We start from the raw sequence: 141,217 nt of genomic DNA on the forward strand, positions 1-141,217 counted from the left end.
CTTATGAATGTTCTTTCCTACAAATTGGAGTCCTACTCAAAAAAAGCAACCATATATATATATATATATATGTTCCAAGAATGTTGACACTTGTTGGCAAATTCTGCTCTTTTGAGGACACATACCAAACGACTTATTTGAATTTGGTCATCAATGCGCATCTCAAATGGTTTCTACTGCAAGCATTGATTCTTTTGTGGGGGGAGGAATTAAACTTTTCTAGTGTTTGTGGAATGTGACGAGGATCAGAATAAAAGCACAACAATTTGTTTATTTTTGGCATTACACACACTGCAACCACCCCCACTTGAATTATTGCATTTCTCGTCATTAGAGATTGATGGTAGTTTCTATTAACATAATCAATACATATTAATATACTCAATCAATTTACGAGGTTTGACGATTGGTTCTATAACACTACCATCAGAAAATAATAAAGAAAATAATATTAACCTTCAGAGTAAACGGAGTACTGGGGGCATTGAAGAAAGTAGAAAAATATATATTCGGACTCTAAAAATATATTGACAGTTTAAGAGCAAGTTATCTGCAGTTTTTACTAATTGATGACAAAGATGTAGAGATTCAATTTGCTCTTTCATCTTTTCATTTCTAGTGGATGTTTTGCCTTTTGATTTAAATATAGTTTATTAGCTCCTCATTTCATTTAAGTCTTTGTTTTTGTCTTAATTTTGTTTGTGCATAACATTTCATTTTATTAATAAATTATGATTTATCTATTTTTTTAATTTTTAATTTTTATTTTTAAAAGGGCTTGTCACACTCGTACTTCATTACCATCCTAGTGAACTTTTTATTAAAAAGAATCAGACTCCACTTAATCTAGTAGTTTTAATAGAAACGGCACTTTGAATTCAATTCCCATACAAACTCCTAATCAAAGTCGATGACAAACCTCTATAAATAGACCCTTGAGGCTTCTGGCTTCAACCATCAATCCATTACTAGATTGTGTAGTGCTTTTCTTGAGGTAATTAATTCTCTATCATCAATTGTTTAATTTTCTTCTTAGATTTTAGCTTTTGATGTGTTTTGTTTTTATAAAACAAGTTTCTTCAATGTTTGTAAAGCTCTGGTAATTTAACTCAGCTTTGATCACTAGAAGATAATAATTTTGTTTGTTCATGAGTCTTATCATAGCAAGACTTTGATCTTAATAATGTTTTCACTTTAGCCTGGCAATTATTAGTAATAGCACATGCAATTGTGCTAATAATTAGCATACTGTAATAATTGATGTCCTTCTCAATTGTTCTCTAACTAATCCATTGATGATCAGAGAGGAAAAGAGCATTACACTGACTGATACTTTCAACAATTTTCTTTAGATTTCTTGCAGGCTCACTGAAAATGGACTCTGTTGCAAGTGAATCAAAGTACGGATGTTTGCTGTTTGGTGACTCTCTCTCTCTCTCTCTCTCTGTGTGTGTGTGTGTACTCGTTTTAAATGTCAATTTTTCTGTCTTTCTAGTTTGATTACAAACAACATGTCATGTTTTCAGATATGGATGATACCTTGTATCCATTAAGCGTGGGGCTCAACTTAGAATGCAGAAAAAACATACAAGGTGATCGATAATCTCACTCGATGTTATTGTCTATATTCCAAGTGTACCTGGTTTAGAACTTCATGATATTAAGTGAATTCCTAATAACAGATTACATGCTGCATCATCTACACATTGAAGAAAACCAGGTTCCAAAGATGTGTCTGGACTTGTACAAAGAATACGGAACAACGATGGCTGGCCTTAAGGTACCACATATATATGTGAACTATGAAATTGTTTTCTATTCTATATACTTGTAATTTTGTTCTGACTTAGGTGTTGTTGTTATTAATTGTCAGGTGTTGGGTTATGAATTTGATAATGATGAATTCCATGCTTATGTTCATGGAAAATTGCCATATGAAAATCTGAAACCTGATTTAGTATTGAGGAATCTACTGCTTTCAATGCCGCAGCGAAAAATAGTAAGAGTGATGGAACCTTGCTTTGCATATATAGAACAATATTGTTTGTTACAATTAAATTAACATCTGAGATGATGACTTTCTGCAGATATTTACAAATGCTGACAGGGAACATGCTGCAAAAGTTCTTAATAAGCTGGGATTAGAAGACTGTTTTGAAGGTGTCATCTGCTTTGAGACACTTAATCCATCAGTTGTGCCTGGAAATACTGATGAACAAATTGATTCAACTGATTCAAATGCTCAAGAATATTCCAATGGCAAATCACCCATTATTTGTAAACCCTCTCTGGAAGCCATGCAAGCTGCCATTAAGATTGCAAACATTGATCCAAAGAAAACGGTAATGCGATTAATGATGGATTCCTCAGTTAAACATAAACCACAACCAATTTGAGCTTAATTTGATCGTTTTTGCCTTCAGATCTTCTTCGATGACAGTGCTCGGAACATAGCTTCAGGAAAGGAAGCAGGCCTCAATACAGTATATGTAAGCCACTACAAACTTATTTGTTTCTACAAGAAACAAATTAAAGAAAAAAGCATGAATTTTTTAGTGAAAGAAACAATCAGAAATCAAGACAATAACTTCAATCTTCATCTGCTAACATGTTGATATGTATGCATGGAATTGATACTGCAGGTTGGGAGCTCAACACTTGTGCCAGGGGCAGATATTGCACTGAGTAGCATTCACAACATCAAGGAAGCATTGCCGGAGATTTGGGAAGGTCAAGATCAATCAGATGCTCTGCTTACATCCACTAGAATGGAAACAGTAGTCCATGCTTGAACTCCAACCAATGATCTTCATAAAAAATGAAGATGAAAAACTAAATGATAAATTAATGAAACTATAGCCAATGTATTATAACCAATTAATAAGCTTTTGTTACCCAATTACATGTATCCTCAATGATCAAATGCTTGTTTGGCAGTGATTTCGATCAAAATCTAAAGTTTCAGGTATATGTGTTGTGATATCTTGTTTCAAGCTTGTGGTTGCGCATGGGTGTGTGTTCTGTTTTGTTCTTTTTCTGTTGCATCAGAAATTAAAACTTAAACTAAAGAGATTCAAGAAAGCATAGGAACTATATATATATATATATATATTACTCTATTATTCAACCAAATCCCACACAGCTGATAAACACTTGATTGATACACCGAGTTTTACTTAAACACAAACTTTGCGTAGCTTTTTTTACTTCTTTTATCATCTTTTAAAGATATGTGGTTTATTTATTTTTTTAAATAATAATAATAATATTATTATTATTAAAAATAATAACAAAACTGAAATGCAAATATACACACGATGAACACCAACAATACATCTACTTGTCATTATAGGCGGTGCAAACAACTAATTATATAAAAATATATGTTTATTAATTTTTTTTTATTGTTAATAAATACAAAAAAAAATTATTAGTTAAAAATTGAAAGCTAAACTTAGAAACTGGGCAAAGATTAACTGTGGCTCCTCTAATCTTCACAAGAACAACCTAATCGCTGAGTTTTCCTCACTGGACTACACTAGTGAACATAGAACTCTTTTTGAAGTTGAATCTAGGGATGGCAACGGGTAGGGTATGGGTAGGGTATGCCAAAACCCTTACCCTTACCCGTAACCCCTACCCCATACCCTACACTTCTACCCTGCCCTTCGGGGTAAAAAAATCATACCCTTACCCTTACCCTGCAGGGATCTGGGATATCCATGCAGTACCCTGCTACACCGTTGTTACCCATTGTTCAAATTATCGAATTAAATTTAAATAATAATAAAAATAAATTAATTATACATTATATTACAATCTTTAAGCACATGTCCATAAATTCAAAATTACAAGTTGATATATATTTGTTTATCTTAAATTATATAATCACATAAAAATGACATTTATTTAGGACTCAATGGTAACTCTACCTTTTGTTATGTTCATGTTTAACTATCTTGGTTTTTGTTTTAAATTTTTTCATATATCTACTATTTATATTTTTATATAGCTTCAAATTTTTATAAATATCTAGTAAGGTTTTTGAATATAAAAAAACATTAAAAAGTAATTCTCATAAGTTATATCCAATTGATTTTTTATTAGTATCTTATTTTTCAGGATGTTTTTATAATTTATAGAATAAATTATTATAACATTATTTTTTTATATTTGTTTATTTTTAAATTTAATTATGATTCTTAATATATATCTAAAATTCAATTTTAATAATATTATCAAATATAAATATAGAAATTAAATAAAATTTAAAATAATATATTAAGAGAAAATTTGAAGTATTATTTTCAAATTAATCACCATGAAAATAGATATTGAGTAAATTGTGAGTAAATGTTTAGTTTAATAAAAAAATTATATATATATATATATATATGAGAGGGTAAGGGAATGCAGGTACGGGTTTTCACCCGCATCCCTCTCAACAGGTAAGGGTAAGGGTAGAGTGCGGGTAGGGGTAGGGGGCATACCCTCACCCGACCTGCACGCTCAAAAACTAACTGGGTATACCCTTGCACCCTTACCGTGCCCGGTCGAAAGAGGGTAATACCCTCTTTGACCGGGTACGGGTACGGGTATACCCGTCGGGTAGGGTACAAATTGCCATCTCTAGTTGAATCCACCCGTTTCTCCCAAATTCGTCTGGAACTACACACAATTCAAAAACAAGAGGAAATTTACTGGAAGCAGAGATCTAGAATAACTTGGCTTAAGGAAGGAGACTCAAATACCAAATTTTTCCATAATATTGCCAACGGAAGACGAAACAAGAATTTTATACCTCGAATTCGTAATAATGGCCACTGGGTGGAAGGAGATTTTGAAATTGGAAAGATTTTCACCAAGCATTTTCAACTTCTTCTGGGAACACCTTCCAAACATAGATTCCTTCTTGACTGGCAAAACCTATTCAATTATAAAACGCATGTTGATCTTTCTTCCCTTGAGCGACCGTTCTCCTTGGAAGAGATCAGAAATGCTGTTTTTGATTTGAATGCCGACAAAGCTCCTGGCCCAGATGGTTTTCCAATCTTTTTCTTTCAAAAGCACTGGACCACACTTCATGATTCTGTTGTCAATCTTTGCCAAGACTTCTTTGATGGCACTATTAACCTTGAAAGGATTAACTGGGTTCATATTGCACTAATTGCTAAAAATAAGGCTCCGTCTGATGTTTCTGATTTTAGACCGATTAGCCTAATCAATTCCACTTGCAAAATCATTTCCAAAATTCTTGCTACTAGGCTAAGTTTGGTGATCAATGAGTTAGTTGATGATTCTCAATCCGGCTTCATTAAGGGGAGATGTATTGCTGATAACATCATAGCAGCCCAAGAATTAATTTTCCATCTCCAAAAAAAGAAATCTCTTGGTTATGCCTTCAAAGTTGATTTCGCTAAGGCCTTCGACTCCTTAAACTGGGATTTCCTCCTTGATATTCTTGCTGCTAGAGGATTCGGTAACCGGTGGTTATCTTGGATTCATACCATCCTTAAAACTGCTAAGGCCCAGATCCTTATCAACGGCACCACTCAAGGTTACATTCGCTGCAAAAAAGGCCTCAGACAAGGAGACCCTCTTTCGCCTCTCCTCTTTGCCTTGGCGGCTGATGTTCTTAGTGCTATGTTTCACCACGCTCTCAGATCCAATGTCCTTATTGGGGTTAAGCTTAACCATGATGAAAAAATCTGTCATCTTCAATACGCGGATGACCTCATCATCTTTTCTGCTGGCGGTCATGAGGACCTTCACATCATCAAACTTATCCTCTACCTCTTTGAAGGAGCCTCTGGTTTATCTATTAACTTCTCAAAAAGCTGCCTATACTCAACAAACTTTGGTTTCCAGCCAAATGTTTCCTCTGCAGCAATTCTCAACTGCAACAGAGACTGCCTCCCTATAACCTACTTAGGAGTTCCTCTCTCTGGTAGACGACCCAGGCGTCAGGATTGGAATAAACTCATTCAGACCATCCATGTGAGACTTGCCTCGTGGAAAACCACTTACTTATCCCTGGGGGGTCGACTTACACTTATCAACTCGGTACTATCCACAATACCTGTTTACTGGATGACAGTCTTCAAACTCCCTATTTGGGTTATTAAAGAAATTGACAAGACTCGTAGGGACTTCCTTTGGAAAGGTTCTGACTTGAATTCTAAAGGAGCTAGACTGGTTGCTTGGAATCGAATTTGTAGGCCTCGTTCCATGGGCGGTTGGGGAATCCTCAACATTCATGAATTCAATATTGCCCTTCTTGGAAAATGGTGGTGGAAACTCACTACTAATTCTAACTTGTGCTGGGCCAAAATCATCAGATCCAATTACACCTTTAACCTACCTGGAACTTTGTTTCATACTCCTCCAAGGAACAAATCCTTTTTTTGGGCCGGTGTCATTACCTCCCTTCCATCTTTTAGATCATGTATTACCAAAACTATTAAAGATGGCAATGATACACTTCTTTGGTTTGACAGATGGTTAGGGAATCATGCTCTTAAGGATCTTTGGCCAACCCTTTTCAACGATTGTTCTCAACAGTGGATTTCCTTAAGACTCTTCTCATGCCTTCGCAATTTTGCTGAGAATCTTTTTCATACTGCTTCACGAGTTGATTTAACCAATTTCTTAAGCTTAATTCCAGATTGCAATCAAGATCAGCAAGACTCCTCTACCTGGACACTTGAAAAGAATGGCATTTTCTCTGTTAAATCCTTCTACAAATTTCTAATTGACGGAGGATTACGCTGTCCGCTATACCCTAAATTTTGGAAAATTCATTGTCCAAGCAAAATTACACTTTTTTGCTGGCTTGTTTGGGACAACAAAATTCATACTCTCAATAACCTCTTTAGAAAGGGGTGCAATCCTAATGCCACTGACACTTGTTTTCTCTGTCATAATGATTCAGAAACAATGGAACATTTATTCTTGGACTGTATTTATTCAAACCGTATTTGGTCCTTCTTCTCTAACGCCCTTGAGCTACCAGATTTACCTTCTGCTGTCTCAATCATCTGGACCAACTGGATACCTTCATTACACTCAAACATTAGACTGTTGTGGGATTTACTTTCTAGAGCCATTATCTGGAATATTTGGCTTGAAAGAAATAAGCGCATTTTCCAATGCACTGCTTTACCTTTTACTCATAATTTATTCAAAATTTCTAATATGCTGGTTACTTGGATTTCTACAGTTCCTCTTCCCAATCAGCAAAATCTCAACGAAGCTTCTCTGAAGATTAAGCGCTCCCTCGACTTCCTGAGCGCTCGGACTGAAGACTACATCGGCAACACTGGCCCTCAACTGAATCAGGAGTAATCTACTCCACTCCGCAGCTCGGATTGTCCTGTGACTCCATTCGGATTTCTTCGCTTTCCCAGCTGCCTTACCTTGTTTACTTTTTTCTTTCTTGTATTTACTTTTCCTGAGGTCTACACTTCTTGTGAGAACTCTTAGCTCTGTTTGTTTTCCTGGTGTGCTCTTCTTATTTTCGATAAACAGTGGTTTATCCACTTTTAAAAAAAAAAAATTTGATCATCTAGCACCATAGCTTGTACCTATTGTGTCCAAATTTAAATTCAAAACATTAAAATATTTCACACCTATTTTTTCGGTGGCTAATACAGCGGGTCATGAAGCTTTTGGCTTATTATATTTATATACTATTCATCATCTTTTATTATTTAAATAGCTATTCTCTGAAAAACTGAGCAACAACCAATATATTAGTACTTGACTAATCAGAAACTGCCACCTGAAACGCAAAGCCGGGCCCACGTTCTGGTTTTATGCATGAAACCCCCCAATCAGATCAAGAATTACCATACGTACAGAAATATTCAAAAAGGAAAATTATATATATATGGCCCCCTCTTCTTTATTGAAAATCAGGGCTTCAATATATTGCTATCTGTCCCCTGAGTCCTCTATCTCAGCTAGTGAAGAGTTCTAATAGTAATATCTTCTGGCGTTGTTCGTCTTCCAACTGTGATATCTCCTGCTTTTTTTCAGCTTGAATTCAATCTGTGTCTTGGAAGTATATCACCCTTGATGATGACCTCCTAGTTTGATTGGATTCAGTTTGTACTTTTTTTTCTAGCTTTCAGTTTTGTACTTGTTCCGACTTTCCGTTGTTTAAATAAAATGTGATTTATCCAATTTATATATATATATATATATATATTGCTATCTGATTACTTCACTGAGTTAAGGAGAAAGTTAATTTAAGCAGCCATGTGAAGGACATCGTGGTGTGTATAACTGTATATACATATATATATATATATATATATATGTATGTATGGCATGCAGGCAGTATTAAATTTTATGGTGAGACAGACATGCACTTGTGCAGTTTAATAGCAGTGAGGTGATTGTGTGTACAAGGATCATATATGAGAACAAGAAGCTTAATTTCTGTTGGCCAGGTGCTAAACAAGCTTAATTACAATGGTGACACTACTAAACATCAATTAAGTGCACTAATTAATAAGAAGATTATGCTGCGCGGTATATACAGACGGCCACCGTATTGAAATGTAGAAAGAAATGCTGAAAAAGAAATTAATTAATTAAGCTGAGGAGCAGGGGTGCAGTGCAGATCGAGTTCTCATTTCATACAATAATGCAGTTAAGGGTGAATGGAATATTCAAGGTGCATGAGCTCTTTAATTTAATTTGTTTCCTCCACTCCACTGCTAATGGACATCTTCTTGTATTTTTTTTTTATTTTTTTTATTTTCTTTAAAAAAGTAGATAAACCATGTTTATTAATTTTTTTAAATTTTTCTTTGTGAGTATATATATATATCTCTACAATTAACTCTTCTTTAATTATATATCTTAATTTATGTGATTTATCTAATTTTTTTAAAATATTTAGTTTTAATCTCTTTTATGCATGTGGTCTCTTGATATTTCATTTTTAGTGAATTAAATGCATTGCTCTGTTCTAGTGATAGACTTTATATATTTTTAAGATAATGTCTGTTTGTTGGATCTCTCGTTAATTATATATCATAAGTTTGTTAATTTGTTTTCATTAATTTGATTACTTTTATGTTTGATTAGCTACTCTAATTTAAAGACTTAAAGACTATACAAATAATTAAATATTAGATTATACACGCGTCCATGTGAATTGTGCATGAATTACGTTAGGTATGTAGAAGCTAGGCCACTACCCTTAAATTCTGCATTGGTCCACATGCATGCATGCTAGCTCTTCATGTCCACTTAATTTTATATTGACTATTGGCATATATCAGTTAATTGCTTGTTGATTGACACCAAATTAAAATAAACTCCATCTCTTATCTCGTCTTTCCCAATTACCAAACTTTTTGAAAAATTATTATTACTGCAATTTAAAAAGACTTTAGCATCCTACTTCCATGCTAATCCATGTTCAACTAACAGTTGGAATGTATGATTTAAGATTGACTTCATTTGTTTATGTACTCACCAGCCGTTTGTCTGAAAGGTACCATTTCGTACCACCATTTCAAGAAAAAAAGGGTTGAGTTTGTGAATATATATATATACCAACTTGGCATCATGCATGCATAAACAAAGAAGTACTGCATGCAACAAGTAATACATATATATATATACTTTGTCCTCTCTTACTAAATGAAATTGTCATCTTTGACTTCAAAAACAAGGGAGGCGCCATATATATGTAGTTACAAGTCAACTCGCGCCTTCCAACTAGCTAGAAGCCTAGAACTACAACTCTAAAACTTACTATATATATATATATATATATATACTCAACTTGAACCATTATAAATAAAGAAGTTGATGAGAAGAGTTTATGCAACACCTCCAAAACAACCTTCTCAATTTCCAAGCTTTGGTTTGAGAGAAAGAAAAATGGAGAAGTCCTCCGCATCTGGATCATATGCCTTGCTAGTGTTCCTGATGATCATGACATTATCCATCTCTGAATTCAGAGCTTCAGTGGCTGCAAACAACTGGCTTCCAGCCACTGCAACATTCTATGGTGGCAGTGACGCATCTGGCACAATGGGTATGTGTGTGTGTGTATATATACATATATATGTACTTATAAATCTTTATATATATATATATATATATGCAGTACTGCATGTAATCTATATATATATAAATTGAAATGAAGTGCAATATTGTTGTCCTGATAATTAATTAATTTACAGGAGGTGCTTGTGGATATGGGAACCTATACAGCGATGGGTACGGCATCAAGAACACAGCATTAAGCACAGCGCTGTTCAATGACGGGAAGTCATGTGGGACGTGCTTCCAGATCGTGTGTGACTCCGGGAAGTCACCGAGATGGTGTAAGAAAGGCACGTACATCACCGTCACTGCCACCAACTTTTGCCCACCAAACTATAATTTGCCCAGCGACAATGGTGGCTGGTGCAACCCACCCAGGCGCCATTTTGACATGTCTCAGCCTGCATGGGAGACTCTCGCCATTTACCGTGCTGGCATTGTCCCAGTTTTATACAGAAGGTATCTATCTATACTTTTAAATCAATTTGCGTAATAATACAATGATGTATTATATATGTATATATATATATATACCTATATAATTAACTAGCTACATATATATATGCATACATGCATGAATATTAATTAATTGCAGGGTGAAGTGCCAAAGGAGTGGAGGAGTGAGGTTTGCCATCAATGGAAAGGACTATTTTGAGTTGGTCCTGGTGAGTAATGTGGGAGGGAGTGGAGTGGTGGCTATGATGTGGATCAAGGGATCAAGAAAGTAGTGGGTGGGAGAGCATGAGTAGGAACTGGGGTATGAATTGGCAGAGTAACTCTTATCTCAATGGACAGGCTTTGTCTTTCAGGGTGCAGACTGATGATGGTCGTGTTAAGACTTTTAATAATGTGGCTCCTTCTACCTGGAAGTTTGGGAGCACTTATGCCACTTCCATCCAATTTTAGCTAATTAATTAGCTAGGTATATATATATATATATATATATCGATAGGGTTTTCTCTTCTCTCCGCGCGCAAATGTGCTGATTTAATTAATTTGAGAGTTTGAAAAAGAATATTAATTAATTGTTGTATTGCTTGGGCTGTGGCTGATATATATGATTTATGAAGAAGGCAGCCCACCAAGTACCCATATATATAGTTATATATAAATTTATAATAACAGAGTTTTTAATTTATATTATGATGAGGAGTACTTCTGTTGAGTTATAATTAGAAGCAAAAGCAAAAGAGCTGTCATGCATTAATGTATTTTCATGGGGTACGTGTTCTGATAAGATCTTCAGCATCATGCAGGAAGCATCACAAATGTCTCTCTCTGGTTATAAGAACAGCTCTTATATATATATATATATATATACACACACTGATCGAATCTAATGAAGTTGTTCACTAATTAATCACTTTTGTGATCATCTAATTATAAATCAAAACAATTAGCATACATATATGAAGATGAACTTAATTAGCTGGTAATTATGGATTAAATTATTTTTCTCATAATATCATGCATGTGGCAACTAAAACCAAAAGAGGGTTAATTAATTATGAGCAGATGGGATTAGTTAATCACATGGCATGCCTGCTATACCAAATTAAGGCTTTTATGGAATCCAGGTCCCAAGCAGCTGCTTGAAAATATGATGGAGACCTCCCACCGTCCTCCAATATGCAAAAAGTTAATCTTGCTCAGTGTTTGATAGTTGGGACCCTAGGTTGTCTGTCTCTTATGAGGGGCCCTGCCTATAAGATTGATTCCCTTGAATTAATGGTCTGCCTTTCTTCCTAGTCTAATTTCATCACATCCAATCCCAACCCAAAAGCTACAGCTCACAAAAGATTAGATCTCAAGCACCAACCAACCAACCAACCAATTACCTGCAGCCTAGCTCCCTCTGTTCTGTACTGATGAAAACTAGCAAACCATCCATCCATCCATCTATACATGCATCCATCATATGCATGCATGTGTGTCATCCGTACGATCTCTTTTACTAACTTCAACAAACAAGCATGCATACTTCTATGTATACATGGCGCGCTGTTTTCTTACATTTCATCATCATCATCAACATCATCAACATCATCATCATCATCATCAATCAACATCATCTTTAGTTTTCATATTTATTAATCCGTGGTTCTTATATATATATAGAGTTTTTTTTTTCTTTTTAAAAGGTAAGCGAACAATCAATTGGGCTGGCAATTAGCAACAAGAAAATCAGACCACAGGATACTCCAATTAATGGATTTGAACTCAAGTTTTAGATTTCTTTTTTAATAAAAAAAAAAGAAAAGAAAAAAAAAGTATATAGTAATAAATGAGTAAATATTTATTATTATAAAGGTGATCGAGGAAGAAATTCCCTTTCTGACACGGTTGTAAATCCAACTCCTGAATGAAAGCATGAGGGCATTTTGGTCAATTGGATAATATAGGTAGCATTCCATTGTCGGTAAAACCGACAGTTAAAAACAGTTGGGCAGGGAAGTGAGGGAGGAATTGGGATCCCATTACCTGGCGGGAAGGAACCTCCAACCCAAATAATACCCTTCTTCTTCTTCTCAGTTAGTGTCATGGATTTCCTCTTCCTTGGATTAAGGTTTCCTTGCTAGGGTTTTGTCCTTTTTCTTTTTTCTCTTTCCGGGAAGGATAAGGATGGGTGAGAATGGGGACGTGGTGTATGGATCTGGGTTTGATTTTGACCAGCCTGATGTGTCGCCGGCGATTGGGACTGGGAAGAAGAAGTTCCCTAAAAGATCGAGCCTTGATGAAGAGGATTTCATCAATTTGTTGCATGGCTCCGATCCTGTCAAGATTGAGCTCAATCGCCTCCAAAATGAACTAAAAGGTATTTACTTTTTTTTTTGTCTCCTCTTCCAAATTGTTGGCCCTTGTCATCATCATCATCATCATCTCCTTATTCCGACGACTATAGTGCTGCTATTCAGTTTGATGATATGTGTTGTTGTTTTATCAATTTGTTCTGGATTTAATTCACTTTATTTTTTTGTTGTTGTTGTTGTTGTTATATTTGGGGATTTGGAGATATTGGGATGTGATGGTACTGTTACTAGAGTGTGTGGCCCATGCGACTTTTGTTTTCACCCCTCACATAAAAATCATCAATTTAAGCATTTTCAGCAGAAATGAGTCTTCATCCTTTCTCCAAAGAAGACGTTGGTTACAGTTGTTACTTTTTCTGATTTAGTTCTTTAATTGGTCTCTGCATGCTCTGATTATTGCTGGTGCTGCATTGGAGAATTCACTCTTTTTTTTTCTTTTGAGAATTGTGGACAAGCTATGGTAGAGTTTGAACCCTTGATCTTTTGAGTAGATAGGGGAATGAAATGTCAACTAATCTATTGCAGGATGATATAGTCACTCCTCCATTTTATGATTTTGCTTCACAATGAGGAATGCATTTCGTTTAGTAACAATGGGTAAATACTAAAACCCCATTCTATTCTTTGCCAGGAAGCTTCTTTGTATCCTCATTGCTTACCCACATTTTTTTTTTTAACTAATGAAAAGGATAAAATGAAAAAAAGGTTAATGTTTGTTTTGCTCTCTTTAATATTCTGTTTCCCTACCCATTCTACAAGCAAAAGTTGCAGTTAATTTTGGAGCGACCATGCAACATGAATGCCGACAGCATGTGAAGAATGAACTAATGTAGTATTGGAGAAACATTACCGTTATGAAGTTGATCAGTCTTGGTTGTGTTTTAAAGATACGACAGTTGAGCTTATGGCCCAACTTTTTTGTTGAAAGCTAGTCAAATTTTGTGCGGTTAGAATGTGAAAGATGTTTCATTTATTTTATGGATATTGCCAATGAATGAATGATCTCTTCAAAGATAGGCCACAAAATTAACTAACATCTTCGCACTTGATAATTTTCTGTTAAAGAAAAGGATCGTGAATTATCAGAAGCTCATAGTGAAATCAAAGCTTTAAAGCTAACTGAGAGAGCAAAAGATAAGGCCCTTGATGAGGTAAAGTGAAGTTCGAGTTTTGTCTGCCGAAGTATTTGTTTGCAAATTTGTTAACATCCACTGGCTAATAGGTTTCTGAGGAGCTTGAGAAGATGGTGGAGAAGTTTCAGGCATCAGAGGATGCTCTTGAGAACAAGGTGAAGTGTAATGCTTAGGCCCTAGATTTGTTGCATAAAACTTTATGAGCGAAAGTGCCGATTCCAATGATTAAGGCTGCTAATCTAAGGTTTGATTATTCCTACTTCAGAACCTAGAAATAAAGAAAATCATTGATGAAAAGAAAGAGGCTTTGGCAGCACAATTTGCCGCTGAGGCTACTCTCAGAAGAGTACATGCTGCTCAGAAAGATGAGGAGCTACCAAGTTTGGAAGCCATACTTTACCCACTTGAAGCAGAGATTAAACTCCTCAAGCTAGAGGTATTGAGGCAGGGAGAGAGAGAAAGAGGGAAAACTTATCTCTTTCAATTTAGAATCCTACACTTTTTCATATTTTTTTCATGTATGCCTCTACAGCACACAAAGCTTCAGGATGACAATAGAGCCTTGGAGAGGTTGACAAAGACCAAGGAAGCAGCTTTGCTGGAGGCAGAAAGAGAAGTCCAATTTGCGAAGATTAAGGCTGCACTTGTTGATGACCTCCAAAATAAGAATCAGGAACTCATGAAACAGAATGATATTTGTCAGGTAGCTGGACTCTGTCTTTGTTTGTTTTGTTTTGTTTTTTTTTTTTTCATTTTTTTTTTTTTTATTTTTACTACTGAGTAGTATCTAGAAAGGATTTTTTATTGATTGTAAGAAAGATACATGAACAAATAAAGGACATAATGGAAATGGAACAGGATGAGTCAGGACCTGGGATTGCATCTCTTTGTTTGTACTTGCAGTATCTATAAATAATAATTTTTTTCTTTATTTTCTCAAATGCTGATGTCGTTCTATAAACTTGCAGGAAGAGTACAAAATATTAGATAGGATGCATCGCCTTAAGGTATCTGAGGTTGAGAAGCTGACCCAAACTGTGCATGAGTTAGAGGAGGCTCTTCTTTCAGGAGCTGCTGCTGCAAATGCAGTGCGTGATTATCAGCGCCAAGTTAGTGAGTTAAAGGTATAGTTCAAATATTCTGTCTATGTTATTAACCTATATTTACATGTAACAAGAGTTTGACAATTTGCCTTCTTGCTCTGTTGGGATTTAAAACCTACTGAAGGACTCTCTGTGGTTGAATACTGAATCACTTTGTTAACTCTGATTCTGGCTTCATTGTTCATAGGGAGAGAAAAGAACTCTTGAGAGGACATTGTCTCGGGCAAAGGTTACAGAAAATCGAGTTGCAGTTGTGATTGCAAACGAGTGGAAAGATGCCAATGACAAAGTTATGCCAGTAAAACAGTGGCTTGAAGAACGGCGGTTACTGATGGTATTTCTCTGGTAGTGCAGTCCGGATTTCACTGATGTTCACTTAGCTTGACTAGTCTGCTATCCTTTCTGTGCTTTAGGGTGAAATGCAGCAACTTCGTGAAAAACTCTCTATAGTAGAGCGCGCTGCCAAAACGGAGGCTCAGCTAAAAGTACAGTGGTGCAATTATCCATGACATTTTGTTCTTGTTATCTCTCTTTAGTGTCGCATTATGGACTTGGGTGTCAACATGAAATATTTTTGTGTGTATCTGTAGGAGAGGTTTCAGCTACGGTTGAAGGTTCTTGAAGACTGTTTGAAGACCTCTTCCCGCTCAGGAATGCGGAGCATTGCTAATGGATTGTCTCGGAGCCGTTCTGTAAATGGTGCTGAGTATTCTTCAAGTCCTGCAAATGTGCTGGTCACACGGAAACCATTAGACCCTGTTCAAAGATCATCAATGTTGCCTAGTCCATCCAGTGTGATGTTGAAACATGCCAAAGGAGCATCTAGATCTTTTGATGGAGGCAGAACATCATCAGATGAAAATCAATGCAGAGCAAAGTCATTTGGAGATGATTGCAGCGGTGATCCTTTGAAAGATGATAAGGTGGGGTTATCAATAAATGATGGCTCAATTGAATCAGTTGAAGAGACTCTCATTGACGGCAAGCCACGGGATCATGTAGAAACTGCTAGCGATGAGTCAGTATCGGGGGTATTTTACGATATACTTCAGAAGGAGGTTATTGCTTTGAGAAAAGCATGCCATGAGAGGGAGCAAAACTTAAAAGACAAGGATAGCTCTATAGAGGTGGGTATTTTAAGTTTCTTTCTTATTTTGCATAAGGCCCATTTTCTTCTCTTTAATAAGAACTGATTACTCGTCCAGATGCTATCAAGGAAAATTGATACTCTGACCAGATCAATGGAGGTAGAGACCAAGAAACTACGACGGGAAAAAGCTGCTGTCGAGAAGGAGGTAGCAACAATGCGGGTCGAGAAAGAGCATGAACAGAAAGCTAGACGTCTGAAGGGAATGGTCAACATACTTCACAATTGAGAGGTATCTACTCTTATCACTGCCATGAAATTCCCTGCTTTGAGTCTCGGCAATTTCTTTACAGTTTTATGATTATTTTTCTTTTTTTGAGAATTTATTATTTATTATGGCCTTTATTTTCTATTTTGCAGTAAACTGAACATGGGCTTAATGAGGACTCCCCCATATAAACCCTTTGTTCCTGCAAACTTTCTGACATTAACCTTGAGACTGTTCCAAGAATTCATCAAAAGAGTTTTCTGCAAGTGTTTTTGGTGTGTAGTTTGATGCAACATGAAGGGAATGAGATGCTGCTCTGTGACATTGAGATGTCATCTGTGCGCTGTACATGTATGTCTCATGCATGATATCTGATTGCACATAGAAGTTGGTTTGCTGAACTTGGAAGAGGTTTTAAGAAGATCTTTAAATAAATATGTAATATATCAAGAGAAAGTGCATCAATGCATTTGATGAGTGAGTGATTTTACATTCAACTACTAACCACGTTTCTATGGCAATACAAGTTTAAAAGGATCATAGTCTTTTCTTTTTCTGCTGATGATGATTTATAATATTTTGTATTTGGTTTTTACTCTGTTATGCAAGGCTCCTGAAGGTTTATACGTGTACATTCAAATGCAGCAATACTACCATATATGGGATTCTGCTTTGTTATTATCGCAATCAGGACTTCTTCTTAGGTGCATCTTTTTAAGAGTTGAATCACCGTTTGGATCATAAAATAATGAACAGGAAGGAACGGTGAACTTCTCCTTTGCAAATGACATCAATGGATTGGTGCCATTTCATCAAGTTTGATGAGTACTAAGAATTACACAAAATTGATAAGTTGGGCTTTTATCACTAAAATCAGCGGTGCACTTGTACAGTTGTACACACACTAAAAAGGGCAATTGGGCATAAGAAAAAGTAGTCCAAGCCACGTGAGAAGGAAACAGGACTGGATTTTTTGTTTTTTTAAGTACTAGATTTGAAAACCACATGCTTATCCTGTGTTTTTCCTTTCCTCTTGTGCCCCTCTGCCTTGCTCTTCCATTGGAATAGACTGCAGTTTATCCATAATATTTGTATATATAGACAGACACACATAGCGTTGATTGTGACATTGTGTACCGTTTGTTTGGTCAATTGTAACCCTTGTTTAATTAATCTTAAACAAGCAGGTTGAGATGCCTACAAATAAACAAATCCAACATCCATGGATTTGTTTCAGCTACAAGATAATTAATTATTGATTAAAGCGATTGACAGTGAACTGCTCAAAACAAACGCTCAATGTCTTCTATCATAAATTAAGATGGTGGCACATCCCTCGCCACATCCTTTGTTATTGACATGATTTGCACATGGGAGTTAAATTCGTTTATCAATTTTTAGGTCACGTGGGCACGTAACGTGGCAACTTGCATGGGATCACAGCTCTCTCTCTCTCTCTCTCTCTATAACTTACTGCAAGTCTTTCCATGAAAAAAAAAGAGAGGATATTTGCGGGTCTTTGTTGCAGCCATGCACACTCATCTCTTGCACCGCAAAGGAGCCAACAAGACAATAAAACACTCGGTTTCTTGTGTTTAAGCCCCATGCTTATATGACGTAGTGCATGACCTTTGATTTGGTCCAAGAGGAGCGGCCATTGGTCTTCTTGGGAGGCGCGGCTACTGCTCTGCCTAGTAGCTCAGTGGGTTTCCAGTTTCCTTATGGAGTTTTCTCAGAGTTTCTTGGTTTTAGAGCAGGGTTTTGAAAACAGGAATGATTATAATTCTCATAGTTGTCGGAATAGTGGATCACTCTCTGTGTGTGCATGCGTGTGCAACGTGTCTATCTATATAAATATATATACATATATAGTCGGTTTGTAACATGAGTGTACATGCGATACAAACCTGAAACCTTGATTGATTTCCCAGCTGAGTTGAGTTAAGAGTTCACTCGAGGGTTGTTCATTCATGGCTTCCTCCAGACCTGCTATTTCAAGTAGCTCAAGCAGAAGTAGAAGGAATAACGCAATCAGGATCATAACCCAGACGGCAATAGACGCTAAGAACGCCGCAGAGTTCGAAGAGCAGGGTAGCTCCTTCGATTACACCCAAACCGTACTCCCATCTCACGAAGTCAACTCCAATCCCGAACCCCAGAGGACGTCAGACAAAGTCACGGCCTATTTGCAGCACATAAAGAAAGCCAAACTGATTCAGCCATTTGGTTGTTTGATTGCCATCCATGAGGAATCCTTCAAGATCATGGCTTACTCCGAGAACGCCCCGGAGATGCTGACCATGGTCAGCCATGCCGTTCCCACGTCAAGCGAACGCTCTACTACAACTAGTCTCGGTATCAGCATCGGGACTGACATGAGGACCATCTTCACCTCTGCCAGCGCTGCCGCCCTGCAAAAGGCATTGGGCTACAATGAAGTCTCTCTTCTCAATCCCATCTTAGTCCACTGCAAGACCTCCGGCAAGCCTTTCTACGCCATCGTCCACAGGGTCACTGGTTGCTTAATTTTTGATTTCGAGCCAGTGAAGCCGAGTGACATACCAACCAGTACCACTGCCTCTGGAGCTCTCCAGTCTTATAAGCTGGCTGCTAAGGCCATTGCCAGGCTTCAGTCACTGCCTGGTGGTAGCATGGATACATTATGCGAGACTCTCGTGGAGGAAGTGTTCCAATTCACTGGTTACGATCGGGTTATGGTCTACAAGTTCCACGAGGACGACCACGGTGAAGTTTACCAAGAGATCACCAAGCCCGGTATGGTGCCTTATCTAGGCTTGCATTATCCGGCCACCGACATCCCTCAGGCCGCCCGCTTTCTCTTCATAAAGAACAAGGTCCGAATGATATGCGATTGCCGAGCCAAGCATGTGAACATACACCAGGATGAGACGTTGCCCTTCGATATCACATTTTGCGGTTCCACGCTCCGAGCAGCCCACAATTGTCATTTGCAGTATATGTCCAACATGAACTCCATCGCTTCACTTACCATGGCGGTGGTTGTGAATGAAGGGGAGGAAGAAGATGACCACTTGGAACCTGGACAATCATCGCAGCAGCAGCAGCAGCAGCAGCAGCAAAAGAGGAAGCATCTCTGGGGGCTGGTGGTCTGCCATAACGAGAGCCCCAGGTTCCTCCCATTTCCTATGAGGTATGCGTGCCAGTTTTTGATGCAGGTGTTCTCCGTCCATGTCACCAAAGAGCTGGAGTTGGAGAACCAGATACGTGAGAAGAACATCTTGAGAACCCAAACACTCTTGTGTGACATGCTGCTCAGAGATACTGCTCCTGTGGGCATCATCACACAGAGCCCCAACATCATGGACCTTGTAAAGTGCGACGGTGCGGCCCTGCTATACGACGACAGGATTTGGCGATTGGGTTTGACTCCAACAAAGGAACAAATACGAAGCATTGCTCACTGGCTCGCAGAGCATCATATGGCACCCACGGCCCTGAGCACTGATAGCCTGCAGGATGCTGGGTACCCGGATGCTCAGGCTCTGGGTGATTTGGTCTGTGGAATGGCCGCAGCTTGGGTAACTTCCAAGGATATACTCTTCTGGTTCAGGTCCCACGCAGCGGCTGAAATCCGGTGGGCTGGCGCAAAGCATGAAACGGATGACAAGGATGATGGGACCAAGATGCATCCCAGATCATCATTCAAAGCGTTTCTCCAGGTCACCAAGATGAAAAGCTTGCCCTGGAAGGACTTTTGAGATGGACGCCATTCACTCCCTGCAACTCATCCTCCGAGGGACTTTCAATAACCCTCGGACTAGTGTCACCACCCAAAGGCCATCACCATCCTCGCCAGATGATGAGAATAAGCCCGAAAGGGAATTGGAACTACAAACTGTGGCCAATGAAATGGTGCGTCTCATAGAGACTGCCAATGCTCCCATCTTGGCCGCGGATGTCAATGGGCTCATAAGCGGGTGGAACACCAAAATCGCTCAACTAACCGGTCTCTCTGCAGAGGACGCCCTTGGCAAGCATTTGCTTGAGCTTGTGGAAGAGTCTTCAATGGAAGTAGTCAGGAAGATGCTTTTCTCCACAATGCAGGGTAAGAAGCAGCAAGCAGCCCATCACAGTTCATCTCTCCTTAAAATACCATTTCAGATATATCTATGTGTACGTATATAGTTCACTTATTCCGTTTCTAATTCACATGCTGATGCAGGACAAGAAGAACAAAAGGTAGAATTTCTGATGAAAACCCACGGAGCACGGAGAGAGGCTGGCCCTGTTGTGTTGGTTGTGAATGCCTGTGCGAGCCATGACATGAATGGACGTATTGCAGGGGCGTGCTTTGTTGCCCAGGACATGACAGATCATAAGCTGGTGATGGACAAGTTCATTCGGATCCAAGGGGATTATAAAGCCATCATTCACAATCCCAGCCCATTAATCCCTCCTATATTCAGTATAGATGAGTTCGGCTGGTGTTCAGAGTGGAACACTGCCATAGCTAAATTATCTGGATGGTCCAGGGAACAAGTGATAAACAAGATGCTGCTGGGTGAGGTCTTTGGGGTTCACAACAATGCATGTTGTCGTCTGAAGAACCAGGAAGCATATGTAAAACTTTGCATCATAATCAATAACGCCATGACAGGACAGGGAACCGAAAAAACTGACTTTGATTTTTTCAACCGTAATGGTGAACATGTTCAGTGCCTGCTGTCAGTGAGCAAGAAGGTAGACTCAGAGGGAACGGTCACGGGATTGTTTTTCTTCTTGCAAACTGCTAGTCAAGAGCTGCAAAAGGAGATACAGGGGCAGCAGCACTCGGAGAAGTCAGCAATAACGAGATTGAAGGCTCTGGCCTATGTAAGGAATGCGATAAGAACTCCTCTTTCAGGTGTTGTCTATGCCCAGAAAACACTAGAGGCCACTGATTTAAATGAGGAGCAACGGATGATACTGAAGGCTGGTGCCAACTGTCACCTGCAGCTAAACAGAGTGCTCAGCGACTTAAATCTTGAAAACATAATGGACTGGTATTATTTACTATCTTTATCCAAAACTACTTCAATTCCATTAGTTAGTCCTCCTGTGGGTTGGTTGGCGCTGCCACCTCTGCTCTTACTATAATGTTGTTGTCAAAATTGTCCCCAGCTGTCCGGAACTAGAGGTGGCTGAGTTTGTTCTGCGAGATGTGGTGGTTGCTGCTGTGAGTCAAGTGATGATTACTAGCCGTGGTAGAGGGATTAGAATAATCGATAGCCTGCCAGATGTATTCCTGACTGAAAGCCTTTATGGGGATAATTTGAGGCTTCAACAAGTAATTGCCAATTTACTGGTAGTGTCTGTGAAGTACTCGCCAAGTGGAGGTCTGGTTGAAATCACTGCCAATATCAATAAAGATCGCTTGGGAGAACACATCCATCTGGTTCGTCTGGAACTCAGGTATTACCACGTTCTATTTTCCACTCTTCTATTACATTAGTTGTCATTCATGAGAGCCTGCAAAGCACTTGGCTGAATTTGCCTTGAAACAGTATAACACACACAGGCGGCGGAGTGCCAGAAGAATTACTTTCCCACATGTTTGGCAACTATGATGAGCTGCCCGTGTCTGAGGAGGGCATTAGCCTGGTTGTATGTATGAAACTAGTCAAGCTCATGAACGGAGATATCCACTATATCAGAAAAGAAGGCAAATCGACTTTTGTTATCTCCTTGGAGTTAGCTTCAGCAACCAACAAGACTAAAGATTTGGCTCTGAGGATTTCAGAGTGAGAACCATACATGTAGTTAGAATACGTTGAAAATTCAGCTCTGTGTTCTGTGATGTGATTGTGCCAAAATTAGGATCCTTTAACCTCCTGGCGGCAGCTGCTTTATTGGTTTGTTGTCTTCTCTATTTGCTTACTTGAACAATGTAGTTGATGTATTTCTTTCAGGTTTTGTATGTGTTTGTGTGCATGCGTGAAAAGAAGATGAAACATCAAATGATTCAAATCACAAAGTCACACTGACATGTTTCTTTACTACTACTTAATGAGAACAAGCATGAGAAGAGTAAAAGCTAGCAGAGATGATATATTGTCTGCTAGATGGCAGTGACAAGAGAGCAAGTATAGCAGCAAAAGTAGAAAAGGGAAGTCTCACAGTAAGCTTAGTCCTCATGGACACTCTGAAGAATATGAAGCTGGGCGTTCTGCAGACGGGCCCGGGTGGCTTCATTGGACGCATCAATCATGCGAAGCTGCTTGATCTCTTCCTGCCACTTCTCAATCTGCTCCCTGTGAATCCTGCATCATAAATGGCACAATGGGCTCATGAATGCATACATTCAGAGGATGTGATTACTTGACAATCAGAAACATCACAGCTCACGCAATCAATCTATCCTCGAAATCAGTGGTGAGGTCCCTGAAGAGTGCCTTGCCAGCTTCCAACAGCTCAGAAACCTTGATGATATATATATATACGTTTGGAAATTAGTGAGATCAATCAAGCAACAGAAATTCATTCAAATGGGATTCTAATTTATACCCGGTTCGTGAAGCCTTCAATTTTGTCCAGGATGCGCTGGATGTTGGCCTCCATCTCTGGCGATCCTGTTCCAATACCTGCTTCCTCCCCGCTCACTTCCACCCCTCCATCCCCTTCACTACCCTCCTGCTTTTTTATTTACTCTTCTTCTTCTTATATTGTTCGCTCAAATTACATTATAAATAATTAAATATATAAACAGAAAAACGAGGTTGGGCTGCTGTGGAAGTGTATACCGTGGTTTTCATGCGCTTGCGCATGACCTCGATCCCATCCATGGCTGGAAGTGCCCTGAGCGAGCTGCCATACAAAGAGGAACGGAGATCGAACATAGAAATCCAGATGCAAGACATAATAATAATAATAATAATAATAATAATAACAACAAAGGGAATTGAAGAAAGAGTAGGATCCATCCATGATCAAGAAGATCAGCAGACGGATTCATTCGATTTCCGATCTTGCGCACCGATCTATTCGCTGATTCTCATATAAAATTTTTTTAAAAAGAAATGTAAATCGTGCACAAAATTAGAAAGAAACGATCGGATCGCATTATAGGTTGTTCACCTTGAAAATCCGAAGAAGCTTCTCCCTCCCTCCCTCCCTCCCTAGGCTAAGCTAGGGTTTTCGATGATCCCTTTCGGCCCCGATATCCGGAAACCCAAAAACTGCAAGGCGATCGAGTCGAGTGAAAAGAGTAAAAACCAAGAAAACAAAAACCTGAGAGGAACGTGAGATCGAATCCACCTCCAGAGCAGCAAGAAGATCAATCAGAGGAGGAGGTTCACCCTCACTCTCATCTCTCAAAGACCAGAGAAACCAAAGAGACGCGTCTAGTCGAGCAGGCGTTCAAGGACTCGAGTGCGTATCCCTATTATAATAAATACTATAAAATATAGAGAACGCGCGGGAAGCATTGATTTTCGTATCCGAGTTCCGCCCAAACACACACAGCATTACCAACAATATCCAATAGAAGACGTCCACGTGTACTAGACCTTTCATTTCCAATCACACAAACACACACATACTTCATACACGCAGATTTGTGCGGATGCAATTAGCAAAACAAATTTCACAAAACATCATCATACAATTACTCCTTTGATATATATATATATATATACATATTGCAAGTTTGCAACAACAAAGAAAGCAGCATGCAAGAACATACAGTAACATTGTTCCTTCCTTGCATTCCACTGGCTGGGTCGCCTTCTTCAGCTTTCCTGTGTCACACTACGCTTGCATAATCTTGATCTCATCTTTCTTTCCCTTTGTGCAACACATTTGACTGGACATGATTGGATTGATCCCATCTTTCTTTCCTTTTGTGCGACATTGGATTGGATGCAATCAAAATACAGATCAATTGAGCTCTTCTGATCATATCAAGGTGTGCCCTTCCCATTGTTTTAACTTAAAAAAACAAATGCAATGAAAAAGCATATAGTCACCATTAAGCATGAAGCATACAGGAGTTTTATTTTCTCTATTTTCACTTGGAGAATGTCAATATGGTTTAAGCACATTGAGGTGCAGCCTGTTTCAGGTCCAAGCAGTCAATCAGTTGAATGTTTACATATATAATTGATGTAAAAATATAACTGCAGCATTATTAATATCTAAGACAGCTGGGAAGGTTAAAGCAGAGCAATAATATGACAGTTCAAATTCTAAAGGCAATATATATCTCGAGTATAAAAGCATCTGTGAGTACTTTTTTTACTTAATGGGAACATTCATTATCATGCTTGTTAATCTATGTTTTGAGACAAATTATACAATTTATAGTGGAGTAGATGTTATAGCATTTTAATGCCACAAGCAAAATATTTTCAAGTTCTGATATCAAATATCATAAACTAAGATGCCTTGCTTTTCTTTCATTTATTTATGTATTAACTTTGAGAAACGAACTTCTTTTGGGTTGTTCATCAGTTAGTCATCAATCGCCCAGAAGGTATCCCAATTATTATGTTTACGTTGTACTTCAACTGAATATATAATATCACCATGAATATAACACAGTTGAATAATTACTCTGCCTCTCCATGGAGGAAGGAAGCATGTCTTAAATGCTAGTTATATGGGAAAAAAAGGCTATCCTCACAATATGACATGGAGGTATGTACTATCTATGGCCCTAGTTACACCTACCGCATTGATTGTAAGAATTCTAATGAAGGAAAAGGGACATAGTAAATGGCAAAGGCAACGAAGGGAGAAAACAAAGAAAAGCAACCTCTTTAATGCAGCAGTAAGAGAGTAAAATGGACAAATTTGTTGTGTTCAATGTGATATTCAAGTACCTAATCAGTGAATACCGTCTCAGATGCTTGTGAGTTTGATAAAAGTAAGCTGCATCTGTAATTTCTGTCATTAGAGCTAGTGACTGTATAGAGTCATAGACCATGCCTGTCATACAAAAAGAATATACTTGGCTTCAGAAATATCAGCATTAGTATATATATATTACCAGGTTCATGATCATGTTCTTCGACATTTCATTGGATCCAGTGGAGCCAACAAATCAAGATTACACTTTACATAAACATCAAGAATGGTGCTACTTAACAGAATAAGTAGTAGCATAGGTGTCAGAATTACCTCACACAAGAATGCACATTCTTGTAAATTGTTAATCACCAGCTGATTTGAGGTTTAGCCAGTAATATGAGAATTTGAGAGAGCGTAGTAATTTGTTCCATGAAGATAAATCACTGTCAGCAATCCACATCATCAATCCATCCTTAATTCTGCTGACATTCAGATGATATATAACACAGTGAATTCGTTATGCTGATATGATGGAAAGTTTATCTGCACTGCAGTTCTGAGCTGGATGTCTTTAGAGTACAGCCATGCCAAGCATTGCTTGTACATGTTGAAAGTTGCATCTTCCTTCTATGAACGTGCAAGAATTGGGCACCAAAGCAAATGACAAGAAAAGAAACTATCAAACAGAAGGGAAAAAAAAAGAGAAGGGGAATGCCTGGGTTAGCACTAGCAATCCATGGGATACAGCTAGAATCAAGAACTTTAGCATTGAAAGAACGAGAAGGAATTGATAAATGAGAAAGAATTAAGAATTCCCCACAAATTAATTTTTGTTTTTACTTTTTTCTATAAACCAAAAAAAAAAAAAATGAACACTTGATGTACAGAGTAGCTAATGATTTGGATCAACAATGTCTACAGAGAATGTATAGAGAAGCTACGGATCGCACCCGGTTCGCTTCTGAGCTATGGAAACAAACTCTCGAGAACCTAAAGATAGATTCTTTCTGATTCGCAAACAAACCAATAAGAAAACTCAAAAGAAAGAGAAAATCAAAAGGGTGAGGAGACTTCCCGATGGACATTGCATTCCGGCGAGTAGAAATCATTCTTCTCGAGCAGCGATCTCAAAAAGTCATGGTAAGAAGGGGGCTTGGAGCCTTCATTGGAAGCACTGCGATTGGGAGAGGGACGGTAGGCGGACGGCATGAAACAGAGATGACAGCGCGTGGTGGCGAAATCCTCATCATCATCATCATCATCATCATAAGGAGGACGAGAAGGAGGAAGAGGAGGCTGCTGCTGCTGCTGCTGTTGTTGTTGATTGTGGTTGTGGTCCCTTCTGGCTTGAAGCTTCTTGATTGGGCGGAGAAGGAGAGTCCTTGCTTTGAGGCAACCTCCAGTTCTTTGGCGCCGTACGCGCACACGCTTGGGCTTATCTTCAATGCCCTCATGCTCATCATCATCATCATCATCTCCTCCTCCGACCTTCTCAGACATCAATCAATCAATCAAAAAGAGAAAAACAGCAGCGAGATAGAGAGAGAATGAGAGGAGGAGGAGAACAAAGACAGGAATCAGTTGTCATTGATTATTTCTTTCTTTCTTGGTTTACTACTCATAAATACATAAATAAAAACAAAGGAATCTATCTTACCTGGTAAATTCTTATATTTTTATTAATTTATTAATTATTGAAAACTGGAAAATGGGAATAAATTTATTAATAAGTGCTTGTTGGGTTGGCATTACCGCCTGATTGATTGGATCAAGCCAATTTCTGATTCAAGTTAAGTTAGGTAATAGTTTACACTTTACATATGATATGGCATATGGTATAGGGCTACCACTTCCCAGTCCCTGGTTGGCTAATTACTAATTAGCAAATGTCTTGACGCCAAGAACAGAGCAGAGGATCTGATCTATTATTATTCATTGCACCGGCTTTTGCATCAACAATAACAGTAATAAGTAAAAAGCAAAAAGCAGATAGACAAGACAGCATCATGGCAGTAGTATCTGTAAAGGAAGCGAGTCCAACTCATATACCTCACGCCTTAATCAAACCCACCACTTGCTTAGCAGTTAGCACTTAATTAGCACCATATAAAAATGTACACACACACACACACACAAAGATCAAAGATCAAAGATCAAAGATTAAAGATCAAAGCAGATGAGATGGAGAAGAGAAGAGATGAAATGAGAAAGAAGAAAGGTTCCAAACTGTTGAAGGCGATGAGTTGCAGTAGCAAGAGAGGAGGAGTACGTAGTAGTGATTCCAATAAGAGCATTGAAGAGATACTCAAGAGTGGGCTGGGCACCATTATGGAAGAAGACCTGCAGGATCAGCAGGCGCCTATGAATAATGTCAATGTTAAGAAGAGACACAGAATAATCAGCCGCAAATTCCTCAGTTTCAGAGACATGTACATGCACTTCATGGCTGGTTTCTCTTCCTCTAGAACACAAAACTTCATCGCTGCTGGGGTTGCCATCTAGTTTCTTCCTACTTACCTGCAATCTCATCAACGACCATCCATATATACATGAGCTTAAAGCTTAAAAGCTTGCATGTTTTGATATAAGCTGAAGACAGGGACCGTCCAAGGAGGAAGGAAGGCTCACAGAGGATAACTTTTTTTTTTTTTCCTTTTCTTTTCTTTTCTTTTTAAAGTAATAGTACACAAGGGCAATCCAAACTCCTTTATTAAGTAAGTTAGTGATATTGATGTCATGTTGTTGAATTTACTTGATTTGTTTAGGTGCTTAACCTGCTTCATTTGACTAACCAAATTAACTCACAGAGGGGACAGGTGCAGTTGCGAGTGATGTAGTAAATTAGGACCAACCAGCACCCACAAGGGCCACAACCAATGCTGTGAGTGTATTGTGTGAAATTGGTAAACCATGGCGAGAGAAACTACAGACAAAGGCATCAAGTATCTAACCTGATCTGCAGGCTGATTGTCCCCAAAAGAAAGAGTAGAGGAGTAGGACAACCTGCCCTTGCTTGCAGCCTTGCAAAATGAGAATGGTAGAGATGTTGATCTATCTATCTCCCATCCTTCCCTACTCCCAATGTTTCAACCTTTGACCAAAGACTTTTTGTACCCATCCCAGCTGGAATGGAATGGGGCACCGTGTAAACTCAAATTTCCATTAATGAATCTAAGTTAGCTACAAGCCTACAACTCATGGAGCATCCCAAATTCCAATCCCAACTCCCAAGAGAAAAGAAAACATTGAAGAAAAAGGGAAAAGAAAATCCAATTCATAAAAAAAGAAAAAAGAAGAAGAATAAACAAAAGCATTTCATATCAGCTATATTCTATTGCATAAGAAAGTAACAAAGAAAGAAAGAAAAATAATAATAACTACATATTCAACACTAGTTTTATCCCCAAAAACTACATATTTAGCAGATAATAATTAGAAAAAAAGTTATGATGTTGTGTGGATTGAGGACCAAGGCCAGCAGTCGGTGTTGCAGGCGAGTGGACGTGGGTTGACAAGGAGACGTTGGAACTGTCTGCGGCGAGACGGGCAGAGGCAGCGGAGTTTAAGCCTGAGACGACACCAAACAAGGAATGGCAACCTACGGGCGGTGCGGAGGCGAACCAAGATAAGGCACCTGACACGGACCAGAGATCGTCTGATGCGGTCCATGGTAGTTCGCTTCCTGGAGAAGTGGTAGCTCCGCAGGAACAGCTGTCTCTTTTCCATGTACCCTTCCTCACTTCTCAACATCGGAGCTCTCCCCATCATCATCACCTCCATTCAAGTTAAACCTTAATCCCCCTCTGCTAACTGCTACCAAAACAACCTCTGCACCTCTTCTTGATTTATAATATATATATATATATAAACTTTGCACTACTTCTTGATAAGATTTCAAGAGAAGAGGAGGGAAGGGTTTTGAATTCCTTGGCCTGGTCCCTTCTTGCTTCTCTCTCTCTCTCTTTCTCTCTACAAACTACAAACTACAAAGGAGGAAGAACTTATAGCAGCTAACCTTTATTTATGAAAGCCGTCTCACTCTCTTTTTCCAATGTGTTTCTTTCTCTTTTACTTTTCGCTTCTTTTTGTTTATTTATATGCAGGGGGAAAAGTGTCGAGATGGTTAGATGGGAATTTGATGGCCGGTCCCATGGCTTTTCTGTGTCCTTTCTGCTACGTTAATTTCACCCCTCCCTACTCTTAATCCCTTCCTCTCCTCTTTTTAGATTTTTATCTTATAATTCTCTTTTGTCTACAATTCGCTCTTGCCTGCCCGTAATCTTTGACCACTCCTCCTCCTTCACATACATGCTCAATAACTACTTCAATAATTTCCATACCACTGCTTCCACATTTATTTTAACTCTAATTACTAGTTATCCGTACCGGATGGAAAACTAAAGTACTAGATAAGAGAGGAAAAAAAAATACTCTTCTATTACAAAATACATGTCATTTTTTTAAAAAAAAATATTTTAAAATAATTATCATTTTTCAAGACAAATTTTTTTCAATTTATACTCCAAAAATATATATAGTTTTAAGAGATAAATAGTTTAATAATTTTATTATTTTTTATGTTAAAATTTAGATAATTTAATATTTTTTTAAATTTTTGTACAACATCTTTTAAATGACATGTATTTAAAAACAGAAAGAAAATAATAAATAAAACGCATCACCACCGTGGTCAATATTGTAGAACAATATGAAATTGATTGTGAACTTATGAGACTGAATCAAAATGATTGGATGCAATGGATAGAAATTTAATGAAACGCGATTAAAAAAAATGAATGAATGAATGTGTTTCCGGGAATGCAAAGCCACTCATCGGTGGCTATGCATTTGCAATCTCAGACTGAGCTATTGAAACAGTCAATCAGTTTCAGTGGTTGAGATTAGTTCTCGTCTGGTGACCTTAAAAACAATGAATTAACATATATTTGACCCAGTCTGCATGGTGGCTGATCACACGTGAAAGATGATTTCCAACAGTTTGTCACAGCAAGCACTGCCTAAGGCTTAACATCTAAAGGGTAGCAGTCACGTGATAAGGAATGCATGAGAAATATTATTATAATGTTGACTGGAAAAAAAACGAGAGAAATAGATAATAAGCACTGGCTCAAACTCAAAGTCGCTTTCCTTATACACTGCCAAGCGCCAGCAGCAGAGTACCCGTGCTTGAAACATAAGCAAAGCCACTAGCACTAATCTATATACTCTTTTTAATCCCTTGAAACTTGAAAGCATGGCATGGAATCCTTATCAACAAAGCATAAATTTACAACAGCTGATCCTTCTTCACAAGCCATTGACATTGTCTCGTGTATTACACTATTACATCCCCCCTAGGCATGAAATACTTGTGCTCTGTGGTACCTTGAAAATCACAAGGATACTTACCTTAGCAGCCATGCAAACAATGGACCGCCATTATAAGATCAGGGAGATGCATGACTGGTTCAGATTCATTTCTATAAATAACAATGTCAAATCAATGGCAACATTTCTACTCCTTCAATCACATTCTTGTAATTTCAAGAATTACAGATTCTGCTTGCAGTCTGGCAGGGGACAAGAACAACAGTAATATTTCGCACCAGAGTCTATGGAAATCATAACCACGACGCCTACTTTATAATTATATACTGGAAATAAGTTAGTATCATTCATTTCATGACAGGACTGTGACAAAACTGAATGAGTTTACCCTACAATTTCAATCCAGAATGAATAGCAACTACACCTCCAACAAGATTATCATATTCAACCTTCTGAAATCCTGCATCAAAAATCATTCGAGCAAATGTCTCCTGCACCATGAAAACAAATTCAGAAAAGAGACCAAATTAAAAGATTTGAACAATTGTATCAATTAGCTCAATGCATCAAGTGGCACGTAGCATACACGAGATATCCCTGGCTAATATGTACAAAATGTAAGCACAAGCAAGTGTAAAATATTTATGCCACAGAGATGTTAATTCCTGCATCAATGTATCAACAATAACAATTAGTCATCAGAAACCATTATTGATGATAATTACCATACAGATCACACGCCATTGCATGACATTATATGACATGTATGCCTTTTATGTTCCATAATACAAAAGTGAGAATAAAGAAGATTCTCAGAACATTGTGTGAAGGTTCACTGAATCACAGCATAAATGCACCTTGGCTACCCACGCAAACCACTTGGTAATCGCATAAACAGCAAGAACAAATTCTCAAGTACAAATTCCTTAAATTCTTCTCTTTTTTGCTTTCCAGAACTTGAAATCCCTTTTAGAGTTTACTCCAATTGATTGTTACCCAGTGTTTCTGCCAGTCAAATATCAAGACAAGATGTAGAATTTTCAATCCCATAACAACAACAATCAATCACCGCATTTTATTTGTGTATAACATCAGTGCCAGTAGCTAGTGGAAGCATTTATTCTTTCACACTTTGTCCCCAACTGTATTGCTCCCCTGAAGTCGAAGCAATTGGGCCTTCTTCTGTTCCTCCTTTGATAAGCCCATACTTCCCCTCCAAAGACGATCTACAATTCTGCCCTTGCCAATATGCTGCTCAAGTATGGTAGGCACGTCATCAGGAGAAACATATCCATACCAATCGCCAGTGACTTTATCATCCTTCTTACTAAAAATAATGACATTACCTGCAAACTTATGACCACCTATGTGAGAGCAGGGGTGAACAGACACTTGATCATGAAGGTCACCTGATTTTATTTCTTCTCTAAATTTTCTAACCAGGACTGGTCCACAGAGACCACACCTTCGATCTCGACTTCCATGAGCGCACACAAATACATATGACCCTGACAATGTCTCAACTTCCCCAAAGGACCACCCACTTTCTTTCACAAGCACTTCATCAACAAAATTATCAACATCACCTTGTGTCAGCCCCTTATATTTGATCATGTCCGGAAAGATCATGACATCTCCATCCATTGAGTCCATATCATCTTCTCCTTGATATATGGTCAGACAAGTGCGCCTCTTCAGATCTTCTTTCCGTGCCTTCAGGGCTACCGAGAGAAGTCCTGGCAGTTGGCTACATTCAGTGGTTTCAATATGAGATGGCCACAAATCAGGGCACTTGTGACACAGAAAGACATGTCTCCCATACATCTGGACCGTCCCCACCAATGGCTCCTGCCCAAACTCTGACCTTTGAAACATAAAATCAGCATCATTGTTGATCTCACTCTTCTTACTTGCACTTCCTGAATGTTCTGCAATATTCCAGAGAAGATCCTTTCTCTTGTGGCTCCAACCAGCATCATCAGTCTGCACATCTTGTTCAGCACTGAAAATGTCACCACTGATTACCAGCAGGGTTGCCAAAAAAGGCTACTGGGTGGTCAATAATATCAAAACTCAAACTGCCATGCATGCATACATGGAGCTATAAATATATAATCAGGCAGAATCAAGGAGAATGATAGACATTGAGGTAATTAATACAATAGAACAGCATTCAACTCAAAAAGATTGATATTAATTTAACATCTATTTTGATAAATCATCCTGTGTGCCTCATGCCTACTCATACTATGCATGACTAATCATATCAATCACCCAATGTGCCTCATATCCAAATTTTTTCCTCTATACAACAAAAAAGTATATGCTTCAAACCATGTGGAAGAAACCAAGTGGGGAAACACATAAGAGTGGTTCAGTTTTACCTGGTTAGGGAACCGGCGAATACTCTCAACTAGGTATTGATAAGAAGCTCTGTCACCAGCCACTAACTCTCCCATAGCTGGAATGATTGAAAATGAGTAGTAGTCGTAACTGAATGGGAAGAAAAATGAATCCGAAAACATTAGATAAAGAAGCAAGCCATCAAATACAACAATAGGGATCAATCCAGACTACAAGAAAGTCCCCTATATATATCTAGCAGGTTGCTCAACATATCAGAAACTACAATTATGGTTTATGATTTCAGTAATGAGTTGGTGACCATCAATTACAAGAACACACATGATATAAATATCAAAAACAACAACAATGGATCAATCCGGACCATAACATAGTTCCCTTTGTATATCTATTAACTAGTTACCAATGCCAGAAACTATAATTATGATTTCAGTAATGACTTTGTGAGCATCAATTACAAGAACAAAGATGATATTAATGTCCAGAGTCTGATTTTACTAATGTTAAATTCTGTAGAAAAAAAGAGGAAGATGAGAACAACCACACATGCAAGAGGATCAAATAATATAATATCCTTAACGATTCATGAGAATTGCAAACCAAACAGCATTCTTAAAGACTCAATTTACTAAAATAGAAGCTGAATAATTTACAGTGTTGGATCTTAATCAGAAAAACGATTTACCAACAGCAAATATCAACTTAGAGGAATCTACTTCGTAATTAGAAGAATTATCATCTCATCATAGCTTGCACTATGCTACCAACTAGATTCTGATCACACAAACATAAATTATTTTAATAAAAACTTTCAAACCTTGAAAGCATGGAAAAGTGGACAGAACAATATATAGGAATTTTAGAATAGTTCGAGAAAAAGCTCACATTTGTTTGAAGACAGGAAGTTCCACATGGCTCAGCTCTAGGCAAAGAAACCTTCCTCCTCGTTTCAGCACCCTAAAAATTTAAAAGAAGGCCAGTAAAATTTAGCATGTAATCATACCCATACGCTTGACCAAGCAGAATAATTTTGCATAGTGAGCCAATAAAGGACGAAAGTTTTTATTATCATACTTCCATTCATTGTGAAAACTCCAAAATAACCTAGTAACAACTAACAATTAAAGGACTCACTTTGTCCTTCAGAAAACAACAACTCTTGTTTTTTTCACCATATTCACCATTTTGATGAATAAATATTCATTATCAGGGAAAAATTGTGTGCATCCACAAGCCCCTTATCCAAATGAGGGGTTTTAATCAACAAACGCAAATCAAGTAAAAATTCGAAAAAAATCAAGAACTTCACCTGTAAGCTTCTGAGAGTGCTTTCTCAATGTGTGTTACATTTCTTATCCTGAATGCAATAGTATAGCCATCCATTGACCCATCAGCAAAACTTAAAGCTTCAGCATCTCCCTCTACCCAATGAAGAGAACGATCTTCACCAAACCCTGAAAAGACTAAGAATTGAATCACCGTAGGAGGAGAGAGATGGAAAGCAACAATCATAGCAAAGTTTGATTTCATAGATGGCAAGTGGAATTGCTCTATATATACCTCTCTCAATGGCACGCTTTTTGCCAACATTCAACATGTTTGGGTTGATGTCACATACGAATATTTTTGTCACTTCTTCTGTATCAGCTAATCTTTCCTGTAAGGCTTTATTACTAACGCTATTCATACGCTCAAGAACACGAAAGGCAACATCTCCTGCATAGCCCAGCAAGGTTTAAAACATCATAATTGCACATGAAGAACAGTGGTAATGAATTAAAAAAGGAACGCATAACTTAAGAGATGGATAGAAACTATGATGTACACAGCCATTACTAAAAGTGGTAGAAACTACGGAGCAAGTATTTGCTTTAATGGATTCAATATGTATTGACGACACTATGTTGGTCAAAATAGACCAAAAGAACAAGCAAGCCAATGTTCAATGCAACCTTCAAAATTTAGTAGTTAATTGGGGAGGGATTCATCAAACCAATCTTCTTATTATGTGATTGTGAAATAGCATTTGCATGTTTGGCAAGAAGAACATGAATGGAAAACGGACTGATTGGTTAAAAGAGGAAGGAGTGATTGGGGTGCAGAAACATACCTTTGCCTCCGGCCACATCAAGATGCTTCATTCCAGCAAAAGGATGCAACAATGAAACCAATCTGAAGAGACATACATATAAGGATGAATAATAATAACATAGAATAGTGTGAAATTGAAAGATGAAATGGGGAAAAAAAGGGAATAACAAGAACCTGCCTGTCCTTCCACAGCCTGTGCAAGCTGGTGCTGATCAGGTCATTCATGAGATCGTAAGTTGAAGCGACAGTGCTGAAAACATTAACGACCAATTTGCTTTTCTCATCTTGCTTGAATCCTGCAAAAACGACAACGACAACAAGTCTCAATCACTGGAATGGCAGAGCAAAGGAATAAAGGAATGGAGTGTGGAGACTGGAGAGGAGGTGTCTTGTACCGAAGCTGGTTGCATGAGAATGGAGGAATCGAGGAAGAATAGAAGGTTGATATCTTGGGAGGATTTTGGAAGAGCCGCTTCGCAGCAACGCCATCATCATCATCATCATATTCGTGGTGGTGCTCGTGGTGTCGTAGCGGTGCCGGTCCCCCGCCGCTTACAGTGACAGGACCCTACTTTTCTTTTTCGCGTCTTGATGTTGTGGGGCAAATGGGTCGGATCCGATCTGGAGATTGAGAGATTAGATGGCATTAATTTAGATGATCAAGTGCTCGTGAAGAAGCGTCAAGTCTGGTAGTGGTCGGGTGGATCATGAGATCGTACACTTGAATGGGAGCTAGAGCTAGTTAGTTCGTCACTTGAAGAAGCGGTGCGGTGCAATCATCAACACTGGTCACCGAATGACAAACCGCACACCGCATCACCACCACCAAAGTTCACGCAACCATCATCCATCTCATCATGCTGCTAGTACTAGACTACTAGTTAAACTTTCATGCATGGAATCCATATGTTAAGTTTATATATTTTTTTTATACTAACAATAAGAATGAAAATCATTGTTCTCTATCAATATATAAAATGGATGGTGAATATTAAGAAAAAAAAATATAAATATTCTTAAACATAAAAATTAAGGTGGTTTGCTTTTTCCGAATACTCTGCATTAGCATATAAGTATAGCGTCGGAAGGAATTGGATCGAGCAGGGCTATGAATAAATCAATCTGTTTGGGCTCATCCAGGTGGGCCCAGCCCAGAACCATAAATTCAAGACGGCAACGAACTGGCTGCATCATGGACTTGAATAAATCGGGTCTACCGTTTATGATTGACTTGAATTGTTCCAGAAACACAAATAATTAAATTTAAAATTAAAAACCGACACGTTTTGGTTTGCTTGGAGAAAAAGAAGAAAAAATTTAAATTTAAAATTTAAAAATAAAAATAACAATTCAATTTCAAGTTATCGCTAGTTGGTATGGTTGGAAAAATAAAAATAAAAATAAAATAAATAATTATAGCTTTGCCTCCTTTCCAAGCTTTGTTTGGGGTTTCAAAAGAAGCGCTTAAACCTCGTCCACCCCAATCTCACCCAGATGCCGACAATCGCCGCCATAGCCCTTGATAGCTGCCTCCATCGTAAAAACGGCATCGTCGACGACGACGACGACCACCACCACCACCACCACCGCAATTCTAAGAGCCCCCACCCGCACCCGTCCTTCTTCCCTGCTCTCTACGCCACTCCTGTTTCCGTCCAAATCGCCGACTCCTCCCCAACCCCGGACTTCCCTAACCCCTATCTCCTCAATCACAAGCGCCGCGATTGCGTCCTCCCCGCTGCTCACCATGGCCGAGTGCAACCTGATCATGATCCCGACGAGGCGGATGAAACATCCATCAGAACCGAAGGATACCAAGCCGCCGCCGCGGAGATGAGTACCCCGGATTGCAAGGGGTCCGGGATGGAGAGCGATCAGGATGACGACGTAATCGATGATTTCTTTGACCTTAGAGATTCGATGAGCGTCATCAGCAGCTCTGAGGCCGAGGACGGGGGGGACAACGTCCGACACCCTCGATGCTCTACTCGGTCGGTATATACAGAACACAGCGACTTCTACGATGCTGAAGGTCAGTTATGTTGAATTTAACATGGAAAGAAAGCATCCGTATTTCTTTCATATTTTCTAATTTTTCTGAGTTGTCGTATTTGAATACTGGAATAGCAATCATTGGTTATTGTGGATGGTGAATTGATGTTCGTAACTACATGTTTTTGTTTGTGTGTTGTTGTTGTTGTTGTTGTTGTCATTCTGTAAAAATATCTTCTGGTCTTAGGAGCTAACAATTGATGAGGTTTTGTCATATTTCTGGAGTAATAATGCTTCAAAGTCATCTTCCGGTTTTTTATCTTGTGAATTAAATGCCTTTTAGTTCGAATCTGTTTTTTAGCATTCATCAATTGATGTTGTTTTGCCATGATTAAATTTGAAGTGTTTGCTTCACTTATATTTTCCTCTGCCCGTATAATTCATAATCTTATAGAAAGTCTGTCTGTCTGTCAAAGCAATGGATTTAGTGGAGAATTAGAACCACTAGATTTATTACTAATAAAAGGATTTATGTATTTCTCTGAGAAAATTTCTGTCACAGTTTTGTATTGCAGGTTGTTTCTTAGAAAACAATGAGAAGTTGAGATTATATGCACTTACATATTTTTGTTGATTTTATTTTCAATTGTGGTGTTGTTGAAGTGCATCATTGTGTATATTCTTCTTTCAGTACCCTTTTAATTAAATGTTTCTGCTCATGTATGCTTTTGCAGAATTCCTCTCTGATTGTTCAATATCCCGACCATCTCTTGCCAGTTCCAATTTTGAAGTCGCACTGCAATCTCTAAGGCTTAGTCTTTTTGAGGAGACTGAGAAACGAAAGGGAGCAGAGGAGGCTCTTCTCCATATGCATAAACAGTGGCAGAAATTGTTGACATATTTTTCTCAGTTGGGACTTTCACTTCCTGACATACAAGTTTCTGGAAATCTGTGTTCTGAGATTGACCCAGAACCAATTTGCCAAGAGATTGTAGTTACTAGGCTTGTATCTGAGGCTGTTCAAAGGGGTGTTATCCGGGCAGAAATTGAAGCAATTGCTGAGGCAGTTATTGAAGAGAAGAATTATGAAATTTCTCGATTGCGAGATAGATTGCAATACTATGAGGCTGTTAACCATGAAATGTCCCAAAGGAATCAGGAAGTTATAGGTAAGGTCAATTAGTTTTCTTCTTATTTTTCCCCTGTTGATATACTGTGACCTTTAATTGATAATTTTAATAAATAATCTATTCTTTGTTTGAACCAAATAAATGTAATGCATACTCTGATTCTCTAATTTGAGACATACCGCAGCAAGTAGACACTGGTAGCACGACTTTAATTTGAACTTAAGGGAGCTAGTACTCAACAGTTAAGATGTGTATGAAATCTTTTCATAGTCAAATAATAAGCCTTTTACTGATTCCCTCCTTTTTCTGATATATAGTATATTTAATTGTGCCTCTCCTTTTCCTACTTTAGATGTATAGTTTAATGTCTTTTTTTTCCCTCACAGTATCTATTTGTTGGTAAGTTCCCTCTGTGTGTGTATGCGTGCTTTTGCCTGTATTACTATCTCTGGTTTGTTCACTTCTTGACCGGACTCATTTGTTATGCTAGTTACTCTTGCATGACACAATCCCCAGTGCTTTTATTTATTTGTTCAGGTCAGTTTTTCAATGTGCTTGCATGTGAAGCTTGGTGCTGTGATTGATGTATATTCATGTATATGATTAAGCTATAATCATCTCATTATCAATAACATCCTTAAACATAGGTAATGGAAATTTTTAGTTATGGATCTAATCAGGCTGCCTATTTTCTGATGCCCTTATGTGCAATGCTATCCTTATTTGAGTCTTCTTTCTAGTGCCATTTGTGATTCCTGTCGTTGAAATTGATTTTGCTGGATTCAAGCCATCTTTAATTTTATAAAGTTATGTTATATCCTATTTTCTGCGAGGGAAATATTTGACACTTTTCTTGTTGATTTTGCAGAGTTTGCTCGCCAACGTCGCCAAAGGAGGAATACAAGACAGAAATGGGTATGGGCTTGCATTGGGTTTTCCATCACTGTTGGAGTTTCCTTATTTGGATGCTCTTATATACCAAATTTTGGTAAGGACCAATTGCATGATTCCAGCTCTGATGCTTCTTCGGGTATAATGGAAACTCAGAAAATCTAGCCTTGTGTCTTAAGGAGTACTGGTACACATTTAATTAGAAACATATTCGTTCTTTATCTTCAAGCCATATCTCGTGTCAGAGGATTTTCTTTTTAAGGCCAATTAATTGTTTAGAATCTTTTCCGGATAGAATAGAATGTTCCAGGAAGTAGGTGAGTAGTTGATGGCTGTTCGAGTATCTGACTGTTTAGAATCTTACAGATTAGTGGATGAGCAATAGATTAAGTGGCCAGGGCCGTAGAATTGTTATTCATATGTCTGTAACTGCTGACAATGGTAATTGACCGCATAATGCAGCTATTGATCTCCATCTCTATCTGATCCCTCTTAATTATAATGTGTTGGTGAATCCTTTTGACTGTTTTTCGTATCAAAGCAACATCTGCAACTTATTCCTGAATTAATACTGTCAGAGTCTGTATCTCTATGTGGACCTCAATAACTCAAAGTTTAGAGCTGATGAGACATTAATTTCGCGCACGTCTCTTGACAAACCTAGTGGTTTGTCCTCTTTGTCAATAATAATAATACATAACCAAAAAAAAATAATGAATACATGTTTATGAAAGAATACATTGTAAATCTTCTCCAATGTAATTTTTATTAGAGTTATAAAATTGTATTTCCCATGTCTTTTGATAAATGTATACTCATTTACAAAATCTATGACTTTCACTTGAAATTAAGCCCAACAAAATAATAATAATAATAATAATAATAATAATAATAATAATAATAATAATAATAATAATTTGTGAGGCAAAGGTGCTGCTGGTTTCCCCCACACGGAAGTGCCAATAATATATGGATGTTTTGGTGTTGCGTGGCAAATGGCTTATATTAGGCAAGCAAGCAAATAGGTTGACATGCCAAATGGTTTATATAGTTATATTATTAGCCGTTTGGCCTTTGAAATCTAGAGATCCGTATCTCTCCCGCGTCCGCTTTTCCCGCCCCTTTCTCTCTCTCTCTCTCTCTCTTCGCCACCTCCATTGCCCTTGCCCTCTCTTTCCCCTCAACCAACAAACAACCCTTCTCCTTTTGTCTCTTCTCTTCTCTTGATCCCATCTCTTATTTTCAGTTTTCCATTATACTTGACCTCATCTCTCTCTGTTTTTTTATTTTTTTTTTAACTCTCCCAATATATAGGAGCATTAGGAAAGAAGAAAAACAATAAGAACAGTGTGAGTGTTGGTGGGGAGGGGTGTTGATGCTTAGAGCTATTTAAATTCAGATGAGGAGGAAGAAGGGTCAGTTCAATGAGCATGATATGCTAGCTGCATATGCCTAATTGATCTATTGATGCTGCATATGGATTCTTCAGAAAAACGTGCAAGGAGAAGGAGGTGACGAGTCACCGCCACCGCCATCATCATCATCATCTTCTTTTTTTCTTATCTGGACGTCAGTGCTGCTGAGGACACACGCTGGAGGGGAGGAAGATGGCGGACCAAGGCGAGGAGAAAAAATCTTCTGGCTGCGGCCTCCTAGTCCTCTACTACACCATCTTCCGTCGCCAGCCCTCCTCCACTGCTCCTGCTCCCCGCCGTTCTTCCTCCACCAGCTCCATCCCCAATACCAACACCAACACCAATGCCCATGCCCATGCCGACCTCTCTCCTTCCAACTCCAAGCGTCGCCGCGCTGGTTCTGACGAGGTCACCCTGCTCAGCCACGTCAAGCCACCCGACCTGCCCAACGGTCCCTCCCAAATCCGCTCTAAACAAGATGCTCACCCCACATGCCACTGCCACTTGCTATCAGAAACCTATTGTCAGGAAACAACCACCCTCCAATGAGTTGTCTGTCAAGACGGTGCCCGGACCAGGACCCCTCAAGCGCCTGCAGAGCAATGGACTCACAGCCGAGCTTGAGAGCATGATCCACGATCACCAGCGGACCAAGGGGAGCAGCACTCTGGTCCGGGCTTCGTCCGGCAACGTCATGCTTTACGGCAACTTGGGTAACATCCGGGCACCTGGTGCTGTCACCACCAATCATCACCTGTCAAAGGCCGCCGCCGCAGCAGCAGAGACAAGAGAGAATGCAAATAATGACAATGCTGTGAGCAACAGCAGCAGTAGCACAGCTATAGAACCCGTGATGTCCATGTGCAGAGCATTGTCGAGGAGATTGGACCCGGAGGAGCTGAAGGAGATGGGCAATGATGAGTATAGCAAGGGCAGATACCCCGAGGCCATTGCTCTCTATGATCGTGCCATCTCCATCAGACCCTCAGGTGGCCTCTTATCACAGTAACAAGGCTGCAGCGCTCATGCGTCATGGGCTTCTCCTCGACGCCGTGGCTGAGTGCACTGAAGCTGTCAGGCTCGATCCTTGTTATTCCAGAGCACATCATCGTCTGGCCACTCTTCATCTCAGGTATCATCAATCCACAATTTGGTTTCAATCTCCCATTTGTTCACTGGACATTGCATCACATGGCATTACATTCCCCCAGACTGGGTGAAGCCGAGAAAGCAATCCGTTACTACAAGTTAGCCAAGGGTGAAACTAAAGGCCAATGATATTTCACAGGGGCAAGCTCTCCAAAGCCATCTCAACAAGTGCAATGAAGCACATAGGCTCAAGGACTGGCACACTGTTCTTAAAGAAGCAGAGGCGGCTGTCAACTCTGGTGCTGATGCTGCTCCACAGGTTTCATTTGTCTATCTCACCTCATCATTGTTATTATTCATTAGACACAAGCAGAGGCGTGATTAACATATGATTTTCATAATTGCAATCTCTTGAAAAAGGTATTTGCCTATCAAGCAGAGGCGCTCCTGATGACCCACAAGCAGGAAGAGGCGGATTCAACGTTGATCGATGCACCCAAATATGACATTGATGCGTCTACAAGCTTTTTCGGTCCTTGCACGAATGCATATGTACTCGCTGTACAAGCACAAGTCAATATTGCGGCGGGAAGGTTAGTGTAGAATTTACATGCAGAAATCATCTCATAGAAAGCTAAAGCTAAATTGCTGAATAGCACCTGATATAAATATAATCATATACACTGTACTGTTCCATTCCCTCTTTGATCATTCTGGGTCTTGGTAGGTTTGAGGATGCAGTTAAATTGGCTCAAAAGGCGGCGCGTCTTGACCCTAGCAGCAAGGATGCAAATGCAGCAGCCCAGAAGGCTCTTGCTGTGGCAAATGCTCGATCCAAAGGCAATGATCTGTTTAAGGCCTCCAAGTTTGGAGAAGCATGTATCGCATATGGAGAAGGCCTTGACCATGATGCGCACAATGCAATTCTGCTCTGCAACCGTGCTGCTTGCCGATCAAAATTGGGACAATGGGAGAAGGCCATTGAGGACTGCAATGCTGCTCTTAACATGCGGCCTTCTTACACCAAAGCTCGTTTTGAGGAGAGCTGACTGCAATTCCAAGGTTTCATTCACTTCATCCAGATGACCTTTTTTTCCCCCATTTATCTGCTCACTGAAATACAATGACTATGTCAAATTAAAATTAAATTACTACCCATGTTGCAGCTGGAAAGGTGGGCAGCATCAATAGAGGACTATGAGAATTTACTTGACCATGTACCAGGGGACGAGGAGATTAGCAAGGCCTTGACTGAGGCTCAAGCTAAGCTCAAGAAGCAACAAGAAGCAGCACTCAGTGGCATGATAAACTCCGGTGACTCTCATCTGATACGCATCACAGCAGAGGATCAATTCAGGCACATTATCATGTCATCTGGTAAAGCTCCCACTGTCTTCTCCAGTTTGTGATTCAATCACCATGCAACATTAGTTGAAAACATCATTAATTTGTGCATTAATTATCTTTCCACAGGGCTGTCTGTTACGCTCTTCTTCAGTAAACAAAGCGAAGCTTCAAATCCTTCATTGCCTTTGATGGAGCAACTCTGCAAGCAATACCCTTCAATAAATTTCCTCAAGGTTTAATTAGTTTCACACCTTTCTTTTTGAGTTTTTATTATTTTAATTAGAATATTGTGTAGATAATTAAAAGCAGCAAACTACTTGATATACAACAAATTAAGCAAAATAAAATGGCAGACACTAGCTACTACTTCTTGCGAAAGATTAATGCATGCATTTTGTGGTGACAAGTAGATAGATAACACATGCAGGTAGATGTGGAAGAGAACGCCTCCCTAAAAAAGTCAGAGAGTGTAACCTCAGTCCCCAGCTTCAATGTTTATAAGAAAGGTTCTATTATCAAAGGTGTTTCAGGGTCTGACCACCATCAGCTTGAGAGCACAGTCAGAAGTTTCACTACTAATTGAATTGAAGAGGCGAAAAGAGAAGAGCTAGAAGAGATGAGAGGAACAAATTAAAGATGGAAGAAAAACAACCCAATGCCCATGCATGATATATATATATATATATAGAGTATATATATAGGTGTTCCAAGGCTGAAGTTGAAAAGAGATCGGCAATTCCTTTTACATGAATCAATCATTAATGTTTGTGTTGATATAACACAAGACAAGGGACAATAACGTACACACAAGAGAGTGAACAGTGGTTGTCAAATGTATATATATTTGTACTGCTTCTCTTGCTAGCTACTTTGATCTGATCCAGCATGTGGAACCGGGTAAATCAACAAAATTAAATAGGATAATATATTAAGCAACTTCACGCTTATACATACACCTCTTATAATTATACGTAGAAGATGTATCACATACTTTAAATCCATATATTACTGTGCCATATATATATATATATTCATACATACATACATAACATATGGAGAACAAGTATGAAATTATTTTTTGGCAAAGTTATATAACTCCAGTCCTAGCTAGCCATGCAACAGTTGCCTCTTGTATATTCTGATTAGTGATTGCACTCCATCTCTTGCCATTTGAAATTAAATCTTCATAGTAAGTAATTAAGTGGGCTTGACTCTTCTTGCATGCATGAGAAGAATACTACGTACATGTAGTATAGTAAGAAGGTTAAAAATGCAAGGGGAGGACAGAGGATATTGGCCCTTGAATAAATAAATTAAGGCCCAAGTTGTGTTGTTCATAATTATATATGAGGTGTGTATTGTGTCATGCTGAGCTAATTAAATTAATGAGCACGTAAGCAGGCTTAGTCTTGACCTGGTTCCTTAACTTGGGATCAGGCAAGACAAGAAATTCTTCCAATCCTCCTTCCGCTTTCTTAATTTCCATTAATTTTTCTTCAGTATGCTCTTCCTCACCCACCAACCAAATCACCAACCTTCCCTCCCTAGTCCCTTCCATATGTATGCAGTGGTAGTTGGGTCATTGGCCTAATTTATAAATTCCCAAAGATGAATATATATATATATATATATATATTTGTCCAACTGCAAGTACGTAGTTAATTCGCAGTCATGTGTCCACGTTTTGATTATGTGACATCTCTTACAGTCTTTAATTTAATTTTTCCTCGATCGGTCCTCAAATTCCAAGCAACCCACCCCACATCCACAAATGCACTTGTCTTCTTTATCTAGCTTTGACCCCTTTAAATGCTTCATAAGGGATAAAATATCTTAAATATTTTATCATGCATCAACCCTTTTCTCTTCTTCTTCTTTTTCTTCTTTGATTTCTTGATCAGCTTGTTCAACCCACCAATCCAGTTACGGCGCCGTAACTTCGATTTTAATATAAAATGCTAGTAATTCGGCTATTTAATTACTTTCCCGTCAATTCTTAAATGGTTGATTCTTGAAGGCAAGACATGCATGCGTAGCCACTTTGAAGGAGTGCAGTGCACCAAAATTAAACAAGCCAACGAGGGGAACATATCATACATCATACGCTGTACGTTGTATGGCCAGGGCTCTGCAATATATATTTGACAACCATTTGGCTTGGCTTGTCTTGTCTTGTCTTGACCAACTTGATGAACGACACGCACCGATTGATCCTCGGCATTTGATACTATCCGTCCATCATGAAAAACGTTTCATTTCTTTATTATTATTATTATTATTATTATTATTATTATTATTATTATTATTATTATTATATATATATACATACACACGCATACTCCTCGTGGATTTTCCTTCCACAAGCTTAAATATTTGCTTGTATTAATCGTGCAAAAGCCCAGATCCAATGCATGTGATCCACGCATCTTTGTTATTGAATTCGAATGCACGTGTATCATGCATGATTGTTTATTATACTATTCCTCGGATCATCTGCATAAAGTCCCAGTACAAAATGAACATGTATTCTTGGCCAGGCTATTCATTATTAAGATCAGAGGAGCTAAGAGGCCCCGTTAAAGTGAATTTTTCAATGTTTTTAAAATGACAGACCCAATTTAATTTATATGAAATGGACAGTACTTTAATATATCTTTCTTAATATACACTACTCTATATTAATTAAACTATTACAAACAAATCAATTAATTAAACTTGCATGCAGGCATGGGTAAAAAATAACTTTTTATTTAAAAAAATGGTATATGATACAAACTGCACAAGTTGGCACTAGAAATAAAGAGGATGAATATAAGATACAAGAGCCATTAAATGCATTAAATGAATTATAATATGAGAGCGAGCTTTGCCTATAATTAATTATTAACTCATGGTGGTGAAGGTGATCAACAAATAAATGTTTTGTTTTCATAATTTCATGCTTTCATATTCCAGTAAACAGAAGATACATACTAAAACAGGAGATGATCCTAATAAATTGTAAATTTTTTTTAACAATAGAAAAAATAAAAAACCAAATTCATTAGAAAAAAAAGTAGGATCAGTCCGTGTGTCAACTGTCAAGAGCGGCATTCTTTCCTAGTAAGTGCCCTCACCAAACAAAGAAGGCAACAAAAACACGGAAAAATTCATTCAAAACCCACCCATTCAAAGGAATACATTATATACATGAAAACAAGACGACGAATAAAAAAAATCAGATTACCATAATAATAATAATAATAATAATAATAATAATAATAATAATAATCATGGGTCCAACATGATAAATTAGCCAATCCAACCCAAAAGGACGAAACTTAAATATTAATTAAGCAGGGTTGGGCCAGGCAGAGGAAGAGGTCAGAGCTTGCACAAGTAGTGCGTCTGAGTCCTCTCGGCTATCGGGATAAAACTAAAAGTGGGGTTAGCCCAGGCTGGTTCCGGGTCCGGCTTTTAGCAAAGAGGACCCTGGCGGGCCGGGCTCAAAAAACTGGCCCGTGGCCCCTCTAAATGGGACGGACCCGGACCCTGACCCTGACCCTGCTGAGTCGTCACCTAAAATTCTCGTGCTCATAAGACAAATTTATAATCATAATAATAATAACAATGACGAAAAAGAAAGAACGAAAGAAGGAAGGAAAGAATAGGAGACCAAGCAGGCACGTTCACACACAAGAGCGCACGGCACACGCGCGAACGCTCTCTTTCTCATGCCACCACCTACCACACCAACCACCCTCTACAGGGAAAACCTTCAAGCCTTCAACTCAGTTGCCTATTCATCATAATATATATACTCCTCCTGCCCCAACCCTTCTCTTTAGCCAGAGATCCTTAACAAAGATCTCTGGGCAAAATTAGAGAAATAATAATTCAGTAAAAAAAAAAGAAAGCTTTCTGATTGTTCATTAGCTAGGTAGTTTAACGAGCAAAAACAAGAAGCCATCCATTGATGGCCCTTAGGTTTTACCCTTCTGGATGCTTCCTGCCTGCTGTCTCTCCTTCATGCAAGAAGATGAGCAGCAGCAGCAGCAGCAGCAACTCCACCTCCTCTATTCCTATGACTTGTACTACTACTACTACTACTACTACATCCGTCAGGGCCCTCCGCACATCCTCTCCTTCCACCTCGTCTCCTGATCTCTTCTCTAAATCCCCCATGCGAACCGCAGAGGAGCTGGCCTCACTTCTCGGCCTCGAGATGGCCGTTGCCGGTCTCGAGCGCCTTTTCAGGGAGTCTGATCCCCCGGTCTCCCCCGGTCACCACGGCCGTCCCGTCCGCGTAGCCTACCAGGGTGTCCGCGGCTCCTACTGCCAGGAGGCCGCCACCATGGCCTTTCCCCCTTCCTTCCTCGCCTCCGAGGCCTTTCCTTGTGTTAACATGGAGGATGCCTTCTCTGCTCTTGAGGACCGTACCGCCGACCGCGCCGTCGTCCCCGCCGAGAACTCCCTCGACGGCCCCATCGATCGCAACCTTGATCTCCTCCTCCGTCACCCAGCCGTACGGATCGTTGGAGAGCTTATCCTCCCTGTCAACCACTGCCTGCTTTCCCTCCCGGGCGTTCAGAGATCCGGTCTCCGCCGTGTTGTCAGCCACCCACAGGCCCTATCCCACTGCGCGGAGGGACTCCGAGCTCTGGGCGTGGAGGTCGAGGAGGTTTCCAACGCTGCCGAAGCCGCCCAATTCGTGGCCGAGAACCGGATCGCCGACACCGCCGTCATCGGGAGCGAGATCGCGGCCAGCGAGTTCGGGCTCCAAGTACTGGAACGCAACTTCCAGGACAGGAGGGCCGGTAACTATAACCGCTTCCTCCAGTTGGGTATGGGCCTGGGCTCAAAGACATGCTCGCCGCCACCAAGATCCAGCGGTGGGGCCCATAAAACCACGGTGGCCTTTTCTCTGGAAAGAGGTGTATCCGATCTATTCCAGGCCATGTGGGCCTTCGAGAGCCGAGGAGTTAGGGTGACCCGCGTCCAGCACCGCCCGAACCGGTCGAACCCGGTCAGGCTTGTGCAAAGGGACGGGGTGGTCGGCGCCACAAGATACTTTGACTATGTCTTCATTGTAGACGTGGAGGGTAGCGACTCGCATGTTGGCGTCCAAGCCGCGATCAATCAGCTGCGAGCCATCGCCGGTTTCGTCCGTGTGCTTGGATCCTATGTTTCTGCATGCGTCGGAACTTCAAGTTAAAAACCGAGAATGAAAACCAGTACTACCACAGGCACATAGGTCCCCTGCCTACTCAAGTAAACCAAAAAACACAAGAGAAGAAAAAAGAAAAAGGGTGCCGTGATGTCTAACTATAATAAGGAGATCCTCATTAATTGTATATATAACTCTACTATAGTTGTTTTTTCCTTTTCTTTTGCTTTACACTCAACAATTGAATTAAATTGAATTGATCTAAAAATTCAAATAACAATTGTCCTATTTCAATCTGTATCACCTTTTGAGTTTCATTTCTGGAAAAAATATATTAATGGATGAATAAATATTAACAAAAGCCCATCTCTAACGATCACAGAGGAAAAACATCAGCAAACTAGGGTTACACACAAAAATCAGTTCCCCTATTATATATGGATAGGCACATAAGAGTTTTTCATATTCCACACAAGGATTACATTCACTATTAGGAATGGAATTCATCATAGCTTATTGATCCTACATATGATAGACATTCAAGGTTAAGCTATCACCAACAAAACCTTCATTTTCTTTTCTTATTTTTTACTTGCTTGTCTATTCCCTTGTCTTACATGAAAAGGAAATAAAGGAAAATAAAATAAAATATTGAAAGCTCAACGCTTGAAGGCTGACAGGCCACCTACAAGCCGGCCCCTTACAATATTCCCCAGGGCATCCATCCAACTATTAAAACAAACAAAACAATTCTTGCTACGGTAATACCCAGGAAACAATCTGTACACGGTTTTGCTATGCTTAAGTCGTCCTAATAAAATTTGTGTTTATTTCCAGAAACCAGATTTAATATCCAGCACAATTCACAGCCTGCTTCCGGAGGCGCTTACATGTAGTCTTATACCTCAAGGAAAAATATTTTAAAATCAGTAACAGGGGGCAAAAACAAGGAAATGATAAATTCAACACTTTCGGTAGGTAAGGAAAGCAAAAGGTATACACGATGCAAGAAATGATGTGGTCTACCATAACAATAATAATAATAATAATAATAATAATAATAATAATAATAATAATAATAATAATAGAGAATAAAAGCAGGAGGCTGAGAGTCTTACCAAATAAAAGAATTTTTTATCCCAGGGATAACCCAGCAGCTTTCTTCTAGACTCAAGACAATTACCACACTGTACCTGCGAGCGATATCATACTTCCGGAGAAGTACTTGTAAATTCTCAACAAGGTATGGAGAAATTTCTGGAGATGCATACAAATTGCTGAATGTCAACTTGACATTTTAGTTACCATAAATCCAATTGGGTCCTATAACAATGGATGTACATATTGATTTGATAAGTGGAGTTACAATCAGTTGCCACGACAGCAGATTTAGATATTTTTAAGACCAACGGCCTCAGGGCAGAAATCAAGTAACAACTCAGTTAAACTTTCTAAAGAAACAAAAGCACCATTCTAAATTGAAATGAATCTACCATCTCAAATTTTGTCCCAATATTTGCACTACATAACATAAAAAATACCAGACACATAATAACTGGAGCCTGACACAACATTGCATAATTAGAAACTAAAATGTTTCTGGTCGCGTACAGGAAGTCACAAGACCAACAAACTCCACTTAAATGGGAAATTTCACTGCAACACAGACAATGGCATTATGGAAGAAATCAATGCTTTCACACACCTAAAAGATACAGAGTTTCAACCAGAAAAGGACTTTTTTCTTCCTAGGATTGCAAGTGATTGTGCAAAATCCTTGCCCAAACCCATACCTTGATCTAGATCTGGCACGAAAACATTGGACCAAAATTTTTTTTTCTGAAATTAAAATCAGAACTGATGCATTTTGCAGGCCAAAAATATGCACGGGGCAAAACAAGTTATTTGATATATAACTACAGCAATGTGACACAAGGAATTTAGACTAACAAAGACTAAAGGAGGCCTATCCAATTTAAAATTAAATGAAACCTCTAATACTCAGACGAGATTGTTAAATGCTTGGTTAATCAATTTTACTTGATCATATGTAACTGACAACTCTTTAAGGATGGGTGAGACTCTCATCTATACAACATCATAGCAGGCAGATAAACCATGAAAATAATAATATCAAGAAAATAAAACTCATTTATTTTAGCATGTGCACAGATAAGGGATTAGCACATGATGCCAACAACACTGTTATTAAGGAATGCTACTAATCTTCATTACATAATTTTCCCTCTTCAGCCATCAATTCACAGCAGGGTTTGATTTGGTTGGCCTGACTGGAAGATGGAACAGATAGAATGAAAAAAGGGAAAAAAAAATGGTCCAAAGCAAAAAGATATTAATAGCAACTTCAGCCAATCCAACTGAGTCACAACTGACCTATTGCAGGTATTTCATAGACTTCTAATGCAACAGTTCTTTGGCTTTTTAGGCATCCATCTATCAAATAAACTCTTCTTTCCTGCTGAATGACCTAATGCCCTCATTGATGGATAGACTGAAGAAAAAGAAAACCATCTGATTCTCAGGAACTCCCACAGTAGCATTTAAATTGAATAAATTCAGTTAGAGACACAACCAGCAGAAGTAGAGATTACATCTCATCCTTTTATGGCTGGAGGCAACAATTTCCCAAGGGGAAAGATATAACACTTTGACAAGCCAAGCATAAGTATTTCAGTTGGTCAAGAGTACCCAGTACAATAGGCAACAAGACATGAGTTAAAGTTAAACAAATTCACAATGACAAATGACCGAAGGGTTACTCTTTATTTGATCCCATCAAGATATCTCAAATAACACATCCTTATTGCAATTAAATCAATTTGGATAATCTAAAATTTGTACTTCCAAGTTCCACATACAGTCCTTCAATCGGAAACCAAAAAAATGAAGACAAAAACAAGAAATTCTGATAAAAAAATATGAGTAACATAATATAGTAGTCAGGGAGGAAATTCCTCAAATTGGGATACTTGATGTGATTCCTCGCTAGTAAGCCAAGCATAGCAAGGACAAGGCTATTAATACTAGATGGGACATAAATCACAATTTCTGCTAGGGTCCATCTAAACACAGCTCTCAAGCAAACTTTATGATTATTCCTATCAAGTTCAGTTTTCTTGAGAAAACTTCATCTCTAAAATAATAAATTAAATAGTAACATCACCAATATGACATTATGGTTGAAGATTCAGTCACTAAGTGGAAAATCAGCAATCACCATTCCTACAACTTATAATATCGAAATATATGTGTAATCAGCAATCTCATTACTTAATTTGACATGGTGCCTACCTATAACATTACATTAGGTCACAAGGAATAAAAAAAATCCAGCATAAAAACAAAAATGTGCACATTAGCACAAAGGCAAATTCTTGTAAAGTCAAATCAAGCTTTGATGTGATGTAGCATATCTTGTAATATTCAGCTCAAGGACTTCCGGGCCAACATTAAGCCTTTATCCTTTTAGTTCCCTGTTCGGTTCTTTCAGATTTTTCCTTGTATCCATAACACCATTTCTTAAAAACTGTTCCATGAACATGTTTTAGGAGTGCACAAGTATCACAAGTATCTGTACATACTTTTCGTAGAAGTGATGTTCATAGCACAATCATCAGAAGTGGAGGAAGTCTATACTGTAACAAGTAACCAGCTCGTGAGCTTTGATTAGGTCTGATAAAATATATTGACGATCATGGCAATAAAATATTCTTGATGTATTATCAATACCTACCAAGTTGCATGACTAGGTAGACAAGAATAAAGTACTCTTTAAGTTGGATATTATCTAGAAGTTAAAAGAACTAAAAAATACCATAATGAGATCATCAAAATCATACTTAGAAGAAGGAATGATAAAAAACTTCTATCTGTGCCTGTATCATGGAGGTCATTTATTAGGTCACAAACCATATGATACCATCTCACATAAACAACCAAGTTGGATTTCCTAAATTTTGATATTGAGCCAAAATAACATTTAACTTGATTGATAAAATTTTTAATTAAGCTTCAGTAAAAGAAGGACCAGTTTGATTTTCCAAATATTCAAAGAGTCCAGCAGTTGCCCGAAAGTCAGCGGTTGAAATACAAGACCAGCAAATAATGAATATGATCTCATAGACTTCTCCAGCCATGGAATACAATAGATACCCTACAAGATAAATAGTAAAGTTAAAAAAAACAAGTATGCAAGTATGCAAATGGCAGTGGAATCAGATAAGGTTGTTTTGACTTCAAAATAGGCAATAATTTAATTCAACAAGGCACCAACATACTGTGGTTAAAAGAATAGACAAAGTATCACCATAGTGACATATCATAGAGCATAGGTGGTAAGGTTGTTTATTGCAAACACATTTCTTCATTTCTGTTTTCAATACATTCATTCAGATCTCAATAAATATATATATATATAGCAAAAAATATAAAATATAAAATAAATAAATATATATATATATATATATAAATAACAAAGTTCTGTATTTATAGATCCATGTAAAATTCAGCTTTGTAACAAAGCTCAATAACTGCCCTCAAAATAGGAATAAGCTAGAAATCATGGACTCTGTAAATTTGGCACTTTTTATATAGATCAACAAAATGAGCAAAAGATCTTACCAAGTACAATGTCATTAACAGAATCACAAAGGAAACACAGGTGAGCAAAAAAAATCAGCTTAAAACAACTGAAAAAGGCTATAACACTCTCGACTCTAATGTCTAAAAAAAGTTTGCAGCAGAAGAATTTCATATGTGCCAATTCATTAAAGTGAAAGAAATTATTGCTCAGCATATCCAAGGAGCTGCTTCACAAAATTAACAACAATTGCTTTCATCAAACTAGATTCAAGCAATGGATTCTGACAACCTGTTGCAGGCAGGCCACTCAAGGGTGTAGTCAGGAGATCCATGAGAAGGAACCAAGGGACTCACAGTAACAAATTCAAGGACTTTGTTATGTGAGGGGTAATACAAGGATAATTAGTGATAATTGAATGAATGATTGTAATTTCTCAATAGATATAGTTTTACATTAGTATGATATGGAGGGAGAGTGTCCTGGCACATCAGGTGTTTGATGATATGCCAGGATGGAGAATTAGTTACAAATGATAGAGATTCCTTGTAACCAACTATATAAGGGGAGTGGTAATGAGAAGAAGGGCATCTTGGCCATATTTTCCATAATTCTCTCTTTTTCTATTCCCTATCTCCTCCTGCTTCTCTATCCCTTTCTTAGATCTCTTCCTCTCTTCCTCTATTCTTTCTCCTTCCAGAACTTCAGACCAGTAAATTCAGCATCAATTTGGTGCTTTCGTTGAGAGATTCCAGATGGCGGATGGAATGAAGACCAGAGCGAGAGCTATGGAGGAGCAACTGTCTTCGATGGCTGAGCAACTCGCTCGTTTCGATTCGGTATTTCCACAACTCGAGATGCTCTGTTCGACAGTCCAGCAACATTCGGAGACGTTCGAGGTGATGAAGAAGAGTCACGAGGAATCTGTCGATATTCTTAGAAGCTCTCGGGCTCGCCCAATGATAGCGGTGATGGCGGAGATGATGCTCGAAAGTTACGACAGATCGATAGACCCCCGATCTCTTCCCCACCCCTTCTGCCGTTACCGATCCATAATTCAGGTACCTCACAACACCAATTCTCATCCCACTTGTCATCTTCGGTGAGATGTCGACCTTTCTATGCCATCAACCCGATTACCCGGCAATCGAGGTTCCTTTCTTTTGCCGGAGAAAACATCCTTGGATGGTTATTTCGGATCAATCATTTCTTCACTTTCCACCAAATTCCGAAGATCAACGCCTCGACATCAGCGGCGTTCTATATGGTCAGGGTCCCTGCTCCGCGAGTGGTTCCAGCTGGCTCCATCCGACGGGTCGACTTACAAATTGAACGATTTTTGTTCGCAAAAATCGAGCTCCGATTTGGTCCGTCTTCATACATGAACCATGAGGGCGACCTCTTTAAGCTCAAACAGTCATCATCTCTTATGGCTTATTTGCAGGAATTTGAATGTCTGTCCACTAGGGTCACTGGTCTGAGCCAACAAAGTCTCTTAAATTGTTTCTTATCAGGACTACGTGAAGAGATCCAGAGTGAACTCTACTTACTGAAGCCCAGTGATCTTCATGACGCCGTCGGTATGGCGAAGCTGGTAGATGATAAGCTACGGGCAAGCAGATTTGGAGTGAATCGGGTCCCGTTCCATCGTCCTCATGTACCATTGCTTACACAGCAGGCTCATCAATCAGTAACTAACCCTCCACTCAACGCTGCGCACCCTTGCCTATCAAGCGTCTCACGACGACAGAAATGGCGGCCCGGCGAGAGAAGGGACTTTGTTATAATTGTGACGCCAAGTTCACCCCTGGTCACCGATGTAAACCAGCTCAATTCCTTTGTTTGCTAGTGGAGGAGGAGGATCCTTCGATGGAGGACGATCTGCTACTGGGAATCCCCATCTCCGGGAATCGCGATCGCGGAGGCGGAGGAATGGGAAGTACAAGGATCCACCCGATTCACCCGGGTATTTCATTCCATGCTCTTCATCGGGCAAGTGGTCCCATCGACCACAAGATCGCGGGATCGATCAACGCCAAGGAGTCATCGTTCTTATTGATGGAGGATCAACAAACAATTTTTGTGCAAACAAAAGTCGGCCAATCATCTTCACCGTTGTTAATCCACTTTCATACCTGCGAGTCACAGTAGGAAATGGGGATGCGGTTCCAAGTATGGGGTCGTGCTCGAAATCAAGTTACTGGTCGGTGAGACCACATTCACAGAGAGACTTGATTTTTACTTCCAATCTATAGTGCGGACATTGTTTTGGGGAGTGCAGATGGCTACGTCTAATTTGGACCGGTTATATTCGACTACACCGAGATGTACATGGAGTTTGATTATTTGGGCCAACGGGTCCGACTTGAGGGTTGGGCCGTTCATAATATGATGTGGCTAGACCCGCTTTTTTTCGTAAAAATCGGACCCAAACACATCACGCTTCTTCCAACTCACGCGTTGAACCAACTCACATGGACCCATTTCCTAAATTGGATCTAATGCCCCGTGCGCTTCCTCGATGGCCTAACAAAGATTCTCGAGAGAATGAAGATATCTTCACCGCCCGACCGCCTATCACGGCGAGGAAACACGATCACCGCATTCCTTTGATCTCCGGGATCCAACCCGGTGAGCGTTAAGCTCATGCCGATATCCACACTTTCGTAAGTCCGAAAATTGAGAAATCGATGGGGAGATGCTAGCAGAGGGGCATCATTAGACCGAGCACCGACCATTCTCATCGCGGTGCTCCTCATGGGAAGAAGAAAGATGGTACTTGGCGATTCTCGCGCCGACTACGAGCGCCCGAATCGACGTGACGGTGAAGGACCGCTTTTCCCATTCCCACGATGAAGGAGCTCCTTGATGAGGTGAATGGCGCCAGGTTTTCTCAAGCTAGATCTTCGGCCGGGTACCACCAAGTTAGAATTCATCCCCGAAGACGTAGAGAAGACAAAGATTCCGGACACACTAAGGCCACTACGAGTTTCTCGTGATGCTCGTTCGGATTGACAAACGCGCAGTCGACCTTTCAACTCCCTTATGAATTCAACATTCGTGCAAGTCCTCCGTGAAATTTGTCCTAATTTTTGATGACATTCTCGCTCAGCTCGGGATTGAATTCACATTTGCGGCACATTCGTGAGGTCTTTTCCGACTCACGACTTCACCGGCTCTTTGCTAAGGTTTCTAAATGTGAATTCAGTCGCACAACAATTGGCTATCTGGGCCATGTGATCTCCCGTGGAAGGAGTCAGAGATCCCGACAAGATTCGGGCCATCAAAGAGTGGCCAATTCCCGGGAAACATTAAAGGCGCTCGTGGGATTCCCGTGGGCTTTATGGTATTATCAAGATTTGTTGCTAATTACTCCAAATTAGCGAAAGCCTTTCGATGTAGCTTCTCGTAAAAGATGCCTTTGTCCAGTCACGTGACAAGAACTCGAGCTTTTCAGGAACTCCAGTATGCACTCACCCAAACACCAGTATTGCAATTACCCGATTTCACTCAGCCGTTTGTTGTACAAACGGATGCTTCTGGAACTGGAGTAGGAGCGATTTTTCTCCAAAATGGACATCCCATTGCATACTATAGTAAACAATTGACATCCAGACTCCAAGCAGATCAACCTATGCCGTGGAGATGTTTGCCATCACCGAGGCTGTGAAGAAATGGCGTCAATATCTACTGGGACGCCGGTTTACTATTCAAACAGATCACCAGAGCCTGCGCGCATTGATGCATCAGACAATTCAGACACCGGAGCAGCAAAGATGGCTTTGCAAGTTGGTGGGGTTTGATTTTGATATAGAATACAAGCCCGGCATTCTCAATGGCTCAGTGACGCGCCTCGCGAGTAGCTCGAGTATCCCGCCATGCTCTGTTCTCGAATCGCATCCCCAACCGATTCTATGGGATGCTATTCGACGAGCTTATAAAATCCCATCCGGATCACGGTGGCACTATTGAATCGATCACGAGTAATCCAGGAAACATCCTAACTTCCTGGTCGGGGAGGGCTTGTTGTTTTTAAAGGGAGGATTTGGGTTCGCCAATTCGACTCTTCAACCGCTCCTTGTTGCCGAGTTCCATTCACCCTACTGGTGGACATCGCAGAACACAGAGGACAAGCTACGTGTGGCGAGTATGTTTTTAGTCGGAACTCGCGAAAGACGGCGCGTAACTTTGTCTCCAAGTGTGTTGAAGTGTCGGGGGTCAAACCATTGAGCAGAGCACCTTACGGATTACTCGCAAACTTCACCGCCAATTCGAGGGAAAAATTTGGCACTCGGTGTCAATGGATTTTATCATCGGCTTACCTCCTTCGAGGAGGAAAACAGCGGGTCATGGTTGTTGTTGATCGGTTGTCTAAGCAGGGCATTTCTACGCATTGGGGCCGACTTTCACTGCGCCACAGGTTGCTGAGCTGTTGGTTCGGGATGTGATCAAATTACATGGTCCGCCGGCCCAAATTATCTCTGATCGAGATCCTATCTTCATGAGCAAGTTCTGGCGAGCGTTGTTTACACTCCAAGGAACGATGCTTGCCACAAGCAGCGCATACCATCCACAAACAGATGGCCAAACAGAGGTTTTAAATCGGTATCTAGAGGACTACTTGCGGTGTTTCACCTCCGATCACCCTCGACAATGGACCAAGTATTTACTTAATGGGCTGAGTGGCATTACAACTCATCATGGCATTCGAAAGAATCAAAATGACTCCGTATGAGGCGGTGTTTGGACGAAACACCTCCTTCATTGCAAGATTACTTTGGTCGAGCGTCCCTCGGTCTGCCGGTGGATGAGATTCTCTCGGAGCGACTCGGGATACTTTCGCTTTCGGGAGAATTTAAAAACGCAGCCTCAGCGCGGATGTGTAACCAAGCCAATGCCAAAAGGACGGATGTCCAATTTAACCAAGGTATTTGCGGGTGCTATTAAGGTTGCAACCATACCGCTGCACCTCCCTGAGGCGTAGTTCACATAAAGCGGCCAAGAGGTTCTATGGGCCATTTCAGATATCGAGAGATTGGCGCGATTGCATACAGAGTTCGACTTCCTCGATCCCACCAAGTTGCACAATGTATTTCATGTTTCCAAGTTGAAAAAGTTCATCGGGGATCCCAACACGATGATTCATCCGTTACCGGATGATTTTTATCGATCGACATCCATTGCGGATCCACGAATCAGTATTGAAGCAGGTGAGATTGTAAAATCTAGCGGGCATTCCGGGAGGTCTTAATCCAATGGAAGGGACAATCAGCCGACGATGCCACCTGGGAGGACAAAGACGATATTTGCTCGACTTTTCCAGGTTTCATCCTTGAGGACAAGGATGCTGAAAAAGAGGGGGCAATTGTTGCAGGCAGGCCACTCAAGGGTGTAGTCAGGAGATCCATGAGAAGGAACCAAGGGACTCACAGTAATAAATTCAAGGACTTTGTTATGTGAGGGGTAATACAAGGATAATTAGTGATAATTGAATGAATGATTGTAATTTCTCAATAGATATAGTTTTACATTAGTATGATATGGAGGGAGAGTGTCCTGGCACATCAGGTGTTTGATGATATGCCAGGCTGGAGAATTAGTTACAAATGATAGAGATTCCTTGTAACCAACTATATAAGGGGAGTGGTAATGAGAAGAAGGGCATCTTGGCCATATTTTCCATAATTCTCTCTTTTTCTATTCCCTATCTCCTCCTGCTTCTCTATCCCTTCCTTAGATCTCTTCCTCTCTTCCTCTGTTCTTTCTCCTTCCAGACTTCAGACCAGTAAATTCAGCATCACAACCCTCAAGTTCTTTAGTTTATTGTTAACATAAGTTCTTTAGTTTATTGTTAACATAAGTTTAGTACCACTAGACTACTAATCCACATTGCGCCATAGAGGCAATAAGTAAGAAAGTAACTTGGTTATATTTACGCACAAACATGATGAAAAGTCATTTCTCTTGCAAAAAAATTTCAATAGATGTACTCAGAACTTTCCGTGTGGCAGTGTCACCTGGTTATTTCTTACCTATAACATTGGAAGATCATTGGTTCTCTAATGCAAGATCACGCCATGCATCACCATCTACTGGTTGGCTTTCCTGATCTGGTAAACAGGAAACAAATAAAAAACTGTATAATAAAAAAAAAACCTAAGAACAAGAATTTTACCATGTCTGATGAATGTGACTGCTAATGAGGTAGTGTGAACTGACAGGGTTAATAGAAATAGAAAAGCTTCAAAACTACAAATAAATAAATAAATAAACATCAAGCAACTAGTGGTATAAAAAATTTGAGTGCTTATTTATAACATTTTTTGGGCAGAAACCGTGAATATTTTGCAGCCTAATTATTTTTGTTGTATAATAGTAGCTGAACTTAGGATTTGTGAGAATTGAGGAAAGTTTTTGCACATGCAATCATTCTTGCTTAAAATTGCAATGCAGATTTCAATCACGCCAGAAACAAAAGAAATGAATCACTAGGTTAAATTATCTTCATTTGGCAGAGCAAAACAAAACTGAAGTCTAAATTAGAGCAAGATTTGGGAGATCAACACGAATTCCTACATCAGCTAAAGGAACCCACCAAATAAAGAGTGATAGGTAAGTGCGTAAGTGGAGTAAACCATGCATAGGTTGCGGATGGATTCGCATCCTTAGTGAAAGCAAGGGTTGTTGATGCACAGTGTGTGTGTGTGTGTGTGTTATGGGTACTTGTGGATACGAGTAGGAGCAAGCGCAAAACAAAAGAAAGAAAGAAAGAAAGAAAGAAAGAGTGGGAAGGAATTACTTGCTTCCTCGGTATCTTCGGGTCTGGTGGCCATGGCGGTGGGCAGCGGGACATCTGGGCAAATTAAAGAGATAAAGATAATGGATGAATGGAGAATGATAATGAAGGATGAGATGGATACCGATACCGATACCGTCGTGGGGGAGGGTGTCTCTCATCCACTCGTCATCCAGGATGTCTATCAAGATGCCCAAGCTCAGCAGCTCCGCCATCCCCGATCGTCTTCTTCTTCTTCTCTCTCCTCTCCTCTCCTCTCCTCTCCTGCCAAAAATGCCTAAATCCCATCCCCCCCCAATACGAGGATGCGAAATTAAATTAACCTTATAATAGTATATAATATTATAAATTCACACAAAATTACATTAACGGTTCTATGGTGTAGTGGTTAGCACTCTGGACTTTGAATCCAGCGACCTGGGTTCGACTCCCGGTAGGACCTTTATACGAATTTTGCCACTCCCGGGTCCCAATCAATATTTTTATTTTTTTATTTTAAAATAAGAAAACCCTTGAAAGTACAGATTATTGTCAGAATAACCCTTCTTTTAAGAATTAATTTCTCTTAAAAACCCCTCTCAAGCACTGTCCCTAATCCGCTGAAAAGCCCTTGTTTCATGAAGATAAATTTTAATAAAACCTCTAATGACTCATGAATTTCTCATGATTTCCTTCCGAACTAAAACGCCCATGCCTATCTCAATCATTAATAGAAAAAAACCTGTCGTTAAAAAAAACAAAAAAAAGGGGGTCGGGCATCCTTCGCACTACTAACAAGAGAAAGAGAACACATTTGCCACAAAGCAGGGCCACACGAGCCCCTTTCTGCCACAATGATGCAGTTCAATAAGTCTCATAGTTATAAGAGCAACAGGTACAGGCATTAGTCGTACAATAAAATAACTCGAGGGCCATTCCAATTTGCGCAGGAAAAAAAAATGAAAATAATAAGTGTCATGAAGAAGCATACGCCATTGTTGTGTCACCACCGTCCAGACATGATATCTGTATCAAAACTACAAATCCAACACTAGGCAGTAAATTCTCCACCGTAAGTTCAAGCAATTTCCTGTGCCTTCACTTTGCAGTGTAGTATATTTCACCAGTTATGTAACCAGCAAAACATTGTTAGCCAATCTTGGAAAGCAAAATGCTATAAGCACCAGACTTCTTCCCTCAAAGAGTTGTGATGTCCATGTCCATAACTAGTATCGTTGTTTGTTTGGGCAATCAGATGCTCGATGCCCAGATTTGCCACAAGTGAAGCATGCCCCAGGAAAACTCCTGTTACATTGAAACAAACACAGATACATTTATAGCAATGATATCAGTTGTTAATCATATCAGCAATATCTATAAACACTTGAAACAGTCACCTCAACCATTTTATTGAAATAGTTTCCATTTGGAGGAATAACAAAAGGATTTGAAAGATGAAACAACTTGGCTAGCTATATATCAAGCATATTATTTTTGACAAACATAAACTAGCACTTCCAGACTAACACATTTATCAAGAAAGGTTTAAATAACTTCAAAAGTCTTGACTTCTTAAAACTCAAATACGAAGAGTCTTTAGCAGATTCCATTGATTAGGCCCATCATCAACAACTACCAAGTGATCAACACAACATAAGATATATATACAGTTACAGTACATCCAACGTGTGCTAAAGTCTGCTGTCTGTGGGATTCCGTTTACAGAATTTAAAAAAGGGAATTATTAAGAAAAGAAAACATTTAGTAAACAAGACTCGGAAACTAGTTTATATAGAAGAGAATTGTCTTTCATAGTCAGACATGATTTGATCTGATGCTAACAATATTATGTTTTCATTGTTGTATGCAGTGAAAATGAATGATCTAAACAGTAATTGAGTTATATGGCCACAGGTTAGTTTTTTTTTTTAAAATTAATAATACCCACTGAAAAAATGAAAAGATGTAGACTCAAATAGTTGTAATCATAATAAATTTGAGTATAATAAAAAATTTCCATCGAGTTAATCAAAATGCATGTTATATTATGATCAGAATTTTATATTACTTAAATTTATCAAAATGATTTTTTAAAAAGAATTTGCAACTCATAAAAGTGACTTCTTTCAAGTACCTGTCCCGGCTTCCAAAGGATGATGACCGGCTGGTACGCCTACTACCTATAAGCCAATCATCATCACCCCCACCCCCTCTGTAGGGCTTAGACCTGATATTGTCAGTTCTATAACTTCGGCCACCACGCCGGAATCCGTCATCACTATCAGAGTCCTCACCACCCCAGCTTCTAGAGCGTCTAGAACCTCGTTCCCTAGAACCACCTCGGAAACCACGGTCTGAATTTGAAAACCGACCATAATAATCACTAGGAGGGCCATCATCTTGCAATGGAGGGAGCTAATTGAAAAGGAGCAAAATAAAACCGGATTAGTCATAGAATCAACCAATTAGAGAAAGCAGGCAAGGTATGTTCCAAAACTACACAGGGCTTAATGAGAACAAAAACATTGCACATAGTTCAGAAAAAAAAGAAAAGGAGGAAGAGAAAGATAGGGATAAGATTTATCCATAGCGACTAATGTAGCCAAACATCAATAGGACGCATGTGCCACTAGAATTTAGAAAGCAAATTTGCAAAAGCAATATATAGACAGAAAACATCTAACAACCTTGGTGATCTTAGATAAGGTATTTCCAGGGGGCAACTTCTTATCCAGTAATTCTTCCGCTATCTTCTCAGGGAGATCAAACACAGCACCGTGAACCTGAATAAATTGAACAATTCATTAATGCCACCAGATGTAAAGCACATGGATGCAAGTATAAAATTAATCTAAAAGACTCATTTCTTTTCATGATCTTGGACAGCTAATAAAGTAAAATGAAATACAATTAAAAGGTGATAAAGCTTGCCTTGAACACTAATCAGATGAAGATTCATGATCACAGTATCTTATAAAAGAAGACTGAAAAAGAAAACCACCTTAATGCTATGCAGATAGACAACTACAAAAGAATAAACATAGTATCTGAATGCTGGCCAACAGTAAGAACAATAAAACAGCTAGCAAATAGGTCAAATTCATTAATACCAATTACAAACATAGTGATCATTGGTAACTCCATCTTTCAAGTTTGAATATAGGCATAACAAATTTCATGAGTAATAACTTCAAATAGTGCAGATCTTCAGATCTAATTATAGTGTATATCACACACATAATTTAACAAAGAGCAAACATCTAGGAAACCTGCCAGGTTAATTGCAATATTACATTCTAGCAGTCGTCAAAAGGGAACAGATACCTTATCATCTGCAATCAGGTATATTTTTCCAACTTCATCCGCTGCAGCAGAATAGATATCAGAAAGAAAACCAGTAACAGATCTTGCAGAGACAAACCCTCTTGAAACTCCTGGTTCTCTTGTAAATTGTAATGTTACCCACCCCTGCATTGATATAGAACAAGATAAGTTAAACTTCTTCTAGCAGGTGAGAAGATAGATTTTGAGCACAACCAAGAACATGCTGGTTTTCTGCTCAAAACACTATTAGTTAAATTAAAATGCATCCTACATATTTGAGGTCAAATGACAAATGAACTTGTTGGCTGGTAAACAAAATATCAACTCTCTAAGAAGTAGCTTTCATAATGTCAGACAATAACAGATGGATTGATAGGAAATTATTTTGCGGTGCTTTGTCCACATTTAAGAAAACTCAAATGAAGTGGTTCAATAAGACTTATTCATAGTCAAAAGCAACTGCAAACAATGTTCGATTGTTCAGGCTTAATCTCACCAGCTAATAAAATAGCAGGCAGATTGGTTAGTATCCAAGAGTAGCATCAATCCAACTATAATCTGAGTCAGGTTTATCAAACTTAATTTTTATGTTGATAAATGACATAATGCACAAAAGTTCCAGCTTTGTGATAAAATTGTCGACAGTTCAGGATCCACCTGCTCATGGCTAATAAGAGAACGTGATGAGGGTGGTTGAGAGAAGCCACTCAAATGTGCCAATGCGGCAGCCAGGGCATTCATCCCTTGTCTTTCTGTCAATTTTTGTGCTGTTGGTAGGAAAAACTGTATGGATTCTGGATGTACACCCTGCAATGTAGCGATAACTTGCTCTGCAGATGACTCCAATACATCTTGTATCGGGGGTGGGCTGATGAATTCAAACCGACAACCCACATCACGCTCAAGGGACTTGACAGTTCTCCTTTGACTACTAGTGAACATCAAGATCGCAGTGCCTTCTTTCCCAGCACGCCCAGTGCGACCAGATCGATGAACAAAAGTTTCTGGGTCATTTGGTAATTCATAATGAATAATCTGGAAAAAAACAGGAGGCAAATCATAAACACTCTTGAATGGTTATAATAAAAGCACTAAGCTAAAGGTGAAACAGCCAGATTTACTTTCTCCCTCCTAGTTATGAATTAATGAATGCACCAAATTTGAGGACTGCAACCAGCAAAAATTTGCATAAATATGACAACATGTGAAAAAGGCTCAAATTCAGGGGAATATAGACGTCAATAATATGTGATATTCTGTCGCAGTTAATGTAAGCATTAAATGTTACTAGGTTGTATAACACATATTACAAGCTTTTGAATATAACTCTGAATCTGACAAGGCTTGGCCATAAAATTTCCTCAAACATTGTATCAACTTTTCACCTAATCACGTGTAATAACAACAAAGACCAAGAAAGCTGTTTCTAAATGTAAAGGCAAGATAAGCAAATGCATCTGCACTAGACAGACAAAATAAGCAGCTAGGAAAAAGAAAAAGAAATTAGACTTAGAGAGTGTGTTTCCGCATACCAATTTAATTTTATTTTCTTTTAAATAACAGTTTCCTCATGCCAGAAAGGTGAACGCTAAAGCTAACCGAATGCTCAGTATGAATAACCAATATTTTCAAGGGCAGCAGAACTGTAAGCCAATGGCTCAAAAAGCTGCCATCCTACACTTCATTATTGTGGAACCTGGCATTCCACTAACCTTTTTTTAATAATAATAATAATAATAATAATTATTATTATTATTATTATTATTATTTTTGATATATGTGGACAAGCAACCATAAAACCTCAACATCTCATTTGGAGAGGGAGACCTTTACCATCTCTCAATTGTGGAAGTGGTTCTCTAATAACTATTTAGGCTGCCAAAAAGTTAGATTCTTTTTAACAACATGCCAATGCCTTAACAAAGTCATCAGACAATAACCTATAAAATGGAAGCCATGTAAAAAGCCTTACCAGATCAACATTTGGGATATCAAGACCACGAGCAGCAACATCAGTTGCAACAAGCACAGTGAACTTCCCTTGACGAAACCCATTTAATGTCCTCTCTCGTTGATGTTGTGATATATCCCCATGTAATGCCTCAGAGGCAATACTGTTAGTCAGTGCCATTGAGACTTCATCAGCATCACGTTTTGTCTGGGTGAAAACAATGGTTTTTCCACCCTTTGCATAAACCTAGTAGAAAACCATGAAAATACAGAATTATTATTAACATCACACTTAAGAAAAATCCACTGGAAGCACACAAAAATGTAAACTGAACATTGCAAAAGATGTTCAAATAATTAATCAGGAAGCAGACCAATATCTGCTTAGAGTCAAAAGGGGACAGAGAGAGATCCCCAAGAGTTCCACCACCTACCCTAAGGGCTTGCTAAATCTGGACAGGTTGTCTGGTCACATATTGAGTTAAGGCAGTGAGAGATAGGCATGAAAAGTAACTGATGCCCAACTGCTTCTACCAGTAAGAGACAAAAGGCGGATAAGGAAGATCAGCCAATATAAAGCAGCGTACTAACAAAAATTGGAAAATAATTATAAAAAAAAAAGCTGAAGGAATCTATTATATTCTAAAGAAAAATAGAAATCTATCCAGGAAGGGAACATTTATCTTGTTCTTCAACAGATGAGACAAACAAAATACGAATGTAATGCAGTCCATGCATTTGCACCAAGTTTTTGATCAGAACATCTGCTGAGCAAAGCTGGCAAAATTTACAAAACACAACTCAGACATGCAGTACTAGTTTTAGCTTTTAACTTTTTGGCAACACCCCTTCAGGTTAAACTTAAACCATCCAAAGGATGCACCTATTTGTTGGCACTCACAGTGTACTATTAACTTGCCACTGTAAGGTATGATATCCAACAAAACTTTTACAAACATACCGTTATCAAGTCACTAAGAATAGTACGCTTGGAGGTTCCGGTTGTAGGTATGGCATAAAGTTTAATCCCTTCTGCTAGCTTTTCATCTTGATCGCCAACCTATAGGAAAAACACAAGAACCATTCAATCTTCCATCATCAATCTTCTAATTACATCCCATAATAATAGGAAAATATATAAAAATAACATGATAATTACCAGTTAACATGGCAGCAAGAAAATGCAAAGTTGAATAGCCTATCTCTAGCCAAGAGATGGGGTTTCCGTTATTTTTAACAGAACCAATCATATATTTAGGCCATGTTCACATTTTCTTCAGAGACACTATTCCTAATTTACAGTGGACCAATTACCTGACCACCTCTTAAGACTGAAAAATTATGTAGCTAGTCTTAGACAGCTAAGACATGGGCCTCAAACGCATCCTTGGCAAAAGGAACTTTCTTCTAACTAAGAAAATAACCATATTTATAGGTGAGTTGGATCATTTGCACCATACATATTAATAGCTTTGGCATGTGCATCATTTCTGAAGTCATTAGACAGTCAGACACAGGAAATGTTAGGGGCACATGACTTCCATACATAGAAAAAATTGGAAAGTAATAGAATCCACACCCAGGCAAAAGCAATAACAGGAATCAAGGGTGTAACTTTTACCAGATCAATTGTAAGAGGATTATCTAGGTATTTTCGAGCCAGCTTTTTCACCCAACCAGGCATTGTTGCAGAGAAAAGCATGCTTTGACGTTTTGTTGGCAACTTTTCTAAAATGACTTCCACATCTTCCTCAAATCCAACAGCAAGCATCTGATCAGCTTCATCAAGGACCAAATACTGCACTTCCTCCAACCGAAGATTGCCACTGTTGATCAGGTCAATAATCCGACCAGGAGTTCCTACAACAACATCAACACCACGAGCCAGCGCAGACTGCTGTTGGATGTAGGATACACCTCCATACACGCACACTGTATTAAGATAAGATGCTGATTCCTTAATTTCCTTTTCCACTTGCTTTGCCAACTCCCTCGTAGGTGCCAGAACTAGGACACGAGGAAGACGACCTGATCGCCTGCACAGTTGATAACCATGTGCATGAACAAGAGAAACAGCAAGTGTTAAACAGCAGGCACATGATTAAAGGAAGGAATGGAACACCTTGATACACTTCGTCCCTGGTCTTCTTCAGTAAGTTGCTTTATGATAGGAATTCCAAATGCAAGTGTCTTCCCTGTTCCAGTCTTTGCTCGAGCGATGATGTCTCGTCCTTCCAAAGCAGGATTTAACACGGATCTCTATATCAAACTAGCCATGTCAGATACTGAAAGGGCAAGGCAATGAAATATATAGTAGCAGAAAATGGGCACCAGCACAAAGACTTAGCACTTGTTTTTTAAGAGGGCTTTGCCGTGTTAAAACTAAGATCCTTAAGAGCCATTCATTTAAAAATTCAAAGAACTAACTTTGAGTTCCTAGTATAGTTAAGTCATGAAACTAGCAATTATCAGAATTCAAACTTATCATCCAGGGATCAAGAAAGAAGTGTCTCCCAATTATGTTAGGGGAGTACAACTAATAATCCTCACGTATTCTGATGCTGCGAGCAGTCAAAAGTGTTTTATATGTGAAATCTCAAAATAAACATCATGAAATCAAAGTAACTTTATTCAATTATGAAATGTCCCATTTCCAAGGAGAAAGGAACTGTTATTTAAGCACGGAGGATAAAACTGGGAATAATAGCACTTGAGCAAAAGGTGTATCAAAGTGAACATGGATAATGCAAACAGCAGAGAAAAGAAACACGCCGAAGTGGCAATATGTCATGCATGTAAAACTAAGAATCAAGTAGAACCCAAGTAGCAACCCGGGAATTTTAAAGCATGGAATTGCTTCTAATCAAACACAAGGGATCTGAAAATACAAAAGAAAAGAAATTATTATCAACTCGTGCGTCAGTAGATATCGTGGACGCGTATACCTGAATGGGGAAAAGGTGGGTAATCCCTCGTTTGTTAAGTGAAGTGACGAGCTGTTGGGGCAATCCAAGATTAGCAATGGAATTTTCCTCATCTCCATTGCCATCAACCTCCGACGTGAAGCCATCAGAGCCGTAATCACCCTCTTCCTCTTCTCCCTCTGATTCCAATGAAGACCTGGAGAAAGTCGCTAAGCCCCTTGAAGGCCTCCTCGCTGAGGACCGAATTAGGGGTTGCTATGGCAGAGGTGACAAGCGGAGGAGCATTCGGCCTGGAGCTTCTGACGGAGCGACAGCAAGACTCGAAGGACTTGGTGATGGGGAGCTTCTGGAACACACCGAAGCGTGGCCCGTCAAACGTATTTAGAGGTGAAGGGGTGAGCCTTCTGGTGAAGTCCAGAGAAGAAGGAGTCTGATACAAGGAAGAAACACCAATGAAGTAGGACATCTTCTTCTTCTTCTTCGACGCTACTACTGCTGCTAGTAGTTGGTTGTTTGTTGTGGGATTGAGAGCGAGAGCAGTAGGTAGGGAAGCAGTGGTAGGGAGAAACGAGAGGCGGCAAGGGGGAATATGCGAGAGATGACGGGTGGTAGTGGGCTGAGAGCCTGGGACTGGGAGGGTTTTTGCCTTGATGATAAGGCCTCCTATCGTGCCCGGCAAATATGTCTATGGCCTTACAAACCTCCACATCGATACAGGCAGCACCCCCAGATAAAACCCTTTTTGGTAATGTATTTGTATTTTGTAGAAGATATTTTACGTCATTAATTATCGATAAATATATATATATATATATATATATGGTTGGCAACTTAAGCATTTGTTTAATTAGGAGTGCCTTCTCATTGCAGTTCCATATTAAAAACAATATTTGGTTTTGTTTAATATATAGTGTGTTAATTATATATATATATATATATAAGACTTTTCAAATTCATTAGAAAAATGCCATCGATGATAATGCAAATGTTTAATAGTTGAATGGTCCAATTTCCTTGTAATGCTCCAGGTTGGCTGGCCTTATAGCTACTAATCCATCCTTTTTGTTTTAACTTTTAATTGAAGATTTTTATATTATAAAAGAAAGTAGAAAAAAAATTCCAATCTGTTATTGGCTGTAGTCTATGCGGAGCGCATCAGAGTGTTTTAAGTTTGACGCGGTTGGTTTGCGATGGACTGACTCATCAAAATGTGGGTCAGATATCATCTGGGCCGGGCCTTTCAACATGATTTATGATAGCATAATTCAAATTATTAAATTTTTCACCAGACATAGCAATATAGCATATTAGCATAGCAGTGAGTGGCACAAATATATACCCTCCATCGAAAGCAAAGGAAAGATGAACACACAAAATAATAATAATAATAATAATAATAATAATAATAATAAATAATAATAAAATAAAAAGCCACGGCATTGGGAAGCCGCCAGCCTTCCTTCCTTCCTTCCTTCCTTCCCTCCTCTCCCTTGTGCCTGTTTTCAAATCGCAGTCCAACATTCCGTGTTTTTAACACCTTCTCATCATCTGTTTCAATCTCAACTGGAGAAAAATTCAAGCATCCCCTTCATTCACCGTATCTTCGCTACAATTGGACCATCACCCAACCCTAGCCTAAGGGGAAGTGGGGAACTCTCATCATCATCGTCATCATCATCATCATCATCCTCTCTTCTTTTCTCCGGTACAATCCTTCACTCTCCATCTGAATTCTTCTTTTCCAGGCCCTCCTCCTTGAAGGATTCCTCCTTTTCCCTTCCGATCTGCTCCCCGGCTTATCTCGATCTGTTGCCACTCTTCTATACTATATTTATCCCCTCTTCCTCACTACCTGGAATTCATCTCCGGGGGACGTGAACTTTCCAGGCGGTCAAATTAGTCCCCAACTGTAGGTTTGCCCAGTGCGGTACGGCGGCCAACCATGAAATCCGCACAAAGATGATGACTTGCGAGTTGTAACGCTTCTCTCCAGGTTAGTTGCTTCGATTCAGTTATTCCCTTTTTCTAGTTTGTCCTCAATACACCAGATGATCGTGTATTATGGTTTCTTCTTTAAGCGATTTATCAGTGGGCGCACCTCAGTCTTTTTTCTTCAAGATATTAATGGCACCTATAATATACATCATCATTGCTTTGCCATGCACAATCGGTGCCATGGCGTTGGCGCTCTTACATATATACAGACACCTCTTGAATTACACAGAGCCCACGTATCAGCGCTACATAGTTCGCATCATCTTTATGATTCCGGTACACCCTTTACTTGTTTCTTTTTATTTATATTTTTTCTATGATTTGATAAAGAAAATAATATCTTCTTCCTTGTGTTTCCTTCTCTTTTCATGTTATGTATGTCTCTTTAACATTACTTATCATTGGCCATTCTTGTGGTAGCAATAAGCCATAAGGCATAACGTAAGTAGCTCCCCTCCTACATGAAATGAAGCATATTAAAAAGCTGTAACTACTGCAATGGGACCTTGCCAGCAAGCCAAAAAAGAAGATTTATAACATTCCCTTTGAGGGCACCTCAGAGGATTTAATGTCGAATGGGTTTTATCAGAATATCATATAGTAGATTAGGACCACCTTTTTTTTTTTCTCGGTCAAGCCATGGGCAGTTTTTTCTACTAAAGTTCTACTCTTCCCCTCTTTTTTTGCTATATATTCCTGTTTCCTATTCCTTACAAGGCTGCCATGTCAAAGCTTGATACATAGGGTGATCAGATAGTTCTAATCTGATTTATGAAAAAGAATCTGTGATATTAGGAGTTACTATGACTTCTTTGAATTTTATTACCTTTTTATGCTCATGTGATTGTTTTCCCTAACTCACTTGTAATTTATTTGGCAGGTCTATGCACTTATGTCATTCCTATCACTTACCTTAGATGACAACTCAATCTATTTTATCTCAATTCGAGAAGTGTAAGTATATTGACTGTTTAATTTCTTTCGTAATATTTTTTTTTAACTGTATTGAAGCATCTGTGTTATAGAGTTCACTTGTGAATTATGACTTCTTGCCATTCTTTTTATTTGTTATCAACAATCCCATTGTTTTTGAGGGTTTCTTGTAGACTTGTTCCATAAATGCTAAGCCATTCATATAAGAAAGAGATGCTCGACAACTTTTCTGTAATGTTTGTGGATGTTCCATTGACTCTTTGAATCTCATGTAATAAATGTGATAATTCTCAAAACTTCAGATTTTGTGTTTAATACTATTTTTCTTTGACAGTAATTGTGTAGTGAAGATTTTGGCTAATGGAATTTTTCCACCACAGCATGCCTTTTTAAAGATCTTCATTTGCATTTGATGCAAACTATTGTTTTTATTAACACATGGAAACCATCTCCAAATTGCCTGAAAGTTCCACCCGGCACTTAGATAGATGGTAGTTATTTGGTCTGATTTTAAATCATCTTTTGAAATGCATGTTGGATGGTTTATACATATTATATGTTAGCAAACAGCAAAAATATAGGAATACAGATTACTGGCTTTCTGATCAACAATCACTTTGCACTAAGTAAGGAGCACTAAGGGAATTGGAGGTTAGATTGCATTTATTCATCATGTTCAAAATTTGAGTTAGTTCAATATGACCTGATCACACCAACCTCATTTTTGGCTTATGAAGTTTGATACGAATTCTTTGGAACTTTTTCAGCTACGAAGCTTGGGTCATTTATAACTTTCTGTCACTCTGCCTAGCATGGGTGGGAGGCCCAGGTGCTGTTGTATTAAGTTTAAGTGGTCGGGTTCTGAAGCCTTCGTGGTGGTTAATGACATGTTGCTTTCCTGCCATTCCACTTGATGGGTATGTTGCTGGCCCATGAATCTTTCTTTTTGACTCATGGATTTCTGCCTACATCAGAAGCTTTTGGAACTATTAGGGTTATTTTTATAGCTTGTATTTTATGGGCAATGCATGTCTAATAGTCCTTTTGTTTGATCAGGCGTTTCATACGAAGATGCAAACAAGGGTGTTTGCAGTTTGTGATTCTGAAGCCCATTTTAGTCGCAATTACCATCATACTCTATGCAAAAGGGAAATATGAAGATGGAAATTTCAGTGCAAATCAATCCTATCTTTATATCACGATCATCTATACCATCTCATACTCAATGGCACTTTATGCACTTGCATTGTTCTATATGGCATGCAGAGATTTACTTAAGCCATTCAATCCAGTGCCGAAGTTTATAATTATTAAATCTGTGGTATTTCTTACCTATTGGCAGGTACTCTTCTTATACTTTCAAGCTTGTCAAGTTGTTTGGTTAAAGCACATAGGGAGAAACAGGATATAATTTTATTATAAGATGGTTGTAGCTTTCACAGAGCCAATATGGTGGTATGGTATTTCTATGGCTTAAGAATTTGGCCATTGGCTTCATCTTTAAATGTGGGATGGGGAGAGGTAAAGAGCGGATCTTCAACCTCCGCTCCTAGCCGCAACCTAAGCGCTGGTTCTATCCTGGCCAAGCAAAGCCGGGGAACCCCAGCGGGAAGAGGGAAAGAAAGATCAGGGGAAGAAGCAGGGTAGAGGGTTTTTTTTTTCTTATTTTCATAACACAGCCATCATTTCTAGCAGTTTACTTGCTTTATTATTAAATTAGTCAATGCTAGATCATAGGAAAGAGAAGCTCTAGCTGACTTGGAAGCTTGTAGGATTGGCAGTTTTGTGTCTTTCCTGCATCCCATGGTTTGACAATTATTAAGCACAGATGAAACACTTCTGTGATTTGAGTGCTGTGAGACTTGGATGCATTACCAAATACCCAATTACTCAAGAAAGAATATCAGGATTAAATTGACTCTATCACTTTGATTCATTTTATAAAAAATACATGGTGGATTACATGGCCAGATGACATGATGAGCTGATGTGGCACTCACTTTGGTTTTAGGAAGTTAGGTGCAAATTCTCCCACCCTCTTGTCTTTGTATAAGGCCCTTTGGCCTGAGACTTGTAATCATTCTAAGTTTGAGAAATAATATATCTTCCCTTGCACTTTCCATTGTGCTGTCATTGCCTTCTTCTCACAAGAAAATCCTGTTATTGAGTGGCTGAGACCAAGTGCTGAGGGCTTCATGCCTTCAGGTAGTTTTTACTGAAAATTTGATTAAAGTAAAAGTACCCCTGTGCCATTTAGAATGATTTGAATCATTGAAGTGTGGAAGACTTAGTGCCTTCTTGGAGTTTTTGCTGAAAATTTGACTAAAGTAAAAGTTCCTGTGACAATTAGTGTTTTTTGAACTGTCGAATGTTATAATTAGAGAAGGTACATTCATAGTTATTAAAGGCACACCTGAGGCACAAGGCTCCTTAGACTTCAACCTAGATGCCTTGGAGCCTCAAAGGTGCGTAACATTAAAGAGTCTCCTTAAGGTGTGCCCCTTGCCTCAAGGCTTGAGGCGATTTGAGGTACGTGTTAGGAAAGTGCAACTTTTTTCTTTCTTTTTTTATTTCAGTTTTTAAGAGCTAGATATATATGAGCCATTAGATGATCATCAAATTAAATTTCAACCCTTAGAAACAAAGGGAGCTTTTTATTTTTTCAAATTTTAAGAATTTGATAGCGATTAGGATTTCCTAACGTAGTAGTATTTGTTAGTAGAAGTAGAGTAGTGTGTAATGATTGTTTTGCTATGTTGATAATATGCTATTTCGTTCTATACATGTTTTGTCCAAGCTTGAACTTTAAATTTTGATTCTTCTTATTTTATGAAATTATAGTCTGTATTATAAATTTTATGAATTTTGTTTAACTCTTTTAAATTTTGAGAAAGTGCACGCCTAAGCTTTGGACCTAGGTGATTTGACCCCCTAAAGCCTTGATGTGCCTTGCGCTTTTAATAAGCATGGGTGCATTGGTTGTGAATAAAAGCCCATATTATGTGGAGATATGTTATTTTGGTAGTGATGTATGTCTTATTACAAACCCTGATTAAACTAGTCTTTCAAATGCTGTATTAATTAAGCAGAGCCATATCATTCGCCTTGAAGTTGGACCTAAAAGTTATGTGAAGTCTAAGGATAATATTGATTGACTGTAGATTAAGACAACCAACACCAGCTTCATTGATTTGGATATGTAATAATAAAAAGTTAAAAAGTGTCATTTAGGAACTAATGCAAAGGCTTAGAGGGATAGTGCGTCATATATTCTTTCTAAAAGCAGAGGCCATATATGATAGTGTTGGATAAGCATTATTTTTGTTCTGGACTATAATTGAAATTAGAAATGAAAACACTAGTGTCGGATGTGCTTTTTTGTTTGCATAAGTAAATGATCTTGGAATGTGGCAACATGCTTGCATTTGGCGAGAGAGTTATTAAGCTTACCCCATAAGTGTTATCATGTGATTTATAATATTTCAATGATGAAAATTTTGGGTTTGAACAGGAATCTACCTTGATTTAAGGGCAATGCTAAGTTAAACTTTTCTAGTAACTTTGAGATGAACAAAAGTGAATTTAAACAGCTTGAGTCAGGTTTGGTTGTTGCAATGACCCTTTTATTTGTGGAATAGGAAATACAGGAAAGGCCAGACAGGCTGGTTTGTTTATGGTAATTTTTATCGAGTTAGAAACTGAGCATGCTTTGGACAAAGTTTTCTCTGATTGCATTGATGTCCATGTGTTTGTGTCCTTTGGATAATTCTGCTCCAGGTAGTTCATGCTGTAATACAGACTCACTTAGTCTGGCAAGTTTTGTTTGGCAATTGAGGAGGGTCTGATACCTGTGTAGATCAGCGTTGTATATTTTTCTGTATGCTTTCTACTTTTTTTTGTGTATGCTATTTGTTCATCTGCAATGAAAGTGTAAAACTGTTTGCATTAAGCATTCAGTATTCAAGAGGTATTAAGAATTGTCTAACGCTGATAGTTTTGCTCTCTTCTTTAATTGTGCAACACGTTTGTTTCTTTTCTCATGATACTAGTTTCATGGAGTACTGTTATCACACTTGTGGTGGACAAAAAAAATTATATTTCCTTCTTCATGTTGCAGGCTGTCTTTAATACATCTTTCCTAATGTTTGCAACCTGACTTTACATGCAGGGTGTCTTGGTTTTTCTTGCTGCCAAATCTGGATTTATAAAGAATGCGGAAGATGCTGCTGATTTCCAAAACTTCATCTTATGTGTTGAGATGCTTCTTGCAGCTGTGGGCCATCTTTATGCATTCCCTTACAAAGAGTATGCAGGTGCCAAGATTGGTACATCAAGTGGATTTACAGGAAGTCTTTCTCACGCCGTGAAGTTTAACGATTTCTACCATGATACTGTCCATCAGGTAATTCTATGACTTTTTCATTAATTGTTGTGTCCACAGAATTTTACTGGGGTATCTATTCACAGTTTGCCCCAACCTACCATGACTATGTGCTCTACAACAACACTGAGGGTGATGAAGGAGCAAGAAAATATCGATCACGCACATTTGTACCCACTGGTCAGGAGATGGATGCTGTGAGAAGAAACAAGCATTTGTTTGGGGGCAAGCTTGAAGAAGTGCAGCTATCCAGTGTGTCCTCATCGGGCTCCAGTAGTCCTGCAATATCAAACTCAGTACAGGACCAGACAGATCTAGAAGCCATTAAATCTTCATTGCTCAAGGAAGCATCTGCGACGTCTGCACGGCCATATGACCTATCTTTGTTAATTGATATAGACATGTCTAAATACCCCGCTGAGGTTCCTGCAGCTGATCCTAGCAAGCAATGATCCTGATTTGAACTCATATAATATAGCAGAACTGAACATTTACATGATGTGTGCTACTGGTGCGTTTGGGAGTTCCCAGAAGTGAGCTTTGTTTTGTTGTGTTGTGTGAAACCTTCACTCGAAGTTATACAAGCCCTGATTGTTATTCCAGCCAGTGTTGTGAGCTCACACTGCAAATAGATACATTGTTGGTCGTGATTTTATCATTTGATCAATAGATGGTCATGGTCAGATGATGATAGAAATTTCCTGTACATTTTATTTGGTGTTTAAAAGAGTTGTCTTTTTTCAATCTTGACTGTTTTGTTGCCAGGGAATGTTAGTGGCGGCTATACAATCTGGTGTCATAACTGTCATGTTAAAATTTGGCTAGTTAATGAAAATCTGCAGAATTGAGGAATGGTCGCAAACAACTTGGATAATGATTGCTATCTTGACTGTCTCTCTACATTGTATGTCTGGCTATCTGTTTCCTATTTCCTAGACTACTAGGGTGAACAGGAGGACCTCGTAGAGCATATATAAATTCCTTAGGCTCTCTATTTCTGACAGCTTTCATCTCCAATAGCCAATAGGAATCGGAGGTGAGGAGCATCGTTGGTGCGAGGATGCTGTTGCTGATCGCATTGAATGCCGTCTTCGCGTAGTCCAAGCGGCCATATTTGCCGCTGTATAACCGGACGAGGAGGCGGCGCACCACGAGTGAATCTGAGCAAGCAGCGGACCCGACCAGCTTCATGGGTCAACCCATGAACCTGTTGCCCGAGCTGAAGGTCCTCAGCTCGAATGCATGACCTAAGGATGGCCATTGCTGCGTCGAACAAGTGGGCTCTACATCCTCTACCTCTACTTCCTGCACAACTGTAGTTCTGGTGCATATCCACAAACAACTTGATAGCTTCCACGTGGTCGCCCCTGTCCGACAAGGCGGAAACCATGGTCAGCCGTGAGATGGCATCTTTTATGGGCATTTCATCGAAAAGCTGGCGAGCATCCCGCAGACGACCGCATGCAGCATACATGAGCAGCAGCCGGTCTGCCAGGATCAAGTGATCGCTGCTGTTTCTGGTGGAGCTACGAGTCCTCCGTTGGATGTGGGCGTGGATGCTGGCACCCTGGACGGCGTCTCTGGAGTCAATACACTCTTTGATAAGAGCCGAGTAGGTGTCCGCATCTACAGGGAGATGCAGGGCGTCCAGAATGCGTAGCACATCACTTGGTCTGCCACGGCTGCGCTCTTGTTCCTCATTTCTCTCCACTGTCGTGATGGTTACCGAGGGTAGCTGCGGTCGGCGCAGCAGTATGGGCATGACCATTGTCTCCCCACTCTTTATCATTCTCAAACCATTCTTGTTCTTGGTCCTGGTGGTGATGATGCTCTTGCTCCGGGGGATGATGACGTGCGCCGTCGATGGGTCTACTACTGTTCTCACCGACAACTCCATCACTTACTTGTTCATTCTATTATTATTTTCCTCCGCTATGATAGTTTTTAGTTTTTTTCGACGGAGAAAATCCACCAGACTTGCTTACCCTACCCAATCCAGGAACTAATAACTAATAATTATGCATATGTATGCCTGTGTCTGTGTGTGATCCTAAGTTCCTAAGTTCCTAACCTATAATACTATTGTCCTCTCTGAAACTTTCAGAAAGGATATGCTTGAGTTGAGATTCATGAATCTCAACCATGCGCGCGCCAATTCACACGCCTGGTATGATTAATTAATTTCAAGGACAGATGGATATCCATTTCCTGCACAAGCAGAATGCTTTCTGGATGGGGAGGGGGATACTGCTTGAAGATTTTAAGAAAAAGAATATAAAAAAAATATATCGGCCAAAGATCTGTCTTCCGTTATTGCAAGGTATATGACTGACCATAGGTCCATAACCATCTCCATTCTTAATATACATCAAATGTTTATATAGAAGAAAAGGCACAATCTTTTCAGAGCGTGTTCCAACAAATTGGTAGCCATTCTGATTCTGTGATTTAGAATCTAGAGTATTTATTTTATTGCATTGAAACAGTAAGAATCACATAGTGGCTTCCACGGTTGTGTCCACGCCCGCATTGCTCCGAATCAAGGCTTTAGTTGAAGGCAACCCTGCAACCACTTCCTCTTCAATCCCACACTCATTTCTGCCCCTTACTATTTTGAAGTAACCATCCTGGAAAGAGAAGAAAAAAAAACACAAAAAGGCTCAAAGGAAATGAAAATTTGAAACTTCAAAGAAAAACCTTGCATGATAAGAGAGATCTGTTTTAAGGACATACATCACCCCATCCTCTGTTCCATTGGTTGGCTAGAAGCTGCAACGTAAAAAGCACAGAAGAAACAAAAATAAGTAATGAAAGAATTGGGCTCGGCTGGCACTCATGAGTTAGTTAGTAAGTTATATGGAGTTGAGAAACAGACCCAATAATCTACACCATCATCACTGGTTCCCCACCCAATTAATTTCACTGCATGACCACCCATGACGTCACCTGTGACGTGCCTGTAGATTCCTGACTGATAATGTGCGAAATCCTGCAAGCATCAAACCTAGTTATTAAAATTAATAAAGGTCATGGATGGAAGGTGATTGATTAAACCCATCTCATACGGGCAAGTATAAAATTAAAAACAAGCCACGGGAATAATGACCAAGGATGAAATACAAATGCACAAGAGGTCCAAGCCATGAGAAATGCATACTAGTCTCACTCACTTACATAAATGAACACAAGATAAGATTCTAAGGATAACCTATTTTTATAAATAGAATGGATAAACAGATGTTTGTTTTCCATACCTCATAAACCGTAAAAGCAACTTCAACAGGACCGTTAGCGAAAAGCTCCGCCATGATATCATGTGGATCGGAGTTTACTCTGTAAGCACTGAGACCAAAATGCTTAGTCTTTTCCCAGAGCAGGTTCTTATCCTGGCACCTTTTAACGCATTCTGGTGTTGGGTATGATGGTTCACAACCTGGATGACTACATCCGGCTTGGTCGAAGTATGGGTCACACTGCAGGCAAAAAAACACCCTTCAGTTGGTTTGAATTAATGCCCAAAGAAGATATTATGCTTCAGTGCTGACTGCTGAATGCTAACAAAAGAGAAATGGATGGAGAAAAAGATATGCACATGAGCAATTATGCATTTGTGAAAGCCTTTCTGAGTACCCATCAGCCATAAGAGTAGTAATGCGTGTATAAAATTACCAGATTACAAACAAAAGATAACAGCTATCAACCAATAAAAAACTGGAAAGTAAACCATCATACCATATTTATCTTGTGAAAATGGAAATGTAGATTTACTAAAGAAGAAAAAAAACAATTCAACACAATGCCTACAAGACAAGTATGCAAATAGCATTGCAATTGCATCATCTGCACTTGGAAGCAAATTAAGGAAGCTGAGAATGTCCTAAATTGATGATGCTGCTCAAGACAAGACAAATGATCACAACACTAGGGTTACTGTATGTAAAATCAGAGGTTTTTTTTCTTCACTATGACGAACTAGCACCCATCTATATAACCTCTGTATTTAACTCAACGTTATAAATAAAGGCGCAAAGCGCACCCTAGCCACTAGGACTCTCATATCTCCTAAGGTTCAAGACGTAAAAAAAAGCTCCCCCGAGTGAAATAAGACGCATGCCCTTATATATAATATAAGATAATAATATTATTAATCACATAAAAAAGATTATTTTAAGACTAATGACTATAAAGTTTGATCCATTCTTCCTAAAATATAATCTAAATATAACTAATTAAATATCATCATTAGACTTAGTTGGTATGTTTATTTCAAGTCAAGATATGCTTGAATTGCATCATTGCTATAAAATTCATACAAAGTCATAAAATTTTAATGCTAATTTAAAAAACAAATATGTTCTTAGCACAATGAGTATTTTAATTTCAAATAATTATGGCTATATCTTTTTTTTAATTTCAATATTAGAACATTACTTTAATTTAATGATTGGATAGGTTTGATTTTAACAATGAGTATTTAACATCACAAACAACATTTAAATTTGGATAGGTTTGATTTTAACAATATTACAACCAATCTATTTATGATTGGGTAATTTAAGATAGGTGAGGCTATAGTTTCGTAGTAAATAAGTTTTTTATTAAAGGTATAGAAAAATGTCAAAAGGTAAGGCGCCTCGCCGGTGTTGTTCCTTTTTTTGCGGCCCCTAATGCCTAGGTGAGCGCCTTGATAACACTGAGTTGACTGATTGCTCGGTTGACACTGCTCCTTATGATTATAAATACATTAAATTTTCTCTCAAATATTACCACAAAGGTAAGAGATGCGAGCTTAAATGAAAAGCAAATATCAAATGATGATGCATTACAAATTAGTTAAACAAACAAGTTCATAGCATTTTGGAATATAATCAATCATAAGCAGTATACCAACGTACTCTTCTGGCATCAATTAATTAAATCAAATAATCACAAGAAAGTTAGATGCAAAATGAGAAATATGATACCTCTTCAGTAACGACACCACTCTGAACAAAGTAACGCCAGGCATATATCGGATATCCTCCATCACAACCATCCCCACACATGAAACCACAACAAGCCAAGAGATCATTTACTGACAAGGAAATGTTCTGATATGGATATGGACAAAGAAAAAAATAAGTCAGACAAGTGAAGATTGATAAATGACATGAAGTCAATGATTTGAAAGAGAAATCAACAACCATGCCAAAATGGATGCAGAAGCGATCAGACAGGCATTCTACTGCACCAAAAGCCCAGCAGGAGCCACAATGTCCCTGTGCATCATGAAAAGACTAATTGAGTTCTTTGCCTGAGGCAAAAATCAAGTGAGCAACGGGCATGCACACAAAAAGCAGAATCAAGTTTACCTGATCTTTTGGCAGTAAATGGCCATGCATAAAAAGAGACAATTAAGTGATCACAGTGTCAGCAACAATTGAAGGAAAACAAAAAGAATAAAAACAAAGAATTAGTCTCCTTTAAAGGAAGAAAACAAACAAATAAGAATAGGGAGAAACGGGGATAACCGACCAAGTATTCTCCCAATGGTGCTGCACTGAGGCCAAGCTGTTCTTGCATCAAATTGCTTAGGCAGCTTTAGGTTTTTTGGATAAGTTTTAACAGGAACATATCCCAAACCATTTTGAGGCATTGGTTTCACTCCAAGGATATACTTGAATTGGCCGATCTACAGTACGGCAACAGAGTAATCAGAAGCTGATGAATCTTAAGCTTTCAATGTGCTAGATAAGATATTAATAAAAAAAGATAACAGTAATATCTCACAGTATAATTGGAGAAACGAGAATTCATTGATGCTTTCCATCCAACGGATTGATCAGAATTAACCTTTTGCACAATAGCATCCTGCAGAAACAAAATGATAAGAATTAAAAGGAAGCGAGTTTAATAAGGGTTAAGATCTCAAGTGTCAAGTTTGGTTCATAATAAGAGATACCTGAAGGATCATCGATTCAGAACTTAATTGTGGGATGGGTTTCACAGCAACCACCTGCAAAATTAAGATGATTCGTGACAAAAGAAATAAATTAATATTTTTGAAGCAAGAAGCACAAAAGGTAAAAGCTCGAATGAACAGAACCGCCTCCATTTTCTTCCACTGAAGAGATGAGGCATCTACTACTCATGATTTAAAATAAGTAACTAAATAAATAGATGAAAAGAAAAGAAAATAAAATAAAAATCTGACTATTTAACGGCAGAACCAGTTTATACAATATCGGCTACTTATGTGAAAGGGATGCAAGAAGCAGCAAGCTTCGAATAAGCGTTGGGCAGAGAATCAGGCTTGCTCAATGAATTTCGCAGAAAAAAAAACGTACACACACATATACACACACATACATACAGAGAAATTTAAAAACCCGCAAGGTTGATCTAAGGAAAAGTACCGGAAGGGGATCTATCACCATGGAGAAGAAGAGTAGCGCCGCCACCAACAACGAGTGCACAGGTAGCGCCATGATCAGATCTCCAATCCGGGCGAATGGCTCGAGAAGATGACTTTAGGGGCAGGAGAAGGAAGGCCCGCCAATGGGATGGTGCCCAATGCCTTGATTGGATTGGGAAACAGATCAATCAAGTGGGAGACTGTTGCAGTGACGTGACTCGTGAGTAGTTTCTTTTTAATTATCTAAGGGATTATTGATCCACACCGATGCCAGATAGTCAGATACCCACCCAACTATCAGGAATCCGTGTACAGTCAATTTGTAACTTGCCACGCAGTTTCCTCCTCCATGTCCATGTCCCTGTCCCTGCTACATGGCCATTTCTCTCGGGTTTTTTTCTTTTCTTTTTTCCCATTTTTATGAATCCGCACATCATTTTTTGCAAAATTAAATGTGGACGTGTAATGTCTGTATGAGCAAGGACCGCAACTCAGTCAAACGTGTTTAGGGATACTTCTAAATCTGTATCTAAATATTTCATGACTAATTATATATATTGTTTGAAAAAAAATAGATAAATTGGGTTCACTAAAGAGTACATAAATATATATTTGTGTAATATATATATATATATATAAAGGGACAAACACCATCAAAAGACAGACAAGTATTCTTATGATGGTTTAATAATCCTCTAAAAATTTAACATGTGAGATTGCTAATACGCGAAGCAATTAGAGTTTATCATATGTGTCCAAAATGATATATCAATGATCATAACCATTAATAATAAATCTCTCTTGCTATCCAACTTTTAAAAAGTTGAATAATATGAATCTTTTTAGAAAATATACATTGTGACTTAGTACATAGTAAATAAATAATACTTCATAGTATCTGATCTATTAAAATAGTTAGTGAACAATATTCTACAATCCCTACAAGATTTCAAATTTGCATTTGCAAATTCACCTTTGGGAATCCACTCGGTAATCTAGCGATTCTCTTGGATAGATATTCAAACATGTTTTTCATATTTATTTATTTTAAAAATTAATAACATCTGATTTTGATTAAAAATATATCTGAATTTAATTTTGTTGCTCTTATTTACATAACTAAAATATATACTAATAGGAACCACTTAAGCCTATTTATATAGTACTTAAAAATCATTCAAGTTATAATTGCAGGTAGACTTAAATGGTACTTAACTAATATGTGTTTTAGTAATGTAAATAGAGCCAAAAAGGTAAATTCATGTTTGAATTAACGGTGTTAAGTTTTTTGACATTTTTTTTACAAAGTTTTAACTATATAGAATTAAAATATTATAACTAAAATCACAAATCTTAAATTGATAAAAAAAAACAAACCACATAGGAGTTTAGCAAAATTCTTTCTAAATTTTTTTCAGTGTAATATATATTATTACTTTTTCAGTGATTTTTATTTTTTTGTAAAATAATTTAAACAACATATAGTCAATTAATAAAAATGGTTGGGGATACTATGTGCAAAATTCTCGTAAGTTTTGTTAAAATTAAAATATAAAAAGTAATATGTGAGTATATTAGAAATAAAAGGAATGTAAAACCCAGAGATCACATATATTTTTTGATGCAGTATATTATTATTTTTTTAATAAAAATGGACATGGCAGACATTTTTCGTGTTTCTTTTTAAAAAAAACCAAGAAAACACTAATCACACCAAACACGTCCTACGCTATTTTTTTTAAAAAATATTTTTTTATTTTTTCACAAGCCATGTGTCAAAAGTACACTCTAAGCCATTTATTTGTTTTAAATTAAATTAATAATTATATATTTTTATGTAAGATATATTTTTATTTTCACCAGTATTAGTGTTAAATTTTAGTATAGGTACGCATCCATAGTAGTTGGCGTAGTAGTTTTCGGTAAATACCCTACTTCACTAGCTTATCAATCTTTTTTTTTTTTCTTTCCTTCTATACTGTATTGTCTAATGTAGCATTCTCTATTTTAGTTAATAATATTGTAGTATATATATCAGAATATCTCCTTTATTTAAAATTTATATTTATACAAGAAAAATGCTGAGAGGATCAATCAGAAAAATTAAAAAACATTAAGGATTAGAAAAATAAATTTCCTTTTCTTTGCACACGTGGACCGCGTGCGACACACCAATCGAGCACATGGAGGAGCGTGCTAGGGAGACGCTCGACACGGGTATAAATCTGCTGGCCAGTCTTGAACAGCGGACAGCGGTGAAACCAAATCAATTACTGCCTTCTGAGCATGTGCTTGTGTGGGCCCATGGTTTGGCTCCAGGTTGCTCGGTTTGATTGGTGTTTATTTCATGTTTTAGTCATGGTTGGCTGAGTAATGACCGGAGTTGGATTCACTGCAAGCGAGAGACATACCACGCAAAACAATTCGAGGTTGGAGAGGCCCCTCCTCTCTCTCTCTCTCGCTCTTGCTCTCTATAAATATATATATATATACACTTATTTATCAGATTATTATAACCCCCCTCCCCTCAACCTCTTTGAATTGATCTGTCATCGGCCGCCGTCGATTTGGAATAAAAAGTTCAAAGCTCGCCTTCCTTCCTCGCCGGCCGAAAGATGCCCTATCCGTCACAGACCTTGGAGCCTCTCGGTTCTACACTGCTCCCCGGTTTGGACAAGTGCGGCAACCTTTTCAATGGCATAAGACCGCATCCTTCATGGCGAAGGCTAAAGCCATCATCGTCGTGGGCGTTGTCGCAGAGGCCGCTGTCCGCAGTAGCATTAGATCAGTCATACTCGAATCCGAAGAATCTTCCGGCCATCCGTCCGATTCTGAAGAAGAAACATTCCGAAAAGGCCTCAGCGATCGCCCCGGAGAAACTGGACGAGTGGATGAACGAATCTATTTGTGAGGTAGGCCTCGATCGGTCATTTAATTTCTGGCACCAGCTGGATCTTGCTTCTGATGATTATTAATTTACTCTTTGCCAGATTCTAATATATATATATATATGTTTATTCTTCCTCATATATCGCTGTTGTCTTTGTCTGACATATTGTTTGTATACACAGATAGTGAAGAGCATAGGAGAAGCACCATCCTTGTTTCACATATTCTCGGGAGCGGCAGCGGGAGCGGGGGATGGAGACCGAGCAGCTGGGTCGTCGACATCACCTTCTCCATCATCATCCTCATTGAGGCTGGAGAGAGAACCTGCATTGGCGGATAAGTGGCCGCACATCACAAGGGGATGGGATGAAGGGAAGCCTATCCCTGATGGGATCCTTCTTGTGGAGGCAATCGAGGCAGGAGACATGGAAGTACGGCAGGATGGAGCTAATGGTATCAGGACTTGGGGCCTTCTGATCCAAGGCCGAGGGATGGATTGTGCCTCCTGCTACCTCCTCAAAACATGTCGGGTTCAAGGCCCGGCTGGTTTTTGTACCCACTTCAATTTGATCAAGGCCCAATGCTTTGGTGATCCTGCGGAAGTGCAGTTCAAGAAAGCATGGCTAGTAGGTTGAACTTTTATTAATGCTCTTCCATGGCTCTCATAAGCCCTCTCGGTTATGTCATTTCATTATTTTTATTATTATATTTTCTTTGGGACATAGCTTATTTCCCTTGCAAAGTGTACATCATATAGTGATTGTGTTTTATTTTTCTCAACCATCTGCTTCACCTCCCTCTCCTTTCCACGTTCTCTATTATTATCAAACATCCTTGTTGTTCAACTAAAATTACTTATTAAATAATACTTCATCTTATGAAAAATTGATTGAAGTTAGTTGATAACCTAAAATTTATAAAAATTACATTAACTATCTAATATTATCCTCATTTAAAATATGCATTAAAAAATATATAATTAAATATAACTTATTAGAAGTTATAGAAATATATTAAATATAATGATAAATTAAAAAAAAAAAAATTTATACTCAAATATACATTTATCTATCTATATATATATATATAGTATATTTACATATACATAGACTCATATATATATACACAATTTTGTTTTCTAATTCTAAATTTACAAATTTTTTTCAAAAAAACATAAAATTTTATAATACAGTTACATTAAACTAAATATAAAATTTGATTGCACTGTATTTTAAAAATTAAATATTTTAAATTTTATTATAATTAAAAATTCACTGCATTTAAAATTAGATCCAATTAAATGTCACATAAATTTAAATTATAACTGAAAAAAATATGTGCCAAACATCAAAATTTATATTAAAAAAATAATGAAAGGGGTGATGTATTGGATTGTAACCTGAAAATGATGTAGTGGTGGGCCGCCCTAGATGACCGGATACGTAACAAGCTGACAAAATATCAAAGATAAGAAGCCCGATCTCTGCGGCCTCTCGTCCTCTGCTCCGCACTTGGTATCTCCCATACCATACCATACCATACTGAACCTGTAAGAGAGATGGATTTGACCACACTGGCTCTCCAAAGAGATATCGCCCTCATTTCCCACCATTTTTCTCGCCACAATGTCCTCTGCACTCATAGTCATTGCTTAACCTCGACATCTTCGTTTGTTCCACCAAGGAGATGCTCCTGGAATAGCTCCAGCTGCGGGAGACCAAGGATCCTTGCTCGCAGGTTCTTGTCTTTTCTTCTTCTCGTTTTTCCCAATTTTCCCATTAATTTTCTCATTCACAATGAATTTCAGACCACCATGCAAGCGTCAGATCGCATGCCGAGCGATCACGGAGGCTACACCTGAGAGCAATGATAACAGGGGAAGGTACTAGCACACTACTCTCTCCTTTTTCATCAACTAACTTTTCTCACTCCACAGTTTATAATATATGTTTCTTCCATCATATTGAAATTTATACATTACAAACACATGTGCTCTCGCACACACATTTATATTCTGTAGGATGAGGGAGAAACCGAGTACGCACAATCACCACCTTCAACAGACACACTTGTCCGTAGCAACAACGAACATCTTGATTCTAATAACCCCTCCATTAGTGAAGTAATTTCTATACCCATATGCAGGCTGTCAATTCTATTTTCATGGGCGTTGCTTTCTTCAAGTAATTTACAAATTTTGCTGTTCAACCAAACCAAGTGCGTTTTATACTTAGATCACTTTGTTATGCAACTTAAAAGAAAATTCCAAACGCTGTCCAGCGTAGCGTATCTTTTTCCCTTTCTGTTGAAGGCAAGACGTATGTCGGACGTGTTTGAAACGCTGTCTTTTATCTTGCTATTTCAATGGCACCATTGTTTTAGTTCAGGGCACCGTGTTTCACAGGATAGGGATGACTCTGGCAGCACAGAAATGGTAGATTCAGAAAATAAATTGGAGAATGGTGATGATGATGATGATGATGATGATGATGATGATGATATCCAGGTAAACCTTTTGTTAGCTGATAAATAAGTGGCGGACTAGCAGGAAAATAACCAATACTGCAAGTGATATTTCATGCTGATTCTAGAAATTTAAGTTGCAGAAGATATCTCCTAGTCTTATGCAGAATGCAGATGCCAATGCCAATGCCAATATAATGAACAAACTTGTAAAATAATACTTGACCTAGGTAAATAATTCCACTTTTACTTCATTGTCACAAATTTAATAATTTCCCCTTTGTAAGAATTTTTGAAAAACTATATGAGAAATAGCATTCCCTCTAAAAAAAAATGGAATAGTGATGTTTGGTCTCATGACTGATAATAGTGATAACTTGAGCTTGCCATAGGAGAAAGATGGTGACTTAGAGGTTTCAAGTGGATCTCCTTTACCCGGGATGAAGGTATGATCTCTGATTTTACCATGTTTACTGCATCCAGGAACATGGCATTGGAGATATTCACCATAAATTCCTTTTATTGCATTTGATCATCGATTTTAATGCAGTTTTTCATATCCTTGCTAAGATCTGCAATTATTGCAGCAATATGGTGAACTTATCAAGGTCCCTAAAGCTACGATCGACATTCTTCGTGATCAAGTTTTTGGTTTTGATACATTTTTTGTGACTGGCCAAGAACCTTATGAGGTGATCTTTTCCCCTTGTCTTTGGGACATAATATACCATTGGATTGGTTGCTCAAAGTTCTTTTTTATATCTGCATTTGTTAGGGTGGAGTATTGTTCAAGGGAAATCTGAGGGGAAAGGCAACAACCAGCTATGAAAAGTTAACAAAAAGGATGCAGGTGATTTGATTTGTTCTCATTCCATTTCTTTTCAAGGAATATGATTATTAAATATAAAGTATGTTTGCCTTAACAGGATAAATTTGGAGATCAATATAAACTTTTCCTTCTCATAAATCCGGAGGATGATAAGCCTGTTGCAGTAGTAGTGCCTAAACAAACTTTACTGCCAGAATCAACTGGTAATTATATCTTTCAGTCTTTCACCAACTGGTGATAGCACTCTGTGATAGTTATACTTTACGAAAAGAACTTTCATTCTGCAGCTGTCCCAGAATGGTTTGCTGCTGGTGCCTTTGGACTTGTTACACTTTTCACTTTACTCCTACGCAACGTGCCTGCGTTGCAGTCAAACTTGCTGTACGAGGTTTCTTTCATCTATTATTTATTTGTGTTTGCTGGATGAAAACATCATATTATCGTTTTCCAACTGTTTTATTTAAGCCTAAAATTCCTAGAGCAATCAGGGAAATTGTTCACATTCATCTATCATTGGGCTATCTTACATTATTATCCTTTTTCTTTTTTCTTAACAATTTTTATTACTAATTTCTTATTAATTTAAGAGGTAATATACGTAAAAGTGAATTTTAGTAAAGGGGCACTTCCCTTGATTAAAAAAAAAAAAAACTTGGAATCTAGATATCATCATTTTTTCTGAAAAATCATTTCTCTCTTTAATGATCGATTTGGATTGTTGGCAGGAGCCAAATTATAGTGTTCCTTTTCTAAGAATCCTGAATAAGCTCAGTTTGACTTGTTCAATTGGCTGCGTTATCTCATTTCGTGTCCAAACCTACTAGCTTGCCTTCATTGCCTTGGGCACATATCAGTTGGATTTATTTCTGCAAAAGACATCTCAATAACCTGCTTCAGACTTTGTCTGAGACATACTGCATAAATTTGACTGGCAAGTAAACTGACTCATTTGGAGCACATGCCTGCATTCATACCCACCAATGCATCACATCATTACTGTGCCTGTCTTCAGTTCTTGAAGATTGACGTCTTTTGACTGCAAGCCATACATACAGGATGATACATATATGATATATGTCATGCTTGCTCACTCGCTATTTTCTTTTGAGCAAGTAGTTTTGATTTTTGGTCAATAATTTAGGTCTATGTTGATGTTCCAGATCAACATTTGATAATCTTGAGATGTTGAAAGAAGGCCTTCCTGGAGCACTTGTTACAACATTTGTGTTAGTTTCCCACGAAGTTGGACACCTCTTGGTTGCAAGAGATATTGGGGTCAAACTTGGAGTGCCTTATTTTGTTCCTAGTTGGCAGGTCAGATATTTCATCTAGCAATCTTTTGGTCAGTTCACATCATCAACATGCTCTCTTGCAGGAAAAGCAAACTGTTTTTGTTGCTGAAATTTCCTTTCTCTGTTGAAACTGAATAGGTGTTGATGTAGGTTTTTAATGAATTAGTTGATGTCTTTCTGGCCTATAAGAGAGAAAAAAGAAGTGTTGATGCCTGGCTTTTTGGGTATATGTTTGTTCACTACATTTTTGAAGAGGATTATTTGCCTGATCAAAGAAATGCCAAGGAAAAGCCTTTGAAGTTAACCTAGAGAAGATCAGATGCAACTACTTTATGATAGTATTTTACCAAGTGCTTTTTCATGACAGTATACATAAGTATTACATCCCCTACTTGTCCATCTGCTGTGTAATTGTTGTCCACCATGGTGTCTTTTTCTGAAGAAGTAGGTGAAGTGCATAATTTAAATGAATTTCAGCAAAGAATTATTGAATCAGCTAGGAAAATGAATATGCAATTGAAAATAATTGCTGAGTGCAATGACTATTTTGTGATGTCCTCTGGGATACAAGAACAGAGAGCATAATGACAATATATAATTTAATTCCTGAGAACTAGATAATTGCTGAAGACGACTCATGCAGAAAGGGAACTAGCTTCCTATAAGCGGCCCCAGATTTTTCTTGTTGTCTGTTATGATTTTCATTAAGCACCTGGAATGACATATCTGGTTTGGATAGAGATTAGTTCGATGTGCTACATTAGATCTTACCAGCTATTAACCTTTTCCCTATGTAGATGATGAACTGGTTGATTGCAGATTGGTTCTTTTGGCGCCATTACAAGGATTGTTAGCATTGTCTCCAACCGCCAGGATCTTCTAAAGCTGGCAGTTGCGGGGCCTATGGCTGGATTCTTGTTGGGATTCACTCTTTTTCTATTAGGATTTATCTTGCCTCCAAATGATGGCATTGGTATTGTTATTGATTCTGCCATCTTTCATGAGTCATTTCTTGCTGGAGGTGTAGGTAAGCAATTGTATCTGCTCAAATTTATAAGTCTGCACTGCAAGCAGCTCTGCCTGTTTATATTTCCGTGAGACTGTCAATTAATTATGCAGATGGTTGTGTTCTTATTCATCACATGTAAGATGAAATTTTTCCTTACTGCAGCGAAGTTACTTCTTGGTGATGCTCTGAAAGAGGGAGCTCGATTGTCAGTTAACCCGCTTGTATTATGGGCCTGGGCTGGACTTCTTATTAATGCTATCAACAGTATTCCAGCAGGAGAACTTGATGGGGGACGCATTTCTTTTGCCTTGTGGGGAAGAAAGGTACCCTTTTACTCTTGCATGTGGGTTCTAAGACATTTGAATGTGGCTGTTGTGTTAGAGATTCTTTTATATACTAGATAATCTTACATACGGTGAAGAAGGGTACTAGATGCATATGGGTTCTGAAGAGGGTACTAGATACTCGTGAGTCGTGAGTGTAGCTGTTGTGTTGGAGATTCGTTTATCTACTACCTGGGTCAAAACCCTGTAACCTACTGGTGATTTGGCTTGTATTGTGCTGACAGGTGTCTACACGTTTGACTGGAGTCACGCTTGCATTGCTCGGAGTATCTTCATTCTTCAGTGACGTGGCATTTTATTGGGCAGTTCTGTTATTTTTCTTACAAAGGGGACCCATTGCTCCCCTGTCTGAGGAGATCTCTGAACCAGAGAACAAATACATTGGTCTGGGCATCACAGTTCTGCTTTTGGGATTGCTTGTATGTCTGCCTTACCCTTTTCCTTTCACAACTGACAGAATGAGTTTTGACCTCTGACCTCTGTGTGTATATGGATGTTTTGCTGACATAATTGTTCTCTAATATTGACAATTGACTTTGTTAGATGCAATAGTTGTTCAATGATTGTTTCTGACTCGTGAGAGCGAAGTTAAGAGTAGGGCTGCCAGCCGAATCCTGCACCAAGCACCCTTCAGAGTTTGACCTATAGCAAATTTGATTAAAATATTAGGTGTGATTGCTACATATCATATATTACATAATTTAAAGGTTTTTAGAATTTGCTTCTGGAACAACAATCAAATCATAAAATTTAGATTGTTAACCAATTTCAGCCAATTAGCTTGATCCATATGAATTAGATAAAATAAACAAATAAAAAGGACATAGGGAATAATTTTCCTACAGCGGATTTGGTTAGAGGGATAAAAATAGGTAGGAGATGATCATGAAAAAAGTGTTTGATTGGAGATATAATTCATTGGGAATAAAAAAAATATATGCGGAAATGTGAAAAGATTACTTTATATCTTTATTAGAAATAAATAATATTTATATATGTTTAATGATAAATAAATGTTTTCATTTATAAAATCTTTAAAATATAATTATTTAATTTAATGTTATGATTAGCAATTAAATTAAGTAATTTTTTTTATTTTTAAAAGTCAAATTGCATCGAACATGTTTACTTTTATAATTAATTAAATTTGTTATAATATTATGATTAATAGCTAAATAAAAAAATTCCTTCAAATTCACAATTTCATTCTGCATTTTAAAATTTTTAATTAATTTTATTAATTTAAATATTATGATTACTAGTTGAATTAAATAAAATTTTTTTGCTTCTATATATTCCAAATATCATTCAACATTTTAATTTGGTTAATTAATAATTAACCAAATTATGTTTAATATTCTCATTAACAGATAAATTAAATAAATTCCTTTATGTTAAATTTATTTCAATTTTCATTACACTTTATAAAATTTACAATTGATTTTCTTTGTTAGGTAGAATGTGTTAAACTTTATTTATTTATTTTTTTTTTGACAAAAGAGCAAAGCTCAACAAAATAAAAACTAATTAGAAGGAGAAGTGAAAGCTCCTGCAGAGGTCATCGAACCAACGGGGACGATACAAGCCCTGATCGAAAAGAGATAGGTGCGGATTTAAACGACCGAAGTTCGCCAGAGCGTCAGCAATCTGATTGTCAGAACGAGGAATAGTCTTAATATTCAAACAATGGAAGTTGAGAAGCTTGGTCTTGAGACTGTCAATTGCCGAATTGAAGCGCCACGCCACGCAGGTATCGAAGTGCTTAAGTAAGCCAGCAATACCTGGACAATCACAAAGAATTCGGTTAGGGGACCAGTTTTTGAAAATGCATTGGTCTAGGGCAAAGTGTATGGCATCAATCTCCGCAGAGATTGGTGAATCAGTGTTTGATCCCAAAGAGCCTGCAAGTAAGATTTGGCCAGTGTTGGTGACAGCAATAAAGCCAAAGCCACAACTTACAGAAGAATCAGACCAAGAGGCATCAGTAAAGAGATTGATAGAGCTCCAAGGGCAAGAAGTGAGAGAAGGGTAAGAAAGCTCCCTGATATCATTGCCGATTGATTTGAAGAAGTCCCGATAGAGATTCCAAGCTCGCGAATAAATGGTGTGAAATTTGGGTTGACAGTTGTTAAAGATTAAATTACAACGATCTTTCCAAATAGTCCAAGCAATAGAGGCAATAAGAGCTTTGAAGAAAACATCAGAAAGCTTAGAGGTAAATCTCGAAGATAGCCAGTTGCATGTACTAAAATCAGTACGAATAATAGGATCTAAATTGAAAGAAGTGCAAAGAGAGTTCCAGCAAGGAACAATTTTACAGCAATTCCAAATGATATGGGAGGTAGACTCAGAAACCAAGCCACATAAATGACATTGTGTTGGGGGACCAATATTAAGACTATAAAGATAATCACCAGTAGGGAGTTTGCCATGAGCTAACTTCCAAATAAAAGTCTTAATACGGGGCAACACACAAAGCTTCCAAATATTGTTCCAGCCTGGCCAAGGACTAGGATCAGAAGAAACCAAGCAGTCGTAAACAACAGCATCAACTGAGGTACGAAGGGAGAGAGGCCCCCAAACCCATTGATTATGAGAATTAACATCAAACCTAATACTATTGATCCAATCCCAGTCAAGGTTGGGGCCAAAGATGTTTTGAATAAGGATTGGATTAAAGCTGTTCACTTGAATGAGATCCGAAAAGTTCAAATTTTCTAAGTTAAAGTCCATATTAAGATAAGTAGGTTTGAATGAAATAGGAAGGTCCAAGTTACAAGGGTCCCTCCAAAAGTCCAAAGCATCAGGATTAGCATTAAGGATATGAAGATGCATTTTTAAACAATGAGCAGAACGAGAAATAGATTTAAAAAACCAAGAAGAATTTGAAGAAGAACCAGCAGACCAAGGATGCCAATTTGGATATTTATGTTTGAAGATATCCACCCAAATCTTAGAATCAGAATTTAAAATAGCAAATATGTTCTTGGCCATGAGAGAATGTCTTACATGCCTAGGGTTCCTAAGACCAAGCCCCCACTCAGATTTTTTAAGTGTAGTAACCGACCAACCAATAGAGTGAAAGCTACGATCATTGTTGCCATTACTCCAGAGAAAGGTTCTGGCAAGTTTAGAAATCTTATCAAGAGTTGAATCCAGGAGATGCATAACCGAAAGGAAGTAGTTAGGAAGTGAGAAAATGCAACTATTGAGAAGAGTGACTCTGCCAGCAGTAGAGAGTGAAGCATGATTCCAAGCAGAGATACTGTTCTGGACTTTGGAGATAAGAGAGTTAAAACGGAGAACTGGTAATCTGATGGGAGATATAGGAATGCCCAGGTAATTAAGAGGAAAAGATCCTTTGCTGAAGCCCATAATGGATGAGATGGAATTAGAAAGTTTTTTGTTACACCAAGAAGGGAAATAGACAGCAGATTTGGAAGGATTAGGCCGTTGACAAGTGATGGAATGGTATAATTAAGACATAGCAAACAATTACGGGCCGTTCTGCGGGAGGCAGTGGTGACCAGAAGGAGGTCATCAACAAACATCATGTGATTAAAATCATGGGACAGAGAAGGGTTAAAACCTTGGACAAGGGAAAGGGAAAGAGCTTTATTGAGAATGGCCGACAAATTCTGGGTAACTAGGAGAAAAAGAAGGGGGAGATGGGATCTCCCTGCCTTAATCCTCTACTACTAGTTATCCAGGAAGAGCTTTGACCATTGATGAGAAGAGAGAAAGAAGCAGAGGAAATACAAGCCCTGATCCAAGCAATCCATAAATCCGGAAAACACATTCTCTGGAGGGTAGCAATGATCGCATTCCATTCAACAGTATCAAAGGCTTTCTCAATATCAATTTTAATGATCATCCTAGGAGGGGCAGGGTACTCAAATTCGATAGAATGGACAATCTCTTGGGCCGCAATGACATTATCGGAAGAGCCACAACCGGTGAGGAAACCCGTTTGCTCAGGACCGATAAGCTTATGCATGACAGACTTAAGGCGGTTGGCAAGGATTTTAGAGAGAACTTTATAGCAAACATTGCAGAGAGAGATGGGACGAAAATCAGAGACAGAAGAAGGATTACCTTTCTTGGGGATAAGAGCAACAAAAGTTTTACCCCAAGAAGGAGGAAGAGTGGAGGTGAGGAAAAAATGAGAAATCGCATTAAAGAGATGATCACCCAAAATATTCCAATAATAAATGTAGAAATCAACGTTAAGGCCATCCGGACTAGGACTTTTGCCGCGAGGCATGGAAACGAGAGTTTGATAGACCTCCCTTTTGGTGATCAGTCTAATCAAAGCAGCTCTATCCACTTCCTCCAGAACGGCAAAATCATCCGGAATGGCATTAAAGAAGGCCTCCACATTGAAAGTAGTCGAAGAATGCCAAAGATTTAAAAAAAAAAAAAATCCAAAAAATAGCTTTCAATCTCAGAGTGTTCAGAAACGATAGTACCTGAGGAGTTTTGGATAGCATGAACCTTATTTTTATGGCAGCGAATTTTGACCGAAGTGTGAAAAAATCTGGAGTTACGATCTCCTTCCGACACCCAAAGCATCTTCGCACGTTGACCCCAGTAGATAGAGTTTTGGTGGAGAAGCACAGAATGACGAGTAGTCAAAGCTTGAAGCCAAGTATGAAACCAAGGATCGTCAGAACTAATTGAAGCCTCCTCGATTTTTTGGATCTCAACTTCAATATTTTTGATTTCCTGATCGAGGGGGTGGACACCGGAGGATTTCCACCTGAAAAGGTTTTTCTTAGTAAGAGAGATAGAATTTGAAAAGGAGCGCAACGGATTAGGGTCAGAGAAAGAAGACCAAGCCCTAATAACAGAATCATGGCAACCAGCATAATCTAACCAAAAATTTTCAAAACGGAAGAGTTTTTTAGAATGCGAGGAAGAGTTTGAAAAAAACCGAGAGAAAGATAGGAGAGTGGTTAGAGACAGAGCGGGGAAGATGTTTATTTGAAAAATTATTGAAGATGGTAATCCAGTTGGGACTAGCAAGGTATCTATCCAGACGAGCCCAGCGCCTGGAAATGCCAGCTTGTCCATTGCACCAGGTGAAGCTAGGACCAACAAAGGCAAGATCAATAAGGTTATTATTTACAATAAAAGTAGAGAAAAGGGAGGCTTTAGAAGAATAATTGCGAAAAGTACCACCGCTATGCTCATTTGAGGAGATGATAACATTAAAATCTCCAGCAAGGAGCCAGGGGTAAGTTCAGGGAAGACATACCAGATAAGCTATGCCAAGTTGAGTTTTGGAGAGATAATACCTGAGCATTGTAAATCATAGAAAGGATCCAATGGATGTTGTTAGAGGATATAACCAGATGAAGCACCGAACGGGAGTTAGCCAACGGGGCAACAACACCAAGTTCATGCCTCCAGAGAACGATGATACCCCCAGAAAGACCAACCGAAGGGATGGCAGCCCAATCCCAGATTTTGGTAAGGGTATTACAGAAGCGGTAAATACGATCAATGTCCGATTTGGTTTCGACCAGACAAAGGAAGTTAGGCCTAAGCCAACGAATGACGTCGTGGATACGATCCTGAGTTTTCTTGTTGGAAATACCCCTACAATTCCAAGTAAAAATTTTAAAAACCATGAAGACAAAATGAAAGGGAGAAAGTTAAGGGTTAGGGTTTCGTTTCCCTTTCTTTGAACGAGAGGATCCACGGGAAGGATCTCTTCTGGCTAGGGCTTCAAGTTTTACATCCTTTTGAAAGTGGCTTAGGGTCATATTGTCGTCAGGTTCCATAGGAGAATCAGAATAATCGGAATCATAGGGAGAAGAGGCCTCCATGTTGAGGTCTCTAGAATGGTCCGAAGAGAGACATTGACTACCTTTTCGACAGCTAAGAGATGGCAATCATCAACATCCTTCTTATGTGCCGAAGAGGAGAGCTTAACTGAGGAGATGAGAAGGGGAGACTGAGAAGGACCAGGGTAATGAGACAAGGACGCAGTGGAGGAGCCAACGTTCTCATTTCCCAATGGTCCATCCGCTCGGAGTCCAAGAGAAGGATTCTCCTCAGGATGTTGCTGAGAGGAGTGAGGAGTTTCCCCATTACGTGTGTCAGAGGGAATAGAAGGCGGAATGTCAGAGAGTGGAGAAGGGGAGGTAGGGTCCCAAGGCAACAAAGGAACGTTGGGTAGTGCGAGAGGGTCAGCGCTACAGTCACCCAGACCAAAAGGAGTTTTGAAAGTTGAATCGCGTCCACCGCAACGAGAGCGCCCTCCACGTGTCGCATGCATGCGAGACAACCCACCATCGGGAGTCGAAGACGGGCATGCAAGAGGACACGTGTCAAGCATCAACGGGGGTGACCTCAGAGAAGGCTTAGGGTTTGAGCTCTAGCCATGGTCGCCGTGCCGGTCACTGGAACGAGCACCAGTAAGAGCCCCTCCCCGACCACGACCCCGGGAACGAGAGCCTTTGTAACGAGGAATCAGCCACGGGCCAAAATCTCGTTCAACATCATCGATAACCTGCAGAGGGGAGCACCGGTCGCCATGACTATCAACCTGCTTCTTCCCAACCCATCGATCTGCATATCAGGAGAATCGCTCACCGGCCCTTGAACTGGCAGTTCAGGGGGCAGGCGGTTCTCCGGCCGCAGAGGGATGCTGGAAAAAGAACAGTGAGCCTCACCGTGACCGATTCTACCACACCTGTAACAAAAAACATGTAATTTTTCATAGAGAATAAGCACAAAGACCGAGTGAGCCCCATAGTTAACCCAGGTGCCAAGTTGCAGAGGCTGGGAAAGGTCCACCTCCACGCAAACACGGGCAAACTTCACCCTGGATGGGTCAAGAGAATGATCATCTACTTTGAGGACTCTACCAAATTGAGATGCCACCATTTCTAAGATATCACCAGTCCAAAGTTCCATAGGGAGATGAAAAATCTGAATCCAAACTGCAGCTATTGAGAGTTTCTCAAAGGTAGGCTGAAAGGACTCTTTCCAAGGAGCAAGTTGGAGTATACGACCCGCCACCGTCCAGGGCCCATCCCAGAGAAGATGATTGACCATGTCCAGTAATTCGCATCTAATATAGTAGTAGCCATTGGGAAGGTCAGCAACCGAGAACGCGCCGAGACCTCTCCAAGCATCTACAAGAGCAAGCTTAGTTTGTTCAAGCGGGAGAGACTTTCCCAAGAACTTTGCATATAAGGAGGTTTGCATTGCATCTCTGGCATTAGACCAAAGATCATTATCAATAGTGACAAAATATTTAGACGAGCTCTTGAGTTTATCAAAGTGATCTCGCTGGAAATGCATAGGAATTTCCACAGAAGTAGGCTTAGGGTTTATGTTAACGACGTTAGCCCAGGAAACCCCAGGACGGGTTCCGGGCGAGGGAGCAGAGGGCGGTGAAGGCCCCGGAGGGGCCATGAGAAGAGAACTGAATGTTCTGAGAAGGGTTTCAGAGAGAAAATGCTTGTAGAACAAACTACAAAACACCTTATGTATGGTACCCTATCTATCCATGCTAATCCATATGTGTGTTAAACTTTATGACAATCTAACCTTCCAAGTCTAATGAACAAATCCGACCACCAGCAATGCATTCTAAGTTGAAATCTTTGCAAAGGTCCCTATAATAATATATTAACAAGTAGCATTAAAATTTCAAAGTAAAAATATCATCACTTCAAACACAACATTGCCAAACTCATAAAGCAAAGAGCAATAGAAAAAATAAAAAAACTTCCATCGCCAAAGTTCAACAATTCAACAATTCACCAACCCACCAAAACAACAATCACAATTCAAGACCTCTATGGGTCCAAAACCAACAATTCACCAATCCACCAAAACAATCATGACAATTCAAAACCTCTATGGGTCCAAAACAAGCTACGCAAGAACAAAGAACAACTCCTCTTTGTAGTCATCTTCCCATGATAACACTTGGCCACCAAATGGATAAACCTCCAGACAAAGAACATTGAAACGTACAAAGTTATTTATTTATTTTTAAAACAAAATCCTTATCAACCACAAGTATCTCTTAAAAAACTAAACTCAATACCAAAATATTCTTGAGACATGAACATATAAATGGCATGTAAGATAACTCATGATCACAAATTTACTATATGAAATGAAGAATAATAAGCATCAAATTTAAATGTCAACTATGAAATTCCTACTAAGATGATTCACACATTACGCAGGCAAACCTGACAAAAACACAAGCTTCTTTCAGTTGAAAGGTCCCAAAATACTTTGAGTTGATATTCATCTTTTGCCAAGACTTGCTGCATGAACATCCTCATCTTCAGTAAACCCTAGAAAAATGTACTTCATCAAACAGGCTCTTATTTCCTTCATTTTTTGCACAAGTTGCATCATTGTGCGGTGTGCTTTCAATATTACGGGCAGATATTTCGACATTATGTGTAATAATCTCAACATTGCGAGCAATAGATTTAGCAGTATGAGCTACTGACTCAGCATTAGGGGTTGTTGCTTTAGCCAATGCTTTAAACTCTAAACCAACAATATCTACAAAATTCTGAAAATTTGCGTAAATTTGCTCCATTGTTAGATACTTAGCAAGACCTTTCCTTGTTGAGGTGTTGTTATTAGATGGCAAATGTGATGGAGACTAAGTCAGTTCTTGCTTGGGCATGGATAGGTCATCAACAGGCACTTAGGATAAACCCGCACCCTCCTCGAGTAAAAATGTTATCACCTGTTCATATTGAGTGCATCATCTCCAATATCACCCCTAGTATTGTCATAAGCTCTATCTTTGGTGAAGATCGGCATGAGATCACTGAAAAATGGAAAAAATTTATCATAAGGTCCAACTATTTTTTTGTGACTCTATATTGCATAAGAAAAATAAATGATGTGAATAAAATGTCAATCTAACTTTGCATATTTACTAAATATGATATTTTTTGTTTACCTTGACATATTCATCACATGCACTTTTTTTACACATGATAGTGCTATTTCGAAATTCCAATCAAAACCACTTATTAGAAATGACATTTGTCTTACTCCTCAAAAATTTTACACGAGATTCGATGTTTAATATAACCTTTAGCTTGGTTTGTGGAATTTTTTTTGTATTATTCTTTCCGATTGAAAGAAGTATCCACTCCAAAAGCCATATTTAGCCCGTTATATAGGGTTTGCATAAAGTGTAACCAAACATCAATTAGGGTTTTATCATCTTTTGGCATCCAACATCGTTTGTTTTGTCCCCTGCCCCATTGTTGTTGTTCAGACGCCATACTAATAAAACACACAAAGAAATTGACAACTCGAATGACAAAGAAATGGGCTTACTGATTAACACCAAATGATCTATATTAGACAATATGCATATAAGTATATAACTATATCAAAGAAATACAGGTTTTGCATGTTGAGAACTATGTTAAATAGATGCATGGTATATGAATGAAAACAAAGAGAAATACAAAACTAGATACATTTTTCAGCCCATCATATATAAGTATTTTAAACCAAGATTATATATATATATATATATATATATGCATACGTATACATGAGTTAAGCTCATGGTTCTCCTCACTGACTAGACCGATTGATATAATATAGAAATTTGATATACAAAACTAGATAGTCACATAAACTAACATTAATTTCTAAAATATATTAATGAACTTGAACTTATAAATTGCTGCCAATTCAACATGAATAACCCATGAGCTATTCTTAAAAGATTATGTTATAATTTGCAGCTAGAGAGATCGATATCAAGATTATCCTCGTGGTTGCACACTTGTAGGTTGTACACCTCACAATGATCAGAGCATGTGCATATACCTTGAACACAATACTAAGCTCACCATTAATTATCATTAGAACATGTTCAACTGAGATCAAGATAGATACTATCTCGATATATATACACCCACATAATAATAATAATAATAATAATAATAATAATAATAATAATAATAATAATAACAATAGACTATACACGCAAGTTCAACGACTTTTACAATGATTAGAGTATGTGTTTAATTTGCACAGTTATTGAATATGAATTAATACTATACACTTAAGTTAAGCTTTTACAGGGGGAAAAAAAATTCCGTGCAAGTAACATTGATGTGGACATAGGTTTGCATCCACTTGCACTCTTTAATGGCTTAAAGCATGTGATGTTCTTAAATTGTGAGCAGCCACTGCCAATTACTTGAAATGAGCCGTGAGATCATGTGGCTTCGTTAAACATTATGGTTCATTAAACATTATGCACTGAACCTCACCCTAATTAATTAACTAGTCATTTAATCAGAACATAAATCATCAAAGAAATTTAAAAAAAAGGCCAAATTTTGATTCAATTAAAAGATAGGTAAAACTCCAAACTTTGCAACTTCCACAGCTTCGTGTCATATAACACATTTAAACTATGCAAGTCTACAGGATGTACAACAAGCAAAATATCCATGAAATTACAACAGGTTACACAATCCAAAAGAAGGATCAACATATAAAAACATTCGGTACATAGCGATTCATTAACTAAATCAATGTGATTGTCATTTGTTAAACATATTTATGGCCATTACTTACCTAAACTGAGTTCATTTATTTGTTAGTTGCATGGCTACTATGTTATTGGAATCATCTTCTATACTCTCATCCAAAGATGAAGGATCAACTTCTTTTCCAGGAGCTTCCACCATCTTCCTCCTAATGAAATTGTGGAGCAAACAACTCCACAAACAACATGCATTAATAATACTCCGTTGGATGGTCATCTAATAGAAACTTGGACTAAATAGAATTGCCAATGGATTTTTAGAAACCCAAATGCCCTCTCGATAAAGTTCCTAGAAAATGTTCCTAGCGATGTTTCATGTTGAAAAGCTCTTTAGGTGTTTCCAAACAACGCTTATCAGCCCAAGAACTCCAGTGATACCATTGGCCTAAAAAAGGTGCAAGGAATCTGAGGCAATTTGCATAACCGACATCCACTAAGTAATAGAAACTTAAGACGCAAACAAATTGTTTGTTAGGCACACATGCATAAGCAATAACAACATCAGAAGCGACACGGTACATTTAATTTACCGTTTGAAACTTCTAATCAATTTAGTTTTGTAACATCCCTTATTATCCGAGCATCATGCGCTTAACTCACCCAGCTAGATAGGACATATATAAATTACATATCTTGACAGCAAATGCCAAATACATTAGTAGTAATTTCATATTTTCGTGTTCTAAATCTTGGATGATCAATATCGGGTACATTCACCCGGATATGTGTCCTATCAAATGCTCAAAGACAATTTTATATTGGGAAAAAAAATAATTATTGTTTACTCACTTATGTAATCCCCTCCTTTAACAAAGAAAAATAAAGTGTAACTTTAATCTGTTACCTTAAACCATTTCCACTTGGGATCACTTGAATTCTCTAGGATTGGTTCAGGTTTCTTTAGGAAAACACCATGATAGCAGATAATTGACCTCAACACAACATAAAAGTGCCGACTGACTCTTTTTGCAGATCACAAAAGATCAAACTTGGTTATCTTATTTTTAACATGGTGTGTTATAATGTTGAAAAACATCGTGAACATCTCTTCAACTGTAACATTTATTGTGCCTCTTAATTTACCAGTGGTCAATAATTGACACAAGTTATAAAAATAACGCCGATCCATGCGTAGCTTATCAATGCATTTTATGTCACTTTCATAAATCACCCCTTTAAGTATTCTTGTTGTTTTCACCGCCTATTCGATGTTAACTCAAACTCATATTAAATAAATCTACTTCCATTGTAATGTCGTTTTTTTGCACATGTAGCAATTATAAGATTTAAAAACAAAAAAATAATGCATGTACATCAAAAAATACAGTGTCACTTAGTCAACCTCATCCATTTATGAAATAACACGTACATATGTCAAATCTATGAAAACCTAGATGCACAAGTTAATAAAAGCAACAACCTCATTCTAAAGCCAATGGTTTTTCCAACCTCAAATGTACCTCGCCATCCCTACAACATACTTTACATTGCACAATGGACAGGCTTGTACACAGTTCTAACAACCCAGGCATACACTCACCAATAAATGATTGACAAATTCATTAGCTACAATTTTTTTTTTTAATTTATGTGTTAATTACCTGTTAATGAACCATTCAAGAAGCAGCACTGCACATTACACTAAAATTAATTTTTAAAGTGAAGTAACAAAAGCCAAAGCTCAAAAAAAAAATAAATAATAATAATAATAAAATAAAATAAAATAAATAAAATAAAATAAAATATAGATTCCAACTATGTCTATATATACACACACAGACATAACCAACAAGTTTAACATCAATCTGAAGGCCACTTGTAACGCAATACCACATTCTTCATTCAGGAAACAATTTTTCAAAATAATCAAATAGATAGCCTCTAGACATGTGCTTAGAACATGTTAGAAAAACAAACCTTAGTTTAATCAAACTGACAAAAACGAATAAGAAACTTCTGGCATCACAAAATCAACCATAGGAAATGCCAACACCTCACCACATTAGGTTCGAAGCAATTAGTCAGGCAAATTGAGAGCTGAATAAAGCATCTAATAATTAGTCAAATACAACCATTTAACAAAAAGGAAAGATAATCACAATAGATAAAAAAATAAAATAAAATAAAAAACGGATAATGGATAATCTAAATACATCTGAACAAATATAGTCATTTCAACTCAAAGAGAATCTCTTAAAGTTTTTTAAATGCCATAAACACAATTAAGTAACCAATTGCAAAAGCCAAAAGGCATGTAAAAGTGTGACCCTAGCTATGATATCAAATTAAGTTATTGATAAGACTTTCAAATTTCTGGAAATAACATTTCCAAATGTAAGCATAAAGCTCCATAAAATCACCTTCAAAATCCACAGCCAACTCAAAAAAAGAATTCAGCTTCACTCCAAACCACTCAGAAACCATAATCAGACACTTGATCCAAACATCATACACACATTGCTAAGAAAACCATCTTTCCCCAGCATCCTATATCAACACTGATCAAAGACAACATTCCATTAGATAACAGAGTCAATAGCCATCAAAACTCCATGACATCAACAAAATGTCCAAACAACAAAGATCAGAGCACCACTAAATTCAATCGGCCATTGGTATATGGGTCGCCGATAGAGCTCTCACCGAGTGGTGAGAGTTCGATTCTTGGCTGAGGGCACATTTCTGGGAGTTGTGTACGGGTGGTTCCAGCGCCCACGTGAGCGCGGCCTCGTCCCCACTTGTTCCACCGAGGTTTGTGCACGTCCCTGGGTTTCTAGTGGGTTCGCCCCACTCCTCTTCCCAAAAAAAAATTCAATCGGTCATTATAAATATCACAGTTGGTCTCAACAATAGCTGTCCTAATGTACATGCACAAGGGTTGCAACCACCGACTCACCAAAGTCTAGAAATCCTTAAAGAACCACTCAAAAAGCCTCAAGAAAACAACACTGGGTTATTCATTAGCAAGGAGCTCCCATCAAGCAAAACCAACTTCAAATTGTCTCAAATATGGAGAGACAAAAGCATAATATACATTGAAAAAATTAAGAAATTGGGAACCGTTATGGGTTCTTGCAAAATCTCCAGCAACCTTGGCAACGCGGGTGATGGTGACGTTGGAAGAGCAAGCTCCAGTCATGGCGATGGTGACATCACGCAAGTCATTAAGCTAGAGTTGAAGGAGAGTCGCCTGACGATTCATCAGCAATTGGTTGCAATTGGCTAGGGTTTTTAGGAAATTCATTGATGTAAATCCTCTCTCTCATCAAACTCTCTTTGAACCTGTGATGCCCCCCCCCCTGATGAAGGAGAGTCGCTTGATGATTCATACAGTCGTCTCTTTATGCAAAGTTTCTTGGTAAGCCCCTTGATAAAGCGAAGCTAGCTCTGGTGGACGCTTGGTGTGGGTTAGGTGCATTTACAGTTGCTAATCTCCCTAATGGTTTTTACTATATATACTGTGAGACGGAAGAGATGTAGAACTGGCTCATCCGAGAGGGACTCTAACCCATTGCATGCGTATACTTCAACTTTCTCCTTGGAAAGAGAGCTTCCAACCAGCCTTTGAACGAGTTTCTTTGGCAGCTGTTTGAATCCAAATCTATCATCTTCCCATGGAGTTACGGGGAGGAGAAATTCTTGAATCAGTGGCCTACTAGTTCAGTCATGTCCTCAAAGTGGACTCTCACACAACTGATTATTCTAAGGCAAAGTTTGCTCGGGTCTATATGAAATTAGACTTGAATCAACCCCTCAAGCAGGGGACTTGGGTACAATATGTTGAACACTATGTTTTTGTTCTAGTTTTATACGAGAAAATTCATGTTTATTGTTACAAGTGCGAGAGAGTAGGCTATGGCAAGGCACACTGCATCTTCACAATAGTCACCAATGTCTAGAGAAGCTTGTGCCCTCTATCCCTTTGGAATCAAAGCTGGTGCGAGCCGATCATGAGATGTAGGTTATTGAGGCCGGCGAGGGGTTGGATGGAGCTGCCATTGCCCCAAATCTCTCTTTGCAGCCCTATAATACCAATGGTGAATTTGGGCCTTGGTTGAAACCTCGATCTTGCTGTGGCTTGGCTCGTGGACGCGGCGAAGGTCGTGGTGGCAGTCGAAACCTTAGTGCCAGAGATATGCGGCAGGATGTTGCTCTAGATCTTAACATGTGGTGGGCGGCTTCACTCCGGGGACCAACTCAATTTGACGATCTATATCCTATCGAGGTGAAAGTCGCTTTGGCAATTCAGGAGGCATCACATCCTTGAATTCATCCAACACACCAGCAACCTCGTTCGGAATTTCCACCACACTATCTAGTTTGAGTTCCAACAAAACCACCAAGTGGGTTCACCTTTTTTCAGACCTTGCTCTACTTGCATGGTCAAAAGGAGTGCTTCCTTCTCCTTTTTTACCTGTCAGAAACTAGCAACAAAGAATGTCCGCGATCCCTCCATAAGAAGCATTCAGCCCAAGTACGGCATGACAGCGGCTTTTGCAGTTACGAGAAAGTTGATGCCAAGAATGAGATCAAAATTATCAATAGTCACGGTCAATAGATCAATCTTCTCTTCCCAGCCACCTAAGCCAATGGTAGCACCATGCACCACATCAGCCACCGGCTGTGCCTTAGAGTTAATTGTTTTCACGTGGCTGGTGTGCTTGCCAATATTGAGTTTCAGCCACGCTACCACCACTTTGCTAACAAAGTTAAGAGTGACACTCGTATCCACCATCACATCGATTTCCCTACGATTTACCACTGCATGTATATAAAGAAGAGGCATAGGAGTACTACCTTTCATGGTTCAAAATGCTCCTAAGAAGTGCAATGAATCAGGCTGGTTTGGAGAATCTCTGCCATCTTCCTTCTTCAGGTCCAAAGCAACCACGTTTGGACATTCATGAGCCAAGTGAGGATTGAAACAGATGTAGAACTTCATGAAATTGGAGTCTTCCTTTGAATGGATAGACTCTGCCTGGGTCTCCCCACCACGGGTCTTCCGACCATGTCGTTTACGACAGAATTGCTTCTGCATCTTGGACCTCCACCTCTGGGCCTTTTCCAAAAGCTCGACTGAGCTTGCTACCACAATTTTCACTCTTTACATTTCTGACAGAGAAGTAGAACTGAAGTGTCTCCATCCAGTCATCACAGGTACTCTAATCGCCTGACGATGCCCTCCAACCATTTCAATCATCCGTCAAGGTGGTCCAACCTTTATTTCGTGCCTCCGACCATCATTAAACGCAGGAGCTTTGATACTAGTTGTCAGAATCCTACCTATGAAAGGTTACAACGGAATGAATACCTTACCTTTTTTTTTTCCTTCTTGAGGCACTGTGATGGTGCAACATTAGCCCTTGCCCATCGCTAGCCAAAGCCGCAACTTACCACAAGAGTTAATAAGGCGCAAGTGGAAGTAAATAAGAATGCACACAAAGATAAGCAACCCAAACTTAGTTTAGACTTTTATTGATCTTCTCCCGACTAGATCAACTCTCAATCAATACTCCGATGATTACACTTGCATCTCTCGATCCTTAAAAAAGTACCGGCCACAAGGCTTATTTAATCTAAGCCACCAAGAGGGCGTGGCGGTTACCAAAACCACCCAATATATGAACATGGGTAAAGAACCGCTCGGTGGAACCGTCCACTCCAACCGCTCTTGCTAAGTGGTTCCTCTCTAAGGAGAACATGCATTAACTACCCATTGCAACCACCCATTACAACTATTCCTGCTAAGTCCACTCGCCCATGACCGGATGCTACCTCAGCCATGTGTATACAGAGAGAAGTGCTGCACACTTCCCATGTTTTCCATCACTTAGGCAACTTTTTGGAGCAACCACCTACTACTCCACTACTTTGGCAACCGCCCTGTCATTGGCCACGCGCATGACAGCTAGCCCATGTGCATACGGCAGCCTCCTGCGCATAGGTGCCCATGTCTCTCAATCACACATGCACGCCTCCTTTGTTATGGCAGGTTTTCTCGGCCATGTCTGCTTGGCCAACTTGCCGACATTAAGTTTTTCTCAATGTTCTCGGTCAAGCCACAAGGCTCCCTCTGTTATGGCAAATTTTTCCCATACCCGCTTGGTCATTGCAGATTTTCCCGCGCATCTGTCTACAGAGGTAGGTTTCCATACTTAGAATATTTTTGGCATTTTTTCTCAAGGCCAAGATCACCCCAGTAATGCCAAGTCGCTATTGGACAACCCGCAAGACCATTATAGGGGGAATGAAGTTTAACCTCGATGGGGTGTTACAATAACCTTTTGCAGGGAATGATTTCTTCTTTAAAAAGTCATCCAAACATGGGGATGGGAATATGTATTCAATGATTCCCTCTTGTAGGGGAACCACTATGGTAATCCAAGCGACCCCTTAATTTATACATAACAAAAATAATGGCCAAATGGAGCATTTTTTTAAAATAGATAAACCATAACATGCGTTAAAAGTGAATAATACCACAAACCAGTACCGTGTAGTTATCATAGACCAAAATGCATATCCGAATAATCTATGTATAATGAACAACATAAAAGGCATGCACATGATTTCAATAAAGCATTATACATGTAATGAGATTGAGATAAGTTTATTGAGAAAAAAATCCCTCTATAAAAAAGAGGCTACAAATCGTAATAGGAATTAAGATAGAAAAAAATTACAAAATATGGAAGAAACTAAAAATGATAAAAATATATAACAAAAAATTCCAACAATAGGAAACGATAAATATTAACACTCAAATAATTGGAGATCCTAACACTTCTCCTCAAGTTCCAAATAGGAGCACCAAAGAGCTTTAGTAAAGATATCTACCAATTGATTTTCAGTAGTTAAATGAAGAGTAGTGATTTGGTAGTGAAGAACAACATCTCTAACGAAAGTAGAAAGTTGTCAAGTTGACATTTGCTATGTTGACAAGTAGAAAATTGACAAGTTAACTGGACATGTTTGGAAAAAAAGACTAGTCATGTTTTCCAAGCTAACACTATTTGGAAAAGACGACTTGTGACTTGATAAGGTTCCTGTTAGAATGCGATTGGACATTATTTGGAACAGAAGACCAAACAAGTTTTCCAAACTGACAGAATTCACATTCCAAGGGTTTGCAAATGAAATAAGTGAGGAACTATTCTCTTTCAACTTTTGAAGACCCGGATAATATGAAAATGACTAGGAGAATCTGTAATAATGCAAAGAATAAAGGACGACATTGAGGACTCGGATGACACTCACCGCCGGGTGGCCTGACGATGAGGCTATCGGACCATGAGTGGATAAGCCTTGGACGACTAGAATTCTTGAGATTTTTTATCAGACCCTTAGAACCTAACTCTGATACCATGTGAATGTAATGAGATTAAGATAACTTTGTTGGTAAGAATTGCACACTATAAATAGAAAATCTACAAATCATAATAGGAATTACATAATATGGAATCAAATCATTAAGAAATTAAAATAATAGAAAAAATGCATAATTTGGAAGAAACTAAAAAAGAGACGGACATATAAGGAAGTTCTAATAGTAGGAAAAGATAAATAAGAACACTCTAATAATAGGAGTTTCTAACAAACATCATCTCTTAGGATATGAAGATATTTTCAAATAAAAAAATAATAGAAAATAATGCATAATAATAACAAATTATATAACACAAAAAAAAGTCTTATTTAAGACTTTAAATAAAGTATGTAGCCAGGGACGGAACTAAGGCGGGGCTAGCGGGGGCTTCAGCCCCCCCTCAACTCCGGCGATCTCTTTATCAGGCCGGCGGAACCAGAGGCCCCTTCATCCCTTCCAGCCCCTCCAGCCCCTCCACTTCTAGGCTCCACTTCTATCAGTTTAATCATGGAGCCGTGCTAATCAACTCACATGGTGGGGATGAAGGCCGCCAGGGATGCCGGAACTTTCTCTCTTATGATCCAAATGTTAGGCTTCCTTTGTGGCCTTCTGAACAAGCTGCCCGTGAGGGCATCATGAATATTTAGAAACATGCTGATTTCATTAAAGTATATATATATATATATTTGTATCATGATCAACGTTTATAGATAGATATCACTTGTTTGATATATTTATATTAATGGTGTTGTTTTGAAATTGATCAGGTGAGTGATGATGAGGTTGCTTTCTTAACACAAGGAGATCCTTACAATGAGGATGTGGTTCTTTCACTCTAGTATGAAGGTCTTAAGCTGCTTCTTGTTACTGATGGAGAGAAGAGTTGCAGATACTTCACTAAGGTTCATCAATTAATTAATCTACTTAATTAATTATCATTTGGATATCTCATATATATTATATATATATATATATAACATAAAAGGTAATTATTCAAATAAATTGATTTGTTTTGGATTATTTCAGAATTTCAAAGGCAAGGTTAGAGGGTATTCAGTGAAGACAGTGGGTACCACTGGAGCTGGTGATGCTTTTATTAGAGCTTTCTTGTTCGTTGTTGCTTTTGTTGTTGAGAGATCTCTCTTCGAGGTATTAATAATTTTTATTTTAAAAAAAAAACAAAACAAAACATAAATAATAAGCTATGAAAAACATATATCAGTTTACAATAATTATTTATTGTAATACTCATTCAGATGTTGTACTAATTAATTTTTTATTTAGGGAGTAGATCTCGGGCCATGCAATCTTGTATTTCTATATATTATTAAATAAGATATAATGGAAAACACATATCAGTTTACAATAATCTCTCGTGTGTATATATATACTGTCAAACAAATTTTCTGACTAACTTGATCTAATCAACTGACTAAACTTTACCTATTCAATTGTTAGGATGAATAAATTTTTTTCTACATTTTGCCTTCAACCCCCCTATCAATAAGTCATGGTTCCATCCCTGCATGTAGCATGCACATAGTTTTCTTCACATAAGACAGTGGAATCAACTCAATATTGCTAGAATATGTCAAACACACATGAAATGAAAACCAAGAAAGTTATGGATACATAATGTGATCCCACTCATAGACTTTGATAGCATAACCATAAATGAATATCATAACAATCTACCCTTTTATTTCAAAACAAAGATATAAAAATGCAATTTTAAGTCAACAATAGAAATTAGCACACCAATAGCCCTTAATAGATTTATGTTCTTCAAAATCTGTAGCAAAAGTTCAAATTTTTTGAGTTCATAGTCCATCTTGCCTTTTGATTTAGCTAACTTATTTGATTTAGTTATATTGTACATATTTTAATAAAATTTACCATTTGTTATAAACGCTTAACGAAGATCATTGAAGTAATATTTCTATAAATATTTTCCTGGAAATTGCAGCTATATTAGCAGGACACCACCCATATACTAAGTTAGATAAGAAGCATAGCTACAATGAGAATAACATGCTAGCCCTTAAACAAAGAAGGAATTAAATATTTGTGCAAATTAATTATCAAACACAAGTAATAGGTACAAAAAATATGGATAGGAAAGATCTGAGTCATGGCATCAGTGTCTCTGAACCAAAACAAAAAAGAAGGGGAAAATCAACGAAGAACATACATTTGTTAAAAAAATAAGGTCGGTAACTACAATTACATTACCAACTAAGAAAATGACATGGAAAATCAATGAATATCAGAAGTACAACTACGTTATTATAACATAAAAGCAAAAAAATTTTGACTACAAGGCCAGTGCACACTTTACAATTTAAGAACTAATAAAGAAAATTGATTAGATCAAAGCCAGAAGATTCAATCAAACATTTACATAACTCAACCAGGATGTCAAGCCAATTTCCACCAAATTGTAACTTATAAAAACCAAAGATAAATCATTATAACACAATTTAAAAATGAGCCTTGATTAACCAACATAACATTTCAAAGATTAACCAACAAAACCAAATTTCTGAATAGCGAAAAATAAATCAAGTGTAGGTTTGAGCTCCGCTCTAATTCCGAAATCCTATCTTTGAGAAGAAAGGAATTAAGGGCAAGCCTGATATCCTCTGCCCCACACACATGAACCTTAAACACTATCTTCTACTACTATCAGTAATAATCTGGAAGTAAAGCATATTATATAGTATCTTAATTCATAACCTCATGAGTTTTTGTACATAATGTGCAGTATACATCCAACTGATCAGTGAAAGAAGATTCGATCATTGATATAGATCTAGGAGCTTAGTTGTAAATAGTGAACATGGGGGATAAAAACAAATTTTACATTTTTTTTTTGGGAAAAAAAGACCACAAATAAAAAGTTCAAATTTTTTTTAAAAGGTGGGTGAACCACTTCAATTAATAGAAAAACAGGAACAACAAAGTCCACCAACCCCGGTGGAACAACAAAGGAGTACAACAACCACTAGATGTGGTTAGACATAACAGACAAAACAAAAGCAAAGAACCGGGCGAGGAAAAGAAGCCTTCCTCGCGGTCACTGCTGAGACCTAGCCCGTACTTTGATCAAGAGCTTTCTCAGCCGGCAGCGTCTCACCAACCACCTCCACTCAAGGGCATAGGAACTCTAGGCTTCTTCTGATAGTAGATAAGTCATCCTCACACCTCTCCCTCGGACCCTCAACAACTGAAGAGAACCAAGATAAGACCATCCTGTCAATATTCAGAATAATGCGATGCGCAGGCAAAATGTTGGCATTAAAAATACAATCATTTCTAGCAAGCCAAATATTCCAGACAATTGCCTTCACTAGAAGGTCCCCAAAAACTCTCCTGGTGGGATGCCAACCTAGCCTCCACTGTCCCCAAAGTTGACTCATGGAAGATGGTGGATCAGGGAGCTGAAAAGGCCTAATAAAGTAATTCCACACATGTTTGGAAAGAGGGCACTGAAAGAAAAGATGATCAACAGATTCGATCCCAGTATGGCACAGAAAGCAAGTTGCCGTCGACAATCGATTGCACCTCTTGTAGGCTAGGTTCTCCAACGTAAGAATTATGTTTTTCCATGCAAGCCAATTGAAGAGACTGATTTTCTTTGGGTACCAGCTGAGCCAGAAGAACTTTGCCAAAGGGCATCTCAGGGCCCCATCAATTAAGAAATTATAAAAAGATTTGACTGAAAAGATCTTGGTCCTCATAAGTATCCATCGTATGATATCCCTCGTCGCCCATCTGACACCCGCATATTCTCTCTGCAACGCTGAACACCCTCGTTCTCTGAAAAAGGGGGCCCATTACAAAGATGGATCAGCTCGTGAACCGTATCGTTGGGTTGTAAACTGCCACTAAAAATATCAGGCCACACGTACATAGGCGCCATCTCGTCAAGCCAACAGTCTTTCCAAAAATGAGTTTCCTTTTCCTGATTTGATTTCGTGCGAAGTGCATCCCCTAAAAGCCTGTAAGCAACATAAAACCCCTTTCGAGAAGAAAAAAGGATCCTACCAGATTGAGTAGGTTCCACCCTCGAACGAATCGGCCCATAATTGAATTGCACCACCATCGCACCGCTCCAATCTGGGTCATGAACAAACTTCCACCACCACTTCCCTAAAAGGGCCTGGTTGAAGACAACAAGATCTAGGATTCCCCAACCCCCTTGTCACGTGGTCGACAAAGATTCTTCCATCTAACTAAACGACATCTAGGATGGTCAATATCAGGGCCTGACCATAAAAAGTCTCGACGCATTCTATCCTAGAGGTGTTGCTCTTTCCACGAGGATAACCTTCTTTTCACCTTGAGAATAAGACCCTCCCAATCCTGCTTACAAGGCCATCTACTAGAAAGCGGGATACCCAAATAGGTAACTGGCAGAAGCCCCACCGTACAATTTAATATAGCAGCAGCCGTTGAATCGGGAAGCTCCCCCATTCTACACGAGTAGAGGCACGCTTTATAGAAATTAGTTTCTAACTGTGTTATACCTTCAAAAAGGTATAAAATCAATTTTATTATCCGGAGATCCTCAAGCCCTCCCTTTGACAAAACCAAAAGGTCATCAGCGTAATGGAGATTGCACTTACTTCTAAAGTCTCCCAAAGGCACCCCGATTAAGATCTTAGAGCTGAGAGCGTGGGTAAACATCAAACTTAGGACATCAGTAACAAGAACAAATAGTAATGGTGACAGTGGATCACCCAGTCTTAATCCCCTCTGATAGCGAATATACCGATTCAGAGAACCATTAATGTTGGGATCGACGCCTTCGAGGAAAACAGAATACTCCTGATCCAACCCATCTATCTTTCCCCAAAACCCCTAGCACTAAGTAGCTCAAACAGAAGTCCAAATCAACCAAATCAAAAGCCTTGGCAAAGACAACTTTCAGAATGTGCTCGAGGATCCTATGTTTATGCAAACTAAACATCAGTTCTTCGGCAGTGGCAAAATTGTCAAGGATGCAATGACCTTTTAGGAAAAACGATTGATCAGCATCAACTAGCGAGTTCAAGACTTTACTCAAGGGCATTGCCAAAAGCTTCAACAGAATTTTTAGGGAAGAGTTAATAAGGCTAATGGGGCGATAATCTCCCGGCCCCTCTAGTACAACGACCTTGGGGATAAGAACAATACTAGCCCAATTGATTTTTTCTCTTTTGGCTCTCCCAAAAAAGAAGTCCTCATAAAGCTTCAGAAGATCCAACTTAATGATTTCCCAGAATTGTCAAAAAAATTACAGAGGAAAGCCATCCTGTCCAGGGGCTTTATCCCGTCCCAACTCAAAGACAGCATCCATAACTTCCTTTAATGAGAATGGGCGTTCCAGCTGGGATAAATCCACATGTCTTCTGTTGGCAAGCAATTTCCGGAGATCAACCCTGAATCTAGAAGCCCGATGTAACCCAAACTATTGGTTAAAGCGAGCAGAGAAAATTTTACCAATATCCCGAGGATTAGTTAGAGTAGTTCTATTGAAACAAATACTAGGAATTAAATTTTGATTTTTTCGGCCATTGGCAACCGCATGAAAGAAATGGGTGTTCTCATCTCCTTCCTTCAACCATTGGAGTCGCGATCTTTGTTTCCTAATCTCACTTAAATTCATAAGGAGATCCTCTTCTTGTTTGTACTCCAAAGGCAAAAGTAGTCAAGTCTCTTTCACGATGTCAATATTTTCAAGTTCATGAAATAAGGCCAGCTTCTTAAGTTTAATGGAGCCAAATAAGAACTTTGCCCAATGCTGCATCTGTCTTCTAAGCCCTGCCATTTTTTAAACCAAAATAAAAGCACCGCAACCCAATAGAGACAACTCTGACCACCACTGTTCTACTAATTCATGGAAGCCATCCACAGATGACCAACTCATACCTAAAAGGGCGCAGGTTAAAAGTGTGGATGGCAACCTTAAACCGGATAGGAACATGATCTGACCATAATATCGGAAGACTATTCTGGATCATCTTATGGAAAGTGTTCACACACACTATTGACAAGAATACGATCCAACTTAACCCACAACGGGACGGCTTTTCCATTGGTCCAAGAAAATCGTCTGCCGAAAGAAGGAGGCTCCTGCAGCTCCAGGTCTTGCAAGAAAGTGTTAGCCTTTCTAATGTCCTCCAAATTGGGAGGACCAGAGATTTTATCCCCACATCAAAAGTTGCGTTGAAGTCTCCACATATAATCCAAGGAATACTTGAACCCCGTGCAATTTCGAAGCTCCTCCCAAAAGGCATGTTTCAATGCTCTGGCATTAGGTCCATACACCGAGGTACACTGCCACAAGAAATTCTCACGTTTGGAAAAAAATTCAACTGATAGACTGAAGTCACCTACCTTTAGCAGCTTGCTAGTTAACACCCCGCTATTCCAACCAATGATAATCCCCCTGCCGAGCCATGAGCCGGTAGAAAGCAGAATTGATCCAATCTAATCCCACCAATCTCATGCCAAAGGGTAGGGGAAATTTTCTCCAATTTAGACTCTTGAATACAACAAACATCAGCAAAATGCAAATTTAGAAAGTCCTTCACTAGATTGAAACCACTTCGCCGGTCTCCCTAGACCTCTAACATTCTAAGTAATAATATTCATAAACACATATCAAGCAACGCGGCCCTCTGAGGAGGTCGCCAAAGACTCTCGGGACAAGGGCATCCGGGACTGTTCTAACAAACGGAGGTGATTAAAACATTCAGATGCAGAGTCAGTAAAGGAAATACCACAAGCATCACAATAACGTGCAATTTGAGCATCAGACCAATTAGAAAGGAGAAGGGATTTGAGAGTCGTACCTTTCCCAGGGTCACCTCGGGACACCTTCTTCTTCACCAATCGCGGTGGCTCAGCCACATACTTGGCGTCCTCATTAAAATGCGAGTATGGATTTTTTGGTCTCTCGCTTCTACGTATCCCCAAAGATTGCTTCATGGCTAATGAATCAGAACCTCCTTGCAAACTTGGCAATAATTTCCTGAGGTTCCTCTCAAATTCACTATTTTAATCATAATCAGAGATACGATCATGTGACTTTGGGACATCAGAAGGAGATTGAAAATTATCAGTGTCAGTCGAAACTCGTGGTAATACGTTCCTCTAACCGATAGTGCAATCGGATGCTGGTGTCACGGCCCAACCCCATGCTAAGAATTGCCAAAGGAAACCCACCGGAGGTGTCATGGTAGGCATCACTGATTCATCACCGAAATTCGTATTGGCAAAATCAGGGCACTCCAAGATTGGGGATACAACTGGAATTTTCTGTCCGGCACTGGGCCTCTGCTTAAGTTCGTTTGGTCTATGGAAAAGCCCAAGATCAGGCCCACCTTTAGAACCAGGAATCTCCTCATTTGGGATCATGATTGAGTGAGGAGGACCCACCAATTGGCCCACTTCACAAAGCAGCAATGGGTTTCCCACATCAAGGTCAGCATTGTTGGGTAATGAGCGGCCCAAACCCCAGTCCGCCCATTAACCATAAGCGGGTCCTCCTCTACATGAACCTCACACGGGGGAACAAGACTCGGCCTTGCCTCCACTTGCGTAGCACTGGAACATCTTCCATCAGACCCAGACAAAGAAACCTTGAACGTTCACTAGCCGACACCTGTCCCATGTTGCATTTGTTTATCTCGTGCCACTCAATGCTCAACACGTCGAGTTCTCTGGCCAAGAGACCTTGCCTTGTTAGTATGATTTGACCATCGGCGCTCAGAGAACCACTATCCTCTAGAACCTACGATCCGTTCCCCGATACCCATCGAACCGATGGGTCTTCCCTAGAAGATCAAGATTGCAGCAACGACGCGATGCAGTCGTGGGAGCGAAGCTCCACCACACCTCCGTGGGAGCAGGGCTCAACCATGGTCACTAGCTTCACCCCCTTGGTTGCCGGGGCCTGCACCATCACCGGTCTAACGACGGGTAACATGCTATCTTCTCTGTCATCTGGGATGGAGTAGCGCTCTATCGGGCCTGTCTCAGTTGGTAAGGTCGCCGACAGAATCGGTTGCTTACTTGTCTCCGCCCTAGATATTTCATGCGTACCTCGGTGATCCGCTGGCCGTCCACTAGTCTCCAAAGTCATCTCTAGATCAGAAGTAGTCAAAACATACCTTCCTAGTTCACGTTTGAAGGCCGAAAACATCCCATGATCCATGGTAATTAGCACCGAATATTTCTGCATGCCTAAGTTGAGCGCCAACTTGAAAGGTAATGAGACCCCACCCGACAGTGAACCAGTACCTACATGAAGCGTTTATGAAGCAGAAGTGCTTGCGAAAAAGCAATTAACTCCCCCACCGGCCAAACCAGCTCAAAAATGATGCTCCAACACCAGCCATTTAGGGGCAGGTTCCAAATATGGATCCATTGCCCCTCTCCCGAAGCCCTGTCGTCTGCCCTGATCTCTGCCGACCAAGGAGAAATCTTCATGGTATAGGGACCATCTTTAGTGACCACCTTGAAGCTTCCAATTTTACACACTTCTTTAACATCCTCCCTGCTAGCCAATAGAAAAAGGAGGGCGATCTCGTTCAACGGGGTGATCGGACCAGCAAGGGGCTTGTTAATGATAGAGGGAGCCACTTCCACGATACTAGCTTTATTAACAAATCCCTCCATGAGAGTAAGAACCACCACCTTAGCAGGTTTCTCCCTAAGTTCTGAGATCTTCAGCGTGAGAGAAAGTGAGAGGTCCACACAAATTGGCCGAGGTGAAGATGAGGTCACCACCTCCGGAACAGCCTTCACCCTAGTTGCACACGGTTGTTCATCCATGCTCACACGTCTAGAGCGCACAGAATCATCACGGGGCCCCACCTGTTGATCGCTTGAGGTCACATGTTTAGAACGCACATGCAACCTCTTACGATGAGGACTACACTCCACCGAACAATGAGCAGCCATGTGCCCGACGCCAACACATCTCAGGCAGACGGCCTGATGTCAGCACTTCGCTGCCTTGTGTGAAGAGCATAAACAACGACCACAAGTCCCCTCCGTGGGTGAGCGTGGTCGCTTAGCACTAGTTAGACGTGAGCTACCCTGATTGTGGGCCGAAGTCACACTCAACGAACTCATCCCGGCCACACCCTTCGCTGTTTGACGCCCGCCAGAAGAAGACAAGCTCACTACCTACGTATAGGACTACTTATCTTCTTTGGAAATGCCATTTCTGCCCTTACCATCTCCGCTAATAGCACCGTCATCCCCTCCTTCGCAATCAACCTCCCCGGTAGTCCCCCAGACAATGACCACTAAAAAAAATGTTCAATTTCACATACCTAGGATATGCAAGCTTCAACACAAATACCAAAAAAAAAAAAATAAATAAAAAAAGAAAAAGGGTAGAATCTATTAAAGATGTTGAAACTTAATGACACAAAATACAACAGAGAAAAGAATTTTAGAATTTCTTGGCAAAGAAATAAATATAACCATAATAGTGTATTGGGATGGTCTATGACTAATAATTATAATGAAGGTTTTTAGGCACAATAATGTGTATAAGATGCGTTTCTACAAAATGATACTAGTATACACTGTGTTCACCCCATTATGAATTTAATTGAAAGGAGTAACTTTTCTGTTCAAACCCACAGTTGGTCTACTGTTCATTGGTTTTCAGTTTTAAGCATATACTTATTCAGCATAGTGACGCTTCAAATTGAAATAGAATGCAGAAAGCAAGTCATCCTAGAGATAGATCTAAGTTTAAAAAAAACATCATTAATGCTCAAAAGGATAAAACAAGGAATTATATTAACATACCTTTGATTTGGAAAGTCGATACCTAATAAAGATCTACTAATACTTAAAATCCAAGGTAGGGAGGGATTATTTGGTGAGCTGTTGATGTTTGACACCAACAAGATAAATTGCAAAGTTCAACTTGGTTGCTTAAGTTGTTGATTAAAGGGGCTGAATCCTTTGTTTAGTCTGTGTCTATTCCAGCTGGTATTGGGTAATAAGTGTCACACCCGCCCTTTCTACCAAGGTAAATGTGACACCCATTAGTAAAAATTTCATTTTAATTGAAAAACTGACACCCCTTTTTTTAAAACACAAGCAGACTTACAAACAGGACTGCCAATTTTACACCAACTATAGGTTCAAATACGTAAATACAATAAACATAATTACTCCAATTTGTGGTACAACTGCTACAAGATCACGACACCAACAAATAGAAAGAAAGGGGACCCACTACAATCTTGGACTCAACCCTGACGAGCTCTATACTCGAACAGGTGATCTACTAGGGTCTTGCTCCTGCAACTACAGCACATTTAGTTGGTCGATAGTGACTCAATAATTTCAAATAATTAAATGTAGTGTACATAGAGTATATAAAGATCAATTTTCACAAATAGCTTCCAAACTTTCACAATGACTAGAATTTTAGCAAAATACAACTTTAAAGAGCTTTTGAAAAATAAATTCATCACAAATCAACATCAAATCAATTTTCACAAAAAATCCAAATTTTTGTGAGAGAATGCCCTCCTAAGAGCGATAGCTGGGCTTCGCCCCTCACCACAATCCAAAATAACAGGTAATATAAAAACTAGTCTCAAATCCGCAGCCTGAAAAACTCTCCCCGACTTAGCCACCGTCGCGACTAGGTTGGGAGCCGCCTAGGTCTTCATAACCTTGACGTTGGCTATTGAGATCCCCGTGCGGCGACCCCAGGTTTTTCAAATAAAAGATCCCCATGTCAATGGCTCCCGCACCTCTTGATTAGGGTAAACTCAGGGTTAACCACGCCGCCTCCCATTAGGCCAGACCTTGGAACCCCACACTGCAGTGTTGGACTAAAATCCGTAGTCACCATCAAAATTAGTATAAGATCCACAGTACAATACATGCATAATACCAGCAAAGTCCAAATCCATGATACCATTCCTATACCATGAATGAAATTCAATTCCACAAACATTGCCGGTAAAACATTTTAATATGCGTGTCACGCCCCGCCCCACGGGTCCCACACATTACATACCGCCATGACAACTCAGGGGAGGTCAAACACCTGCCTCAACCCCAGATCGCCGTAAGGCTAACCTGTTCCTTGAACATAACCACTATAACAACACAGAATAATTCAATAATAAACATATACAATAACCTTACTATACAAGATCATCAATGTAACATAAGGTATGAATTATAAGCAAACATTATAAGAACAACACAACAATAATGACAATGACAAAGACTCCATAAGGACATTTTGAAGTCAAGCAAATATTTAAAATTACCTCCCAAAAATACAAAGCTATACCCTAAAATACATAATCATCAAATCGTTCCAAAATATGGGTATGGTTTCTCAGACAACACTGGACAATAGCAACATACATGAATAATTAAGAAGGAGATTTATATAAGTCGGTCGACACCGTAACCTCAGGGATTCCACACCCTACATGCCAAGTACAAGAATATATATACAGAAACCAAAAGAAATAAATGCACTGCAATAACCTCTTGCCAAGCACTTCACGTCCACATGGCTTCACTGAACTAACACCTGGGGAGAAGAAAAAGGGGCTGAGTAACTTGGTTACTCAGTGAGGGGAATCGTATGGAACTATAAAACATACATGTCCAAAAGAAATATAACCAATTTTACAATAAACAGTTTTAAGAGTTTACCAACACCCAAAATAAAGAACTTAGCAACCATAGAGTAAGATTAAAATCCACAAATAACATAGTATACCAATATAAAGTCTTTTACAATAATAATTTAACAATGCCCAGCTTTAACTTAAATAGGAATCACTTTCCAAACATCTCAAAATATAAATGTTTGCAGAAAATGAATAGCTAAACAAAAATGATTTTCTTTCCACAATTTCAAACCCAGGTATTTGCATAATACAAGGTTTAATAGTTGTAACATGTTAAATGATTCAAAAGTGCGACCATAATTAAGATAGTATAAGTAACGAGCACAAAATAAGATTTCAAGCTTCTGCAAATGATATACACTATTAATAACCATTTTAAATCATAAACAATTTAAAACCAATTATAATTGCAAAAACATATGTTCCTTCCAATAACTCGATAAAACAGGTATTGAAGAAATCTCAATCGATGACCAGATAATTGTAAATAGCCTCACAAATTAGATTATCAAGTGAGGGACTAAATAGGAAACCATATCTCATTCATGAACAAATAGAAAATGCAAAACAATAATATGATTTAAAATTCAACAATGATAAAATATTGTAGAAATCAAGTATGAAAACATGAATGTGATCTTTTCATCAAGAAATGCAAGTCAACAACCTTTTCATTCATCAAAGAACCTAAAACAAGCTTAAAATCCAAGAATCATACCTTTTCCTTCAATAACTCAACAATTCAAAATCTTTAAAAAATAAATAAGTAAATAAATAAGTCATAAGTCGATAGTAGCACAAATAGCCTTGAAAACCCTCTGTCACTAATTATGGCCTTGGTTAGGTCGGGAGCCACCAAGATGCGCGTATCTTGGCGTTGACCGCTGGGAAGTTCGTGTGGTGACTCCGAACAACCCAACTATATTCAAATCAAGGCTCTACTCTCCCACCTGAAATGGCATAACCGGTTTGACAGTTTTCCACGCCACCTCTAAACAGGTCGGCCCGTGGAAACCATCCACTTCCTTACTGTAGTAAGTATTGGGGATCCCCCTATGTCACCATCAACAAAAAACCATATCTAGCCCGCAGTCTTAGTAAATACATCAATAGGAAAGCATAAATCTCACTGAGAGATCACAAGTGTACACAAATGACGATTCAAGAGTGTATAACTTGCTTATAACAATTTCAATGAACCCATCTCTATCAAGAATAGCATATAAGAGTATTCTTTGAAAAGATACTTCAAATATAGCATCATTCTCTTCAAATTATCACAAATTTTATCATATAAATTTTCACTCCAAGAGTGAGTAAACTATCCAAAACATCACATTTGGACATCTTTTCGCCAAATAAGCATCGTTTTGGAAAATAATAATGGAATACACATTTCAAGAATAACATCAACAATAGCACAAAATGTGTTGCATAAATGGTTTGCATAAACTCATTTAATATCATAACAAGAGTCCCAAGTTTCATTGGAAACATACATTTTAGAACCTTTAAAACACAATAATGAAGTTTTTAAAGACAATATGACATTCTTGCAAAGTATCTTTGAATGGACTCAGTCATAATCCCAAATATTGTTTTCAGATGCCATAGAAAACAATTCGAGAAACTTTAGAAATGTTGACATATCATTCCAAGGAATTGTAAAATCATTTTCATCTTAATTTCTCAACTTTTCACATAAATCATCCTCACTCCATGAGTGAGTAATTTGCACATATCAAATCAAATAAATGTTATGCTAATCGTGAAACAAATCTTTTCATATACAAAGACACCAATTTCAATAATTCCTTGAAGATATATTTCAAAACTAAGTTTTTAAACATAAATAACATCATAGAAAATATTCAAAATATATCATTCAAAAACTCAACCATAATTTTATAGGGCTGAGTCAATTGGCCATACGCCTCGAAAGAAATCCTTTTTCATCAAGAAAACATCATGTAAGAGCAACCTTTGAAAGTATAACATCGTCACAATGAAATTCAACTTAGTCTGCACAACTTATTTAGTCATCATAACCAAGACATCAAGTTTTTCTTGAAAATACACAATTCCAAACATATGATCCAAAACATTGGGTTCCATCACAAGTAACTTATACTTTGCAAATATTCTTGAAATAGGTTAAATAATAAATCATCAAGTTTCTAAATGCCATAGAAAACATTTCAAGAGTATTAGCAACAATAAATTATCATTGAAGGCCAAAGCAACTTTAACATTTGAAAATATGCATGATTTATAGTCCATAATTTAATAAATTCCACTCACAAACTTGGCGAGCTAAAAACCTCCGGTGTTACTTCTCCACCGGCTCTTTCCCCTTGATTGAAGTCTCACCTCCTAGAAGCATTTAAACAACCAAAACAAGCTATAAAACCTCATCAATGACTTGATCAATTGAAATGAAGAACAATGCTCAAAATGGGAAAATGAGTGCTTCTAGGGTTTGCTAAACACTCAAACAATAAGATCTAACAAGAATGAAACTCTCACAACCCTCAAAACTAACAAGAAAAGCAAAAGAAACCAAACTTGGTTCGGTGCTACAGTAACTCTAATTTAGAACATGAAAGATCTTTCTCAAATCTCATTGGATTCAAGGTTATACAACTTCAAACTTCTTCTATTCTTTAAATCCAAACAAAACCCATGATTATCCATCAATAACTTCAAAGAAAATCCAAACAAGAGAAAGGGAGAAGAAGAAGATCAAATGAAACACATCCTTACCTCAAAGCTTCTCAAAACCCTAAGGAAAAGCACTTCTCAAGAGAGGAAGAAGAGATCTTCAAGTTTCATCTTGATTCAAGGCAAGGGATGATGGGTTTGAGAAGTGGGGATGAAGGTTCTAGAGTAGGAAAGTGGAAGAGAAAAGGTCTCAAGGAAAGGTGTAAAAAGAATGAGAAAAATATGAGAAAAAGGGCTTTTAAACCCTAAATTTACGCCCTGAATCGACCCCCATACGGTGCCCATACGGCCCGTCTGCCCTAGCAGAAAGTTTATGGAATTTTCATACCAGGGTGTATCCAGCCCGTATGGACCCCGGTATGCCCATTCAGCCTATACAAAAATGGCTCTAAACAACTCAATTGGTGTCCGATTGACCTCATTTTTGTTTCTATTGACTTGGGACGCTCTTAATCACACTCACACATGAAAATTTCTCAAGAAAACACATTGAAACATGAGGGGAAAAATATACACATATATCTATATATATATATATATATGAAAAAGTCGAATTACCATAATGCTTACATGGTTTCACAAATCATTCCAAATCAAAGCATATGTAACCATAAAAAAAAAAATAAATACATGAATTGAATAATTAAATCATATATACATGTATTTCCACTGTTTTGCAATATGTATAATTACACGAAATAGATGTATCAATACGATTGTCATGGCACATCAATGGCAAATAAATATAAATATCCTTTAACATTATACGTAATCAAGCATAATAAAATAAAATAATAAAATAATTGTTTCCAAAATACTAGCTATTAAATGATTATTTTAAAATAGTAGCAATTAATCAATTATTTAAAATAATAGCCACTACCACCTCATCTGGTCTTCTTTGGGTTTCTTGCTAGACCTGGAACTCTCTCTCTCCCAAGCCTAAATGACACCTAATAGGAGAACAGAATAAAAATAAATACAACAGACTAATGACCAAAATTGAACCCAAAAGAAAATACAAGAAACAATAACAGACTCTCTAATTGGGCCAACTCACTCCAATCGGTTCAAACTTAACCTTGCATAATCAATCTAGTCTTCAATTGATCTTAAACCAACTTAATTTGGACAAAACACTACTGAACCAACCTGAACTAATCTAAATTTCTCTGAACCAAGTTCAATTTAACCAACCAGCCTTGAAGCATATCCAACTGTTATATAAAATCTTTTGAACCAGCTTGGTTCAACCGAACCCAATTCTCCTTGAATTGGTTCACCCCAAAATCATTAACCCAAAATCTGAACCAAGCCCCAAATCAATCTCAACCAACTTAACATAGTCAAAACAGTTCAAACCCAACCACAAGTTATCTTGATTTGATCAAACCTAGACCAAATCAATTTAATTGAACCCAACCATATCAACTTCAACTGATTGAACCAAACCTGCTTAACTTAACCTGATTGGGTCAACCCAAATTAACAGAACTCAAGCTCATTCTCAAATCAATTGAGTTAGTCAAACTTAAACAGAAGTGATTGAACCCAATCAACTTAACTCTTACTAATCTCATCCAACCATCTAGGCTCAAACCCACTCTTGAATTCAACCCACTCCACTTGATTTTATCAAGCCCAACTCAACCAACTCACTCACAATTGGTTTGATCCAACCAAGACATTTCATCTCAAACCTTTCAACCAAGTCCAAGTCCAAAACCCACTAAGTGGTTGGACTCAACCAACTCAAAAACATGGTTACACCTAATCACAACAACCAATTCTTATTAATCATGATTAACCCTCCTTAATCATGATCACCATCATCCTCATCATCTTAATCATCATTATCCACTTAATTGACCAAAACAAATCCTAATTCCGGTTGCTACAGTTAATCTACAGTAATCCCAGAAATTTCATCCTCTATTACAAGCAAGATTCATCACAAATACAAAGGTTTTTCCTAAGCAACTTAAAGCATTTATCTACAACAAGACTCTCATAATCTCCATTAAAAGTTCTTCAAAACAAATCCATTCTTTTCTCCAAAATCACTCACAAATACATACATCCAAACATACACAAACATTAAAAAAAAATACTACACCAAAGAGGACCCTTACCAAGCAATACAACTCTCCGGTGATCTCTAAATCCTCCACCTCAAACCTCCCATTCTTTCCATCTCTTTTTTTTTTTTTGAAACATTGTAGCACTTATGAAGAAGAAGGAGAAGAAGACCATCCATTTCTAGATTTTTCTCTCAACTTATGTTTTTTGCAAAATTTACTATTAGTCCCTGAAAATATAATTTCTTACAAAAAGTTCCCTGAAAAATTCACCAATGATTCCTGAATCATGAAATAGTATTTCCAAAAGATCCTTGCAAACTTACCTTTCAGTCCTTGGTCTCCGGAAATATTTCAAATCAAATCCTTTAAATTTACTTGTGAACTCAAAATATTTTATAAACCCTCAGACTTAGGTTCATGAGTTTTCTACTTGGGGTTTCTCAACAGAATTACTCTGTAGAAAAATCTTACTAGCAACTGTGATGATGCCCTGAATATATTTTCCAACAGTTATCCAAAGGTTCAGGGAATTACATTAAGTCATCCCGAAGATGGGTTTTGGGGTTTAGCCATAAATACCAATACATGTGAAAATTTCTATGAGCCAACCAAAAGATGATAACATACAAATGAAGAAACATGAGCAAGATCCCCACCAACATAATCAAAGACTTAAGTTACAGAATTAGAATCAATAGTATTCCAATGTGCTGATTGGTAAATATGCCTCGCTTAATAAGAAACCCTTGAGTAGGATAGCTAAATTCGATAGCAACAGTGCACATAAGAAGCAACATGTCAAATCCATGGCAAGCATCAAATGGTCATTTAAACACAACATAGAACATGCTAAATAATAAGCAAAATTGCAAAAGAAAACGCAACCCTTGGACTTTGGTTGGAACAGTAGGCTCAGGGAAAATTTACTGAGCTTGAATAAGATTATTCTAATATGGGTCAAACCTCTGAAATAAATCTTTGGCCATGCAAAATGGCATAATATCTACATGGGTAGAGGATTGTGGGTAAGCATGATAACAAATACTCAATATGAGGTAAATTAAACGACTTTTCTATAAATTACCTGAACCTTCAATAGAAGCAAATTCAGGCTTGTACTCTCTTAATTAGTGATGGAACAAGATGCTGGATCCTAAAATATTAAAAAAACACCAAAAATATAGTTTAATAGAAAAATAAAACCTGGTAAAACTAATGAGAAATACGAGAGTTCAAATAAAGTCAACATTATCATTTGCATTGAATCATCCAATATTCAAATCAAGTTAACAACAACATTATGGCACTAATTTAACATATAATTAATTCATACTTATCATTGAAAGCTATAAAATTTGCATAAAAAAATGAAGGAAAAGCTATTATAATTAGAAAAGAGAAAGGCGTGAGGGCAAGAACACTTGTAGACAGAAAGAAAGAGAGAGAAAACAAATGTATTAAGATTGGAACAATGGCATCCCAATTCACTTCTTCAGGGCGCTTCCAATCCACTTGGGGAAACATCGGGATATTTCTTTCTTACACATGATGTAGCACTAGATAGAAAGAAAGATTAAGCCGATAAAGGGGTAAGGAACGTTGTTTGGCTTAAGGTTGATGATGGACTACGGAACCCTGACATTGCACATTGCACATCTCACAGGAAGCATAAACCATAGTCCAGGGGATGAAGAAGAGGACGGGCACAAAAATTAGAGAATCAATCTCTAGATTTTATTAAGGACAAAAATTTGAAGGACCAAAAAAATGAACCAATTGAAGCCAAACCAGTTGGTTAAGTAAACCAATGCTTCAATTCTTTTTATGGTTTCAGCTGGGGTTTTACTTTTCCCCCACCATTTGATATACTGTATAATACACACACACACACACACACACACACACACACACACACACAAGATGTTTTAGTCACCTTGTATTATTAATCCTTAGCCAAAATCTTTTGGTTGAGCAATCGGTCTACTGCCTTATTTAACTTAACTGTTTCCAAAATTAAAGTGGCCCTTTTGACAACATCTTCAAACACACTTGCAAGGACTTTTTATTATCATAAAAATGATTATAATAAAAGATAAAAAATAGAAAGTATCAAGCCAAAACACGCATGCCTGTTAATCATTCTAGTAACAAACATTTAATTATGTTCAACAAAATATTAAAATAAACATTGAGAAAGAAGCCTTAAAATCCATCACATCTTTTGCCAAATAGCTTGATTACTATCCTAATCAAGAAAACATCTACAAAAAAAACTACATTCTAGAGGTCGTTCAAGATCATATGCATTTAATCTTATAATGAAGATGGCAATAAAGGATAACGAGATTAGGGTTTCTTCATCTTCTAATCTTCAATAAAGACTTAGAATGACTGAAATAGTGATCATAGACAAAATGATGATATAATATTCTCACTGTCCACTATACATCTCTAACATGATGGACAATCCAAATAGATTCCTCTTGGCTTCAAAAGCATGTGTTCCCCAATGACACACCCTCGTCTCCCGCTCCCTCCCTCATAAAGGTACCAATTTTTAGCACGATAAAAATAATAAGAAATCAAATGAGAATTGTATCTAACTGTAGATTTTCAAATATGATGGTTCTAAACTCTTTTCCAGAACTATCAACAGTCTTAAGCCACATGATTAACAGAATAAGCAATAGGAATGCATTCTTTTAACATAAAACAATAGCCAAAACAGTCAAATGCCTCAGAGAAATGGCACCTTACCATTGCCTCTTAATAAAATTCAGCAGTGGTAGCTAAAAAAATACAATCTCTACTAGTGTTCTTCTTATAAAGCTCAAGTCATATCTAATCTTGAAAGAGCAGAGTTATATAGTGATCATGCATTCATTTATTTTCTTAAAAATGCAAGGAATTTAAGTCCTAATGCAAAAGAACATCACCTGGATGTACAAGAAACTGAGTTTTATCTGTATATAAAATCTTAAATTCAACACATTTGGCTTTCACCATGTTCACTAGACTACAATGGGCATAAAGGAACTCTTTATTTAGTTTTGATAACAAAATGCTCTTTTATAATCAAATGAACTCCATTCCATTCCATTCATCAAATATTATTGGTTATAAATTTTAGGGTAAAGATTTATTTTTTACACCATAGTTGGATTGACTTCGATCTCCCACCAGATAGTTTTTAAAAAATGACAAACCTGATAGAATAGAGAAGAAGGGATGAATCAATCCTCATTCATAGTATCTTAGAAACAAGTAACACTTTAGTTACATATAGAAGATAATGATACAAGTATACCCAATAACAACTGTACATATATACATACATACATATATACTTGTAACACCCTCCCTCAAGCTCAAAGCGGATCGTGTGTTTTGAGTTTGGATAACATGAATAGATGCTGATCACGTGTCTGCGCCTTGGTGAAGAAATCAGCCACTGGACCTTTATAGAAAGATAGTGAAGTGATACAGTCTAGGTAAGTACATGGCATCGGGTGAAATATGCATCCACACCAATATGTTTGGTCAGCTCATACTTGATCGGATTTGTAGCAATCTGAAGGGCTCCAGTACTGTCACAGTGAATAGGAATGGGAGATGTGATTAGTACACCAAAGTCCTGTAGAATTGAACTCAGCCAAAGCACCTCTTGGACGGTAGAAGCCAACGCACGAACCTCAACCCCAGCACTAGACTTGGCTACTGTAAGCTGTTTCTTGGTCTTCCAAACAACAAGAGAAGAGCCAAGAAAGATACAGTAACCAGTGACAAAGACCGGATCATCAGGAGAATTGGCCCAGGTAGCATCAGAATAGGCCTGCAACTGAAGAGTGGACTGACGTGAGTAGAATAGACCACGAGATACAGTACCACAAAGATATCATGGTACCCAAATAAGATGAGCATAATGAATAGAAGTTGGTGCCGCAACGAACTGATTGAGGATGTGAACTTCATGTGAAATATCTAGACGGGTGATGGCCAAGTAGACCAAACTGCCAACTAGATGTCAATAGCGAGAAGGATCAGATAAGGGAATCCCATCAAAAACACGAAGCTGCAAATGTAACTCCATCAGTGTAGTAGCAATACGGGTATCAGTCAAACCAGAGTGAGCAAGTAGGTCGTGAGTATAACGCTCCTGAGAGAGATAGTAACCATTAGGATGAGAAGTAATCTCAATACCCAAGAAGTAATGAAGTAGACCTAAATCAGTCATCAAGAAAGTCTCACATAACTTCTACTTCACAAAGGTAATGTAAGCAGAGTCATCACTGGTTGGATTATATCATCTACATATAGAAGAAGAATGGTCTGCTTGCGAAAGGAAGAGTGAACGAAGACTGCCGTGTCACATATGCTAGGAGTAAAACCAGCAGCCTCAACCACTGTACTGAACCACTCAAACCAGGCTCATGGAGCCTGTTTGAGACCATAAAGAGCACGACAAAGACGACAAACAGACCCTGGAGACACCCGAAGGCTGGGGGGAGGAGTCATGTAAACCTCCTCTTTTAAGTCCCCATGAAAAAATGCGTTCTTCACATCAAGCTGATGAAGAACCCAACCATGAAATAGTAGCAACAACAACCAAAGTGCGTATAGTGTACATGTGGGCTACTGGGACAAACGTCTCCTCATAGTCATGACCATATTCTTGCTGAAAGCCACGAGCAACCAAATGCGCTTTATAGCACTCGAGAGACCCGTCAGAATGAGTTTTCACATGGTAGATCCAACGACAGGTGATGGGAACGACATGAGGAGGAAGGGGAACGAGATCCCACCTATGAGTTCAAGTCAAAGCATCAAGCTCCTCTGCCATGGTAGTCCGCCACTCAGGTAATCGAACTGCTTCCCGGTAGGTACCTAGCTTAAATACATCTGAAACACTAGTTCTAGCAGAAGCATAACGAACAAGAGTAAGTAAAGTAGAGTGATCACGTAAAGAATAAGTGTGAGAGTGTACCTCAGGAGCTGGATTGATAGTAGGAGTAGTGGACGAGGCCCGTGATGGTGGTGATGGTAGATTGATTGTGGTGACGGTGGTGATGATGGTGGTAATGGTGGACAAAGCAGGTGATGGTGGTGGTGGTGGTGGTGGACGAGGCCGATGGTAACGGTGATGATGCATGTCGATGGTGGTGATGATGCAGGCCGGTGGTGGTGATGATGCAGGCGGTGATGGTGGTGAGTTTATGCAGGCTAGTGATGATGCAGTCCGGTGATGGTTGTAAGTGATTGTGCAGGCTGGTGGATAAATGGAGATCCAGATCTGATTTTGATTTTTTTTTTTATTGATTGAATGAAGGAAGGAAGTAAGAAGGAATGAAAGTGAATTAAGGAGAGGAAGATGAATGAAGATAGACAGTGATGAGAATGGCCAGATAATGGCCAGAAGAAGGAAAAAGAAAATAAGGAGACCGATGAAGGAGAAAATAAGGGACTGGAGAAGGTGGCCGGAGAGGATAGCCTAACCTAGTCTGATACCATGATAGAATAGAGAAGAAGGGATGAATCAATCCTCATTCATAGTATATTAGAAACAAGTAACACCTTAGGTACATATAGAAGATAATGATACAAGTATACCCAACAACAACTGTATATATATACATACATATGTATATACATGTAACAAAACCAAACCCAACTCCGAACTGAAGTTGAAATTGATTCACCTGGATCAAATTTCAGGATAGAGTTTTAATAAATCCCAAATGTGGTTTGTTCATACATAAGCTCAGTTTGATAATAATAATATGCTAACAAAGTAACAAGAGCATGGCAACAAGAACATTTGAATAACAAGCTGTTGCGAGTTTCAAATGATAATTTATGTCATCTTTTTTACAAGCACCAATTTCTAATCACTTGTAATTTCATCATAATTGTAGATGAGGGTAATACCTTGAACTTAGGGAACCCACTGATGCATGCACATTTAGCCACCTCTGCTCCAGCATGTTCTAGAAAACACAATGTCTTGGAGCTAGATTTGGTTTAGAAAGGTTTTCAGGAAGATTCAATAAGAAACAAGTTAGCTAGATGTACAACCATGGCTTTCAGATAATAAGCAACTGTATTGTAAAACATAATCCCACATTAGAAAGCATTAAAGAGGTGAATTCATAAATGATATATTTATAAAAGACATGAGCCATGAGCAATGCAGTTATGGATAAATGAAGCAAATTCCTCATTCCTCTGCCAGCATCAATTCCAGAATTTGTTGATCAAAATGTGTTTTGCCTCCACACTTGAATTACCTTTTTTATTAAGTAATAATAAGCCTGATCTTCAATTGAACATTCTTCCAAAATATCCTTCCAGTGTTATGCAAATTAAATAGAAAGGTGCTACAATTAGAAACCGGCCTGCCATCAATTGCGGCATGCTTCATAGTCCATCTTGAGATTTTTCTTCTCTCTCACTATTTTCCTTTCTTGTTTATTTTTAAATGGAGAAGCTTAACATTGTTTATATATAAATAATATAACACATGTCCTAATAAAATTCAATGTCCTAATGGAAACCAAATTCCAATTTAATTTAAATTCTAATATATCCTAATCGTAGATATATTTAGAATTAAAATTTAAATGTCATAATCTTAATCTTAATTGATTATTCGATTGTCTTGGACTAGAATGCAAATTCCAAGTTAAATAAAAAATGCAAAATTATAAAATTGCCCTTGAGAACACATCTCGAGCAATAAATGCGAAATTTACAAGATTGCCCCTGAGAACGGATCTTCAGGCGATTTGAGAAAGTACAAATCTTGAAGCACTTGAACATACATCCAAGGCAAATTGAGTTAAGTGAATAATAATAATAAAATAAATAAATAATGAATAAATAAAATAATAATAATAATAATAATAAATTAAAATAATAAATAAATTAAAAAAAAATTAAAATTTGAAATTTGAAATTATATAAAATAAAATAAAATATATAATAAATAAATAAATCAATCAATAAATAAATAATATATATATAAATATATATATATATAATAAAATAATAAATATATATATATATATATATATATATAAAATCAAAATCAAAATCTGATCCTACCTACTCATGGGAAGTTGGGATTCGGATAAGGATGGGGGGTTTTGGGGTTAAGATAAAAAAAAAATTAAAAAAGAGAAAATAATAATTAAGAGAAGGGAAAAAGTATAATAATAAAAAAATAATAATAATAAAAAAATAAAATAAATAATAATAATAATAAAATAAACTAAATTAAAAAAAATTAATTAAAAAATTAATTAAAAAATTTAAACTAAATTTTAAAAAAAATTAAATTAATTTTATTAAAAAAATTTGAAATTTGAAATTAATTAAAATTTAAATTGGAAATTCGAAATTTAAAAGTTGGGTTTATTAGTTGTGATTCTGAGGAAGAGGTGAATATGAGGATAAGGACGGGATATTTTTTTTAAAAAGGGAAAGAAGAGCCACGAAACAAAGGAGAAGAAGAACGAAAGAAAAGAAAAAAAAAATTTGGAAAGAAGAAAAGAAGACGATGGAAAAGGTGTAGATCAATCTCTCTCCCTCTCCCTATATTCATACATACATATATATAAAAAAAAAAATTCGTTGTTTGTCATCGTTTATCGCCGTCGCCGCTATTCACCATCGCGACATGCTTGGATGGCTGAGATAATGCCGCCAAACATGCCGCTGCCGCTGCCCATTGCCGTTGTCACTGTTCACCGTCGGGGCATGCTTGAACGGCTGAGATAATGCCGCCAAGCATGCCTTCCTTCAAGCACGCAGTGAGAAGAGACACCAATGTGAATGGAGTTGGCTCCACTCTCTCCTCCATCATCCGTTGGGAGAGCTCCAGCGCCACTGCCTCATGTCCGTGTTGCTCGTTCCCTGAAATCAACGCCGTCCATGATACCGAGTTTCTGACAGGCATTCTTTCGAACACTTGACAAGCCTTTTTCGAGCTGGTTTGCTCGCGTGTATGCTCCGATCAACGATGTCCACGAGACGACATCTCTCAGTCCCATTCGATCGAAGAGAGAAGACGAAGCCTCTGCATAGCCGCACTTCCCGTAGGCATCGATCATCACGTTGGGCATTATAAGGTTCATCTCCAGCCCAGAAACAACCACGGCCGCGTGAAGCTGCCGTACAGCGTGGAGATCTTCCAACCTAGCGCACGCCATTGCGACAGCGACAACGGTGAATCTATCCATCTTCTCATCAACCATGCTATCTCTTCGCAGTCGGCGAAAGAGAGATAGAGCTTCCATTTGATGCCCGGAGTGTGCTAGGCTTGAGATCATAGTGTTGAAGCTGACGAGGTTTCGTTCAGGCATTTCGTCGAACAATTGCCGAGCGGCATGAAGGTGCCCGGCATGAGATAAAGCTCCGATAATGGTGTTCCAAGACTGGTGATTCCTGTGGGGCATTTCATCGAACAGTGCTTGGGCGTGGTCGAAAGTGCCGCACTTGGAGTACATATCAAGAAGCCGGTTGGCGAGGAGGGTGTGGAGAGTAAGCGCGCTCTTCAGGAGGCGGCCATGGATAAGCTTGCCGAGGCTGAGGTTTTTCTTGGTGATGCATTGCTCGATCATGGAGATACTGAGCTCGATGATGCTCGAATTGGCGGCTTTGCAAGCCATCGTTCTCGCTGACGAGGAAGAATGAAATCTGTCCCGTTTCTCAGATGAAGCTTAAGCAATGGCGACGAGGATAGCAAATCATCTCCCAAACTCCACCTTCTTCTCAAACATCCTCCAATCCTGCATTCAGTGGAAATCCCTCCGAGCCGTACAAGAAACCCATGCACACCTCCTCAAAACCCAGTTCTCCTCCGAGATCTTCATCCTTAATCGCCTCATCGATTCCTATGCGAAATGTGGCTCCTTTCTTTACGCACGGAACCTGTTCGACGGAATACCGCAGAGGAACATCTTTTCATATAACACTATGCTCACAGTGCTCACTAAGTCAGGTAGGCTTGAAGATGCTGACATACTATTCAGCTCCATGCCTGATCATGATCAGTGTTCTTGGAATTCCATGGTGTCCGGGTTCTCGCAGCATGGGCATTTTGAAGACTCGCTCGAGTTCTTTAATGTCATGCATGGTGAGGATTTTGTTCTCAATGCCTACTCTTTTTCCAGTGCTCTTAGTTCTTGTGCAGGGATTATGGACTTGAGAACAGGCATGCAAATTTATGCATTGGTTTCAAAGTCGTGCCTTTCACACGATGTTTAGATGGGGACTGCTTTATTGGATATGTACTCCAAGTGTAAGAGGCCATTGGATGCATTTCGAGTTTTTTGAGATGATGAAGGAGAGGAACACAACGACATGGAATAGCTTGATCACTTGTTATGAACAGAATGGTCCGACCAATGAAGCTCTTGTGGTGTATGTGAGAATGATGGATTGCGGTGTTGAGTTTGATGAAGTAACACTTGCTAGTGTGGCCAGTGCGAGTGCAACTCTGTCTGCTATTAGAGAAGGTTTGCAAATCCATGCACAAGTGATCAAATTTGAAAGGTTTAATAATGATCTTGTTTTGAGCAATGCTTTGGTTGACATGTATGCAAAATGTAGTAGAATTGAGGTGGCGAGAAAAATATTTGATTACATGCCTGTCAGGAGTACAGTTGCAGAGACTTCTATGATTAGTGGCTACGCAAAGAGCTCAAGTGTTGAAGATGCAAAACTAGTATTTTCTAGGATGACAGAAAAGAATATTATAGCTTGGAATGCGCTCAATGCCGGATATACGCAGAATGGGGATGATAAAGAGGCAGTAAGATTGTTTGAAGATTGAAGAGGGAGTCTGTTTGGCCAACACACTACACATTTGGAAACATCCTCAATGCAAGTGATAACCTTTCAGATCTTCAAATAGACAAGCAAGCCCATTGTCATGTTTTAAAACATGGATTTAGGTTTGAGGCTGGACCAGAGACTGATATCTTTGTTGGCAACTCACTTATGGACATGTATCTCAAGTATGGGTCTGTTGATGAAGGGGGCAAAGTGTTTGAGAGGATGATTGGGAAGGACAGGGTGTCATGGAATGCCATGATTGTAGGATATGCGCAAAATGGTCGTGGTGAAGAAGCATTGCATCTTTTCAAAAGGATGCTAAGCTCCGGGAAAACACCTGACAATGTGACTATGATTGGTGTTCTCTCCGGTTGCAGCCATGCTGGATTGGTTGACGATGGTCGTCAATACTTTCAGTCCATGACTAGAGAATTTAGTCTGGTTCCATGTCGAGACCACTATACGTGCATGAGATGAGAAATAAAAAAAAATAGAATATTAACCAAAGATTGCTAATATTCAGTAGTCTTTGATTTAAAAAAAAATCCAACCATGCAAGCATAAGAAAAAAATGAAGGGTAATATTTGAATATTAACCAATCCTCTTTATCAGTCAATTAGGAAGAGCCTCATTGATGGTATCCTTGGTTAAAAAAAATAATATATATATATATATATAATAAAATAAATGAAAAAAAACATAAATAAATAAATAAATGAAATGATGAATGAGGAGGCGCACGTATGAAAATTCACAAGAAATCATGCATACGCGCATGAAAAATAAAATAAAATAAAATTAAAATAAATAAATAAATGAATAAAAGAATGAGAAAATATGCCTACGTGCATGAAAGCAAAATAATAATAATAATAATAATAATAATAATAATAGAAAAAAATAAAAATAAAAAAATGAATAAAAGAATGCCTACGTGCATGAGATGAGAAATAAAAAAGTATGGAATAAAAATATAATGGGCCCACCATTTAAAAAAAATGATGAATGAATATTTACCAACATTATATCATGCTATGCATGCATGCAAAAATTGTTTTATATTAAAAAAAAATATGGGTCATACGAGATTTGTAAAGATGGATATTGGTGATGTTGAAAAGATGGTGATTACAATGATACGAATTATAAAGACTATGGGATGTGTAGCAATGAAGAAAAAAGGTTCGGCCAATACATCAAATATTGATGGCATTTACTAGAGCAACAACAAAATTACTTGGTCAGAAGCTATAACAAGAATGTTCAATTCACAGCAGTGGAATTCTTTTTCTTAGAAAAAAAATATATGAAAGATGGAAACGATATATATAAGGCCGTAATGAGAAAGACTTTTCAAAATGATGGAAGGACATGCAATGTGGTGACAAAACATAGGCAGTGGCGAATCTTAAGGCAATAACGAGATCTAAAAATGACAACAAGGCATAGGCAGCGGCAGGCAACGCAGTGACAAGGCACAGGCAGCGGCGATGATAAAAATATATATATATATATATATATATATACACATATAAGTGATGTAATAAATATGTTTATATAATAAAATAACAAGATTTATAATTCGCAAATCTTCTTGCTCTTACTTGTACCTTTTGCCCTTAATCGGAGGTTCCTAAGATTTCTAATCTAGGGTAATTAATAATAGAGGCTTGCCTTTATTAGGAATGAAAGAACCCACATAAAACAAATATGATATTTGTGCTTCGATGTATCATCTGGTGTCTTTTTCACAAACATAATGCCAGACACGTATTTTCGATCCCACAAACATCCTTTGTTGGAACTGTAGGGGAGTCTCTAACTCTAGGACTACAAACTATATCAAAAATATGTTGAGGAAGTTAAATCCTACTATTGTTTGTCTAGTGGAGACCTGGGCAGATGAAAAGCAAACACTTGATTTTTGTAGGAAGGTCCCCTGCAACTGGGAATGGGCTTCCATTCCAGCTAATGGTTTCACTAGGGGAATAATCTTTCTTTGGAAACAACATATTGGCAATATTACTCCTTTGGCCCTTCTCATTTTATTTTGAATTTGGTTATTTCTTCTGTCAATTTGAAAGAGTGGGTGTTGTCTGTTACTTACAATGCTCAATCAATTGTTTTTCAAAAAAATGTTTGGCATGCTCTATCTTGTTTGTCTAGTTTAGATCTTTCCTGGCTTCTTGTGGGAGACTTCAACGCTATTCTTGCACACAATGAACATAAAGGGGGAGTTTTAATCACTACTCTGCTAAGTTTCATTGTTTTAGTGAGTTTGTTTTCAATAACCAGCTTTTGGATCTTGGGTTTGTTGGTCCAGATTTTACTTAGTGCAATGGTCAAAGGGTTCTTGCTAGGATATGGGCCCGTCTTGATAGATTCCTTGGCAACTCCCTCATGGACTTCTAACTTTGATTCCTATAGTAACCAATACCTTCCTAGGATCTCTTCTGACCACTTTCCTCTTTTCCTATCTGCCAAATTTAAGGCCTCTCATAAGAGTAGAATCTTTAGATTTAAGAACCTCTTTATTTATCATAAGGGGTGTCATCTTTCTTCCAACGACCAAATGGTCTATTGGTACAGGGGTCGCCGATAGAGCTCTTCACCTAGTAGTGAGAGTTTGATTGCCATGGTATCTTCTGGCAGTGGTGACATCGTGGGTTGCTAATCACTTTTGGGCCAGGAGTCCCTGCTATGTGTGGGGTTTAAGGTATGCCCATAGGTATCTAAATATATAATCACAGTGTAGCATTCATGAAGATACTTTTCAGGTTTCTCTTTATTGTTATAAATTACTGCTACTGCATGGCTGCATGGCACACTAGTCAATTGCCAAACTCTACACGAACAACTTTTTCCAACCATGTCAACAATAAATTGTCCATCATTTCCTGATACTTGATATTTAGCTCCCCCTGACCAAGTTGTTTTATAAAAACTGCTTAATTCTTATGCTGCTCTAATTTTTTTAAAAATTTTGGGACAATGGATGGTTGTGCAATTTTTCATGGCATCTCTCCTCCTTTGTATTCTACTCATTAGTTGGGTTCTAATCATCTCATTCAATGTAACTACCCCCTTTGTCCTTGCTTCAAGAATATACCCATTAAAACACTCACAGAGGTTATTCAATAAGATGTCACATTTAAACTTATCTTGGAAATGTGCCCTACTCCAATGCTTAGGATCTATTTTTTTCATGTAATCATATGCCCCTTGGGATAGTCCCTGTAATATATTCATGGCTCTATCAAATGCAGCTGGATATGTTGCCCTAGCACAACTCCACAGTTGGTCCTCGAGTGCCTTTCCCCTAAAGTGTTTTCTAAAATTGGTGTGGATGTGTCGCACACAAAATCTATGCTTAGTGTTAGGAAATAATTCATCTATAGCATTAATTAATCTCTATTATGGGCACACCATCAACACAACACACAAAAAAATTAAAAATAAAAACAAGAAGAAAACAGACAGTGAAATAAATAATTGTTACTGGTGTAATGTTCACATATATTAGCAAATATACATAACAACAAAAGTAAACATTAAAGCATGTATACACACCTTCTATCTATCACTCATAAAGGCCCAATTGTGGCTATCTGTGATCATTAGATCCTCTGCTAACAGCTACAAGAACCAAACCCAATTTTCATTTTCAGCCGAGAATCGAATTCTCACCACTAGGTGAAGAGCTCTATCGGCGACCCTTGTACCAATAGACCATTTGGTCGTTGGAAGAAAGATGACACCCCTCACTACAAGAAATGTGACCAATATCTACAAAAGCAATTCGTAGCGAAATATAATGTAATCGTAGGAAAAAATTATTTTCTACGAAACTAACTCGTAGACCAAATCGTAGAGAACGCCCTGTAGGTAAAAGGTTTTTTTCTACGAATTTATGTTTTCGTCGCCAAAAGTAACTTCTTTCTCAACGTTTGTTTTCGTAGAAAAATGGATGGAATTTCGTTGTTAAAGTAGAGAAATTGTAGAGGAAAAAACATTTTGGCTATGAATAAAATTGTAGGCTATGGTTCCTTTCTTTCCCGACGATTAGTATAATTGTAGGTAATGAATGATCCTCACCTACGATTATTGAATCGTAGGTAATGAATGATCTTTTACAACGATTACTTAATTGTAGATAATGAATAATCTTTTCTCTACGAGTATTTAATCATAGGTAATGATTGACCTTTTCCTACGATTATGTTATTGTAGCAAATAAGTGTTCATTGTCTACGATATTCAAAACATAGCAATTTTGAAATTTAGCTACAACTTTTGCCGTAGAAAATAGTGATGTTTGTCTACAATTTTCAATGTCGTAGTGATTTTTTCATGCTTTTTTTAACTTTTTAGCCATGATTATTTGCGTAGTAAAAGATTTAACTTTTCTCTATTTTCTCTACAATATCAAAAATCGTAGCAACATTGGACCCAAATGTGTGCCTATAAATATTCATTTCAAAAAGTTCGAATCCATACAAATACCTACTGAATACTCAATTGAAGAATTAAATGTTTCATTCAACCATTTGTTTGAAAAATATTTAATTGAACAATATCAACCAAACCATTTCTCCACAAAAAAACTATTTCCAAAATCATTAATGCCAAGTATCAAAAAAACAAAAGTATTAATGTCAAACAAGATCTCCATCACTTGTATCATAAAAAGAGAATAACCCATGCCAATTGGTGAACCACTTCTTCATTAACAACACCTAACTTCCTGCAATAAAATTAGAAATTAAAAAAGGTTACCAACCGTATTAGATATTTAAGTTAGAAATTTGAAGCCTTAACTCTCTATTCAAATGTTACTTTCAAAACAATTTTGTTATGCACAAATAAATTGATAAATATCAAATATGACAAACCTGAAAGAATCCAACAACCATATAATACTCAAGCTGAATGATCTCCTTGTTCATCTTCACTGCACAATAAGGAAAATGAATGTCAAAAACCTTTACTTAGTTACAACACATTGTAATAAATGTAATTACATAATAATACCTTTGACTATTTTCATCATACTCATCATATTTAGCTCCCATTATTTGCCTTAACATTTTGTCATGTTTTGACAACTGAGCTCGATTCCTTTCATTTTCACGAGCTTCAGATTCATATCTTTCTTTCCACATATCTTCTTCAAGATCTTTAATGGATTTAGCATGTCCACATCTTGAAGCATTTGGTTTTGGACCATAACCCTAATCCCTTAACATAACCGGATCGATTGCCTAGAACCTCATCACAAATTTTTGTCAACATCAACATCTTGATTTTTCATCAATTGCCTTTTTGTAACTTTTTGTTGCATTGCACACTGAAATTATAATAATGAGTGCACATAAAAAAATTTCAAAAAAATTTAAATGAAAATCCAAATAAATAAGATGAAAAACTCACATAATTAGCGTTTGCTTCCGGTGAAGTCCATCCTTTTCCTTCTTTATAGTGTGTGCTTTTGTACAATTCAATCCTATGACACTCATGTTGCTCTCCGGTTTCATCATCTTTCCTCATCTATTTTATAAAAAAAAAATAAAGTGATTATGTATAAATTACACATTAAATAAGATTAAAGATTAAGTTCGTTTCTTACGAGCTCATGACGAACAACAACGAAGGATTTAGATCCTTGATTGTGAGGTGTTTTCATATATGATCTACTAACTTTTGCTTTTTCAGCCTTTTCCTTTAAAAACAAAAGTTTAATAGATTATTGACATAAAAAATATATAAATCCATTATTTGTAATCATTAATAATAAAATACACGTACCTTAGTTTTATCATTGTTCCAATAATCACATAAATCCTCCCAATTCTCTTGAGTAATAAACTCATTGGGTTTCTTCCTTTTTGCATCTTCACAGCTTGGAAAGGTCAAATAGTGCTTCTTCAATGATTGACGATGATCTCTAATTCTATTTTTTAGTATGTCAACAATACAATCAGCTATCCTCGGATTTGTCTCAATGCAAATAACATTCAATTTCATCTATAAAAAAAAAATTTGTGAACAGACAAGAATACACAAACTCTGTATGTTACTTAATATAAACCATACCCCAAGACGATCAAATGCCGGCTTTATGTGCTCCTCCCAACCAAGTTTTTTGATTGATCGTGGACAAGGTAAATAAGTCCGAGCAATAATACCTATTTCATTTGATAGCTTTGCAGATTGCACCGAATCCAATGGTCTACCTTGATCCAGGTCTATATGAATAGGAAGCCTATTTTTTGATGAATTCACCAATTTTTGCAGATTACACCCCCGTGTCTTACCTCTACAATTTTTCTTTATCACACTAGAAGCTATGGAAATAAAAAGAAGATACAAAAATGCTATGAAGTTAAAATCAAATAAGCAATCACAATTATCTACTAATCACACCAACTCAATGTAAAATATATAACAATGAATACTCTTTGGGTTGGTGTGGAAACATATGATGTTGTATCTGGAAACAAATTCACGATGCATGCTTCCATTTTGTGGACCATAAATGACTTTCCAGCTTATGGAAATCTATCTGGATGCAGCACTAAAGGCTATATGGCATGTCCTGTGTGTAATTACCAAACTTGTTCACAAAGGCTACGAAGTAAACTTTGCTATATTGGGCATCGTCGACACTTGCCACATAACCACAGTTGGCGCAAAAGTAAAAAGTTTGATGGTAAACCGAATAATGAAGGATGCCCTATTGCATTATCAGGGGATGATATCTTGCATCAATTAGAGGAACTACAAGATAC

At 38.3% G+C, this 141,217-nt stretch overlaps 18 protein-coding genes, 1 non-coding gene and 1 pseudogene across 34 annotated transcripts; 12 read left to right on the forward strand and 8 right to left on the reverse strand.

Moving 5' to 3' along the window:
- Positions 1 to 886: 886 nt before the first annotated feature.
- Positions 887 to 2,982, forward strand: LOC120254392 (uncharacterized protein C24B11.05). Of its 2 annotated transcripts, none has more exons than XM_039262497.1 (8): positions 887 to 994; positions 1,353 to 1,420; positions 1,527 to 1,592; positions 1,683 to 1,780; positions 1,874 to 1,999; positions 2,088 to 2,342; positions 2,424 to 2,489; positions 2,643 to 2,982. In XM_039262497.1, the coding sequence occupies exons 2-8, from the start codon at positions 1,375 to 1,377 to the stop codon at positions 2,790 to 2,792; spliced, it is 807 nt and encodes a 268-aa protein (XP_039118431.1). In that variant the 5' UTR covers positions 887 to 994; positions 1,353 to 1,374; the 3' UTR covers positions 2,793 to 2,982. The 2 variants fall into 2 exon arrangements, with proteins under 2 accessions (XP_039118431.1, XP_039118432.1); XM_039262498.1 differs by having other exon boundaries at positions 978 to 994; positions 1,353 to 1,400.
- On the forward strand, positions 1,358 to 22,398 carry LOC120254396 (phytochrome A-like). Its single transcript, XM_039262502.1, is given in 6 exon segments — positions 1,358 to 1,446; positions 17,913 to 20,203; positions 20,205 to 20,556; positions 20,674 to 21,493; positions 21,612 to 21,902; positions 21,995 to 22,398. Coding segments are annotated over 5 exon segments (3,468 nt in total). The 5' UTR covers positions 1,358 to 1,446; positions 17,913 to 18,439; the 3' UTR covers positions 22,236 to 22,398.
- On the forward strand, positions 5,729 to 10,974 carry LOC120254394 (expansin-A8-like). Its single transcript, XM_039262499.1, is given in 5 exon segments — positions 5,729 to 5,818; positions 9,991 to 10,057; positions 10,206 to 10,527; positions 10,664 to 10,802; positions 10,804 to 10,974. Coding segments are annotated over 5 exon segments (789 nt in total).
- Positions 12,515 to 17,009, forward strand: LOC120254391 (microtubule-associated protein 70-1-like). The gene is made up of 11 exons (XM_039262496.1): positions 12,515 to 12,883; positions 13,944 to 14,029; positions 14,101 to 14,166; positions 14,277 to 14,447; positions 14,544 to 14,714; positions 14,980 to 15,135; positions 15,302 to 15,448; positions 15,528 to 15,599; positions 15,705 to 16,241; positions 16,320 to 16,493; positions 16,622 to 17,009. The coding sequence occupies exons 1-10, from the start codon at positions 12,691 to 12,693 to the stop codon at positions 16,488 to 16,490; spliced, it is 1,770 nt and encodes a 589-aa protein (XP_039118430.1). The 5' UTR covers positions 12,515 to 12,690; the 3' UTR covers positions 16,491 to 16,493; positions 16,622 to 17,009.
- Positions 22,399 to 22,477: 79 nt separating the features above from the next.
- On the reverse strand, positions 22,478 to 23,587 carry LOC120254395. Its single transcript, XM_039262500.1, has 5 exons — positions 23,565 to 23,587; positions 23,231 to 23,294; positions 22,995 to 23,120; positions 22,836 to 22,909; positions 22,478 to 22,750 (listed from the first exon to the last, which is right to left on the reverse strand). Exons 2-5 carry the CDS (start codon positions 23,270 to 23,272, stop codon positions 22,615 to 22,617), a joined length of 378 nt encoding a protein of 125 aa, XP_039118434.1. The 5' UTR covers positions 23,273 to 23,294; positions 23,565 to 23,587; the 3' UTR covers positions 22,478 to 22,614.
- A 5,132-nt stretch (positions 23,588 to 28,719) lies between these two features.
- LOC120254398 lies at positions 28,720 to 29,335 on the reverse strand. The gene has a single exon (XM_039262509.1). It carries the CDS (start codon positions 29,055 to 29,057, stop codon positions 28,722 to 28,724), a length of 336 nt encoding a protein of 111 aa, XP_039118443.1. The 5' UTR covers positions 29,058 to 29,335; the 3' UTR covers positions 28,720 to 28,721.
- A 1,448-nt stretch (positions 29,336 to 30,783) lies between these two features.
- Positions 30,784 to 35,752, reverse strand: LOC120254401 (2-methoxy-6-polyprenyl-1,4-benzoquinol methylase, mitochondrial-like). Of its 9 annotated transcripts, XM_039262514.1 has the most exons (9): positions 35,456 to 35,750; positions 35,239 to 35,356; positions 35,080 to 35,141; positions 34,530 to 34,685; positions 34,279 to 34,432; positions 33,855 to 33,926; positions 32,990 to 33,098; positions 31,952 to 32,651; positions 31,224 to 31,856 (listed from the first exon to the last, which is right to left on the reverse strand). In XM_039262514.1, exons 1-9 carry the CDS (start codon positions 35,562 to 35,564, stop codon positions 31,723 to 31,725), a joined length of 1,614 nt encoding a protein of 537 aa, XP_039118448.1. In that variant the 5' UTR covers positions 35,565 to 35,750; the 3' UTR covers positions 31,224 to 31,722. The 9 variants fall into 9 exon arrangements, with proteins under 9 accessions (XP_039118452.1, XP_039118453.1, XP_039118448.1 ...); XM_039262518.1 differs by lacking the exons at positions 31,224 to 31,856; positions 31,952 to 32,651 and adding an exon at positions 30,784 to 31,096 and having other exon boundaries at positions 35,456 to 35,752; XM_039262519.1 differs by lacking the exons at positions 31,224 to 31,856; positions 31,952 to 32,651 and adding an exon at positions 30,788 to 31,096 and having other exon boundaries at positions 34,279 to 34,423; positions 35,456 to 35,749.
- A 765-nt stretch (positions 35,753 to 36,517) lies between these two features.
- LOC120254390 lies at positions 36,518 to 39,907 on the forward strand. Its single transcript, XM_039262495.1, has 3 exons — positions 36,518 to 37,092; positions 37,787 to 38,221; positions 39,051 to 39,907. Exons 1-3 carry the CDS (start codon positions 36,555 to 36,557, stop codon positions 39,236 to 39,238), a joined length of 1,161 nt encoding a protein of 386 aa, XP_039118429.1. The 5' UTR covers positions 36,518 to 36,554; the 3' UTR covers positions 39,239 to 39,907.
- An 89-nt stretch (positions 39,908 to 39,996) lies between these two features.
- On the forward strand, positions 39,997 to 43,839 carry LOC120254389 (TPR repeat-containing thioredoxin TTL4-like). The gene is given in 10 exon segments (XM_039262494.1): positions 39,997 to 41,464; positions 41,466 to 41,620; positions 41,700 to 41,754; positions 41,756 to 41,896; positions 41,998 to 42,170; positions 42,305 to 42,611; positions 42,613 to 42,639; positions 42,744 to 42,954; positions 43,051 to 43,157; positions 43,352 to 43,839. Coding segments are annotated over 10 exon segments (1,965 nt in total). The 5' UTR covers positions 39,997 to 40,831; the 3' UTR covers positions 43,508 to 43,839.
- Positions 43,840 to 46,879: 3,040 nt separating this feature from the next.
- On the forward strand, positions 46,880 to 48,118 carry LOC120254380 (arogenate dehydratase 3, chloroplastic-like). The gene has a single exon (XM_039262483.1). It carries the CDS (start codon positions 46,880 to 46,882, stop codon positions 48,116 to 48,118), a length of 1,239 nt encoding a protein of 412 aa, XP_039118417.1.
- Positions 48,119 to 51,930: 3,812 nt separating this feature from the next.
- On the reverse strand, positions 51,931 to 59,750 carry LOC120254375 (anaphase-promoting complex subunit 13). Its single transcript, XM_039262480.1, has 4 exons — positions 59,603 to 59,750; positions 59,470 to 59,523; positions 58,703 to 58,780; positions 51,931 to 52,244 (listed from the first exon to the last, which is right to left on the reverse strand). The coding sequence occupies exons 1-3, from the start codon at positions 59,679 to 59,681 to the stop codon at positions 58,719 to 58,721; spliced, it is 195 nt and encodes a 64-aa protein (XP_039118414.1). The 5' UTR covers positions 59,682 to 59,750; the 3' UTR covers positions 51,931 to 52,244; positions 58,703 to 58,718.
- An 86-nt stretch (positions 59,751 to 59,836) lies between these two features.
- TRNAQ-UUG lies at positions 59,837 to 59,908 on the forward strand. Its single transcript has one exon. It is a non-coding gene; the product is annotated as a tRNA-Gln (tRNA).
- A 350-nt stretch (positions 59,909 to 60,258) lies between these two features.
- Positions 60,259 to 68,204, reverse strand: LOC120254388 (DEAD-box ATP-dependent RNA helicase 3, chloroplastic). Its single transcript, XM_039262493.1, is given in 11 exon segments — positions 60,259 to 60,750; positions 61,580 to 61,860; positions 62,133 to 62,228; positions 62,770 to 62,913; positions 63,427 to 63,804; positions 64,742 to 64,966; positions 65,681 to 65,779; positions 66,341 to 66,755; positions 66,842 to 66,978; positions 67,665 to 67,841; positions 67,843 to 68,204. Coding segments are annotated over 11 exon segments (2,298 nt in total). The 5' UTR covers positions 68,110 to 68,204; the 3' UTR covers positions 60,259 to 60,671.
- Positions 68,205 to 69,092: 888 nt separating this feature from the next.
- Positions 69,093 to 75,696, forward strand: LOC120254386 (transmembrane protein 184A). Of its 2 annotated transcripts, none has more exons than XM_039262491.1 (7): positions 69,093 to 69,636; positions 69,722 to 69,914; positions 70,519 to 70,592; positions 71,339 to 71,488; positions 71,628 to 71,913; positions 74,740 to 74,973; positions 75,039 to 75,696. In XM_039262491.1, the coding sequence occupies exons 2-7, from the start codon at positions 69,768 to 69,770 to the stop codon at positions 75,402 to 75,404; spliced, it is 1,257 nt and encodes a 418-aa protein (XP_039118425.1). In that variant the 5' UTR covers positions 69,093 to 69,636; positions 69,722 to 69,767; the 3' UTR covers positions 75,405 to 75,696. The 2 variants fall into 2 exon arrangements, with proteins under 2 accessions (XP_039118425.1, XP_039118424.1); XM_039262490.1 differs by having other exon boundaries at positions 69,733 to 69,914.
- Positions 75,697 to 75,810: 114 nt separating this feature from the next.
- Positions 75,811 to 76,875, reverse strand: LOC120254387 (pentatricopeptide repeat-containing protein At1g31790-like). Its single transcript, XM_039262492.1, has one exon. The coding sequence runs from the start codon at positions 76,847 to 76,849 to the stop codon at positions 75,944 to 75,946; it is 906 nt and encodes a 301-aa protein (XP_039118426.1). The 5' UTR covers positions 76,850 to 76,875; the 3' UTR covers positions 75,811 to 75,943.
- Positions 76,876 to 77,227: 352 nt separating this feature from the next.
- LOC120254399 (cathepsin B-like protease 3) lies at positions 77,228 to 81,507 on the reverse strand. Its single transcript, XM_039262510.1, has 11 exons — positions 81,348 to 81,507; positions 80,894 to 80,947; positions 80,722 to 80,802; positions 80,467 to 80,623; positions 80,304 to 80,308; positions 80,136 to 80,210; positions 79,917 to 80,042; positions 78,207 to 78,425; positions 77,828 to 77,941; positions 77,686 to 77,721; positions 77,228 to 77,579 (listed from the first exon to the last, which is right to left on the reverse strand). Exons 1-11 carry the CDS (start codon positions 81,417 to 81,419, stop codon positions 77,445 to 77,447), a joined length of 1,074 nt encoding a protein of 357 aa, XP_039118444.1. The 5' UTR covers positions 81,420 to 81,507; the 3' UTR covers positions 77,228 to 77,444.
- Positions 81,508 to 83,809: 2,302 nt separating this feature from the next.
- LOC120254379 lies at positions 83,810 to 85,018 on the forward strand. Its single transcript, XM_039262482.1, has 2 exons — positions 83,810 to 84,258; positions 84,418 to 85,018. The coding sequence occupies exons 1-2, from the start codon at positions 83,962 to 83,964 to the stop codon at positions 84,868 to 84,870; spliced, it is 750 nt and encodes a 249-aa protein (XP_039118416.1). The 5' UTR covers positions 83,810 to 83,961; the 3' UTR covers positions 84,871 to 85,018.
- Positions 85,019 to 85,724: 706 nt separating this feature from the next.
- Positions 85,725 to 90,721, forward strand: LOC120254397 (probable zinc metalloprotease EGY2, chloroplastic). Of its 6 annotated transcripts, XM_039262505.1 has the most exons (13): positions 85,725 to 85,972; positions 86,043 to 86,117; positions 86,256 to 86,357; positions 86,640 to 86,741; positions 87,091 to 87,144; positions 87,286 to 87,390; positions 87,474 to 87,548; positions 87,625 to 87,730; positions 87,815 to 87,908; positions 88,688 to 88,841; positions 89,639 to 89,846; positions 89,991 to 90,151; positions 90,397 to 90,721. In XM_039262505.1, exons 4-13 carry the CDS (start codon positions 86,667 to 86,669, stop codon positions 90,646 to 90,648), a joined length of 1,284 nt encoding a protein of 427 aa, XP_039118439.1. In that variant the 5' UTR covers positions 85,725 to 85,972; positions 86,043 to 86,117; positions 86,256 to 86,357; positions 86,640 to 86,666; the 3' UTR covers positions 90,649 to 90,721. The 6 variants fall into 6 exon arrangements, with proteins under 6 accessions (XP_039118439.1, XP_039118440.1, XP_039118442.1 ...); XM_039262506.1 differs by lacking the exon at positions 86,256 to 86,357; XM_039262508.1 differs by lacking the exons at positions 86,256 to 86,357; positions 86,640 to 86,741 and having other exon boundaries at positions 85,726 to 85,972.
- Positions 90,722 to 132,483: 41,762 nt separating this feature from the next.
- LOC120254381 (pentatricopeptide repeat-containing protein At2g21090-like) lies at positions 132,484 to 133,260 on the reverse strand. The gene has a single exon (XM_039262485.1). It carries the CDS (start codon positions 133,258 to 133,260, stop codon positions 132,484 to 132,486), a length of 777 nt encoding a protein of 258 aa, XP_039118419.1.
- Positions 133,261 to 133,296: 36 nt separating this feature from the next.
- Positions 133,297 to 134,914, forward strand: LOC120254377 (annotated as a pseudogene).
- Positions 134,915 to 141,217: the final 6,303 nt, after the last annotated feature.

Source organism: Dioscorea cayenensis, unplaced genomic scaffold, assembly GCF_009730915.1.
Source record: "Dioscorea cayenensis subsp. rotundata cultivar TDr96_F1 unplaced genomic scaffold, TDr96_F1_v2_PseudoChromosome.rev07_lg8_w22 25.fasta BLBR01000432.1, whole genome shotgun sequence".
Lineage (NCBI taxonomy): Eukaryota > Viridiplantae > Streptophyta > Magnoliopsida > Dioscoreales > Dioscoreaceae > Dioscorea > Dioscorea cayenensis.

Excerpts from the sequence above, each read along its gene's own strand:
- LOC120254386 (XM_039262491.1), top strand. The coding sequence starts at position 69,768 with ATGGCACCTATAATATACATCATCATTGCTTTGCCATGCACAATCGGT. Across the intron at positions 71,489-71,627 it reads CCTGCCATTCCACTTGATGG|GCGTTTCATACGAAGATGCA; the intron begins GTATGTTGCTGG and ends TTGTTTGATCAG. Across the intron at positions 74,974-75,038 it reads ACCATGATACTGTCCATCAG|TTTGCCCCAACCTACCATGA; the intron begins GTAATTCTATGA and ends ATCTATTCACAG.
- LOC120254398 (XM_039262509.1), bottom strand. The coding sequence starts at position 29,057 with ATGGAGGTGATGATGATGGGGAGAGCTCCGATGTTGAGAAGTGAGGAA.
- LOC120254390 (XM_039262495.1), top strand. The coding sequence starts at position 36,555 with ATGCCGACAATCGCCGCCATAGCCCTTGATAGCTGCCTCCATCGTAAA. Across the intron at positions 37,093-37,786 it reads CGACTTCTACGATGCTGAAG|AATTCCTCTCTGATTGTTCA; the intron begins GTCAGTTATGTT and ends ATGCTTTTGCAG. Across the intron at positions 38,222-39,050 it reads AAGGAATCAGGAAGTTATAG|AGTTTGCTCGCCAACGTCGC; the intron begins GTAAGGTCAATT and ends TTGATTTTGCAG.
- LOC120254401 (XM_039262511.1), bottom strand. The coding sequence starts at position 35,564 with ATGATGATGATGATGATGGCGTTGCTGCGAAGCGGCTCTTCCAAAATC. Across the intron at positions 35,357-35,455 it reads TTCTCATGCAACCAGCTTCG|GATTCAAGCAAGATGAGAAA; the intron begins GTACAAGACACC and ends TCGTTTTTGCAG. Across the intron at positions 33,927-34,278 it reads GCACTCTCAGAAGCTTACAG|GGTGCTGAAACGAGGAGGAA; the intron begins GTGAAGTTCTTG and ends TTAAATTTTTAG.
- LOC120254397 (XM_039262503.1), top strand. The coding sequence starts at position 86,481 with ATGCAACTTAAAAGAAAATTCCAAACGCTGTCCAGCGTAGCGTATCTT. Across the intron at positions 88,842-89,638 it reads ATTTTGTTCCTAGTTGGCAG|ATTGGTTCTTTTGGCGCCAT; the intron begins GTCAGATATTTC and ends GGTTGATTGCAG. Across the intron at positions 90,152-90,396 it reads TTGCCTTGTGGGGAAGAAAG|GTGTCTACACGTTTGACTGG; the intron begins GTACCCTTTTAC and ends TTGTGCTGACAG.
- LOC120254392 (XM_039262497.1), top strand. The coding sequence starts at position 1,375 with ATGGACTCTGTTGCAAGTGAATCAAAGTACGGATGTTTGCTGTTTG. Across the intron at positions 2,343-2,423 it reads ACATTGATCCAAAGAAAACG|ATCTTCTTCGATGACAGTGC; the intron begins GTAATGCGATTA and ends TTTTGCCTTCAG. Across the intron at positions 2,490-2,642 it reads CAGGCCTCAATACAGTATAT|GTTGGGAGCTCAACACTTGT; the intron begins GTAAGCCACTAC and ends TTGATACTGCAG.
- LOC120254399 (XM_039262510.1), bottom strand. The coding sequence starts at position 81,419 with ATGGCGCTACCTGTGCACTCGTTGTTGGTGGCGGCGCTACTCTTCTTC. Across the intron at positions 80,948-81,347 it reads TGGTGATAGATCCCCTTCCG|GTGGTTGCTGTGAAACCCAT; the intron begins GTACTTTTCCTT and ends TTAATTTTGCAG. Across the intron at positions 80,624-80,721 it reads CTCGTTTCTCCAATTATACT|ATCGGCCAATTCAAGTATAT; the intron begins GTGAGATATTAC and ends GCCGTACTGTAG.
- LOC120254379 (XM_039262482.1), top strand. The coding sequence starts at position 83,962 with ATGCCCTATCCGTCACAGACCTTGGAGCCTCTCGGTTCTACACTGCTC. Across the intron at positions 84,259-84,417 it reads TGAACGAATCTATTTGTGAG|ATAGTGAAGAGCATAGGAGA; the intron begins GTAGGCCTCGAT and ends TTGTATACACAG.
- LOC120254391 (XM_039262496.1), top strand. The coding sequence starts at position 12,691 with ATGGGTGAGAATGGGGACGTGGTGTATGGATCTGGGTTTGATTTTGAC. Across the intron at positions 14,030-14,100 it reads AAGATAAGGCCCTTGATGAG|GTTTCTGAGGAGCTTGAGAA; the intron begins GTAAAGTGAAGT and ends ACTGGCTAATAG. Across the intron at positions 14,167-14,276 it reads AGGATGCTCTTGAGAACAAG|AACCTAGAAATAAAGAAAAT; the intron begins GTGAAGTGTAAT and ends TTCCTACTTCAG.
- LOC120254381 (XM_039262485.1), bottom strand. The coding sequence starts at position 133,260 with ATGGCTTGCAAAGCCGCCAATTCGAGCATCATCGAGCTCAGTATCTCC.
- LOC120254380 (XM_039262483.1), top strand. The coding sequence starts at position 46,880 with ATGGCCCTTAGGTTTTACCCTTCTGGATGCTTCCTGCCTGCTGTCTCT.
- LOC120254395 (XM_039262500.1), bottom strand. The coding sequence starts at position 23,272 with ATGGATGGGATCGAGGTCATGCGCAAGCGCATGAAAACCACG. Across the intron at positions 23,121-23,230 it reads GCAAGCGCATGAAAACCACG|GAGGGTAGTGAAGGGGATGG; the intron begins GTATACACTTCC and ends ATAAAAAAGCAG. Across the intron at positions 22,751-22,835 it reads TTCGAGGATAGATTGATTGC|GATTCACAGGGAGCAGATTG; the intron begins GTGAGCTGTGAT and ends TTTATGATGCAG.
- LOC120254375 (XM_039262480.1), bottom strand. The coding sequence starts at position 59,681 with ATGGCGGAGCTGCTGAGCTTGGGCATCTTGATAGACATCCTGGATGAC. Across the intron at positions 59,524-59,602 it reads AGACACCCTCCCCCACGACG|ATGTCCCGCTGCCCACCGCC; the intron begins GTATCGGTATCG and ends TAATTTGCCCAG. Across the intron at positions 58,781-59,469 it reads CGAAGATACCGAGGAAGCAA|ATCAGGAAAGCCAACCAGTA; the intron begins GTAATTCCTTCC and ends CCTGTTTACCAG.
- LOC120254387 (XM_039262492.1), bottom strand. The coding sequence starts at position 76,849 with ATGGAGTTGTCGGTGAGAACAGTAGTAGACCCATCGACGGCGCACGTC.